The sequence below is a fragment of the Danio rerio genome, chromosome 3, assembly GCF_049306965.1.
Source record: "Danio rerio strain Tuebingen ecotype United States chromosome 3, GRCz12tu, whole genome shotgun sequence".
In the NCBI taxonomy this organism is placed as follows: Eukaryota; Metazoa; Chordata; class Actinopteri; order Cypriniformes; family Danionidae; genus Danio; species Danio rerio.
The window spans coordinates 39,512,599-39,632,819 of record NC_133178.1 but is presented as its reverse complement, the minus strand read 5'-3'; the positions used below and the strand labels follow the sequence as shown (position 1 = coordinate 39,632,819).

General features: G+C 35.6%; 2 protein-coding genes across 3 annotated transcripts; one reads left to right on the top strand and one right to left on the bottom strand.

The window, feature by feature from the left end:
* The first annotated feature begins 13,487 nt into the window (after nucleotides 1–13,487).
* rnf216 (ring finger protein 216) lies at nucleotides 13,488–73,293 on the top strand. 2 transcript variants are annotated; one of them, XM_068219338.2, is made up of 18 exons: nucleotides 13,488–13,565; nucleotides 19,461–19,599; nucleotides 19,699–19,838; nucleotides 21,463–22,053; nucleotides 22,135–22,211; nucleotides 22,300–22,402; nucleotides 22,505–22,666; nucleotides 25,213–25,327; nucleotides 25,421–25,557; nucleotides 25,706–25,756; nucleotides 28,356–28,493; nucleotides 30,817–30,965; nucleotides 34,127–34,205; nucleotides 59,900–59,997; nucleotides 62,242–62,464; nucleotides 70,205–70,289; nucleotides 72,735–73,035; nucleotides 73,144–73,293. In XM_068219338.2, exons 2-17 carry the CDS (start codon nucleotides 19,533–19,535, stop codon nucleotides 73,022–73,024), a joined length of 2,505 nt encoding a protein of 834 aa, XP_068075439.1. In that variant the 5' UTR covers nucleotides 13,488–13,565; nucleotides 19,461–19,532; the 3' UTR covers nucleotides 73,025–73,035; nucleotides 73,144–73,293. The 2 variants fall into 2 exon arrangements, with proteins under 2 accessions (XP_068075439.1, XP_687871.3); XM_682779.10 differs by having other exon boundaries at nucleotides 72,735–73,293.
* Nucleotides 73,294–89,553: 16,260 nt separating this feature from the next.
* Nucleotides 89,554–101,984, bottom strand: fscn1a (fascin actin-bundling protein 1a). The gene is given in 5 exon segments (NM_001076560.1): nucleotides 89,554–90,617; nucleotides 94,045–94,212; nucleotides 94,401–94,522; nucleotides 96,927–97,083; nucleotides 101,031–101,984. Coding segments are annotated over 5 exon segments (1,476 nt in total). The 5' UTR covers nucleotides 101,854–101,984; the 3' UTR covers nucleotides 89,554–90,411.
* Nucleotides 101,985–120,221: the final 18,237 nt, after the last annotated feature.

The following is a 120,221-nucleotide window of genomic DNA, read 5'->3' as shown; positions in this document are numbered from 1 at the left end:
AATTATTAGCCCCCCTGAATTATTAACCCCAATTATTTCCCCTCATTTCCTGTTTAACGGAGAATTTTTTTTTCATGAACATAATAGTTTTTATAACTCATTTCTAATAACTAATTTATTTTATCTTTTCCATGATGATAGTAAATAATATTTGAATAGATATTTTTCAAGACACTTCTATACAGCTTAAAGTGGCATTTAAAGGCTTAAGGTTATTTAGGTTAACTAGGCAGGTTATTGTAATTAGGCAAGTTATTGTGTAACAATGGTTTGTTCTTTAGGCTATCGAACAAAAATATACATTAAAAGGACAAATAATGTTGACCTTAAATGTTTTTTGTTTAATTCTAGCCAAAATAAAACAAATAAGACTTTCTCCAGAAGAAAAAAATATTATCAGACATACTGTGAAAATGTTTTGAATATTTGTGAAAATTTGATAAATATTTAAAAAATAAAATAAAATTCAAAGGGGAGCTAATAATTCTGACTTCAACTGTACATACATATAAATCATGCATAAAATAAAATGCAAAAAATGTGTCTACTTTGTTGTTTCCAATAACTTTAGTGACGAAAAATTGGGTAAATAAGTGCAAAATAATATTCTTTTGTCATTCAGTGTAACAACATGGAAATCAAAACGTTTATTTTGTTTGTATTTGTATATTTTGAAATAAATAATAACCTTTAGAATGAGCAATCTTGCTTAATTTTGTTGTATTCTAAATTATTCAAAACATCTTGTTGACAAGTGGGTAAACAGCGGCTTGATGGACAGAGGGAAAGTATTCCAATTTACAAAGGACAATTTTTTAGTCATTTAGGGCTGCAGTGTAATCCTTTAATAAAATTAAAAAATTTTTACACTGAATGACACTTTTGTGCGTGTCCTGTAAGCCATCGTATCATATATATTTTTCTTTTTCAGCTTTAGACAAACAATAGGACATTCTAATGCTGAAAAATTGAGCTGCACTTTCAATGATATTTGTAAATTACACAGTATTTAACTGTAATAAAATGTATTTTACTGTAGAGCAGATACTGCAGTATCTTACTGTATTTTAAAGTTGTATTGTAAAATTACTGTGTATTTTAGACTAAAGATATACATAGAATTCTGTAAATACATTTACAGCAATTGTAAATGGTGCAGTTAATGTAAATACAGCATATTTGCTGTAATTGATTTACAGTAAATTACTGTAGATTCTACAGAAAATTGTTAACAGTGTGTATTACATTTTTATGCATGAAAACCTTTGAACCTTAAAATATATGCTCAGTTTATGTAGATTTTAGTAAAACGGTGGCGACGTTATCAAGAATAAGAAATACTAACAAGGTGTTTAACTGTTGAAAATGATGTGGAAAATGTGTGCAATTATAAACGATGAGGTAAATGTGCAATACAGCAACTGATATGCTTATCATTAAGTTTCTGTTTATTTAAAATCACACGTGACTTGTAATATAATTTTGTTTTGTATTTGTATATGCTGCTTTATTAAAGCCTAATTTCTATTTCTTTGTACTCAATTACAAACAACAAAAAGAAAATTATGTGCTTAAAGTGCTCATCATGATTTGTTTTCTCTGTTGAACACAAAAGAAGATATTCTGAAGAATGTTGAAAACCTGCAGCCATTGAAATATGAACACAAAAAATACTGTGTAGTTTTTTTCCCCAACATTCTTCAGAATATCTTCTTTTGTGTGCAACAGAAGAAAGAAGCTCAAACAGGTTTGGATCAAGAGGAGGACGAATTATCCCTTTAAATCCACATGGTGATGAATTTCCATAGCAGTGAATTCAGTATTTTATTCATGGCCTGAGTTTATGGTTGCTTAAGTGCTGAGCAGTGAGCCATGAAATCACTTTCAGCGGCTAATACACATTCACACCAGTAAACGAACGCTCAAAGTCACTTCAGGCTGTTTTTCATAAACACGTCAGGACATTGTTAAGCAGTTTCTTAGACACTGACTGACTCTCATTTACTGGGCTGTTCTTCCAAATCTTTTCTTGAATTATTTTAAAATGATAAAAGATGGTGTTGGTTTGAAATCAAATACTTTTTTTTCTGTTAAGGTATTGTTGTACACTGTGTGCTGGCTGTTCAATTGTATGTAGAAAAATTGAAACCCTCTATTTGGCTATACTATTATCTTGGCCTTCTCGACTCTCCTTCTGCTGTGCAATGGAATAATAAAGTCATGGCTACTGTTCAGGAAAGGTGCGCTGTCTTGTAGTTGTAAACAATTTACATCTCATACAAAATGATATATTGCATGCAGAAATGTTTGGCTTATACTTAGAGTGGCAGCAAATTGTAGAACTGACATCAACAGACTTAAATGTGTGGATTAAACTTTTTCAATAAAGACATTTAATCAAGTATTTTAAATCATACAGGAGAACTGTACATGTAAAATAAGGATATCATGAGGATATGATAAAAAAAACAATCAATACAATTCTCAAATTGACTTTATAATGAAGTAAATACACACAATTAATGTAATTAAATAATTTAGTGTTTGCAGGAATAAAGTTTTATGTTAGTGCTCAGTTTGTGCTTGTAGAAATTAGATCTTTAACTTTTGCTTGCTTGTATTGTTACTTTTACATTGATTATGTTTACATGGTTTTTCCAGTAGTTGCAGCTGGAAGGGCATCTGCTGCCTAAAACATATGCTGGATAAGTTGGCGGTTCATCCTGCTGTGGCAACCTCAGATTAATAAAAAGACTAAGCCGAAAAAAAAATGAATGAATGAATGTTTACATGGGCACCAATAAAACGATTAAGACCATACTCTGATTAAGAGTCTACCATGTAAACAGCAATTTTTGATTGATTTAGTCCGATTAAGTTCATAATCTAACTACTAAACAGAAATCGAATTAAGACATGAAGTTTACCAATTTTAGTCGCATTTTTGAAATGCAGTTCAAACATTAATCAAACACTTACTATAACCTAGGATTTTCGCCGCATTTACCAACAAAGTCAATACACACATGGCTGTTTGACACTATTCTCTGAACCTGAAGGACCACAGACACCTGCATCAGGAAATGCAGAGTTTTTTTTCCCCATATGGTGTGCATTATTCAGTTCCGTTTAAACAACACTCTTTTAGCAGTTCATACTCGCATCCAATATCTCGTTTGTCATGGGGGGCACGCATGAAATGTTCCTGAATAAAAGTGAAAGTGCCAAACTGCAAATTAAAAAAAAATGAAACACCCGAAATTACATGAAACTGCAAAGGAGATGTGTATAGCCTGGAGACGCAATGACGTTAATCGAATTAAGTGCTATGACATGCAAAACGGGATCATGAAAGCAACATTCAAAAAGCAACTCATCTAAACACTTAACTTATTGTTGTTTATTCAGATTTGTTTAATTACTGATGTCCATGTGAACGTAGTCACTGATTTTTTCAAGGATATATCAAAGTAAGAAAATTAAGTAATACCTACTCAACTTTCTGATAGTGATGTTCCCATCCTGTCCTGAGGCAACAATTTTTAATTTTGTTGTTGTGTAGCATCTTGTTTTTTTTGTGTTTTTTTTATCACATCTAGGTTTTATTTTCTGCTCACAGTGGCATTGACTTTAATCATTATTGTGAATTGTGAGTCCCACTTTTTAATAAATGTCAATAACTAATATGTATTTACAATACATTTAATAATTTGTTAAAATGTATTTAATGTGCACATATTTGATTTTACGTTGTTCTTATTATTGATTAAGTATCTGCATGTAAATAAATCTGTAATTAATTTCTATGCATTTATGTTCCCTTCCACCTTAACTCACCATTAAACTTTCCCATACCACCATACCTGTCCCTAACCCTACCCATATCCCAACACAATAGCACCAGAAGTGTTCGGCACTACATTATGAGCACAGTAAGTACATTGTATTTATTTATTTATTTTGTAATGCAAGTACATAGTAGTTAAGGCCTATATAAAGTGGGACTAACAAGGTCACTTTCACTGAAGCAAATTTGACTTAATTCTATAGATTAGTGTGTGCAAAAAAAAAAACAAAAAAAACCTGCATAAACAGTTTACTTATTGTTTTTTTTTTTCTTGTGTAGATGACTGACAATGCAATCTCTGTAGCCTATTTTTTTCTTTCAGACAAACACAGATAGTTTTACATTTTATTCTGGATCTACTAGGCTGTATAATATTTTTGGATAGTGGCCCTTTTATTGAAGCTTCCAAAGTCTGTTGCAAAATAACCTATACACTAGAGCTGAGCCGATAATTGATATTTTATCGAATTGTGATAAAATTTATGTTAATAAAAATGATAATTCTGAACTTTTTTTTATATTGATCTAAAAGCCAATCACACAGCAGAAATGTACAACAATGGGGTTCAAATCAAAAGTTCACACTTAGCTGATTTTTGATTATAAACAATGGGTTTAGCATGCTGTCTCGGGAGAGAGTCCTGAGCTCATAAGATCCTCGAGCCTGGGGCTCCCTCCTATTTGTAGGGCGAGAGGGGAGTTTGAGATCAGGTAGGTCTCGAAAACTCCCCCTTCTTATTTATGGCTAATGACAGATTATAAATTGCTATATAGAGATATACTGCTGATTAAGAGCGCCATTTTATTGCTAAATTCGATTAATCAATTCACTTGTGATGCATGTTTTTGTACTGTGTGAGGAAACTGGAGAACACAGGGGAAACACACATGAGCATGGGAGAACGTGTAATCTCCACACAGAAACAACAACTGGCCTTTGAACCAGTGACGTTCTTGTGAGGCAACAGGACTAACCTGAGCCACCGTGCTGCCCCATAAAGGAAAGGTGGAAGAGTAGGGGTGGAAGGGGGATTCTTCAAGGTGAAGATAACTGAATAAGAAACTCTGGTAATTTATAGTGAATTAAGGCTGATTTATACTTCTGGGTCAAGCGCACACGTATGCTACGGCGCAGCCTACGAGTGGACGAATAGCCCTTGCGTGGTCGTCGGCGTTGCTGACACACCTCTTAAAAAAAATGTTACTACAAATCGCAACGACGCGTAGCGCAAACTCTGTGATTGGTCGGCTTGGTAGCACTGACAAGTGTGGATCGGACTGAGAGCCGTGCGAGCCCGAAGGAACGATTGTTTACAAGCGTGGAGTCCCATGAAGGATCTCTTGATGGAGACTGTTGTTTTGTGTTGACTTCATGGTTAAAGTTGTTGCACATTTGCCGGTTCCTGGATCAAAATTAGTGAGTTTGAGCCACTCTTAAATTACGGAGGTATTCAGAAAAAACAAAACACCAGCGATGAAACTCGACACAGAGGAACATAAACACCTCACTGACAACTAGCGATTCGGAAGCGTTATTGCATGGCAACAGAAACAGCGTGCAGAAGTATAAATGCAAAGCTACGCGCGTTGCATGCGCCGTGGGTCACGCCGATCACTTGACGCAGAAGTATAAACAAGGCTTAAGGAATCGTCTGATTGGTGAATCGTGTTAGCTAATATGGGACCAGCCGTGATCAATTATAAAACACGTCCTCCTCTTGAAGTTATAAATAAATAAACTTCACTAAGTCTGTTGATATTAGAGATGTATGGAATTTTCAGCCACCGAAGATTTATCGGCCAAAAATGTTATGCCATTTAACTCTTTCATTTTTGTGGCTTTAGTCATTGTCGGGATACTCTTTTAAATCTGGAAGCATTTAAAATGAATTATTATCATTCAATATGGAAATTATATATTCAGATTGCATTTTTGCCATTTCGTCCACGCCTACTGTACACTGCCAGGGGGTTAATATATGTCTCATTTTGCAAAAAAAAAAAAAAAAAAAACGTTCTAATTTTTAAATTACAAACTTCAACTCAAATCACAAACTTCAGAAACTGTCAGAAGACTATGATTTGAATTTGTAATTTACAAGTTACAAAAACACATTGATCACTTTCTGAAGACATGGGTTAAGCCATGGCATAGAAGAAACGGGATAAAATTTCCAGGAAAAAAAAGAGGGCCATATACACAGAGGACAGCTTGTAGGTAAGTAAACTATTGGGTAATTTTTATTTTTAGGTAAACTATTCTTTGGCTTTTTGGATTCCAAATTAGATTTTGCAACCCTAAAGATCCAAAAAAGTTCTTACAAACAACAGTGTTTAAATCGTAGCGTAGCGTAGCATAGCATGGCATAGCATCTGTAACAATCTAACAACTGCGACTCCACTCAGAAATCTGTTTTTTTTGTCAGCAAAGACATGAATGGGTTCTTGTAATTTGTATTTTGAAACTGAGCATTCACAGCTCTTTTAACATTGCAGTTTTTCTGTGTTTTGTCCAGCAACATGGCCAAACATATATTGCTCATTTTGAAAAAAAATCTAATGCAAGAAATCCCATGTGTTTGCTAATAGATTTGCTGGCTTTCATATTTAGTGGCTTGGCAGTCAGAATTGCAGGTTTATGATTTCAGAGACTGACACTTCAACAGTCTCCTGCTACGATGCTGTTAAAATCTGAATTTGATTGACGACTGACTGCATGAAACCACCCTTTATGAGACTTTTATGAATAGCTGATGTGTTTATACAACCATTTGCTGAGGAACCGTTCATTCTGAAAGAAAAAAAAACAGTTTTTAATGAGGATACAACGGCTTTTAAAGTATTTCTTGAGAGCTGAAACCCACAGGTGCTGCATTCCTACTTTTCAGTTAGAGAAACAAAGAGCATGGTGGCAGTTTACATTGGGAAGCTCCCATGTTTAAATTTGAAGCTCATTCTTCCATTTAGAGCGAGTAATGGCCACTGAGTTACACTGCCCTACTTTGAAAACGTCTTCATTATTTCAGTCATCACCTTTTTCAACAGAGTATATTGCATCCTAAGGGAGTCTGAGCAGAACTGCCTACTGTTCATCTGTCACAGGACCAGCACATTTTCCATTTTCCCCAAATGAGGTGAAGGATGTTGGTCACTGTTTAAATTGGATCTGTGCCACTAGGAAAAAAAGATTTACTTTGCCAGAGAGACTGATGGTTATTTTATTTCTTTTATTTTTTTTCAGAACAATTGATTATTAATAAAATGTCTAATCAAAACTGTCAATTCCTTATTTTGTTTATTATATGTGATTTATCCCACAGCATGTTGTTTTTAGAAATATTGTGCTCTTGAGTGTGTGGAACTTAAAGGGCACCTATGATTAAAATCAACTTTTGTAAGCTGTTTGGACAGAACTGTGTGTAGGTATTAGTGCGTCCACAGTCATATTGGAGTGATATAAACACAATAAGTCTCTTTTTAAAAATTTCCTGATGTTAAAATAGGATTCAAATCCCAGTCATTTTGAGACCCATCGCAACGTGACGTAGGAGTGCAGTTTCCCCACCCACCGAATGGATTGACAGCTGCCATGTTTCTATAATAACATGTATACACGTGTTCACAGAAAGTGTTGTTTTTGCAATTAAACTTGGATTCTTATATTTATTAACACTCTGTTATTTTTAAAAAGTTTTGAAAACAGAGCATGTTTGTAATAAAGACAGTAAAATCACTGTGTAATTCTTGACTACTATAATCACCACAGCCGCGTGGTGTCAGTAAACACAGATATATGTGTGTGTGTGTGTGTGTGTGTGTGTGTGTGTACTGCAAACAACATTTGTGTGAGACTCCTCATTTCAGAAAGGCTTGAATAAACTCCAGCACAAATACATCAAATAAACTTCCTTGGTATTATTGACTAATGAGCTGTATTTCAGCTTCATCCGTGTCTGTCTGTCACTGACTGCTGTTTATTTGCTGATACAGGCAATAATATCCAGTTGCAGACCCACAGACTCGCACACAAATCAGCACACACGATCTAGGCAGGGGCGAACCATATATGGTTACAACGGATGTTTTACACAGCGGATGCCCTTCCAGCTGGACATCATCACTGGAAAACATTTACACGCTCATTCACACACATACACTACGAACAATTTAGCCTACCCAATTAGACTTGTGCAGGAAAACCAAAGCACCCAGAGAAAACCCACACGAACACAGGGAGAACATGAAAACTCCACACAGAAATGTCAACTGACCCAGACGGGGCTCGAACCAGCGACCTTCTTGCTATGAAACAATTGTGCAACCCACTGTGCCACCATGCTGCCCACTATAATACATCTTTATATCTATTACAAATCTTTTTACATTTAATTAATGTAGAACACTATATTAATATATTACTCCAGTGATTCAACTGCCAACTTATCCAGCATATGTTTTACGCAGCGGATGCCCTTCCAGCTGCAACCCATCAAACCATACACACTCATTCGCACACATACATACACTATGGACAATTTAGCCTACCCAATTCACCTGTACTGCATGTCTTTGGACTGTGGGGGAAACCTGAGCACCCACGCAAACGCAGGGAGAACATGCAAACTCCACACAGAAACGCCAACTGACCCAGCCGAGGCTTGAACCAGCGACCTTCTTGCTTTGAGGTGACAGCACTACCTACTGCAGCACTGCGTTGCCCCTTATTAGATTTAAAAAACACTGCAATTCACTATTTTTTTTCTTTTTGATGTGTTCTCCACTGGTTTCAGTGAGATACACTGGCATCAATATGTTGATAAAATGATCATTACGATATAATAATGAAATCATGACTGAAATAGGAAACTCTAAACTTCTCGATCATCATATTTGTGAAGTACAGAAGATGGTGATAATGCCCCTAATCGGTATTACCCATATATGGTTCGCCCCTGCCTAGATGGTGAATCCTTGATTGTGTGTGCTGAAATCTCTGTGGGTCTGCAGCTGGATATATCTCGTAACAGGTGAAGCAGACATGCATGTGGGAGGGGTGGGCGGAGAGGCTATAATAAATAATCTGTTGGGTATTTTGAGCTGAAACTTTACAGACACATTCTGAAAACACCAAAGGCTTACCTTACGTCTTGTAAAAGTCGTAACATGGGTGCCCTTTAATAAGAAGCTTCTTTAAACTTGTTTAACTGCAGACTGTCAGCTTTAATTTGAGGTTATTTGCATTCAAATCAGGTGAACTCTGTAGGAAATAAAACAGTTTGCATATGTGCCTCCCACTAGTTAAGGGTCCAAAAGTAATTGGACAGAATAATAACCATAAAGGTGACGCAGTGGCGCAGTAGGTAGTGCTGTTGCATCACAACAAGAGGATCGCTGGGTCACTTCTTCGAACCTCGGCTCAGTTGGTGCTTCTGTGTGGAGTTTGCATATTCTCCCTGAGTTCGCTTGAGTTTCCTCCTGGTGCTCCGGTTTCTCCCACAGTCCAAAGACATGCGGTACAGGTGAATTGGGTAGGCTAAATTTTCCGTAGTGTATGAGTGTTGGGTTGGGTCCATAGTAATGAGCGGCCGGAAGGGCATCCGCTGCGTAAAAAATGTGCTGAATAAGTTGGCGGTTCATTCTGCTGTGGTGAAACTGAATTAATAAAGGTACTAATCCAACAAGTAAATGAATGAATGAATAACCAAATCAAACTTACACAGTTCAATCACCTGACCTGAATCCGATTGAGCTTGCATTTCACTTGCTGAAGACAAAACTAATTTAATTTCAAATCCATTGTGTTGTTGAATAGAGCTAAAAATGTTAGAATTGTGTTGATCTCCAAATATTTGTGGACCTAACTGCATATATATCGTGGTTATGGGTATTAAACTATTTATGTTTATGATAATAAATCAAATTAATTAAATTTTAAAAGCCTATTAAATATTATTCATTCATTCATTCATTCATTCATTTTCTTTTCGGCTTATTCCCTTTATTAATCTGGGGTTGCCACAGAAGAATCAACTGCCAACTTATCCAGCATATGTTTTACGCAGCGGATGCCCTTCCAGCTGCAACCTATCAAACCATACACACTCATTCGCACACATACATACACTATGGACAATTTAGCCTACCCAATTCACCTGTACTGCATGTCTTTGGACTGTGGGGAAAACCGGAGCACCCACGCAAACGCAGGGAGAACATGCAAACTCCACACAGAAACGCCAAATGACCCAGCCGAGACTTGAACCAGCGACCTTCTTGCTTTGAGGTGACAGCACTACCTACTGCAGCACTGCGTTGCCCCTTATTAGATTTAAAAAACACTGCAATTCACTATTTTTTTTCTTTTTGATGTGTTGTCCACTGGTTTCAGTGAGATACACTGTCATCAATATGTTGATAAAATGTGCATGTTTGAGAGCTTATCATGATAAAATTACACATCGAGCTGTTTTGACATTGGACATACATGTTCTTCTTTCATGTTGTGGTGTCTGGATGGTTTAATGACATTAATTATAAAAGACGCCAAAGAAAAACGTACATGTTCTGATATTGCTTGCTGAAACAGCTATTACAGATGAGTAGAAACATAAGAGACGACGAAAACATCTTCAACAGAGTTCGGAGAGGTCAAGGACAAATTACTGAAGCTAGTCAGTTTTTTGTTTGCAATAAAGAAGGACATGGTTCAGTTGACACTCCTAACCAATTATTACAACCGAAGATTGGAGGAGGCTTGGGAAACTTATCTACAAAGGGAGGATATTCTTCACCAACTAGGAGCTATGGCCCTGGAAGAGAGACCCTGATAAACTGCCCAAACGCTGAAAAACATATGCTTTGCCATGCTTAATTGCTCTTAACACAAGTATGCTATATAAAGATGTGTTTCTAGGATTATCTACTTTACTTTAGAACAAAGGGAGTTATTTTAGATTTTTGAGTTGTTTAACAGTTTCATGCTCACCATTGTAGAAACAGGGGTAAGTATATCCTCAGTATAATTTAGATGGCACATTGGTGCTCATGACCATGAAAACTGTATGAAAGCTGGAGCATACAGACCAGTACCATGCTTTATCAGACTTCTGAATATTGTAAGTCTTAGGTCCTTTATTCTATAAGGTATGTTTTGTTCTTGTATTTGTTTTATTCATCATTTTCACTGTATTTATTTTGTCAAAAAAGTGTATTTTTATTAATCATCTTCCTAGACTGGACATTTGCTCCATTCACAGAATCCATCAAGATACCTCGTGGAAAGGTGTGAATCTAATTATTCCTTGAAACACATTATAAAAGATGGTCCTTAACAGAAACTCTAACTAGAAATATAGTGTAGAGATGATCCTGGTATTTTATTAATTAGGGTATTAAATAAAGGCATCCCGTACAGAATAATTAAAACCTAACCCCTTATATATGTAACATATTGTGATGTACAGTCATGGGACTTTATTGCAAATAGTGTTACAAAAATTACCTTTTCATTCATTCATTTTTCTTTGGCTTAGTTCTTTATTGATCAGGGGTCACCACAGCAGAATGATCCACCAACTATTCTGGCTAGTTTTATGCAGCGGATGCCCTTCCAGCCACAACCCAGTACTGGGAAACACAAATACACTCTCACATTCCCACACACTCATACACTAAATTTTGTTTGTCCAATTCATCTAAAGCGCATGTCTTTGGACTGTGGGGTAAACCAGAGCACCCCAAGGAAAACACACAGAAACAAGGGGAAAACATTCAAACTCCTGGCCTATAGTTGTGACTTGAACCAGCTATCTGCTTGATGTGAGGTGACAGTGCTAACCACTGAGCCACTGTGCTGCCCCTTATAACAAAAACTTGTTTTGGATATTCCAAGCACCATTTGTTCAGTAAACACTGATGTTTTCCCTTCTACTGAAAACATGAATTTACATTTTTGTGTATTAAAGAGCTTGTCCAAAAATTTCCGTATATATTTAAAGGAGGCAGAATCTTTACATAACATTTTTGAAAAACTCTCTCTAAAAAAAAAGAAAAAAAATAACTGTAGTTTTTGGGTCGCTTTGGCACTAATTCCAGAACCTTGACGTCATTTAAAAAAACTCTGGACAGACTTAATTTGTTACACACACTGTCCATTGCTGTTCAAAACATTGCATTATCCATTAAAATCATTCAGAACAACAACTGGTATTAAAATATATTATTAATTAATCCTCTCTTCATACAATTTATTAAGTAAAATTAAATAGTCAGGCCTGTAGCCAAAGAACATTCCAGTGGTTCAAAAGGCCAAACGTTGGATTATTATTATTATTATTATGATGTTAGAATTTTTCTTATTATTCAACTGGCCAAATTCTGACTGTGGAAAGTAGAATGTACTAGCGAGTTTGATGTTGTTATGGCTATAAACAGGTTTTAACAGATTTACCATAGAAATAATATATACCACCAATATATTAAAAGTGTACTAAAGTGAATGCTACATATAGTTTATTCATTCATTCATTTTCTTGTCGGTTTAGTCCCTTTATTAATCCAGGGTCGCCACAGCAGAACCAACCGCCAACTTATCCAGCAAGTTTTTTTACACAGCGGATGCCCTTCCAGCCGCAACCCATCTCTGGGAAACATACACACACACACACACACACACACACACACACACACACACACACACACACACACACACACACACACACACACACACACACACACATTACGGACAATTTAGCCTACTCACCTGTACCGCATGTCTTTGGACTGTGGTGGAAACTGGAGCACCTGGAGGAAACCCACGCGAATGCAGGGAGAACATGCAAACTTTTCTGTTTTCTTATGACATAAAGGCTAATAAAATACGTTTGGAAAATTGTGATTTGTATTTTCACAGCGTTTGATTGATGTTATTGCATGATCTTGCTATGCTGAAACTACTTCAGTTTAAAACTTCACAGAAAATCAATTGTGAACGGCTGGCAGTGGTGATATAATAAAATTAACTAATTAACAAATAAACTAAGCCGAAAAGAAAATGAATGAAAGAATGAAAGAATGAATGAATGAATGAATGAATGAATGAATGAATGAATGAATGACATGTTAAACTTGTTCATTGTTCAAAACATTGCATTTTAGTGCATTAAAATAATTTAAAACAACAACAACAAAACATGCAGTGACAGATCCAATGGTTCAGAAAAACCATTATCAAGAATTACCACAAACACATATGTTTAAAAGTGTAGCTGTTAGAGTGATTACTACATATACAGTTTAATCTAGATATAAAATCTTTCAGATTTTAACTTTAGATGGGGCAAACAATTTTTTGTCTCTTAATGACATGCACAGATGAATTATTCACCACAGAACTAACAATGCAAGCTAACAAAATCAATATGGTCAGTTTTGATTTCATCTGTACTTAAATCATCAATTGATCGTTTTAATAATCAAAACATTCGTCCAGATCGCCAGACTCATTTTAAACACCGTAGTGACGGGAAACAGAGACATCTAGAGGTGAAACACCATATGAACAACACATGATGGAGAAGAACTACAACCCCCGATCCACTACAGCTCCTCCTTCTTGTAGGACGCATTTGCGTCTGACGTCACGCTGGCTTGTTTTGGCCGTTTGTGTCGATATCCGGCGATCAAACGCTGTCGATGTGCTGGATATTGTGACTGAGAGGTACGTGAGATTCTTGAAACAGTCTTCGTGTGTTGAAGTCTTAAATGTGCTTGTTTATCCTCGCCCTTCAGCTGAGGTGAAATACCCGGCTGAGAGGGTAAATCTGTCTTGTTTAAGTGATGTCAGCTGGCGAGGAGGGTTAACGCCAAACAGCTAGCTGAGCCTGGCTAGGGAGTTTAGCGAGTGTTGATTTGCTTGTTTCTTCTGCCCTTTGGTACAACTGACTACTTCAGCGATGTTTTTCTTTGAAAAGAGTTGGATAAACGCCTGATCAAATCCTCAGCGCAAAACGAGCTGTTTTCGGCTGACAAACTACAGGAATTAACTGATTGTTTCAAAACATAGTGTGCTGACTACTTAGGAAGCATGCTTGCCTGGTTTTAGGCGCAACCGAACTGAAACACCATAGATAAACAAGACAGGAAAGTACATTTAAATGGCTGCGTAGAGAGAAATTCAGTGACAGCGCTGTTTTCTAAAAAAATAAACCCCCCTTTTGATCAAGGACATCAACTCTTTTACTGTCAACTTTCAAATTCATGTCCTGTGACGTTATATAAACTCAAGCCAGTCAAAGGTGCGGAATTGAAGATGTGGTTTGAGTCTCTCATTTATTCTGAGATGCTTAAAATGTTAGTCATGTTTGGAAACTTCATAGTGGGAAATGAGATGTTCGATATATCTTCATAATTAAAGGGATAGTTCACCCGAAAATGAAACTTTTCTGTTTTTTACTAACCCTCATGATATCCAAGATTGAGGTGATTTGCTTGTCTTTCTTCGAGTTTTAAAGTAGATTGAGGTATTGTAAGTTTGAGGTAAAGATGGTTTTATATTTACACATTTATTCAGTGACAGCTTGTGACATGCTCCCTATATTGTTTACCTTGGTACTTTGGACGTTCGGTCTGAAATCACATGCAAGTATGACTTCAAAACAGCATTAGCACTGTTGATTTGACTTTGAACAATGTTGTACTTTGATAGCCATTGGCTGCTACTAGGGTTTCTCTATTTAGAAATTGCAAAGAATACTTTTCTGAAATTATATTATTACGGAGAAAGTCAGAATGTGTAAATATAAAACCAATTTTACCTGAATATTTAGGGATGCTCCAATCAGGATTTTTGCAGCCGATACAGAGTACACATTCCTTGTCATGGTGATCGACTGATACCGAGTACTGATTCTGATGCTTCAAGGTTTTTAATGCATTAAGCACACTTTCCCTCTAAGTTTAAAGCTTAAGAGTAGATCTAGCCTTTCCTAAGAAAATAAATTAAGGATGCTGCATAAAATACCTTAAACATATTTCTTATAACCTTTCAGGTGTGAACATTTCATGGCCAGAAGCAGCTTTACCTTATAAATATGGTGCCAGATCAGTCTCAAAATAACACATTTACAAAATAAAATTCCTACATGCACAGCACAATTCACATTTCACAAAATCCAATTTGTACATTTGTAAACACAATTCATGAATTCACAATTAAAATCATATATCTTTTCACAAAATTAATTAGATTTGTGTATTTTTGAATCATGTTTTGAATTTACATATTGAATTAGCTTTTTTTAATCGTTTTTATATTTACAAATTTGATTTGTATTTTTTTCATTTTTTTTTGAGTTTTCAAATTTGATTTGTGTATTTTTAAATCCTGTTTTAAACTTCAAATTGAATTTTGTAAATGTGAATTGTGTTGTGGTTGTATGATTTTTATTTTGTGAATGTATTATTTTTGAGACTGATCTGGCTCCATATAAAAACATAAGACAGTATAAACGGGTCACTCTGCATCTGTATTTGATCTGCTATAACGTGAACACGTTGATTGCTCACAGCCCCATCCATCTTTTACCTTGTTATGTGTTGTGGCTGCTGTAGGGAATGTATAATATATGGGAGCACATGTGGGTTTTCTTCTGCCTGTAAACTCCAAAACACCAATCGAGTTATGAAATGTGATTATCGGCCGATACCAATCTTCTGCAGATCGATCGGAGCATCCCTATCAGTAAGTTGCATTGATTGAGCTAAAGTTGGTTCTTATGATCACACATTTGTTCAGTGCCAACTTGTGACACGGTCTCCATGTTCTTTACCACACTACTTCGAATATTTGTCCCAAATGCCATGCAAGTATGACTTCAAAACTACATTAGCATTTATTTGACTGTGAACAATGTTATATTTTGATATAGGGTTGCACAATATATAGTTTCAGCATTAATATTGCAATGTGATATTTCGCAATAGTCAATCGGAGGATATGCTATGTTGAGTTTATATTATAATTTATCATTTGCATGTGTTTTTGATGCCTGGAATTGTATAATGACTTTTAAAAAACGTTCAGGCATAAGAAATTGTACAATTTGTGACTTTAATAATGATTCATTTTATTTTGTTATTTTTATTTTTATTATTTAGTTACTGTGCTTGAATACTGTTAGAGTCGGGGAACAATAAAACACTTTATTTTTATTGTCTTATTCTTGATTGTATTTTCAGATTATTATGCATGAAAATACTCTCAACATGTGCAAATACAGAAACACACTGCCAATAGCACAGACCACAACAAAAATGTGACGGGGAACTTCATAGATTGTTTATTACATTTTAATGGAGATGCACTCCTACTGCAAATATTCAAATAGAGAGATTCTAATAAGTCTGAATAAGTCTATTAAGTCTGAATTTGTGTATATAAAACCAAATTTACCCCAATGTTCTCCCAGTTTTACCTTAGTGCTACCTCAGAGTTCTCCAGTTTCCCCCACAGTCCAAAGACATGCAGTATAGGTGAATTGGATAAACCAAATTGGCCATAGAGTGTGTGAGTGTGTCCAAACACTTGGGGTTGCATGATTTATTGCACTCTCCATCTGGGCTGGGTTGCAACAGGAAGGGCATCCTTTACTGCTGGTGAAACATATGATGACCCCTGAGAAAGAAGAAACTAAGCTGAAAGAATGTGAGTGAGGGGTCTTGGTCATTCATAGAATGCAGGTCTACGACTGTCAGGACTAAAAGTGAAACTAAATTAATAACAATGACTCCTGACAGTATGTTGTGCTCTTATGAAACAAATAAACCTAAACATTATTTACAACAACATTATATTTCTGTTAATCTACACTTTTGTCAATGATGTACAAAAGTACCTTCTTCATAAAAAACAAAACACCCACCCCCATCTCCATTCTCTTCTAAACTGTATGCCATTACAAAACAAGAAACTTGTGATGCAGACCTTTATGAATTCGCTCAGGATCATTTGATGGAGCTGTCAATTACAGGTTATAATGTAATTGATGCTGTAAGCAGAAAGAATGTGGCTCTGAGTTGTGGTCTTGTGTTTAGAATAATCTTTATTATTTTTGTGTGTGTGTGTAGACCTGAGACAAGAGGAGTGCTGCACAAAGGTTTGAGTTTTTGCATGAAAAAGTTCAGACTACACGATTTTCAACGTAGTGGCGTCACAGATGTTTTCACACTGCATGACTATCTGGGGTAGCGTTCTGTCACTGCTGTGTTCCCCTGTCATCAATCCATCTTGCAGTGTGGTTTCACACTGAATGACTTTACGATAAAAAGAATTGCAGACAACTTTGTCTCAAGCCTAGTTTATACTCGATGCATCCGCTTGTTTGCGCGTTTGCGCGCGGTGAATGTGATGTTATCGCAGAGTTTGCGGAAGTTATTTTTGGGTGTGCGCAACATGATTTCAGCTGGTGTTGCGTACGGCATTTTTTGAGACTTGAGCGAACAGTGCGCGCGGCGCTGCGTTTGATTTGAGTTGAAAATGAAACCCTCTGAAGAGATTTTGTCTGAAACAGGATGACTGTACAGACATCTTTATGATCGCTGATCATAGGGATAACCAAAGGATCAATAATTCTTGGATGTAAATAGCAACAGCCGTGGGAAAGTAGAACGTTTTTGTTAAAAGGTTTGGAAAAACCTGAAGGACAAGTTTTTGGGCCTACTCACACTCTGCTATCCGAACCGAGCCCAGGCCCGTTTCCAAGATCGTTTGAGAAGTGTGAGGCAAGGTTCACTTGGCCGGCCCTGGCCCGGTTGGAAAAGGTGTGCCTAAGTGCGGTTCACTTGGGCTTTGGTGCCGTACGCTTGTGTGTGAGTGCAAAACGAGCCTAAGCCCAAAACTGAAAGCGCACACAGGGCTGTTTCATATGGATTAATTAATCATTCATACTGCAAACTGTCACAGTTTATTAAAGACACAAACCCCTCACTGCATGACAGCTGCACCTTCAGCAAACCTCCTAATTCCTGCAGCATGAGTGCTCTATGGTTGTTTATGAGCGTCAAATGTGGCTGATTTGTGGTGAAATATTTGAAAGCGCGTCATTACATATCAAACGATTGAAACGATATAACTAAAGAAATCTCCACTGTGCTGAGCGAGAGCGCTTCTGAACAGCGCAGCATCGATGACGTAAGCGTGCCCAGGCCCGAATATAATGTGAGTGCGGGTCGTCGGGTGAGACGGGAGAGGGTACAAGAGTGCTTTGGCCCGGTTCAAGGCGACTATATATAGTGTGAGTACACCCTTTAAAAAACAAAAGAGGCCATGGCAAAAGTGAGCCAGGTACACAATCACAGAATATGTTTTTCCACCAGTCATAGGTTTTTACACTGTATATACAATTTTGAATTTAAAAAATTTAATTGTTACAAAACTATAATTAAGCAACAGATTATTTTCTTTGATAACTGGAAAGGAATATTTGAACCTAATGGTTAATATACTGATGCCGTTTCTCTAGGCTTTATTGGTGATAATGGTCATGAATGTTGGACTATTATTGCCTTTTTAGCATAATAGAGGATAGAAACTAGCCAGACAGTAATGTGTGAATTGTGGAATCTAAAAAAACAACTGTGTTTTTAAGTAAGTGTGCTCTTTTGTAATTAATGCAATGTTACATAGTAGCCTATATTAACTAGCCTACATAATGAGAAAGAAACCTTTAGTGTAGTAGAAAATGTACTTATTTTGCTTACTTGGGTTTTGAGGGGAATTAGCAACTGTTTTCTTTTTCGACTCGGTTGTGGTATTGCTCAGAAAGACACTGGTGCTCCTGCCTAATTTGCATTCATATATATATATATATATATATATATATATATATATATATATATATATATATATATATATATATATATATATATATATGCAATTTCATGGGTTGAATAGCACTATTCAGAAAGAATTAATTAGTTAAGATTAATTGGGATGATTCTATAGGTGCATAAATCATGCTTAAAATATAATAAAAATTTACAAGAATTGATGAACGCAATAGAGCAAAGATAAAAGTGAAATGTCATTTTTCTCAGCTCATTGGTCCAGTTTTGGTCTGCGATCCTTAAGCCAGAATAAAAACTCTGTAGCAGGGTAGCCATGTAGAGTAAGTTACCATGATGACGAACCAATCCACCCTCTCGAAAACATTTTAGTTTGCTCAAACTTAACCTGAACTTACGTGGGTAAAATCCCAAATCCAGTTTGTGCAAAAGGTCTCTGCATTTGCTTCTTATTATTTACCCACTTTAGAAAGAATACGTGGACAGAGCTATAGAGGCAGTAATGTAGAAGCAGGTGTTTCATCTTTCGTGGAGTTTAGCCAAACTGTTACATATTAAAATGGCACATTCCACAACCTGTCATTTTGGAAGATTGACTTTATTCAAGGCTGTTTTATAACTAAAGAGAAAGTATTAGGTTCGGAAACACACAGAATGTTTTTTCTAGTTTAGTGGCTTCTCCTATGTCAAACGATCAGTGGAATTTTGATTTGTTGTTTCATGACCCCTTTAATGTGAAAGCTTTGATGTTGACTTGTGCTTCTCATTTCAGATTCTTGTGTGTGCATGGGTGTTTGTGTGAGAGGGAGACGGTGGACGACTCAGGGAGTCTGTGTGTCTTATCATGGCTGACGGGTCCAGTGATGATGATGTCATCCACCTGGCTAGTTTCAACACCCATCGCAGTCGAGGTACTAACACCACCATGGCTTTATTTAACATTTCATGGTTTAGTAGTAATTTGAAAATTCTTACCGATTTGTATTGATTCATGTTGGTTTATTTGGCAGCTAAAAGGGTTAGGACTAGGACGTCCTACATAACCATATCTTCATCATCGGATTCTGATGATGAACCTGTTAGATTTGTACCAAATGGCACTGTTGTGGTCAAGGATGATGAAGAGGAGGAAGAAGTCAGCATCTTGGAGGTTACTAGAGCTATTTGTTTTTATTAATTAATGTTATGTTTGCTTTCTTGACAATATAACAGTGTTCTGTCTATTACATGGCTACTTATTCAATCAGTAAGGGAGTAATCAAATTACAAACAGTTTTTTTAATATCTTTAAATTATTTAAAAGTAGAAAAGCGCAAAAAAAGTTCTGATTATTTCTGCCTATACTACCACAGCATTTCAGTGTCTGCTACTTTTTGCTGTGACTTTTGTGTGCCTCTGTTGCCTAGCAACTTCCTGCTAACAGAAACGTTTCTCTTTGCAAAAAAACAAAAGTCCCTTTAAGGTGAGTCATTTAACTCGGCGCCCATCTTTAAAAAACCTCTTGTTGCAGTATGTTCGGTCATTCTGTTTGAATGGGTAAACAACAAATTCTTCAAAACTGCTTGCCAAGCTTAAGGTTGAATTTCATATTAGGAATCACCAATAAAATTAAACAACTACTGTCTCTTTACTTTCATCTCTAAACGTCCAAATCACACAAAATCTACAGAAACTCACGTCTGGTCCGAGCCTCTTCCCCAGAGTATCGTCGGTCTATAGTGATCGAAGATTGGCTCTTGTACTAGAAGGCGGGCTTTTTCACCATATCGCGATCCATAATTGGCTCCTATACTAGTAGGCGGGGCTTTATTCACCCCATTCAAAAAAAGATACAAGTGACTTGTCTTGTGTATTCTAGAGTTTTTGCTTTAAAGCAGCTTATTCAGTGCCATGAAAAAGCCCTCTCCCCTGCTTGTGAAAGTGAAAAAAAGTGAGGTGCAGACATTTACAGGTGGTCTAATGTAAGTAGCCTAACTATACATTTATACACTGTATTATCAAAAGTATTTTAATTTTAGGGTGATGACTTGAATATGATGACATAAATTCGTAGCTTAAATGTGCCATGAAAGTAAATTAAAGTGTTTTAGATGTTGGTATCAGTATCACTATAAGCTAGCATGCTCAAAACAGTGAAAAAATTTGTGTTTAGAAAATATAAAACCGATGTAAACATGTAGATCTTGTAGTTTGTCACTTCCGCCTGTATGGAGCAACGATTTATTCATGTCACATCAAACTACAGTTTCTCATCACATTATAACCAATCAAATGCTTTCTAGTATCGGACAAGCCCCGTAAGACAAGCCCCACAAGATGCTTCTCATTTGCTTTTCAGTTAATGCACTCAAGCTCAGTCGCTCTCACTGGCAGAGCAGTAATAAAAAACAAAATGCTATTGGCTGTTTTTTTTAAAAGGGAAGGAGCTACAACCCCCCCCCCCCCCTCGCAGTGTTTCAGTTGAGATTATGCCAAACATTGAATAAAAACTGCACATTTTAAAGCACTTCATGGTACCTTTGATTTTAATATCTCAATAGAAACTTTGAATGTAAATATGGCATGATCAAAATGACAACTTTGGCCATTCTAGTAGTTAAAGAAATCTGGTAGTTTCAGTGTTAACACCCAAGTAAAGAACAGAAACATTTTGCTGTAAGTTTTTCTCTACCTTAAAAATTACTAGGAGAAAATTGATCTGTAAGTACTGCACTAAAAGGCGATGAGCAGTGCTTGTCCAAATATTAATCAAACCCTCTCTTTCCATCTGGCAGCCCCAGCCCTCACCTCATCGTGAGCTAATCCGACCTGCTGCCAAGTGGGGTGCGAGCACTTTCCCAAGCCTGGCATCTGGATCCAGCAGACATCCTACCAGCGCACACGCTCATCCTCCTTCTGTAGTCGCCGCACATCCTACATTAGGAAACCAAGCCATAGGTGTCTTAACCACGGACCAGAATGCTGTACCTTCGACGTCTAGAGAACATGCCTTGCGCAGACCTCCTCTGCGTGATAAGGACTCACTGCCTCTTCAAACGGACCCTTCATCTAGCACACACTCAGTAAATCAGGCCAATTCTGCATTTTCACCTCCTTCCACCACTGAATCAGGTCAGTCAGACTCGGGCCACAAAATCGAAGTCGTCGTTTGGCCGAGAACTGAAAGGACCATAAAAAGACCTCGGACGCCACAGGAGACTGTGTTAGTAGAGGTCAGACGAGATGAGCAGCCATTGGCTCCTGGTATCCCTGCACAATTACCCGCACCGGCTGACAATGAGAGGCCTGGACCGTCAATGCCCAGAGAACCCCTAATACCGCAGGACTCTCACAGGACGTCCCTCGATCTCCTGGTGAAGGGGGTGGTGAGTTTTGTGATTGACACCTAGTGTTCAATCAGTATTGTTTTTATTGTACACTAAGGGTTTGTTTTAATGTTTTTTCAGACGGACCTCTTTCCCGATGTGCAGGATGCATATGTAGCAGAACTGATAGAGAGAGGTGACCTGAAAGATTTAAATGTGTAAGCACAAACTATTTTCTGCAAATTTTTGGTTTAGAAATACTTAGTTCACATGTAATCTTTATAAGAAATACTTTTTAATTCACAGAATATGCAATATTTTGTTGGAAAATCCTGACTATCCGAAGAAAGCAAACTCAGTTTTGACTCAAAGTAGTGTTCTTCTTGAGACGAACGATTCTGAGACGCAGGTTTGCATGTATTTTGTTGAGGTTTTGATACTGTGGATTCTCAGAAATAAAAGAAATGTAACTGATTTGGCATGTTGTGCTTGCTTTTTCTTTCTCACGCAGGAAAGTGAAAATTATTTTGATTATTTCAAACTTAAGACTGTTGGCCCAGAGGTTGTCGTTCAGGCTGCAGACATGCTGATGGGTGACTTCAGAATGTTGAGCTGTCAGGATATCAAATGGGCACTGAATTGCCTCAAAGGACACTATGCAATCACCCGAAAGGTGAGCGATATTTTCAGTTATCAAATATTATTGAGTGTGTTGAGTATCTGAATGTAGCTTTAATTTCTCCTGCTGTCATGATAATGATATTTGGCCGACAATCTGTTTCAGTTCAGTTTCCTTTATTTTTGTCATTCAAAACATCATAATAAATCGCAATGCAGAACGAAATTACATTACATTGGACCCAACAAGAACTTAAAAAAACATCAAACACTATAAAAACCTAATAATAAACATTTAATAATAAATAAAAATCGTAATAAATAAACTTTTATAATATCATAAATATATAAAATATAGTTATGTAAATACAGGTTAATATGAGTTGGTGCTACATGGCCTTATGGTCAGGGCAGTAAGAGACTGTTATCATCAATACTTTTTAACGCAAAAGTTTGTATTATGCAAAAAATTTAAAAAACGAAATCTTACCTATGAAATGTTCCGCCTTTATGCTTTGTTTTCTTTGTGTGCACCCGAACACAGCACAAAAGTCCAGCATCTTCAGATTGGCTTAAGTCTTTAGTCCTGGGAGCACTGTACAAATGTGGCAGCGCTATTGACACATGCTCAGGGTCCGTATGCGATATCTAGTGTATATATATCTATGGCAACTTGCAAAACTGGTTGGGTAGCAACAATGTGTTTTTAGTGATTCAGTGAGTGGTCAGCCGAGATGCATTGCAATTTCAAACTGTGATTAACATGCATTCAAATGTAAAATAATGCAAAATGAATTGAGTTAAATATATTTTGCCTACCTATCCATGTGGAAAAGCTCAAAACCTATTTAACCCTGTGTTTACAGCTGTATTTAGCATCCTCATCTTGGGATTGGATCAGAAATATAAAATATAGTAAATAGAAATATAAAGATTCATCTGAATACCAAATGTTTATCTCATTTGTTTTTATAAAATTTCATTAAAGGGTATGTTCACCCAAAAATGAAAATTACAATCCCATGAGAGCTTTGTTTGTCTTCAGAACTCAATTTAAGATATTTTTAGATTATGTCCTAGACCTCTCTCATCCTCCATGTGATTTAGGGGTTCAACTGTAATCATATGAAGCCCTGAGAATACTTTTGTGCCCTCAAAAACAAAACAAAACCAAAAAAAAAAAAAGTCTCTTTTGTGACAAGTCATGGTGCGCACTTAATATGGAGAATACAACATATTGTCATTAGAGTCAGCCAGCGTAATGCAAATGTTGTATTGCCTGAAGTAAATGCGTGCACTTATCTGATGCAGGAGACATTGAAGAACATTGATTTTTTTGGCACATACAACTGTTCTTGGAGCTTCGTATGAAGAACATTGATTTTTTTGGCACATACAACTGTTCTTGGAGCTTCGTATGATTATGGTTGAACCCCTAAAGACGCATGGGAAGTTTTGACTTTGTGTTTGGCTTCTTTTCTGAACTTTAAACATGTCATAATCGTTGCTGTCTATGACAGATAAGAGAGCTCTCAGATTTCATCTAAAATATCTTAATTTGTGTTCTGAAGATGAACAAAGGTCTCAAGAGATTAAAAAGACATGGGGGTGAGTAATTAATAACAGAATTGAAAATTTCAGCTGAACAAGCCCTTTAACTTCAACACTATTGTCTCCATAATGGTATACAGTGCATCCAGAAAGTATTCATAGCGCTTCACTTTTCCCACAATTTTTTATGTTACAGCCTTATTCCAAAATGAATTAAATTAACTTATTTCCTTGAAATTCTACACACAATACCCCATAATGACAATGTGAAAAAAGATGTTTTGAAATTGTTGCAAATTTATTAAAAATAAAAAACCTGAAAAATCACATGTACATAAGTATTCACAGGCTTTGCTCAATACTTTGCTGATGCACCTTTGACTGCAATTACAGCCTCAAGTCTTTTTGAATATGATGTCACAAGCTTGACACACCTGTCTTTGAGAATTTTGCCCATTCCACTTTGCAGTACATCTCAAGCTCTATCAGGTTTGATGGGAAGCAACGGTGTACAGCCTTTTTCAGATCTCTCCAGAGATGTCAGTAAGATTTAGTTCAGGGCTCTGGCTGGGCCACTTAAGGACATTCACAGAGCTCAGGTTTTTGCTTTGACATGCACTGTCAACCCTGGGACTTTATATAGACAGGTGCATGCCTTTTGGTGTAAACCATGTCCAATCAACTGAATTTACCACAGGTTATCTCCAATTAAGCTGCTGAAACATCACAAGAATAATCAGTTGAAACAGAATTTACCTGAGCTCAATTTAAAGCTTTACAGCAAAGGCTGTTAATACTTATGTACATGTAATTTTTCAGGTTTTCATTTTTTTAATAAATTTGCAACAATTTCAACAAATCTTTTTTCACATTGTCATTATGGGGTATTGTGTGTAGAGTTCTGAGGAAATGCTGTCACATTAAAAATGTAGAAAACGTGAAGTGGTATAAATACTTTCTGGATGCACTGTATGCATCAACCATCGAAAAACCCATATTGTTTGACCACTAGTTTTTTGTACAATATTAATTTATCTGATTTTTTTGAAGGCCTTATTCGAAGCCCTTAAGAAGTGGCAAGAGAACTCAACCGACCCCTCAGGGAAGAAGAAGAGAAGGAGAGAGCCAAATGAGCGCGCCTACATAGACTTCAAATTTGAGCAGGGTGACTATGTGTTTTTGTCCTTTCGTTTGCCTCTTAAATCCATCATCAAACCAGACAGAATGTGAAATGCTCATTGCAGCTCATTTACTCCAGGTTCTTTTAAACTGGAGAGAAAGATGTACTTTTTGGAGAAGAATCGCAGGTGGAGCCGAGGTAATGAGACTACACTGGAGGCGTCTCTCGTGAAAGAGCTGCAGTTTTACGAGCAGAAAGCCAAGGAAATGGCTGAGGTATCTCACACGGCTCACTTCTTCAATTTATTTGCCACGCTTCCTCCTGAAATTGCCCTGAGAGATATCTTGCTGTGATCAACTGAGCTTGACAGGATGTTCATTTGTTTAGTGATTATAATAATATTTTCACTTCTGCTGCTTTTAGCATGAAGACTTTCTTTTGGCTTTGCAAGTGAACGAGGAGCAGTATCAAAAGGTGGGTGGGAAAAAACAGCTTTGTTAATGCCATGTCATAAGAAACAAACTGCAGCTTATCTTTTTTAAGTTTGCGAGTTGTGTTGTATTTTGCATTAGTTCATTCAATCATACTACATAAAACTTTTTCCAGGGACAAAATAAAAGTTTGTCATTTTATATTATATGATATCATTTATTTTGTTGCTTCTCACATTATTTAAGGCAGGGGTTCTCAACCTTTTTTACTTCAGGGCCCACTTCTTTCTCCGATCAAATTTTGGAGTCCTACCTGTCTGACTTTAAAATGTTCATAGGAAATGCTCATTTAAACCTTTATATATATATAAATATATATATATATATATAAATATATATATATAAATATATATATATATATATATATATATATATATATATATATATATATATATATACACACACACACAATTCATTTGTTGTGCCTTCTATTATTTTCTATTATCAGCATATTATAAAAATATAAAGTACTGTATTTAAATTTGATTATATATAAAACTCAAACTATATAATATAAACTATATATTAAAACTATAAATATATGTATGTTGAAACGCGTCGATTTAAAGGCAGTTGAGTTTGCAGCTCTATATTACTGCGAGATTGCTGACAGTAACGGTGAACAGCTTCGCCAGAGCGCGTCTGAAACTCGTATGCAAGTTTATTTTACATTCTATGGCAGAAACACCATTGGGCCTTGCTGCTCCTGTATGGTCACGTGTCCGTTATAAAATACTCTCAGGACATATACTATTATAGGATATATTGAATAGTTCACACAAAAATACACAAAGAGAGACTTTCAATTTACACATAGTTTGTGAATGAACTGACTTGCGTTTACTAGTTGCAGACGCGATCATTAGGTTGTTTTTGTGCTGAGTTTGAAGTAATCCATCAGAGAACTGGAGAAAGTGCATTACTTTGATTGTTTTAATATAGCATATTAATAATGAAATCCAGAAATTATAGTATAATATTGAGAGTTAACTTTAAGGGATTCTCGCGGCCCACCAGCAGGATTGTTGAGGCCCACTTGTGGGCTGCGGCCCACCGGTTGAGAATCCCTGGTTTAAGGTAATACTTAAAAAAAAAAAAAAAACGTATATAAGCGCAATATTACATGCACTTATAAGATTGCAGACAGAAACATAAAAAAAACCCTGTGAGAAAGTTGCTATATTGAAAGTACAATGTTCACATTATGAATTTTATTTAGCAATGTTTTTTTTTTTTGTTGTAGGACCTGTAATCATTCATTTTTTATAAGTGTTTTATATTTTATATATATATATATTTTTTTATATTTTAAAGTATAAACTCTGTAATCACATTTCACACTTTTTTGTACTTTAGGGCAAATGTGGAACTACTTCGTTTCACCATTTATTCACATCTGCAGCTGACAGCAAAACAGCAGAAACTGTTGCTACTTCACCAGCGTCACATTAGAGCTAGTATTTAAATAATTCTCTTGCAAAACGGGTAAAGTGTTGACAAAACAGAGGATTTTGCTGACATTATAAGATTATAAGGCTGAACAGCATGAAATGCCATCAGTCTACAGTGATTTCCCAGTATTTCTCTGTTGCAATTGGAAGATCACAATAATTAACTCAGAAAAAGCCAAAGCAGCGCCAACAATATCAGAATACTGTTGTGTTTGCAATAAAGAAAAATGCTAAACATGTGAGCATTCCTTTTATCTTTATTTTACTGAACTAGTCTGCAGAAACAAAAATTGGAGATTCATTACAAACAAACAGATGTCCAATCAAAAAGTTAATCAGGGTTATACAAAGAGTGGCAACACAATATACATACATTTCTGATATGCGAGTCTCATCTCACACTCAATACACTACAAGTACTTTGGTATAAATACAGCACTACAATATACAAAAAAGAGAGACCGACTTGTAGAATGTCACCAGTTTTATAAAGATTTGATCAGCTGTAGTTTGAAATTACGCAGTTTTTCTCTTCTAAGGGCTTATTATACAGTATCTGTCACCATCTTGTGGATGGATAATGTCAACCGTCTTTGCTATGCTCAGTAACATGGGCTGATGGATGCTGATGCGCTGCATCTCGGAAATTATAAATATTTAAAATAGATGCTGTCCTTATGAATAAACTGCATAGTTGCAGTCTAAACAATTACATTCTCGCCTCAAAGTCTCAAAAGTACATTGTTGTCCAACAGCTGCAATATTTGTTAAACTGTAGTGAGTTTATTGATCTGCTGTCACTGTGGACAGAGTAATACAGAAGGGCAAGAGGGCTGTGTTCTGATAATGCAATATATTGCACATTTATCAGCTAATCAAATTCGAGAACCAGACAAAACTGTTGTATAAATATATATTAAGATAGAATATATTTATCTTTAGACACTTCATTGAATTGAACAAAAATGTTACTATATTGTGATATAAATCATTAACAGTGTATGATATGACTTTTATCATGACATGAGGTGTTTATTATATTGCCCAGCCCTAGAAGGACACCATTCTGCCACAATATGTGCTGAATTTTGTGATATGATAGCTTGTGACACTTTGAACCTCTTCTCTCAGGACGGGCAGTTGATTGAGTGTGGCTGCTGCTGTGGGGAGTTTGCCTTTGAGGAGATGACCCAGTGTACTGATGGCCATCTTTTCTGCAAGGAGTGCTTGGTGAAATACGCCCAAGAGGCAGTATTTGGCTCAGGAAGGGTACGTCGTATGACTGCAGGGTGGAGAACAGACTTTCAGTTTCTTTATAAGTGTGTTACTGGAAATATGTGGTCACAGACATTGTCATAACACTCTGCTTTCACTTTGCTCTGTGCCTTTTGAGTTATTTCCATTTTTATCAGTCCTTTCATTTTTGTTTTCCTCAGTAGTGGTAAGCTAAAGAACTGTTTAAATGAACTTTATTTATTTGTGACATGTTAATTTTAAGTTATCAAAATCAATGTACAATGTGCTTTCGGATATATAATCGGAGGCAAGTTCTACAAAGAATGTGCAATGGGTTATAGTCTAAATGTACTACAAAATCAAATCACAAACAATAGAGGCAGTTTAAATGAAATTTTAATTGTTGTGAAACCTAAAAAGCATTTATGTACTTATGTTGATCAAATGTTTGGGGTAGGAAAAAGATAATAAGGCTGCATTTATTTGATCAAAGGGGCGAAAAAAAAAGTTACACGCTTATGTTTAAAATGATAGTTTTTTTTTTTTTAATTTTTAAAAACTATTTAGAAGTTATTACTTTGGTCTTAAGTGTTACACAATCCTCCAGAAAACCAGTCTCAGATGCTGATTTTCTGCTTAAGAAACTGAAATGGATGATACAATTTTTAAAGATAATTTTATGAATAGAAAAAAAAATTCATAAAAAAAAAATCTTATTCTCATTTTACCCTGGAGCACAAAACTAATCTTAAATTTTATCGGTATATTTGTAGAAATAGCCAACAACACATTCCACGAGTCAAAATAATAGATTTTTTCTTCATGTCAGAAGTCATTATGTAATGTAAAACAAAATGTTAATATCCTACCATAAATATATCAAAATTGTATGATTAGTAGTATACATAACTACGAACTTATTTGAGCAATTGTAAAAGCAATTAAAAAAAAAAATAACCCCCAGATTTTAAGTCTTCATCAAAGCCTATTTTTCATGACTTAAATCTCAATTACCCAAAATTGAACTTTAAGGCTATTTTTGTGGGTCACAATATAAATGTCTATTAATCAACTTGCTGAATTTATCTTTAAAACCTTTTTTTACTGACTCCAAATTTGTAAATGTATGTGTAGTTTTGTGTGTGTAGTTTTAATATACCAGATTAGAATATTGATATATTTAGAATTGATATAGAGTGTAGAGGTGATCCAGAAACATCATTTTTATCTCGTATTGTGTAATGTGGACAACAAACTATGCTGGATCTAGGATGATGCTTAACAGTGTCCTGAGGGTCTCATATGTTTAAACTCTTCTGGTTCTGTATGACTGGTTCAGTTATGGTTGGGTAATAGCAATTATGGCAGAAGTAAAATAATAATAATAATAATAATAATAATAATAATAATAAAAATCCTAACAAAAATAATAGGGTTTCAGTGCTTTGTGTTTGAATCCCTAATAACAATTCTAACAAAAACTATAGGGTTTTAGCACTACGTGCTTAAACCTCTAAATATAAGCAACTAACGGCGATTGACTGGGTTCGAGCATTTGACAACCTTTTAGGTAGTTTAGATGTATGTCAACGCAAAATCTAGGGCTGACCCTAAAGAAATTTCTTGATGGATTGTAGTAACTGGAAAATATAATGCGTAAATTAATAAAGCAATAGGCTGGGACTAAATTAGATTTTAAATGGAATAACAGTTTATACCACATCAAGATGTGATTCAAATGGATTTTAACTGCAATTTCAATGACTTTAAATAGTAAGAATTAAAAACAAAGGTCTACAAATGCTATAATCAAACTATAAGTGGTCTAGTGCTGCCATCTATTGGCTAAAATGGCAGGTGACAATTGAAATTCTGTGATTTAGTGGGTAATACTAAGAGTATTGAAAAATTGTTTATTTGAGGCCTTTTAAACATGTATGAGCCCTGAAGCTGTTCCATGAGATAGTGAAATCACTGCTGCTAGATGGAATTATGCAATAGATGAAAGGACTGACAAAACAGCCAATAAAAAGTCACCGCTTCAGTGGCAATTATTTGTTTATATTATTGTTTCTAGAACAGTCAAACAATAGTTATGCCTCCTCTGTGACATGATGGACATGGTTTTAAAATGCAAGCAATGATTGGTTGAGAATCAACATGTCACAACAAAGTAAGAAAGTCACAAAATCTTCCTAAGTCACCATTACAACAGACAAAAATATTGTGTAGTCCGTGCCTGTCAGTGCAGTGTATTTTGGTTTATGAAAAACTGAAGTTTGTAACCATTGGCACTCTAACAGCTCATTACATCCTGCAGCTTTAATCCAAAGTGGTTTCTTGTGTTTGTTTGCAGTCGGAGTTGAGTTGTATGGATGGGAACTGCACATGTTCCTTCCCTAACAGCGAGCTGGAGAAAGTTTTACCCGAAAACATTCTGTGCAAATATTACGAGCGACAGGCAGAGGAGGCCGTAGCAGCCACCTGTGCTGATGAACTGGTCAGGTGAGTTCAACACTTTTAAATGTTATGCCTCGTAATGGGCCCGATTTGCACAAACACACAATTATGTGGTGTAATCATTACTTATTATCTGTGGAATTAATCCTGTGCCTTTGGACTCCCACGGTTTTAAATACAAGTAGAAAATTGTCTAGTGTGTTCCAGCCCTAAACCGTAGTGATTGAATGCTGCATAACATTGTTTATGTGTGTAACACACAAAAAGATGCTTTACAGAATTTTTAGGCTGCTCTTTTATGGAAGGTTAAGAAAAGTTAACTTGATAAGTTGCTTATACTACTGGGGCCTGTTTCAGTAAGGAGGTTCAAACAACTCGGAGTTTAAACTTGAACTCTGAGTTGATTTACCGAGAGATTAAAAACTCAGAGTTTTCGGTTTCAGAATAGCTGATCTGAGTTGGGTCAATCAACTTCGAGTAGACCAACTCAGTTAACTTCAGTTAAGTGCGCGCACCGTGACTTTAAAAAGGCATTATCAATGGAGCGCAGACATTACGAGTGACTATGGCAATATCTTATAAAAGAGATCACCATTTCTTTCTCCATCTGAACTTGATGTTCTAATGCAAAGTTATAGCAAATATGAGTGTATATATTTGAAAAGAAGCAACCATCAGTAAAGAAGAGACAGCGTGGGAAAACAACTGCTCAAGTTAATGCCTAATTTAACTTTTTAAGTATTTAAATATTTAAGTATAATAAAATAAGTAATGTAATTTGTGACGTTTATATTTTTTTTCTAAACTTTTTTTTACATGTATTAGTTTTAAATGATTTAACAGTGCACTTGTGTGTCTGCCTTTTTTATTGATCAAGTGATAGAGGTTAATATAACATTTAGAAGGTAAGCAGTACTAAAAATAATTTTTAGAAAGAATAATAATCCCATTAATCTAGTTACAGTGCATGTCGAAGGTGAATTTAATTTAATTATTTATTAAAAAAGGATAAGCCATTCTAGTACAGTTCTTCTGTGTGTGACTAAAATGTAGGCAATAGCTATGTTTCCATCCAAATATATTACATAAATGTATGTGCAAAACTGGAATATTGCATAAAAGATGCGAATAAAATTCCATCCAACGAGTCAGAAAAAAAAGTGTCACTTCCTGATTAAACTGGCACCAAATATCAACAGTAAAAACAGAATTTACTGTGGTAGAAGAAGCTGCGTCAATTAATTCTTTATTTAGCCTAATTAATATACTTGCGCCTCGATGTCAGAAGACAATGCTGAAACACAATGAACACGTGGGGGCGTCTGAAGCCATGGGACGCGGAGACTCTTGACACGCACCAGACGTTCGGAGGTAATTAATAATATACACTAATACTGAAACAGTTAAGGCATTTTAGAATGACTAAAACAATATTTAAGACGTGTTACAGTTTGCCAAGGCTGCTGGTTTGTCCATTTACACACATTTTCATTATCCTTTGATCATGATCTTTTTTTTTAATGTACATACTGTAATTTGTTCAGTAAAAGTGTTTCCATTGTAGTTTATGCGCACATTTTCTATCGAATAAAAGTTTATCCTACTCAAATATGCGCGTTTTTTATGCATATTTAAAAAAGTTATGTGCATCATGACGTTTCTATCAATCGTTTTTATGCACGTATCCAAAATGAGCATTAAAATAGGTGGGTGGAAACGTAAGGCTAAGGCGAGAAATACCGCTTCATCTTTAAAAAGGGGAGGAGACAGACAGAAACTCTGAGTTTAGAGAATAAAACCTGCTTCTGGCCAGGTTAGATTCACAGAGTAAGTTACCACAGTAACTGACTCTGAGTTAAAGTTACCTCTCTTTCAGAAACAGGCTTGACTTACCCTGCTTTCTAGAGTTTAACAAACCTGCCATTTTGAAACGGAAAACCCAGAGTTTCTCTCATTTCAGGGTTAAAATACTCTGAGTTTTCAGTTAACCTCCTTTCTGAAACAGGCCCCTGGAACTTTAAAAGCCGTCTCATTGTTTGGTCACACTTTAATTTAATGTACGATCCTCTCTATTAACTGTGAATTGAAGCTTAAAATTCTAATTTTTTTCTAAAGTTGAGCTTTAATGTCATGTGTTGACAAAGTGGAACAAAATGTCGTGTCTACATAAATAAACTAGTACTGGGAAAATATTAATCACATCCAAAATAAAAGTTTGTGTTGACTAAACATATTTGTATGTTTTGTATGTACAGTTGGAGTCAGAATTATTAGCCCCCCTTTGAATTGTAGTTTTCTTTTCAAATATTTCCCAAATTATGTTTAACAGCGCAAGACATTTTCACAGTATGTCTGATAATATTTTTTCTTCTGGAGAAAGTCTTATTTGTTTTATTTTGGCTAGAATAAAAGAAGTTTTTAATTTTTAAAAATCATTTTAAGGTCAAAATTATTACCTGCTTTAAGCTATATATTTTTTTCGATAGTCTACAGAACAAACCTTCGTTATACAATAACTTGCCTAATTAACCTAACCTGCCTAGTTAACCTGGTTAAGCCAAATTACCCTAGTTAAGCCTTTAAATGTCATTTTAAGCTGTATAAAAGTGTCTTGAAAAATATCTAGTGAAATATTATTTACTGTCATCATGACAAAGATAAAATAAATCAGTTATTAGAAATGAGTTATTAAAACTATTATGGTTAGAAATGGGTTGAAAAAACTTTGCTCTGTTAAACAGAAATTGGGGTAAAAATAAACAGGGGACTAATAATTCTGACTTCAGCAATATATTTATTAAATATATGTAATAAAACACATGCATAAAGAATTTTTTATGTACTTTTTTGTTTTAGATTCGATTTAATTATGATTATTTGTCTGCACTAAAATAAACATAATCATTATAAATAATATTAATAGTTATTAAGGTAGTTGTGGAGTTAAGGTGTTTGGTAGGATAAAGGATGTAGAATATGATTATGCAAAATATGTATATTTAAGTTCTAATAAACAGCCAATATTTTAATCATAAGCAGGTAGTAAGCCACTAGTTAACAGTGAGAGTTGGTCCCTATACTAAAGTGTAACCCATAAGTTTTAAACGAGAAACAGAATTTTCTTAGAGAAAAAGAAAGTAAAGTCCTTTAGTTTTCAAATGATTTAAAAAATATTCTAATTATTTTGCTCACTTTTTGTTTTCAAGGTGTCCATTTTGTAACTTCCCAGCACTTTTGGATAAAGATGTTTCTTTATTCAGTTGCCCGAACCCTCGCTGCCGAAAGGTTAGTCTGAGTTTCTGGATACATATGAGTGTTTGTGTGTCATTCTAGGAAACTGCTCATGATCTGGGATGGATTAGTGCTCTCCGTCTACTTCTATCTCTTTGCCTCCAAGCAGACACTTGGTGGCGCCATGGGGCCGTTTAAGGGGTCAGAGTCTGTAGTTTGCATTCTCGGGCCTCATTATGAGCTAGTGGACGTGAAAGTAATGTTTTTTTTTTCATTGGCAGCGTTTACTCTGCTAGAATTAGTCAGGTCAGGGCAAGAACAGAGACAGCAATTCATCATGTCTGCTATAAATATTCAGCACTCTGAACCCCAAACAGAGCTTAACCTGGGTTGGGAAGTTCATCGCTAGATGAATCAGTATTCCAGTATATCACCGTCTCGTGATGTTTTGGAAATTATAACCGGGCAAAAGTGAATTATACCCCCAGGATATGAATCACAAACCACAACCAGGGTTAAAAAACACGCTGAATAGAGTCAATTGTTTAGTACATGACATGGAGTTTTTGATCTAGGATTAATGTTTTTGGCAATGTTGTAATAGTTCAGCTGTTTTTAAATTAAGCTTTTGGTTTTCCAGTAATAGCCTTTTCTTTGTCAAGAAATAGTGACAAAATAGTATATTGTTGCTATCAGTCACATTTTACGGTCCTCTTATTAAAATGGTTGGTAAAAAAATGGTTTCTTAATTTGTGAAATATAATAAAAGTCTCTGATTATCACTAAAATCTTGATTGTAGTGGTCATCACAACAGACTTTATTGTTTAAAGCAATGTACATTCTAGTGTTTGTAGTTTTGTTTATGTTCCATGGAACACAAAATGTGTTTAATTAATTCAACCAAGGACATGATAAGGATTTTCCCATGGCAAACCCGAGTAAATAGGTTTCTTTTTTTCTCTTTCCATGTCTGGAAAATCTGTTAAATGTCCCATGAAATTAACATAAAGTTTTTTTTAAATGTTAGTATTAGTTACTATTGTTCGTTTTTAGGTTATCTATAAGCAAGTGTGCTCCAAAACAGTGACAATATTCGTGTTTAGAAAATATAAACAAAGCTTATAGTTTATTACTTCCGCCTGTCACGTCAACCCATACTACAGTTTCTCATCTAATCATAACCAACCAATGCTCTCTAGTATCTGACATGCCCCGCCCCCTTCAAGATGCTTGTCATTTGTTTTTTATTTGAAACCACTCTCACTGCCAGAGCTCTGAATAAAAACAAAATGCTGTTGAGAGTTTACACTATGCCCCACCCTCTCTTTGTGTTTCGATTAAGATCATGTCAGACATTGAATAAAAATGCACATTTCAAAGCTCTCCACGGGACCTTTAAAATAACAAAAATACTAAGTTATAGTTTTAAGAGTTTTTATGGCTAGTAAAATTTCTTTCTTTCTTTGCAAAAGTTGCAAAAAAAACTTTAATAATATTTATCTAAGAAAACTGAAAAATATACCGTGGTTCCTAAGCAGATAGTAAGCACAACGTTTTATGACAAATTTAACTTTATTATAAATTGAATAATTGACATTTTAAAATGGTTTCACATGGAACAGAATTAGTTTAATAATAACATTTCACATAGTTTTCTTATTATTAAAGCTTACTAGTTACCATATTGTTGAATCAATTAATTCAGCTTTAATAAACTTAGGAGATCTTAAAAATAGATTGAATATTTAGCTTATAAAAAGTAGGCATGGGCCGGTGTAAGATTCTGATGGTATGATAACCTTGGATAAATATATCACGGTATCAAAGTATTGTGATCATTGCTCTAAAATATGTACCAGAGTGATGGGAAGAGAAGAGTATGGAGAAGGAAAGGAACTGTTCCTGATCCTAAGCAGTGAAGCATGGTGGTAGTAGTGTCATGGCATGGGCATGTATTATTGGGTGTATTATTCTGTCCCATTACTTTTGGACCCATAACAAGTGGGATGCACATATGTAACATATGTAATTCCTACAGCAATCACCTTATTTGGATGCAAATACCCTCAAATTAAAGCTGACAGTCTGCAGTTAAAGCACATCTTGTTCGTTTAATTTCAAATCAATTGTGTTGGTTTATAGAGCCAAAAATTCTGTAATTGTGTCGATGTCCAATTATGTATGGACCTAACTGTATATACTGTATGAACAGTATAACAAACTTTTTTGCGTTTTTTTTTTTTTTTTCTCAAACCTTTACTTTTCCAAACCGCAGTAAATTGTCCAATGCCTAAAAGAAGTCATAAAAAGTAATGATCTTTAAAAATTGTGACACAAATTTCAATGAATCAAAATGGGTTAAATTCAAACTTATAATCGGATGTGTTTTATGTTTGTTTGTTTGTATTTAAAAGGAGATTTTAGATTGCTTTAAATGTTGCCTTTATTATTTCCAAGAGCAGTTCATTTGCTTGACAAGTTTGATGGTAGCTTCTCCAACACTGGTTACAAGTACGTTTGATGTTTTGTCTCAGTCTTATCAGTGTTTGGCTGTGAGGAATGTGTCAGGCAGTGCCAGGACTCCAAGAGCTGTCAGTCCGTCTGTGCGTTAGTGAATTTCAGCTGACAGGCCGAACACGTCAAGGACTCTGAACTCACAGCTACTTTCTCAACAGGCCCAAAAGCAATGCTAGAGTGGTCTGCGTTTTGTCAGGGCTATCTTTCCTTTTGTCTGACAACCTCCACTTTTATCTCTTTCCCTCTGTATTTGAGCCTCAGTCACATTTAAATAATAAACAAATGCGGAAGGCCTGCTTTGTAAAGTATGTTTTGAGTTACTGTAATTCTGAAGCAGATACATTTGCATTATTATTCTCCACTTGTTAGATGTTGATAAATAGCGGTTGTCTTTAGTGGTTAGGAATTAAATATAGTGTTAGGTCAGGGTCGCCCTTTTGGGTGAATGTAGTGACTAAAGTGATGCTTTGTTATAATGATGTAATAACGCTTTAGAATTTAGACCAGAGTATTGGATTGTTTCTAAACTGAATATGTAATTGATTTTAAGATCAGGGCTTTAGAAATGCTTATTTATAATGTGTGCCGAGATCAATATTAGAGTTTTATTGAAAATTGACTTGGACCAAAATATTCACACTGGTAATGTTGAGTTCATTTGCAATAATTGACTAATAATAATGAATATTTTTGTGCATTAAATAGTAAAAAAAACAAAACATGATTTGTGGAAATTAATGATACAATAATCTAATTTTGCTTAAGAATTATTCATACTCTTTTGCTTAATGAACATGTCATGCTCATAAAACAGCACAATGAAGCATGATGTAAATTAAGAAAACTAATACAAAGCATTTTGACCAGAATTACTGACATTTCTGACTGACTGAAGAACAAAATACTCTTGTAATCTTAATTTAAAACAAATCCAAAATAATTTCAGTGTTGCTATTTTTAAACATTTTGGTACTTTTTCCCTGATAAACTGCAGTTCAAATAATTCTGTTATTAAAATTAACTAAAATAAAATGCATGTTTATTAGAAATCCCTCAATGCTATATAACGGCTGTGCAGTTAAATGGCAAGAATGTGTTGGAGCTGCTGCAAAAGGACGAGACTGGTAGTGCTAGAAGGCAATGAGCTGTTTTAAAAAAGTGTTCCTGAAAAAAATGGATGCATAGTGTTTCTCTTCGGTGTCTGAGAAAAGAGATTGTTCTGATAAGTCACATCAAGTAAAAAAAAAAAATCTATAAATGAAAAAGTTCAGTCTAGAGAAATGCCAAAAAAGGAGATGGGATGATGCTAAGTTCAAAAAATGTTTAAAGTCACAAAACGAAAAGATTAGGAAGAGTGTAGTAGTGAGCAGAATGCCAAAAGATGTATTGTTGTGGTCTGACCATGTTATATGCAGAGATCAGATTTGCTTTATAATGTTGCGCTCAGCCTTAAGGTGTGAAATCCATACTGCCTCAACTAAACAGGGTGCATATAAAAAATTGAGTCTTGATTTGAATGCGTTTGCAGAACTAAGTGTTCTAGTGAACGTTTAACTGCCGCATGTACAACTTGGCGTGCTTTGATGACATACTGTAAACACTTTAATACAGTGCTATCTTCCATGAAACTTCCAGTAAATTACATTTTTCACATTATATTTCACATTTTCATCAGAAGCTCAATGGAAAAATAATAAAAAAAAACATATTTTTTTGAAACAGCAAAAATGTTACTGGAAAAAAAATATGTTTGACTGCAGCTTCTGTGTAAGATGAACACTGCGCCAACAACTTTTGTTTATTTTCATCCTAATGAAATTTACAGGTGCATAATATTGCCATGTACAGGAATGTATTTTGGAAATAACTTTGCATAACGACCAAGTAAATTTGACAAAAGGCCTTAACTTCATCTAGCGTTTGTAATCGAACATACTTGCCTGTTTATCTCCAAAAAGTCAGTACACACTTTGAACAGCGTTTTACTTGTGATGCAGACCGCTTAGGTTTGAGTTGTTGAAGCAAACCTTACTGTGTTTGAAGCTAAAACCAGAGATGCCTAAACTAGGGCCTTCAGGCCAGAGTTGACCCATGGTAACCTTTGCTTTGGCCCATCTTTCCATCTGAGAAGCAAGGGAGAATTATGGCCATGGGTTGGACAGAATCCCTTTCATGCAATAATAATTAACGTAACCATTCGCTTGTTTGTTTTATTGTGAACCTACAAAAAAAGCAAACTCAAATTAAATGTTTTAATTAAATGTTGTGAATGAATCAGATTTTTTGCAGAAGACATCAGTGAGGAAATCAGGGCAAAGACTGGTACAGACTTACTGGTGTGTTTAGCTCCATTGTGTTATAAGAGGGATTGTTTATATTTCGTTATAATAAGGTCATTTTAAATTGTTAACAAAAAATGCATTAGTTAACCCTTTAACAGGAATCATAACCACCTAGTTGACCTTTTATCCATAGGTTATCATTATTATTTAAATTAGTACTACTACTACTTCTACTTATTAATATTATCAGAGTTGTGTCAGTATTATTCAATCCAAGATGTGGGCCAAAAAATATATTTTCAGGACCTCAAAGGGTTAATATGAAAGTTTATTTTTTATTTTTTATTATTATTATTATTTGTAAATTACCCATGGCAATATTGTAATCAGTGTTAATTTTAACAGCAAAATTTGATTTAGTTTAAGTCTTAGTCTTTTGACTAAAATTCTATTTTAATTGTAGTCTTCTGATTCAAACCATAGTTTTAGTTTAGTTTAAGTTGACTAAATTTTATCTACTTTAGATTTAGTTGACTAAACTATATTTGGTTTAATTTAAGTGTAACTTTAAAATATAGAATATAGCTTTTCCATTAAAGACCAAAACTTAAATTTTGATTGGAAATTTACCAAAACACATCCCTCAATCACATTCTTGTCTCAATTTTATTAGTCAATAAAAATGTTAGTATATTTTTATTATAGTTGTCGTCATCATCACTTAATTTTTATTTAACTTTCATTGCAGTTGCCAGAGGAAATGATTTTAAATAGATTGAGAGAATGTGATTTTAAATAAAAAAAAACAAATGCATGGATAAATCATTCAAAATAATAAATGCTTTTCATAATAACTATTACATTAAAAATAAAAGTTGTGAATTTTCACTTTCATGGTAGTGTCTTTAGAAGACATTGCCCTGTGATCTGGTATTTTTGTTTTCTGTCATACACCTGCTGTCCTCTCGGTGGCGCTCTTGTTCTGCAAAGCCTATGCAGTTTTATTCTGCCTCACATCTGCTGCTGATTATTCCGCCTCACACTTGTGCAGCAGCTCTCAGCAGGGCGGGAGATTGGGAGCAAGAGAACGCCCACGTCTTTGGCCTTCCTCTCGACACCACTGATAGATTAAGTGTGCCATCAGGCAGGACCTCCATTTTCCTCTCCTGTGCTACTTCCCAATGGTGGAGTTACAGGACTGGATATGGGGGAAATTGAAAACAGTTGTGTTAGTGTGATTTCATAACGTGACCCAGATTCACTTCCTCCTCCTGGCACTCAGTTTGACATTCCTTTCGAAATGAAGAACTGAGCTCTTATGACTTGGCCAGCATCGTGTGGACTTTTCCAAAGCCGTGCTTCTTGGGAACAAATTTCTTCTGTAGATGGATAGATCTAAAAAGACAACCGCCTGCCTGATAATGGGTGTATTATAGTCTGAAAAGTGCAGACGGTGCTGCGGCTTGGTGGTTAAACATCTGAGCTGTTACTAAACAGATGTGTTTTTTTTAAAGGTCAAATGGTGAAAAATCTTTTTTCGTCATAATAAGGCTTTGTTTTGATTTCTCTAGAAATGTGATGGCACACTGTACTTCTATAGAAATTGAAACTATAACATTTAACTTGGCAACTGTTCCACTGAAATTTAGTCATTTGGGGGATTTGTTTTCCCCCCAATGTAATTTGGTTTATAAAGGGATAGACTTATTTTTGAAGCTGTGGTCAGATTTATAAAATTCCAATAAATTCACCTCTTTTTTGATTGGTTGTGGCTGATGGAGCTGCTCATCCTTGAACGGTGACATTTGCATTAAATTGAACTGAATTAAACTTCAGAAGTGACATTTGTGTTATGTTTAACCAGGTTTTTACCACAACTATGCTGCCTGCCCGATATGTTGGAATGATTCCACAATTCTGAAATATTATGGCTTTTTATTCTCTATTCTTCATTTATGTTAAGCTGCTTAGGCACAATCCTCATTATAAAAAAATCCTATCAAAGAAAGACAGTTTGACTTTTAGGTGCAAAATATGTGCAGTCAAGGAATGTGGCTTGTATTTCTTGCAGCTAAACAACAGAAAACTGACAATGATCACCTTAGGGACACCGCATGTGCTTTATTTAGTGCTAAATGCTAATTATGTGCGTTTTTAATGCCATTTTACATGACATTTATTGCCATACTGCTGAAAGCAGCAGCAGATCGTTCACCTTAGATCTTGAAAATAACATAAACCCTCTGAAATTGAACTTTAGAACTAAACACACATCAGTGATTTCAGCATCTGCATTTAATAATGTTAAAGAGGTGTAATATGTATTAATTACATTATAAACCTTTCCATTTCATGAGTGAGTGCAAATTCTGTTCTTCTGAATGGCAGTGTTTAAATTTTTGTTTTCGGCCAAATTGCTTATTACTGCGTATCTCGTCATGCAGCGTGTTTTTAGGACACATGGTTAAAATGTAACCTGCTCACCTAATCTTTACGCTGGTAATATTTATATTATTTGCTAAATAATAACCTCATGTGGAACTCTGAATCTGCATCTTATTTCGCAGTCTGCTACTGTCCACTGGAGGCCGCATTTCGCATGCTTTGAAAGCCTTTCTGATTGACTGAATGCATGAATAAATTAACTAAATATGCGGTTTTCCAACAAGGCAACCCGTGGTGCTGTTATATAGTTGGCTAAACTGGCATTGGGCGGTTTAAAAGAACCAAAACAAAGACAGCGTTTCAGCACAGAACGCCCATTTTCAAAGCAGAATATCGGACTTTAGCATTGTTTTTCCTATAAACAAAAATGTTCACTTAGCATGATTCTGAAATATCTGCTAACCTATTATGGTGGTTTTATGCGTTAGAAGAGTCAAAACCTTATATACAGCTCCTTTAAAATAGTTGATTTTGCTTTGAAAGTATGGTGAGCACAGATAAATGATGAACATATTTTATTTTTTTTGTTTGACAATCAAAACAACAATGTGAAGACTACTGGACTGTATGTGTAGGTGTTTAGTTTCTCTTTACAAAGTGACTAGCCTGGCATCTATATTGCAGCGTTTTTTTTTTTGTTTTTTTTAGATGTGCATGAAGGGTGAATGTTTTGAGATTGTCTTTCCAAAAAACTTCCTAAAGAAACACTTTTCAGATTTTTGTTCATTATTGCTGTGGAAAGTCCATTACACAACAATTTGTACTCTAAAGACCCGATCACTCCAAGCATGATTAATTCTTAAGTATTATGACAAATATGTTTGCGTCAATCTACACTGATAAATGATAAAAATCTGTGTATTTTAGTTCATGATGTTTATTAGCCATTACCCCCTTGCAAGCAGCAGATGAGCTCAGTGTGCTACCAGTGCATCTGATCAGTCAATCTTTATTTCAAGCGAATTTGAGCGAATCAAAATCAGTGTAGCCAAATTAAACCAACTATTTTCCACAACATTTTCTGATGAGGCAACACAAAAAAAGCTGAAACTAGCACTGGACATCTGAGGTAATTTTATTTTTAATACTTCAATGATGTACTTGCTTTCTTAACATTCAGAAAACATGTCAACTTCTAGTAGTTCTATTAACCTTTGTATACCCATAGTTCGCAGTTCATTTGCTCGCTACTCTTTTCAGTTTTCTGTTGCTGATGCTTGGAATCATCTGCTGCAGATCTTAAAGCTCAACACTTATGTTCCACTATCATCCTTTAGAAATTCAATCCTGTTAATAGTACAAGATAACTGTGCTTGTTTTTAGTTTGTCCCTGGTTGTTATTATCTGCATCTGTGAGATTATTATGGTGTTGTGTCTCTGCTGCTTCATATCTCATTTTTATGTTTCCTCTCGGTCAGGTCATCATTGTAAATGAGAACTGGTTCTCAATTGACTAAACTTCTATGTATTTTTATAATTTTCCCCATGGTATAACCACTTAAGTTTTGCAAAAAGCGCTTAACATAAAGCAGAGCATCTCCAGAATGACGTAGTTTTAAATTCCACAAACTCTTCATATTTCAGTTGATTCTGATTGGCTGCCAATGTTCTATCACTTATTAGTTTTGTTTTGTATTCTGAATATTGATGGTAATCATTGTCTGATTGTTTTGGCGGTTTAATGTGCCTGCATGCTTTTATCATTAAGTAAGTAGAAGTTTGCAGCTGTTTAACCCACATTTGTCGGTGGCTGTGGAAAGCTCCAGAATTCCAGTGCCCTGTTAATGGCTTGACTGCTCATATTTCAGGTTTTCCTCTTTGTCTCTTGGATGCGTGCCCTCAAGTTCCTGTGCTCAGTGGCGAGGAGACGTCCTCTCCTCTGCCCTTCTCTTTCACTCTTTTTCCCTTAGTGAAGATAAAAAGTTGTATAACTGACACACTTTTCCCTCTCCACTGCCTTTGTGGCTCCACCCCTCATAGTGAATCCAACATGCTCATTGGCTAGACCCAGATTCTTCGAATTTGAAATGTAGTACAGTTCATATTTGACCCAGATTGTTTTCTTTTTTTATTTAGCTTTTGCACATTTCAAAAAATGCTGTTTTTCTCTCTGAGATTGGGTTAGTCGCTGCTTTCACATGCAGATCTGCCAACTTTTCCCTTTTTTTAGCTCAATGGACTGGCTTGTGTTTGCAATGTTTATTTTCCACGCAACCATGTTTTTCAGAATGGCTTTGATAGACTGCAGCAGCTGCAGCATGTTTTCCAGATCTCTTGATTTTGCACGCAAGCTTCATGTAATGACAGATTTAGTTTATTTAAATGTAACTTTTATAATGTCCAACTTGCTGCTGCTGTTTTACGTTAAAAAGCGCAATCTGTGAGATTTGTTAACATCTTAAATCTGTTATTCCCATTCAGTTTATTGGCTTGTGTTTTTGTTAAATTAGTGTAATTTAAGTTAATAATAAATATTATTTTTTAAAAGCGTTAATAAAAATTTATCGCCAAGCATTTTTTGGTTTTTAGTCAAGCGCATTCCTAATTTTAGGTTCCACTTTCGGTCTAGAATTATCATTTAGATTAGGGTTAAGGTTCACCTAAAAATCACCCTCAGGTGGTTTCAAACTGTTATGGGTTTCTTTATTCTGTTGAACACAATGATATATCGAAAAATTCATAACTTTCCAATATTAATGTCTTGGCTGTCTTTTTTGATCAATTGAATGCATTGCTCACTTAAATTAATGATTTCTTTTGTCTGCAGTCTTACTGGCCCCACCTTTTAAATGCCAGGGTGTGTATTTAGTATATATTCCAATCTTTCCAACATTCCATTGCCCAGATTCAGACATGCTGCATGCTCGACCTACATGAGATTATAGTAAGCAGTGTTTGTTCAGCCTTGCCTTTTAATATGTCTCATCACAAGCCGAACCCTGAAATCTTGAGCTCTTATTTCGAACTCTTTTGTGTTGTAGCTGTATGATGTGTAGCCGTGGCTCAGAGATGTTTGTGTGTGTGTTAGCACATGCTGTGGGTGTGCTGTTCTCCCCCTGAGGCTCATTCATGCTCATGCTCCTCCAGAACAAGCAGCCCCCCAATCAGATCCTCCGCAAATCTCCTCTTCTGCCTTATAAGGCCTGCCGTTCAGGAGAGAAGCTCTGAGCTTATTCACTGAGTGCCTGCACTGATGTCGCAACATGCTCTCTAGCTACTTTATGCCGTTTTACTTTCAAGAACTCACAAAATGTGCACAGGAAAATGGTCACTGCATGCATGATGCATTAATACAACTTGTAACAGCTGCATTAATACAATGTATATATTATGCTCATTGTACATCCATCTGGATATAGTACCCACAGTTTTTGATAATTGTGCTTATAACTTATACCTATATCCTGCAGTTGCTGTGCTTGCAGACTTAAACTGCGTAGCTGTATCCAAAATCGCATACTTCCATACTATATAGTCTGATAAAAACAGTATGCAAGCCGAGTAGTATGTTCGAGTTCATAGTATTCGAAAAACAATATGTAAGAAGTCCCCGGATGACCTACTGTACTACCTATTGTAACAGTTTTAGTATTATCAGGGTGTCTTAAAAAGTATTAAAAGTTGATAAGGCAATGTGGAGAAATTTTAGCCCCTTAAAACTGGTGGTGGATGAGGAGATCCCCCTTTGTGTAAAGTGACTTGAGTGCCCAGAAAAGTGCTATATAAATGTAAGGAATTATTTATATTATTAAGAAGTCTTAAGACGAGGCAGTGGCGCAGTAGATAGTGCTGTCGCCTCACAGCAAGAAGGTCGCTGGGTCGCTGGTTCAAACCTCAGCTCAGTTGGCGTTTCTGTGTGCATGTTCTTCCAGCCTTTGCGTTGGTTTCCTCCGGGTGCACAAGCCGACAAGAAAATGAATGAATGAATGAAGAAGTCTTAAATGCTATTTTGCAAGGTATTAAATTTAGATTTTTCATTTTTGATTATGCAATGTATAGTTGTATTCTAAAGTTTGCCTGAATTAAGTTTGCGAATATTATTATGCTGTTTAGTTTGTAAAATCAGTAAAATCTTTCTAGATTTGAGATAATGTTGCTTTGTTTACTGCAGTAACCAAGGGAACACCATTATTTCTGCAGTTCTATAAGCCCTCACCTGCTGAATTAGCTAGATTTAATACATTTTTATTCAATATATAAATATGGTTTTAGTTTTGGATTAGTTTCTTACATACTTTAATTTAGTAAATATACTGCCAGTTAGAATCTTACCAGTGTTTCCAGTTGAAAAGTGGTTATATGGTTTTAAAATAGGTCTTAAAAGGGATTGAATTTCACTCTCTGATTCCTGTATATACTCTGATTATGTCATAGATTCTGGTATCCTACCAAATCCAAAGTTGTGGGCTCAGTATTTAAACACTTTAAATGTTGACAGAACATCTAAACATGGCCGGTGGCTTTTTCTCTAAATCAAGGGTGCCCAAACCTTTTTGTATAAAGTGCCAAATACCAAATTTCAATAAAAACTTTGGGCCGAAGGTTAATATACTAAACTATATTACGTAAAATTTGCAATGAGTAATTTCTTAAATTATTTCAGAATATTTAAAAATATATAAAAAACATTAATAATCATATGAACTAATGCAGTATATCTTTTAAAATTATAACTTATTCCGATAAAAACACAGTGGAGTTCACTGAATACAGTAGTCAAGCCGAATCTGCCTTTGCATTGATTTGCTCACCAAAGTCTCTGCGATGTTCACAACCCATCATTTATGCATTTCAAGTAAATCTGAGTAATGTAATTGAAACGTTTCATTTCACTTACGTTTTAACAGTAAAACAAACAAACAAAATATTATATTAGATTTGAAATGATAATCTAAACCCTCCCTATAATTCTTCCTCTCTTCTCAGATGAAATGGCTGGCCAAATCAAAAGTTACCATGGGCCAACATTGGCCTGCAGGCCCTAGTTTGGGCATCTCTGCTCTGAAGGCTGGCTGTCATATGAGAGTGGAGTTTTCTTGTTGACAGATCTACGTTTAAACATAAATATGTTCAGCCAAGATAAAACTAGCGTGACGAACTACAGTTGTGGTTTCAGGTTATAAGGTTGCAGCATAAGAGGTATGCACGCAGCGATTAGCAGGAAATGGGGGGTTTTCATTTTAGTGAATTAGATTTATTTTACAGGAATACGCTGCGCGACCACAATTGTCACCCTGGGTTTGTTTTGCCGAGATAAAAATTTGCCGTTAAAGCTGTTTCCCTCATCACAAAAGCTGTTTTTCCAGACCGTTGTGGTACTTTGATCGCTATGCTAGATGTCAAGCATTTTCAGTTTTTATTTCACAAATGCTACATGCATCCTGTGTGGGTTGGCTGTTCCTGTGGCTCCTTTTAGTGACATATAACGTCTTATATCTGTATCTTTAATTTATCATTCTGTGCAGCAATTGATACTAAGATTGATTGCATGATTGCATCGTAGCCTTTTTTTTGTTGTTGTTGTTAGGTCATGTTTGCTAAAAGGATCAGACAATGGTTTCAAAAAACATGACAGAATAATGTTAGTGGGGTTGTAAATGTCTTCATTTCCATAAATCACACACGTGCTTTGAAGGAATCTTGATGTTTGCCAACACTGATAAGAATAGTTGCATAACGGGGCGAGCGGTGTCAGTGTGTGCGAGTCTGACTCCACCTCAAATGCTAATCAGGAAATGTCAGCCTGGCCTTGCAAGGTAAACTTTGTACCAGGAAGCAGTGTTTGAAGTGATGATGTCACCGTGATGTCACTGCTGTATTTTTAGTCGCATATATAAACGAAAGTTGCCAGTGTGTGTGCAAACTTCTGACTGCGAGAGTCACCTCAGCTCAACTGAGGCCTGCAAGTCACATCCTGTCAACTTCTTTTGCATGTGTTAAGGCAAACACACTATTCAGTGACATAAATGCTAGTTGATGAAGCTTTCTTGTTATAAAAACGATATAAATAGGCAACGATCCTCTAGATGTTGAAGGATCTCTTAAATTCAAGTGCTTTTTTTTAGGCTTTACGCCTGGATTTTGCGAAATTCAAAAGCCAAATCCACATGTAGAGGTGAAATGCAAAAGTTTGGTATCATTGAATAGAATAGAATTTTCATAAAACACTGTCGAAAGTAATTAAAATAATAGTATATGCTGTCTGTGTTATAAATAAACCCCTCCAAAAAGGAGTTTTTTTTTGTTTGTTTTTTTGTAAACTCAAATTTGAAAGTGTACCTTTTAGGTTCTGTGTGGTCTAGGTTGCTGTTATTTATTTTGTTGGTTGCTGCACATGTCAGTAATCATAAGAAAAAAGAAAAATCATAATTACAATCTATGCAAAAGTTATTTTGTTCATACTGACGATAGAATGGAACCACTTATGGGGGTATTGGGCCAGTAAGGACCTTTAAAATTTAAATAATGCAGAAGTAAATAATGTCACAGATTTGGTTTATTAATAGTTTTGTTATTCATAATCTACTGATAATTTTTTATATATCTTACCCATTTATTTAGCCTGTTAAACTTCTGACTTTTTTTTTCTTTTTAACCCAAACTCTGTAAATGGCAAAACTAAATTAAAATAAATATAGTTCAGGAGGATTTAAAAAAAACTGAAAACACTGAAAGAATAACTGTGTGCTTTCATTTAAAAAAGGATTCATGTATGTTTGCTGTCTTTACAGTCAATAAAGTCAGCTTAAATGTGCTGTATAGTTCATATGAAATATCTTAGATAAGAAACCCAATACAAAAATTTAAGACTGTCATAAATTTGGTCACTTTATTTTGATGGTCCGTTTGTTGAATTTAAGTCACATTGCATCTACATGCCACTTAATTCTCATTAGATTACGAGTAGACTGTTAGGTTAGGGTTAGTGCAAGTTGACATGTACTTGCAAAGTTTCTTATAGTCAGTTAAATGTCTGTTTAGCAGCAGTGTCAACAGATATTAAGCAGACAGTCTAATACTCGAATGGACCATCAAAATAAAGTGTTACCGTAAATTTTAATACCGTTCATTCATTTTCTTTTCGGCCTAGTCCCTTTATTCATTAGGCATCATCACAGCAGAATGAACTGCCAACTTATCCAGCAAATGTTTTACACAGCAGATAGGGACAGCTGCAACCCAGTACTGGGGAACATCCATATAGACTCATTCACACTCATAAACTACGGCTAATTTAGTTTATTCAATTCACCTGTACAGCATGTCTTTGGATGTGAGAGAAACCAGAACACCCGGAGGAAACCCATTCGAACATGGGGAGAACATGTAAACTCCACACAGAAATGCCAACTGACCAAGCCCAGGCTGGAACAAGTGACCTTCTTGCTGTAAGGGCACAGTGCTAATCCCTGAGCCATCGTGTAGCCATTATTGTTATTATTAGTTATGATATTAGCAGTATTTATTTATTTTTTGTTACAAAAATATGAAACAACATTATAGTCTAGAAGCCCAGTGCAAAGAAATTCAGATAAAATATTGATATTGTTATTTTTTGGAACAACAGTCACAAGTATGTTTATCTCTCACTTGAAACAACATTATAGTCTAGAAGCCAAGTGCAAAGAAATTCAGATAAAATATTGATATTGTTATTTTTTGGAACAACAGTCACAAGTATGTTTATCTCTCACTTAATATCTGTGAAAATTTCCTGTAAAGCTCAAAGTTTTCTAAAATGTTTTTAGCAGTTTTTCTTCTTAGGTTAGCTCTGTCTTGCTATGCCACAGTGCTCCTCTAGGAGGCAGTACATTACTGTAATACATACAGGTCACACCTCTCATGTCTCCATGCTTCATGCCTCATGGCTATTGTCTGGCCTGCTGTTTGCATCACTCACCATTTCCACTATAGCTTCTGATACAGCTTTTGCACAATAGTACTATTGACTAAAGATTTATGTTTATTTTTGTATATATTTTTCTGCAGAAGTCACTCAGATAGCTAATCTCATACTATGTTCGTGTCCTACTAAAGATGACACCCAGGGGGCAAGAGCAATTGTTCTGAGGGCTTCTGCATCACACCATGTTGTCATTTATCATCTGTCACTGTCATAAATATTCAGTTTTATTGTTAATTATTTATGCTAATAGTATTTTCCACGGGGGCTGTTACTAGGCAACACTGGGTTATGGGATTAGAGGGCTCTCAGTGGATTGTGGCCTCCATCAGTAGATCTCTGTCTTGGGACCACATGTTTCTATTGTCATTTAGCTGTGGCCCCATCTTTTTTTATAGACCCCTTTTCCACCAGCATAAACTGGGCACTAGTTCAATGCTAGTGCTATTGTCAGTTTAGGAACCGATTTGTGATGGGTTGCGGCTGGAAGGGCATCCGCTGTGTTAAACATATGCTGGATAAGTCGGCGGTTCATTCCGCTGTGGCGACCCCTGATTAATAAAGGGACTAAGCCGAAAAGAAAATGAATGAGCTGTACCTGGTCTGATGGCACTGAATAAAGGCCCTTTCACACCAAGCACAATAACTGTAAAATAACATCTAATATATTTGCGTCCACACTGACCAACAAAGCAAGTCAGTTTATTTTTAGTTTACTCTTTTCATTTTTTGCTTTAACTCTTGTAACTAGCTGATGTCCTCAGTGTGCTACTAGCACATATGACCAGTGAATCCCTATTTTAAAAAGTTTTAGTCTCATCCATACCTGTCAACATTGGGATATAAAAATACAGGATATATAAGCCTGGTTGAAGGCGTTACAATTATGGGGAGGAAATTAGCTTCAAATGATAGAATACATAGCAAACATTAGAAATTGTTGGAAATTAAATAAAAGGTTAGCCTATTCAAATTAATGTTCTATACAGAAATTAAATCAAGTAATAAAATCTTGTTAAATTATTTACTGTATTTAAATATTGATTAAAGTTTCTACAGTTATTTGGTGAAACGTAGCGAATCTCTCGTTGCTCTGCACTGTTCTGTTTGATAACAGAGGTGGCACTTTAAGTATCCACATAATAAAAGCATTCGATTACTTTCGTAACCGTTTATGCTCATTTAAGACAAAATTATTTGTGTTTGTTTTTACTAATCAGTTCAACAAATCTACCTTGTACTTGAAAGATTCCTGAGAGAAAGATTTAGGCATTGAAATTACCATTGAGCACTGGTAGAAGTCTATCAAGGTCATTAATGCATGTTCTATTAACTCAAGACGCCTGAGGTTGTCTGACGTCACGAGGTTGGTTGAGTTCCCTCCGCTGAAAAGAAACAGTGGAAGTAAAGGAGACTGTAAAGCCTAATTTAACCCAATGCGTGAAGTTGGGGGTGTGGAGCTGCTGCAAGATGCGTGTCTAATATAAAAGTATATATGTTATTCTATTTATTTTCCCCCATTTTAATGACCGATCATTTGATGCGCTTTGATTCACTCTCTGTATTGCGCTGCCTGACTGCCTGTCTGTGATTGTAACGGACTGAAAACAGATACTGGGCAGCCTAATTTAACCCAATGGATGAAGTTGTGGACGAGCATCACAGAGCTGCTGCAAATACAACAAATACAAGCATTTAAGTGTCTTCAGTTGTTCAGTCATCAAATTGAATAAGCTGTCCAATGTGGAATGGTGATGGCAAAAAAAATAATCTTTGTCTATGGAAAAAGACATCAAAACCATTTTTTTAAATCCTGGCTTTCAGAATTTTCTTGCACTTTATATTTAGAGAGACTTGGGCACAATCTTTCTTATAGCATTGCTGGCTTCGAAGTCACCTGTAAACCCTTTTTTAATTATCTGACAAATGCCAAGGATAGCAGTTAACCTGTCATTGTCTGCAAGATTACTATATTGCCTGTGACCACTGGCCAAGAAATATATGTGTAACATTGTTAACCTATAGAACTGCAGGGACTGATGTAAAACTGGTTTTAAAATCTTCGTTTTCTGTTTAAAATCACACCCAAATCCCAAAGTGTCCACTTTGGCTCCTCTTCAAATCAAGTTTATAGAAGCTGATCGTGTCTTTATACAGAGTGTGTCCATCAGTCAGCACCGATACATGAATTGACTGATTCAGGGGTTGCAGGGTGATGGTCGACGCATTACTTTAATGTCGGAAAAAAAAAATTATGCGAATCTGACCGTTTTTATATTAATTTCAATGAGCTTTCAAGCTAAAATAAAGAGAAAGCAGAATTCTCTTGCAATTATATCACGTTTGAGATTGGCTCTTCGATCACTTTCACTTTTCATTAAGAGATTAAACATATGAGGGAAATACAGGGAAATACTTGAAAGAGATGATGGCTGGATAGAACGGTAAAATACAGGACAATCCTAGCAAAAAGGGAGGGTTGACGGATATGATCCAATCAAATGAGCGATTTAGAGATCGTTGACAGTTTTTGAAATGAAAACAACAAACTGTTTTACACAGCATATAATCCTCAGGAATGTTTTGGTTCTACTCGCAAACCACTTTTCTTGGTTTAAATCTAATTATTTGGGTTGGCCCAATTACTAAAAAAATAATTAAAATTTTATTTAAAAAAAGCAAAAACACCAAACTTCCTGCACAAAAATGCTTGAAATACCCCAGTAGCATCTTTATTGTACATAATGCAATTGAAACACAAATTCATACAATTAACACGTTCATTTAAAGAATATGAATAATATTGACTATAATATGGGATATATTTTTAGCATTTTACAGATCTAACTAGTCCTAATACATCAGCAAATACATCAGGTACATCAGATATAAGAAAATTGGCACCACTCAAATTATATAACAAATAATAAATAACAACTTAATAATAAAGTGCAAGTTTGAGGTTTAAAACGCAACATGTTAACTTCACAATACCCAAGTTAACTGTTAATAACTCTCCTCCTGATTAATAGAAATTATTCTGATGACACATCGCGTGCCTTCTAAATTATTACTGAGAAACAAACACAGCCACATTTATACACATGCAACTGAAGTGTAGTGTGTGCAGTGAGCTGACCACCACCTACTTTGAGGTGAAAAACATCTTATTTCCTGCCAAGTGATAAAAATATGATTAAAAGAAGTCACTGAAATATAGCTGGACTACATCTGAGCATCACTGAAAAACTAAGTTGCAAACTATTTATTTATGTTGAATTTAAACAAACAAATTACATTTAATAATGTTCAACACAAATAAATTGTTTACAACCACTTAATGTAAAAATTTGTAGTAAATCCAAGGAATCATCTCTGAATAGTTTTTTTCAGTGCATATATACTGAATTGGGATAACAGTGTTTTTCAGGGACAGGTTTCTCTACATCTTTATTGTCATAGCTGTGGTTTGAACTCTGCTGTTGTTTTTCCATTCAAAATAATATGTTGAACTCTGTCTTTATTATTATCATTATAGATATTGTGTTATCAAACACAAACACACCATCATGTATGGTAGACATTGCATTGCTAATGATGCTATTACAAAAATGGTTGTCAGACATTTTTGTACTTCTTGGTTACGGTAACCCAATTGTTGGCTAGCAATGGTTTTACTTGCAAGTTGCATACATCTTTTCCTAGTTTAGATCTGGTGCTTTGGGTTTACCTAATTCCTAAAAAATGAAAACTTTACATAAAAAAATAATAAATTTCACAAAAATTGTTGCAATATCCCAGTAGCTTCCAACTTTTCTGTACATAATGCATTGCAACCCAAATTAACACACAGTAATTTAAAGAATACAAATAATACTGGTCATTAAATTGTATATAATTAGCATAATACATATCCTAGTAGTCTTTGTTAATACAGTAATGTTAGCAAATTGGCACAACTCAAATTATATAACACATACTAAATAACACATTAAATATAGTGCAGTTTTGAGGTTAGAAACATAACATGTAAGCATCACAATACCAAAGTTAACTGTTAATGAAACTGCTCCTTATTAAAAGAAATGATTATGATGCCTTTCACATTTATGTATGTGCAACCGAAGTGTGTGCTGTGAGCTGACAGGTTCTCACCTCTTCAGAGGTGACAAACATTTTATTTCCTGCCAAGTGATAAAAATAAGATTACAAGAAGACACTGAAATAAAGCTGGACTACATCTGACCTTTATATATATACAACATCAGATTTTTTTCAGGCACTCTTTACGTAAATCAGATCCGATCGAAGGATCAAACGTTTTTGTAACTTTAAAAAATTACTTTAGAATCAGAAACGCTCCTCAACCCTCTCAAAACTGTCCTACGGGCCACTTTTGGGTCACTTGAGAAACATTGATCTAAGAAGTTGCATGAAAATGGCTGACTCTTTATCCTAAAGTGCACCTATTACATAAAAATCACTTTTATAAGGTGTTTAAACACCGTTGTGTGGGAACAGTGTGTAAATACCACCAGCTTCTAATAGTAAAACTGTCTAAAAAAATTAATTTTTAGAATCACATTTGATAAAAACAGTCTGCAGAAACACTTTTGATTGATATCCTCCTTTTGTCATGTCATCAGAGGGGGAAAGCTCCATCTATTCATAACAATTCAATTTCTCCCTCATATAATATCCCATTTCCACTCAGTGGTATGGGTTTATGTCGAATTAGAAGAACTTCTAACTAAACGAATGCTTTATGTATATAAATACTTATGTATAAAATGTTAATTACTAACCTTTCTATGAATAGGATTGGATTATAGCTGCCAATCAATGATAATGTGAAATAGCCTACTTTAAAAACTGCTATTATAAAATAAATAAAACGTATATGAACACATACACAGACTTACAGTCTCTAAAATGTTACTAATTACATTTAAGCCTTATTTGGGTTCATATAGGATTTGAAGCAAATGAGGTTTTCTGTAAACCTACTAGGCATCGGCCGGTATAAGATTCTGACGCTATGGTAACCTTGGATAAAAATTTCATGGGATCATGGGATCACTGTATTACAATTACTGTTCTAAAATATATTTATATTAAATGTCTGGGTAAAAAACAAAAACTATTTCCCCTTTGAACACGATATATCTTATTTTGATAAACATTTTTTATATTTTGGAGCCGTAAACATGTCATGCTAAATAATTCAAATGAATTATGATCTTCTGCTGCCTTCATTAGTTTCAAAAACTCAGATTTCTTTACAATTTAAAATAACATCTTTGGATATTTTTTTTTGCTGAAGATACTGTTGTCCTAAAAACTAAAAAACAAAAATGTAAATAAAATTTTTTACACTTACCTTAGGAACGGTATTAAAGAAAATTTTGGCGGTTTTAAAACCGTGACTTTTCAAGCATACATTTGAAAACGGTTATCGTTCCATGCCTAAAACCAATAGCATTCAGTTGTGCATCTGAGTCCATGTTTTGGTACCTTTCTGTTGTGCTAGGTACTATTTGGAAAGGGTACCCAAAAAGTGGTACGGTACGGTTCGCTTTTTGATACCTTTTGACAGTGGAAATGGGCATAAAAGCGTACCGTACCGTACTATACAGTATCACTCAGTGGAATCGGGCCATTAATCTTGTTTTTGAATCCATTATGCTGATACATAGGCATTTGTAGCTCCGCCTTTTTTGAGAAGAGCACAATCGCATTTGAATTTAAAGTGACTGTCACCAATATGGCACAATTGGAATTAATGCCTGAAAGGTGCACTTTCATAGATATAAAACATTATTTGTTGGGTACTGAAACTTTGAGCTGAATCTTAACATACACCCTCTAGGAACATCAGAGACTTATTTTGCATCTTGTAAAAAGGGTCATAATAGGTGCCTTTTAATATATCCAGCTCTGCAGTTTTGGAATTGCTATACTTGACTGCAGTCTGTAGAGGACTGTCAGAGGTGATGAAGAACTGTAACAAATGTCGACAGCATGACAAATGTGGTCTCTGTAATTTCGGTTCTAGCCAGGTCTGTGGCTGTGAAAAGCGTAGGAGTTTTCTTGGGCTTCACGCTCTGAATGTTTAGCTGCATGTTGCACTCAGATGTCCTTTCCAGTCAGCTGAAAGGCAGAGCATTGTGGGCAGGCACGGCTAAAATGGAACAGATGAAAATGTTGTTTCTAGGCAACCAGACAGACATCGAATCACATCCAGTGTTGAGGGCAGGAGCTGTGCAACCTCAGTCTGTGATGCATGATTTCTATCCATCCTCAGAGAAAACAGAGCATTTACATGAGTTTGTTGAAGCTATTTTTGATGTTGTGCATTTTAGGCTTTTTATTAGGTTGTAAAGACAAGCAATTAGTTATAATTGATGACAATAATAGTGATTTGAACAAAAGGTCCAATTTTTGAAGTATTTCTCTTAAGCTCTTCTCAATGTTTATTCTAGACAAATGATTACTCAAATCTTGCCATTTGTTGATATTACTGTTGTACACCAAGAGGCCTATGTGTTGTGTCAAGGGACCCAGATATCTCATGGGAAGCAGTCTTGTTTGACTTAGCCCATTAAGCTGTGATCAGTGTGTTATGACCTGTTTCCATGGAGCAGTATAGTGTGGTATAGATGTCAAAGATACCAAAATTGTGCACTCTGCAGAAAATGGTCACCAGCTTTTGCAACAAGACAAGGAAATGACAACACTAAAAGCCATTTTTAAAACATAATCGAAACAATACTGTAATAATACAATGAAGGGGCACAGCAATGAAATGTGCTCAAACATGGATTTTTAACATCTTGTGACAAACAGCCACTTACTAAGGAGCGAGAACAGGATCTGCTGTATGCCCTTTGTTTGCAAGGTTGTTTACTTCATGGATAAATGTGTGTAAAATGTGAGATGTGCTGAATCCTCTCTCTATTTCCACATGCTTGCAACACATCTACATTGGAAATAACAAAAATTAAGAGTTCAAGAGGGAGAGACAATATGTGAACGACTTAATTCTTTCATTCATTGATTTTCTTTTCGGCTTGGTCACTTTATTAATCAGGGGTCGCATAAGAAAATAAACCGCCAACTTATCAAGCAAATGTTTCACACAGCGGATGCATTTCCAGTCGCAACACAACACTGGGAATATACTCTCATTCACACAAATACTGTATGAGGAGCACTATCCTGCTGAAGAGTCCTGCTGAAGAGTTCTCCTGTGGTTTGTAATGTAATGAGCAGCACAAATGTCTTGATGCATCAGGCTGTTGATGTTATCGTCCACTCTGCAGATCTCTCGCACACCACCATACTGAATGTAACCCCAAACCATGGTTTTTCCTTTATCAAACTTGACTCATTTCTGAGTTAATCTTGGGTCTATGCGGATTCCTATAGGTCTTCTGCAGTATATTTGGTGCAGTTCAACAGATATTTCTTCAGAAAAATGTACCTACTTTTCCATTTAATCAACTAGAAGTCAAGTTAATATTTGTCACCCTACAACCTGTGGCACTGTTTGCGGTTACATATTTAAGGCATAATATTGTAGTCTAAACATAAAGCAGTCATGATAAACTAAATATCATTTGAGAGCTTAATATTTCTGGTGAAGACTTTTGATAGATGTTACTGAGTAACTGTTACTCATTAATTTGCATCAAGGATACTAATCAGATTTGTAAAGCATTACTTTGCTACAGCAAACTAGAGGTCTGCATTCCCGCGGCTGTCCCGCGGGCGCCGCAGGACCTGACCAGATTTCTGTGGCGCGGGAATAAATTTCCGAATAAATCGCGGGAGCGGTCGGTAATGGGTTTAATTTGGGACGGGAGCGGGCTGTCTAGCAATATCGCGGATATTGCTATGCGAATGAGAGAGAGAGAGAGAGAGAGAGAGACGAATGAGAGAGAGAGAGAGCTTTCCCAGATAGCAAAAAACACTCGGGCCAGTTCCGGCTAGATTCTCGCCTGCCGCAGACTTACCACTCAGCCTGGCTCCGGCTGCCGGACTCCGGATGCCTGTGGACTCACTGCCCGATTCCGGCCCGAATCAATCGGGCCAGATGCGGCGACCGTAAGCGAGCCGAGAGTAATGTGCGCTGCGGCCCGGAGCTGGCGCGACTCAGTATTTATATACCTTTATATAAAACCTTTTGGTATTACATTGGTACTTGATACATGGTATTACAAGCCTTTGAGTTGATATAACAGCAAACGCCTGTGTGTCTGCTTGGTACTTGTGTGTGTGTGTTAGTGCGCGCGCGCGTGTATGAGAGAGAGAGAATGGTCTGTGTGTGTGTGCTTGGTGCTGTGTGTGTGTGTGTTTATACAGACAGCTTGGCTGTTTGGACTGTATAGCTGGGGGATTTTCGGTTTTGTTCTCCCCCGCTCTTTAGCGGGATCAGGCGCGGCGGCCAGAAAACGGGGCGGGTCGGGCAGCGGGACAATAAATTCTTAATATTAGCGGAAGCGGTCGGGTTCGGGCTAAAACCTGGCGGGCGGGAGCGGGATTCAAAATTTGGTCCCGCGCAGATCTCTACAGCAAACCACCTGTATTTTATCATATTTTTTTTATATTTGGCTTAACCACTTAACCTATAGCGCATGTCTTTGGACTGTGGGGGAAATTGGAGCACCTGGAGGAAACCCATGCAAACATGAGAACATGCAAACTCCACACAGAAATACCAACTGACCCAGCTGAGTCTCCAGCCAGTGATGTCTTTGCTGTGAGGCGATTGTGTTACCCACTGCGCCACCATGTAATATAAATATTATATTATATATAAATATTTTCTATTCAGATATTTAAAATTTATATATATTTATATTTCATTTTAAAAAGTAGAACATGTCTGTTTGCCACATTCATTTTAAGCTAAAAAACAATCAGATTTATGGCCATTCGATCAGTGGCTCTTCTCCAAAACAAATTTGACAACTGGTGAGTCAGCTTTCAGTACTTCATCAGTAATCTTTGTTTCCAAGTAGGGTTTCACAAGCACAAATGCAAACTTATTTTTCGACATGCAAAAGTGTCGCAATACTTTATCACATACCCAGAGTCTCCCATGTCTGTTGCACAGGTCTTTGTATATCATATGTGTAGCATATGTGTAAACACATTAGCTTTTTAGCTACAGGTTTACAGCTTAGCTTTTTAGTGTCTCTGCCTTTGGATGACTTTAATAATATTTCAATGTTTTGCCGTCCCATGAGTACGAAAGGAAAAAATATATATGAGCAATGTCACACTCATAGCAGTGTGATATGGCTGTTTTATCGGCACCAGTGGGAGCCATGCGATGGCACGAGGCCACAGGCAGAGTACCTTAGTGTCCTACCAGTGATGATATGCAGCCATATTACACTGCTACTAGCATGATATTACGTTTATACAACAGTTCGACAGCACAATCGTGTATATAAAAAACAAAAATCAAACATGGAGAGTCTAAAAATCCACTTGCCATTCACTCACAACTGCAACTAACATCAAAACAGCAGAAGCCGTTACTAATTCACACACGTCACTTTAGCGCTACTATTTAAATAATTCTCTAGCGTAATTTCTAAAGTGATGACAAAACGGGATTTTGCTAACATTTTAAAATAAGGCTGAACGGCACGAAATGCCATCAGTCTACAGAGATTTCCCAGTATTTCTCAGTTACAATCAGGATATCCCATCAATTGACCCAGAAAAGGGCAAAACATTGCAAACACTACCAGAAACACTACCAGACTATGGTGTATATATACAGCACTACAGCCTACAAACGAGAGAGATCGACTTAGAAAGTCATTACCTGTTTTATAATGATTTGATCAGCTGTAGTTTGAAATGTGAAAAGAAAATGTTGAGTTTATATTCTCTAAGGGCTTATTATGCGGTCTCTGTCGCCATCTTGTGAATGGACGATGTTAACTGTGTTTGCTCTGCTCAGTATGACAGGCTGATGGCTGCCGATGCGCTGTATCTCCTAAATTATAAATATTTAAAATAGGCTCTATCTTTATAAATAAACTGCTTATTTGCAATCTAAACAACTACATTCACACCTTAAAAAAGCTTCAAAAGTACATGGTTGTCCAACAGCTACAGTATTTGTCAAACTGTAGTAAGTTTATTGATCTGCCGTCACTCTATGTGGACAGAGTAATACAGAAGGGCGAGGAGGCTGTACGAGTGCTGGTATTGCAGAATATACTATGGCTGTCAGCCAATCAAATTCGAGAACAAGACAGAACTGTTGTGTATTTATTTGTTTTATTTTATTTTATAACCTGGTTAATGTATTATTATTTTTACCTGGGGTTAATGTATAAACAATGAAGTCAATTCCAATGGTCATACCAACAATACTAGCGGATTATTCAATGTCCACTCCTGAAACAATGCAGGGAACTCCGGCTTCTGCTTCCGTAAACACAAACAGACGTGAAGGCACAAAACAGAAACACGACTCCCTCGACGGATGAATGAAGTGGTCCAGGTGTTTCTCTTTCCACTCTGTTTGAATGGTGATCAATAACACAGATGCTCATTTGTGTGTCCTCTTCCTCAGGAGAGCTGCAGGAAGTGCCATGTGGTGTGGAAGGAGCACGCAGGAAAGACCTGTGAGCAGGTGCTGGAGAGGGACGAGATCCGCCTGCGGGTGGCCTTGTAAGTGCTCGACTCGAAACTCTTAGCGTTAGAGCCAGCTTGTTAATAATGCATCCGTGCACTATTGAGGGTACTCGGTAGTTTAGCAAACCACGTGGGAGATCATTAGCAACCCTAATGCTGAGTCAGTGATTTCCCCAGGCCCTTCTCAAAGCGCACTAAAACATTGGGCTGTGTTTGAATGATCCCCTGGAGTGTTTTGTTTGCAAATACACATCATGCCAAGCCCAGCAGCCGGTCATGAGGAAGTGTCTGTTTTAAAGCAGCCTATCACTGTTGTTCAGCCTCTGCACTGGACAGGAAGTGATCGCCTGCTTTCCTTCCTGTCATTGCATGGGGTTTACACGTAGATCAAAAAGCCTTTGTTTCCTGTTTACCCAGAACTTTTTTCTTTTACCTACACAAATAGTGACAGGAAACTGACGCTAACTGAGAGATTGAATGAAATGCACTGTCACAAAGGCTGACTGTGTGGTCACATTGATGGGATACAGAGCAGTATTGTGCTTTCTATATGTTAGCTAGACCAAAATAACAGAGGCCAAATGAAAAAATTGGCTCAGTTTTAAAAGCTAGTGAACTGAAATATGCTGGGATTATAGCCATTAAAAACGGAAATAGTAGCAGATATTAAATTGTGCTCCTTATGTTTCATTTGTTAATGTTATTTAGATGAGCTGAACCAATATTAATGTCTTTGTTATTAAGTATTAACCCACATTCTGACGCTATGATAACCTCGGATAAAAAAAACACGGTTTCACTGTATTGTAATTACTGCTCAAAAATTTATAATTTATTTCTTTTCTCCCCCATTGAACACAATATATTTAATTTTAGGAAACATTTCAGTCAGGCTAAATCATTCAAATAAATCTTCGAAATCTGCTGTCTTCACATAAAAAAAAAAACATTAAAAAAACATTACATATAATATAGAAATGGTATTACAAAGTTTTTACACTTTTAAAATCTTGACTGAGACATTACGTTAGGTAGACCAAAATAATAGAGGCCAAATTAACAAGTCTGCTCCGTTTCAAAAGCTAGTGAACTGAAGCACTCTGGGATAAAAGTCATTAAATGGAAATAGCAGAAGATATCAAATAGTGCTTCATATGTGTCATTTGTTAATGTTGTTTTAATGGGCTGAACAAAATATGAATGTGTTATTAAATATTAACCAACAATCTTATTGTATGATAATCTTGGATAAAAAATATCACAGTTTTACGGTTTGACGGTATTCGGATTACTGCTCAAAAATATGTTTGTTTTTTTAATGTCTCAGTAAAAGAACTAAAACAACATCGAACACAATTTATTTTATTTTAGACAATATTTATAATATTTTGGATTAGTAAATGTGTCAGGCTAAATAATTAAAGTAAATAATTGACTTCTGCTGTCTTTATTAGTTTCAAAAACACAGATTTCATTACAACACATAAAAACACATAAATAACCCTTTCATATATGATAGGAATGGTTTAACAGAAATTTTTGGCGTTTTTAAAATTTTGACTGAAACAATATGTTGGGTAAACCAAAATAATGGAGGCCAAATGAACAAGTTGGTTCTGTTTCAAAAGCTAGTGAACCGAAGCCTGCTGGGATTAAAGCCATTAAACTGAAATAGCAGCAGATATCAACATATATGTGTCATTAGTTAATGTTGTTTAATTTAGCTGAACCAATATGAATGTGTTGTTATTAAACATTAACCAACATTAATGCTATTATTACAATACAAATATACTATTATTGCTTAATATATTGAATAATATGAACTAATTTGAATAATTTAACAAGTTTTAATAATTGTTTTCAACCATATTTAAAAAGTTCTGTTATTGCTTTAAAAATTTTTTGTCAAATTGATTTGGAAGATTTTTTAGTGGAATTATTATTATTAATAATAATAATTATTATTATTATTATTTTTTACATTAATTAAATTTTAAATCCTGTAAAAATCCCTTCCAGTATTAATGTTGAAGTCTGTCTTTTTTAGTTCAGTCTGTAGATAGCTAATACAGGAAGAATTAATCCACACTCTTAAGATTATTGTTTTTTTGGCGTTTTATTATACATTTATCAGGGAACAGGCACAAACGTTTAGACTCAAAGCCTGTTCTTCAGACATACTGAAGCCTCATTCACAACAACTGCTGCAAATGCTCTCTAGATAGGCAGCTCACCAGCATGTAAAGTGATCTCAGATTGGGTTTGTTTCCTGATCAGTGAGGAGAAGATGACGGCTGCCCGTGTCAGGAAGTGCCACAAGTGTGCCACAGGTCTGGTGAAGTCGGAGGGCTGCAACCGAATGTGGTGCCGCTGCGGCGCCTACATGTGCTACCTCTGCCGAGAGCCAATCAACGGCTACAACCACTTTTGCCAGCACGCCCGCTCGCCCGGTGCCCCCTGCAGACACTGCAAGAAGTGCTCGCTGTGGACGGACCCTACGGTAAAACATCACACACTACACTGTTTTTGTGTTAATTAGTGGAGATTATCCTTATAAAAATAGCAAATACCTTCACTTTCTGTACATCTACTAAGTTTACAACAGGTTTACGTCTAGGTTTAAGTCTAGGGCTGGGTATAGTTTTAGATATTGAAACGTCCCATTTTGATATTGATTCACACGCTTTCTATTCTTGATTCTATGAACTTAAATAAATACAAATGATATTTATATTTCTAAAACTGATCAGCAAATATCAGCTTCCAAATGGTGATTAAAAAAAACAAAAAGATTCCTTTTTCTTTTTTTTTCTTCGATACCTTCTGGTAACCCTACAACTCATTTATTTTGGCACTTCAAGCGAGACACTAGCTCCTAGATGTTGGCCTTGAGAGCAGTGTTTTCCTTATCAGTGTTAGACAGCTTCAATTGAACAACATTTACTTGATTTTCGATCTGAGTCATTCGGTCATTGTGATCTGAAAGGCTCGCTTTCATCGCGCCAATCGTTGCTGCTTGTTATCAAGGTCGCTCTGAACGAATCAGTTAAAGATCAGATTTGTCCCTATTTAGAAGTGTAATGATGTCATAATAATAAGAAGAATTATATTTCCTTACATCTATATAGTGCTTTTCTGGACACTCAAAGTACTTTACACATTGGGGGAAACTCCTCATCCACCACCAGCGTGCAGCATCCACCTGGATAATGCGACGGCAGCCATACTGTGCCAGACTGCACACCACACACCAGCTTATTGGTGGAGAGGAGACAGAGAGATGAAGCTAATTATGATATGGGTTATGGTAAGAAGGCCAGGATGCCAGGGTTAAACTCTTTTTGAAGGACATCATGGAATTTTTAACGATCTCTGTTTAACTTCTCATCCTTACTGAGCAGTATATAATCCCCTTCACTATACTGGGGCGTTAGGACCCACACAGACCCCAGGTAGCCTCACTACCACCACTTCTGGCAGCAACCTAGCTTTCTCATGTGGTCTCCCATCCAGGTACAGGTACAGCCCTGCTTAGCTTCAGTGGGCAACCATGTGAGAGTTGCAGAGAGCTAGCTGCCGGTCATGTCCTTTCTGAATTTTTCAAGATCCTTGACTAGAGACTTGATTGTGAGCGGCAAAAATGCGGGTTTGTTATCCACCATTTTGCTGCTTTGCTGGCCGGAATAAGCATGTTGAACTTGCGTCTGCTGTTTACCACCTGTCCTCGTGGATTTTTTTTTTTTCCTCTCCGCTGTCGCCACATGCTTGCATGGTTCAGGATCTGTAAAGCTACGCATCAATGAATTTGCTCTTCAGTGTTTGGACTCAGTAATGTCTTCAAACCACACTGAACTGAGCTAAACTTAACTGAACTTAAAGACTAAAAACTGAACTACCCTGATCCAGTTACGACCATTTATGTGAAGCTGCTTTGACACAATCTACATTGTAAAAGCGCTATACAAATAAAGCTGAATTGAATTTGCTCATTTTAAGTGGATCGATCGAAAATATGTACTCTGAATAAAAAAGAATGGTATATTATACATTAATGTACAAGTAGATAAAACTTGCTAATTCAGGAGCGGGAACCGGCGGATGTGCAACAACTTTAATCATAAGATAAACACAAAACAAAAGCACAATTTAAAGCCGTTTACAATACAGAATATGACATACATTATCAATGAAAAAAAACAAGAATTAAAAAATAATAATAATCAAGAACATGAAATAAATTGAGGGTAAGACATTTAAGAATCAATCACAGTATGTAGATTAAAGTCATTACACAATGAATAGTTCTGTTTGCTCTCCTATTTTCAAATAATGAAATTAAATTTAAATGATGACTAAATTCTTGCAAATAAAACAGGAAAGTATGGTTTGATATTAGTAAATTTGCATTTATGGAAAGGGAATTTACAAAGAAAACAAATAAAATGTATAACAAAACAAACATTTGTAGAGGCAGATTCATAATAACCAAAAATAATTTCTTTAAAATTAACAGAAGCATCTTGTTGTTTGGTCGTTGCGACTTGTAGTTTACATGTCTTAAATTTTTTGAGAGGTGAGCATTAACGTCTGCATCAGCCACGGTTAAAGCTATGTGAGCATACGTGTTCGCTTGAGTATAAATCAGCCTTTAATGCAAAACAGAAATACTCTGGGACACAAGGTACTGCTGCACATTTGACCTTTTGACACGTTTGTTGCACAGAAGTAGTCACCCTCACACTTTTTTGTGTATTTTTTTGCATACATTTTTCCACTTGTGTTTAACTTCCTCCACTACAGCACACAAACAACTGCTCAAAAGTTTGTCAGAAGAAGTTACAAATCATGAAAGAAAATGAATTGGAATTTAACTCATGAACAAATCCTAAATGAGCTGCATTTTCTGCCTGCTCAACTAGATCGTTATGAGTGCAAATCATGTTTTACTCTAATTTCTCAAGGCACATGAACAAAAGCTCTAATCTTATTGGTCAACCAGTTTTTAATACGACACATCAAACCAAAAAAATGAGCCTGCGACATAATACAAATAATAAAAAATCATGTTTTTATGCATGCTGTTTTGCATGTCTGTGTGCATGCTCACTTTAGCACCTTTTGTTTAGTCATAAGGTGTTAAACGTGGGCGATCATCACCCCAGTGTGCACAAACCTTAATGCAACATGAGGTTCCTCCTTCTCTTTATTTTTGCTGCTCGTGTTGTGGTGTGATTGGAGCTGTTAGTGATTTATTCTAATTACATTATTTAAAAAAATCCAAAATGCCCATATTATGCAATTTTAATGGATCCTAAAATAATGTTCTCACTATATATTACAACATTATCTCTGCTGTCAGTATTTGAAACTTGTAAAAGTGAGGTTTCACAGTATCAATTCAGGTTTGAGTCATCATCCTGTCCAAGTGCATGCACTATGGTTTCACTTTCGCTGCTTTGAAAACTTTATCACAAACCAAACTCAATCTCGGATACAAGAGATAGTGTTAAATGGTTTGTATAAACATGTAAAGCTTGAAGTTCGTCACCTCTGCTTAAATCAATCAACGTTTTTTTCTTTGTTTTCTTTTCATCAATTCTTGACCAATCAAATGCTCTCTAGTGTCTGACATGCGCTTGAGCTCAACCACTCTCATTGCCAGAGTGATGATCAAACAAGGCACTATTAGCTGTTTTTTAAAGGGGAGGAGCTACACTGTCCACCCTCTCTTTATGTTTCAGTTAAGATTACTTCAAATATTGAGTAAAAATGCACATTTCAAAGCACTTCAGTGGAGCTTTAATAAAATGTTCTCAGATAAAGGGTTGACACCATCTAATAAATTGCAACCAGATTTATATGCAGATTGAATTTGCTATGCTTGTGGGTTTTTTTTGCCTAACATTTTATGAATCTTAAATAATGTGATTTATAAATGTAATAATGTGATAAATTAAAAGTAGCAGTCAGCCGCCCTGTTAAATACTGTCATCAGCTTCACCCAACCTCTCTTAATCAACACAAAGCGAAGTCAATGTCAAAATGAAGATTATAGTCTGGTGTTATGCAAATTTGCCACAAATCTTTATAGATTGTGCAGAAACTGATGATGATTTCAGGTAGTCTGTATCTGGATCAGAATTACAGTCACAGAATCGCTTTTTCTTTCTTTTGAGAGGCTAAAATGTGTCTGTGGTACTCTTTGTGCCGTGAAACTTTCCAGACCTTTTACTTTACTAGTTACACATTGTTCAACATTAAAAGCAATATCTGAAAAAGCATAATATCCACTTTTAGCCCTTTATCAGGTAAAGATATATATATATATATATATATATATATATATATATATATATATATATATATATATATATATATATATATATATATATATATATATATATATATATATATATATATATATATATAAGATGAAATAGTTCTGTTGACTATTATAATATGACACTTTCGGCCATACTTTTTTCCAGTAACGAGTAATAAAATTAATGGCTGTTATTGGAGACCACTAACGCTGTTACCTTTAATGACGATTTAATGCGTGTTACTATAATTGAGAACACTGAAGTGGTTTTCATGCGAGCAGCGTCTCTCTCAGCCAAAGGACCTCTCTTTCTCTGGGGTGTATGTGTGTGTGTTCGGGGTTGGGGCGGGACACATAACCAACCAGTAATGATCATTGGTGTGTGTCTGTGAATGTGATGTAACTGAGAACGTGATGATGATTGGATGGATAGAGTAGATTGCCATCATTTACCAATCAGAGGCTGATTAGTGTGGGTTCACACACACCAATCAGAGGCTGATTAGTGTGGGTTCACACACATGCACAGTCAGTCGCACACGCCAATGACCAGGAGTCAGAACGATGGCAAATAAAACAAGCAGCAGCACTACTTTTCCCTTGTTGAGGTTAAAGGCAAGACTGTTTATGTATCGTGCAACTTATGCCCAGGAAATAAAAGAGTCTCTGAGTCGGTGATGTTATTCTAATCTAATGAAGAACCTCACCTCGTCACATGCTGCCATAAAATTAGTGGCTACACATGTGATAATGTGAGCTCTGCTACCAAAAGAGGAGACGAAGCCACAACGTCAAAGCAAATAAAACAAAAACCAAAAAAAATTCTCCACTGCAAACACTTATTACTCAGACAGAATTTAACTAAATAGTATCTAGATATATAGTTAAGGACATGCTGCAGTTGTCTCTTACACTGTCCCACAACACCATTTAAATAGTGTAGATCAGTGTACAATGTTTTATATTTATTTTATAGTCATTTGACGAATATTTTTTTTTAAAGTAATGCAATAGTTACTTTCCCTGGTCATTAGTTACTTCTATAATTAATTAACTATGTAGTATGAGATACTAACTCAGTTACTATTTGTGAGAAGTAACTAGTAGTTAATTACTCTTTAAGAGGAACAGGCCCAACACTAACTATAAAGGCTTGGTTGTATTTCAGGTTACTTTAACTTTTAGAAATAAAAGGAAACTTTTGGGAAAAAATGAAACTCACTGCATCAGATTGACAGAACGTAACGTGATGAATTGATAGTTTGTTCTTTATAAGAGTCCTGCAGTCTCAGGATAAACAGCAGGTAATGTATGTGTAATGGCTTTGTGTCAGTTTTGTATACAGAACGTATGAGAGGTACTTCAGAGAAGTGTGCTTGCTGTCGTGCATGTTGATGGATTAGCAGTTCTCGGAGGTTTACAGCATAAATACTGCTGATACCACAGTCAACCGTTATGCATTATATAGATGAGTAAAGTGCTCGTTCATTATTTACAACTCACAGGACGTTTTATTTTATTAGGATTCCTTTTTTGATTATTATTCAATCATCATTAGTAAAAAATAAACCAAGCAATACCCTAATCAATCATCATTTATTGCATACACGGATGCGAGAACAGATCATGTTTGTGTTTTTTGTACAATTATTGAATACAATGTTTATGGTAAACTGTAGACTGAAATAACCAACAATACAACCATGAAGAAAGAGCGTGCAGTTTATCAGATGTGTGTGGAGGTTTTGTTGTAGCAATGGCAGGTTTTTGGTGCTGTTTTGTTTTGGAAGTATAAAGTTGAATTTTAATTAGTGAAAATAAGATAAAGTTATGCATCTTTTATCTTTTTATGAATTCAAAGTGAAGCTTAAAACTTTCTGTTGTGAACAGCAGTTTAGTTTCCCCATGTTAAGCTTAAATTAAGAACTTTACTGGACCTTTTCCATGATTATTTCTTTGTGTATGGATCTCTAGAATGTGTCCATTGGGTGCAAAAACAGTAGTTGTGTTATTTGCTGTTTATAAAGCAGTAGCACTGAATGAAACTGTGAAACAAACACAAATCACTAAAATTAACCTGCAAAAAGTTTCATGTCAATATGTTCGGATGATATACCCTAACTAGGTGTTTGAAGTAACACAGGAGTACAAATCAATCTCTGAAAAGTTTGTTTGAACCAGTTCTGTGAAGCGAACTGTCAGAGCTCATCTGTTTGTTGACATGTATCTGACTTCTTATCATTATAATCAAGCGAGAGTTAAACTTAAATGAGTTCTTTTAAGTGTTTAACTGCCCCACCAAGAAAACAAATTTTGGATTGCATTTCTTAACTCTTAATGTTGCTAGTTAACACACTCAATGCTGCTTTTTTTTTTTTTCAACACATCCATCATTTCTAAAATATCAATCTCTGCCAAATGATTGAAATGTCAGTTTACGGTAAAAGTAATCTGAAAATATGAAGTGTAATAAATAATCAAAATAAAACATTTCTGATTACTAAATCATCTTGATTTTTGAAGTATGCCATAAAATATTTCAAATTAATAGTTAACATGTTTTCTTGTTTGTTTGTTGTTGTTGTTGTTTTTTACAATAGCGTCAAGTGTAGTAGTGCAACAGAATTATGTTTGTTAGATTTTCTTGTAAACCAGCAATGCTGTGTGTGTAAACCATTATTTAAAATGGTCATTCTTTAAATGACTTTATCAGTTATTATTTAAAACAGTCAAAACATGGTCAACCACTTGGTAGAGCAGGCAGTTAAATTATACTCAAAAATAATCTTAAATAATCAATTCTTGTTGGTACAATCAATTCCAAAATTTGACAAATTTTCAACTCAACTCCCTGCCCTATTCGCTTATTTGCAATTTTTCGACTGTTATTTGAAAATTTTGCATCCAGTTATTTCCCATTTTTGAAGTATCCTTGTGTGATAGTGGGATTATAATATCTAGAACCAATAACATAATGAATTTTTTAAATTTGGTAACTTAAGTTGAATCTGAAGGAGACTGATCAGCTAGATTTGTGCTTAAAGGTTCATTCACCCAAACATGTATATTAACCCAAACAGAAAAGTGTTATTAGTGTTTAATATGATTACAGTTGAACTACTGAAGTCACGTGTGTCAACAATGTTTTTAGTTCCTTTTCTGGACTTTGAAATTATCTTGACCATTGCTGTCTAGCGAAGATGACGGAGCTCTCTGGTGGAATCGAAAATATATTCATTTACATTTTAAAAACGACCAAAGATCTCATGAGATTGTAATGACGTGAAGGTTTATAATTTTTTTTTATTTTATTTAATGTGTTATTTTAATTAGTTAGTTATCATGTGCGTTCATGGTCACCATAAATAGCACAAACCTTCCTCTCACAGTCTTCAGTTGTTGTCCTGTGGGAACTATAAATCTCTGTTTGGCACAACATGAGGATGAGTAAATGATGACGGAATCGTCATCTTCTGGGGAAACTATCCCTAAGCAGTGAGAAATGCTCTTCCGGTTGATCCAGGAGTTCCACTAATTATCCGGTTAAGGCATTTGAATGCTGTTTTTTGTGTGAAGAGCGCAGTCAGGGTGCCGTCCTGCTGGCAGCCCGGGGGCCGCAATTACCCCAGCATTCAGAGCTGTGCCTAATCACCTGGCACCAAACACACCAGGCTGACTGCTGAACTTGAGCTGTTTTGTGTTTGAGCGATGAAGTTCATCTGATGTCCCGCTTCTGCCCCGGCTCTGATATGGACATTGGCATCAGATCGTTTCTGGCAAGGTTTGCTGGTCTTTTTCACATGGTTGAACAGTAACCGGAGAGTATAATTGCTGTGCCTTTTTGAAAGGCTTTTTTGTTTGCTCTGCTTTTCTATTTCTTCTAACAATCTCTGTTTCGGTGTCTTTTTCAATCCACAGCAAGACGATGAGCGAATCATTCAGGAGATTCAAAAAGAAGGTGAAGCGGAGTTAAATAAGAAGACCACTCAGCCGAATCAGCCAGGTCAGTCTTCTGGATGACACTAAACCAATGCTCTCGAACTCAATTGCTGAAGGGCCACAGCTCTGCAGAGTTTAGCTCCAACCACCTCCAATAGGCTATTTGCACAGCTAGTGTTTTCAGCCAACAATAAACTTCTGGTGAAAGATTAATGTGACTGTTTTCAATTTCATAAGGTTTTATTTGCAGCATCGATGTTGTTATGTAATTAAAGTACAGTCAGTTATAAATATATATATATATATATATATATATATATATATATATATATATATATATATATATATATATATATACATACACACACACACACACACACATATATATATTATTAATATATATATTTGGTTGTTTAAGTAAAACGAGATGAAAGACTGTTGCACCATCAGTAGCAACAGGTTAGCACAGAAACTCCATTGAGAATACTGAGGTAAAATAAATTTCCATTCTTTAAAGACATGGCAAGAAAAAAATGGAATTCAGTTCAGTGCTTCTTATTGTATATTAGGCAGTTAAGATCATTGATTTTAAAGAAATCAGATCTTAAATGTGGTGATTTTGTAATGGCACGACTTGAAGCGTTTGGGCTGGCTGACTGAATGAAAAGTCTGTGTGCTTATACCCACATTCACACACTGTAAAACCTACCAGTCAAAATCACTAAAATAAATAAGTTGGTTTGTCCTTTTGATAATTTAAAAAAAAAAGTTACTTTGACTTAATGAGAAAGAGTTATGGTAACTCATAAACTGATTATATTAAGCAGAACTCCAACCTAATGAGTTATGAATGCATTAATTTATTTATTTTTTTTATTGTGGGAACTTAATAAACTGGTATAAGATTCTGACGGTATGGTGACCTTGGATAAAAATATCATGGTATAACGATATTGTAATTACCACTCAAAATATATTCTTTTTAAATGTCTGGCTAAAAAACAAAAACTTTATTCCTCTTTTAAACTCAATATATCTTATTTTGAGAAACATTTAAAATATTGTGGAACATTAAACATGTCAGGCTAAATTAATTATTGACTTCTGCTGTCTTCATTTGTTTTTACAATTTAAAACGACATCTTTGGATATGTTTTTCTGCTGGAGATATGGTTGTCCTAAAAATTGTTTTTAAAAAAAATTTTTTTAAAAATTGTACACATACCTTAGGAACGGTATTGCAGAAAATTTTGACAATTTTAAAACCTTGACTTTTCCAAATTGCAGTATACCTTGAAAACGGTTATCGTCCCATGTCTAATCTTAACTCTAATGCTAGAAGCAATACCAAAGCCATTTGAGTAGCTATATAGTTCTTTGGACTTAAATTGCTCTGTTAACTAAACTTGATTTGCTAACTGAATTAAAAATGTTTACGTTACTAATTCTCTAAGATTTTGATGATATTAACACAACTAATATACGTGTATTTAGCTCAAGATATATATATATATATATATATATATATATATATATATATATATATATATATATATATATATATATATATATATATATATATATTAGTTGTACTAATATCATAGTTTACAGTACTCAAACCATTTTGTTTCAAAACTTAAATGGATTGCCGCAATCAGTTTCCTCAAACAGTTTGAGTTAAGTTATTGGGTTTTACAGTGCATCTGCTTAATAGTCTCTGGTATTCCTTAATTAGTTAGATTAACTGTGTTTGATTAGGATTGGAGCAAAACTGTGCAGAGCCTCTTGCCCTCCAGGAATCAAGTTTGAGACCTATGATTTAAACTAGAGGTCCTTAACCCTGTTTCTGGAAATCTACTTTCTTGCAGATTTAGCTTCAACCGTTGTCAAACACAACTATATCAAATGAGGGTGCTTACGCTGTGGCTATGACTGTAAAACAATGTTTTAATGCATTGCAAATGGCGAAGGCGCTTCGCAAGTCACTTAAGGAGGAGTCGTGAATTAATTTAGCTAAACTGCGACATAATCATCTTCAGGAAATATTAACAAAGATCCATCGGCTAATGTTTTCCCTCCCTTCTCTCTCTCTCTCTGTTTATGTTGGTAAAGCGCTGTCAACAAATATTTGTCCTCCACATCCTATAAGATGGGAGAGTGCATCAGACTACGCCTTTTTGGACTAATCCAGTTACCGCAGTACTTTTTGAGACCTCTTTGAAAAGGTGGTCTTGGTACGCTTTTTTGGTCCTCTTTTGGTGCGCACTCTGGCGATTGCAACATTCTCACCTGCCCAAACGAACCGCACCAAGAGGGAAAACAAACTCTAGTGCGATTCAACTGAAGTAAATAAGGCAGGTGTAAAGACCCTATGTAGGACGTAGAGTACTTAAATAAAGACGAGTGTCTTTAGCTAAACTCAGCTAAACTCTGCAGGAAGGTAGAGCTGCTTTAAACTGACTCATAGACTGGAGTCAGTTTTAACGATGTTTTGCAATCTGTCCTCCAGAAACCACAGGGAAGAGAGTGGGCCCTCCGCCTGAGCCCATCCCAGCCAAGCGTCCTCGGGTGACGCCGCCAGCCCCAAACGCAGCTCCTCAGGCTGTCCGTGCACCGCTGCTCATCCCGCAGGTCATGCTGCCCGGCCCGCAGCGCCTCTTCCTTCAGCCCATTCCAGCCCCATACGTGCCCCCGCTGCCCAACCTCCCCCCGGTGAACTACCAACCTCGAAATCTAAACTTTGACTTCAATATGCCTATGCACTATGGACCACCGCATCGCTTCTTCAGACCTCTTTGAGGACCACCACGGTACAAAGAGACACTTTTGAACTCTTAAATAAAAAAATCCAGGCTTCTGTGTCTTAACTGTTAGCCCTCACTGTTTTTTGTTGTTTTTTTCTACGTATTTTGTAACAGGAACCAAACTGATTTTCGGGAGAGTTTTAAGGACACCTGTTGGATTTACTTCTATGTTGAAAGTCATTTTTTGAACAACACGCAGAGTCAATAATAAGAACTTCTGTTAGTTTTCAGTTGAATAAAACAAAGACCTTGATGGAAATTTAACCGGTTTGTTTGCAAAATCAGTCAAATTCAAATGAAATGAAATGAAATGAAATGAAATGGGGGAAAAAAAAAAACATTTGGTGTTGACTGGGGTTTCTCCTGTAAGGTTAGCAACACAGCTCTCTACATTTAGCAAACGGTTCATACAGTTTTGTGGAAGCCCAAATGCGAAGATCACCTCTTAATACAGCGTTTGCTCTGTACTGCCTGTTTTGCTACTGACATTTGCGCTTCCTGATTAAAAATTTGAGGTAAGTTCTTAATGTTAATTCATATAAATGAATTCATGAAGTTGATCAAACATAACAGTAAACATTTATTATGTTTATTTGTTAATGGAATCACACATATATTAACCCGTATGTGCTGTTGGAGATGTTTTCATCCTCTCTGGGGTGATTTTGTGTCTTAATTTTGCCACAACTGTCTTAGCTAGCAGAATGATTTTTGGTGACGACATCCTATTTTCATAGATATTTTGGGAAAATCCTTTGAAGTTTAAAAACTGAGCTATTCACTCCGGGCAAATTTACTAACCTTTTATCATGTTCAGGATGAAAACATCCACTGAATGAAACTGCTGTAAAAATGCATCAGATTAATATTCTTTTTCATTTTTTGCATAAATCTGTTAATCAACCTCAGTCCTGATCAAAACTACTAAATTGCTTGGATAATTACAGGATTTTAACTCTTTAATTGCCAAATTCATAAATGATGTCACTGAATTGATGATAAAGCACACAAAATGATGTATTTTCAATATAAAAAGTAAGTGTTGACTGGATTTTTGTTTTTATCTTTTATCAAAGTTTTGGACGTGTGAAATAACATTGCCTTTGTTTTTTTATTAACTTTCATTTTTTTCTCCCTAATAAAAATCCATTTTTTTCACCAAATCAGTCACATCATTTGGGAATTTGGCAATTAAAGATTAAAAATCCTGAATTTTCTAAACAATTGAGTAGTTTTGATCAGGACTGAGGACAGATTTATGCAAAAAAAAAAGAAAAAAAAAGAAATCTATATTAATCTGATACATTTTTACAGCTGTTTAATTTAGTGGATGTTTTTAAAAAACAAAAGGGTAGTACATTTAAACAGTGCAAAAGGGTTAAGAAGCACAGCGGTTTCCAAATAACCTGTTCACATCAAAGTCATTGACTATAACAATAACAATCACAGTATCAAAAAGATTTTTTCTAGATGCTGAATTATAAAAACAAAAGAGATCAAAAACGGTGTGGATCATTATTTTCTCTAGTCTAGACCTTATCATTCTAGCAGAGCCAGTCTAAACCAATAGGCGTGGTAAGCAGCCACATAAGGCCCCGGGGAATTAGGGGGCCTCGACCAATACCAATAAGCCTATAATAGTCATATAGCTCATTTATCATTTAAAAAAATATATGAAATTTTACAATCTGTTGTCAAAACTGTTTGAAAAAACAATATTTTTTTCATATAAATGTTTAATATTTTAACATTTATGTTAAATAACATAGGGGCCCCCATGGAAAATGAACTGTTCCTTTCAAACTGCACACGCGCAAGGAGTGAGCGGTTCAAAGAGACTGCAAGCAATAAGAGTAGAGGTTGGTAGACTGCAAGTGTGTTTTGAGAACGTTTTGGAAAAAAGACGAATTAATATAATGGAAAACAATTTTACATTGAGACGATAAAGGTTCCTTTAAATATTAAAATAAAAAATATATACTTTAAATATATTTTTAACATGCAGGTTATTTACAAAAAAAAAAAAAAAAACTAATCTACAAAGGAAAAATATCTATAAAGAAAGAGAATGTTTTGACTTTCAAGGTTAGAGCCCCCAAATCACCAAGTCCGCCCCTGCATTCTAGGTGTAAACAGGCCATAAATGTTTAAGCTCTTTAAAGCAGGACGTTTTATTATTATAATTTTTTTTTTTATTGTTCATCAGTAAGAAAAACTTTTAGTGTCATCAATATTGTCTTTTATCTGTTATTGTCCTTGATGTGAATGGGCCTTTCAAATAAATATTGAAGTAACGTCATGTGACACTGAAGACGTGATGCTGAAAATTCAGCTTTGAATAGGTAATACAAATTTTGTTAAATTTTTTATTTTTAATTTTGCAACATTTCTGTCCTTTAGTGACCCCACTAAACACAAGTGGTCAGACTCTTAACCTCAACATCCATGAAATTTGCGCAGTTTTTCTCTTTTAAAGCGCCCATTTCATGCGTATTCAGCATCATATCCAGCTCTAGCTGTGTTGTCACATTTTTAAGATCCTGTCTGATCGGCAGCACAAAGGGAAGTGGATGCAGAGCAACAATAAACAGATGTAAATAGCATGGTCGAGGATATTCAAATTTAATTAGACAAGAGACATTTCTTTGTTCTGGAAGATCCACACAGTGAGCCTGAAAGCCTCTCTCTCATGGATGCTTTTAAATTTAGGTCCAGTTATACATCAGTGAAGACGGATGAAATCTTCCAAACGTGTTTACTGACTCATTTTCTCCATTATTTGAAACACGATCCAATGTGTTGGGCACATTGCTTAACTTTAAAAGGTCTATTGTGGGCAGGTCTCTTCCAAAAAGTTTTGTTTGTGTCTGTAAATTAGCTTGTTTAAACTTCAACTTGATGGGAAATATACTAGAAATACTATAGAATTAGATAAAACGCACAAAACTCCTGAATTTTATTCACTATTAAACGATCAATCATTGGCTCCTGTTCTAGAAGACGGGCTTTATTCACCACATAACTATAGATGATTGGCTCCTAAACTAGAAGGCGGGCTTTATTCACCATGTAGAGATCGATGATTGGCTCCTGTACTAGTAGGCGGGGCTTTATTCAGCATATTGATCATTACTCTGTATTATAGAGTCTTTTGGTATAGCTAAGCTCTTTCTTGTGTGGAACACAACTTTATTGTTAATGTTACTTGTATGCATTGGACTGCGTTTGTCAAACTCATTGCGAGACAAGACAGCCGGAGTATTTATTTAAAATGTCATTGAATGCAAATGTTTATTATAGAAGTCCCCTTAGCCAATAAGAATGAATTACAGGTAAGCCCTCCCCATAAGAGCTTTGTGCAAGAATCGCAAATGTAAATTTGAGAAACGTAAACTCTGGCAGCGCAATCGAAATTGCATTTAAAGAAATCGAAGCAGAGAGTGAACCGAACTAATAATACACTTTTCCTAAAGACGGTATTTTTTTTTCTCGATTGTTTTTTAATTCGTTAATTTTTTTTTTAACTTGTACTTGTTTGTGCAAAAGTTTCGAGCATTTTATTTGGCACAAATCTATTTCCATAAAATACCAGCTGTTCAGATTTGGTTTTTATATCAGTGTGTTCTTTATAGTAACGGAAACATTATCGAATTACCCAATATGTTGTTAATAATAATTGAACAGGTAAAAGCACCAGCACACGTTTTTAATCACAACTTTTTAAAGACATCTGTGGCATTTGCGCATAAATCATCTATAGTCATTGCGCATAAGTCATTTATTTTTATTTTACAGGCTCTGCTGATCAGACACTGAACATTTGATAAAAGGTATTCATGGTTTTTTTATTTATCTTTTACTTTAATAAAAGAGCTGCTCAATAATTTAGTCTCGGTGTCAGAAGATCTTCCCTTTGTCACGGTGAAGCTGGTGTCATTCAGCACGTAATGTCCACAGAGTGTTTATTGTGTTGTGTTGCGTGACTGCTCTATTGGTGTGACGGCAGGTCAGTCAATCTCCTGCAGAGTCCAGTTCTCTTGCCCAGAGCTTCAACAAAGAGCCAGAGCTGTTGATGGAGCCTGCAGGACCTCCCGCTCCTCTGCCCCGGGCTCTATTCACACGCCTTACAGTAAGCCGAGGTGATTACAGAAGCCTTTTCTTTTGGTGAAATGAAAGAAAGATTATTGTGTCAATCGAATCCAAAGAAACAATCCTGAAGAGGAAAAAAACAAGACAACCTGTCTGTTATCTCTGTCCATCTGTTGTCATTGGCGTATCTGAGCACACCTGACACGGTGTAGGCAAATGAAGTGTCTCGGTTTGACATTGTAACCTCCTAATGGGTCAGCAGATGGAGGATCTTAAGGCCTGTGGGCTCTCAGGTGTGAAGGGTCAACCCTGGCAGCTTGTGCTCCAATGCAGCCACAGCATAAAGCTTCCTGAAACTGGATCTGTTCCTCTGAATCTTCTGCATCTCGTCTCATAACAGCAGAGATAATCTCAGGCCACCAGTTTTTAACTCTCATCTCATGAGAGATTTGTCTGTCTTCAGTATGAGTGACAAACTCACTAGGAAAAGCATGGCAAGCCTTGACTCATTTGACAAAAACAAGCCCATTAAAATGTTGATAAATCCAAATATTAACAATGTGGCCTGCAAAATATGTCCCCGTCAAATTTGATTCCTTTATCAAAAACACTGCCTTATTACCAATGGCCAATTGGCCATGTACCCTAAATTTGCAGATGAAGTTCACATTCACAACACTCCTTTTATGCACAGAGGCCATTCTGTAAATGGAAATCAGCTTTCAACAACTGAAATAAAGGGGTGGTTCACTCAAAAATAAAATCCACTTAGATTGAAAGATCAAGGAAAACCCACACCTGCCTGCAGACCCTCCTTCATCAGAGAAGTGGTTGAAAGTGAACACTCAAAAGTGAGACTTGTTTAAATGCCAGGGCGAACGGTATAGTGCCTTCATGTGATCAGACCAATGAAAATAGACTGAAAGGACACACCAAGACGACGGTCAGCTGTTAGTCAGCATCAGTGAGTGTCTGTTCAGCCATTTTGTTTGGTGTTTTCCACACGTTGCCTCTCACCGGGTTAACTTCAGAGCAAGTTGGCCCAATTCAACATGTAGAATTAGTATCTTTTATTGGATAAAGATGTTCTGGTTATTTAACAATGAATCAGAACACAAGAACAAAAACTGAAGTGACAAAACTAGGATTTAAGTGAAGAGGGAACTCAACCAAACTGACTTTTGGTCAATTATCAGACATATTTTCAGAAGTGGATCTCTCAGTTGTGAGTGACAAAACTCAGAATGGTAAACGCTGTTTTGGTTAGGCTTTGGATCTGCACCTTTCATGTTCTGGTTTCTCTTTTTGGAATGAGAAAACAGAAAATGTGCTCTCAAACGCGCACGTGGTTCAGATGTTTCTTTGGTGTGTTCACATGCAGCTTTTGGTCCAGACGAGACTAGACACAGGCGATGCGAGATGACAACACATCAGTTGGTGTGTCCGGGGCTCTAATAGCAGGTGTGAGTAGAACCCTACTGACCCTTGACTTGAGTTTCATTATTCTGTTGAACACAGTGCTGTAAAGTAACTAATTACAAATACTCAAATTACATAGTTTTCCTCAGGAATTGTAATTTGGTAGTTTTAAAATGTGTACTTTTACTTTCCCTTGAGTACATTTATAGTTATGTATCGGTACTTTTACTCCACGACTTTCCTTCAACCTGCAGTCACTACTTAATTTTTTTCTTGTCTATGGGGATTAGAAAAATCAGTCTGTGATTCCTGTCCAATCAAATCACACATATAAAGTAAATCGCATCATAATGAGCTACCTCAAGACATGTGCGATTTATAATTGCAACAAACTGTTTGGGAGCATTAAAAGTGTCCAAGACGATGTCCACAACCTTTACACGCATTGACCCAGAGTCTGTTTAGATGCATGTCGGTCATCAGAAAATTAGAGATGTTTACTGATGACAGAAATGGCCTTTAACACCCAGCAGGCACAAGACATCGACATGATGTCAGATTAAAGTTGTTCCCCAACATCATGAGACATTGCATTTTGTTTGAAAATGCAAATCAGGTTAGTCAAAACTCAATGTCAGGTATATGTCAATGCCCAACTCAAAATCAACTAAAAATCAACATCTAATGATGTTACAGCTTGACGTTGTGTGGACGTTACCACTATGACGTCTATCAGATGTTGGATTTTGGTTGCTATACCTGAAAAATAAATGTCAGTATTTGACATCAATATGATGTTGGTTAAAGATGTTGACTTAATGTTTGATTTTAGTCACTTTCTAACAACCTATAATCAACCAAATATCAACGACATTTGATGTCGTTATTGGACATCAAAATAACGTTGTCCTTAGACACTGGCTAGACTTGAATTTTGGTCACCTGACATCACAACCTAAATCTAACCTAATATTAACATCTTATGATGTTGTGTACCTGCTGGGCAATAACTAAATGCACTACAGAATGTTATGTTTACAAACACACATCCACAAATTACATGTAAATGCATCAGCTTTTAACAGCGTAATATTCACTACTCGGTACTCTTGGACACTTTTGAAAAGTCTAGTTTTACTCATACTCTAAGTAATATTTACAACTGATACTTTTACTGTACTTTATTTACAGTACTTGATTTTTCAGTACTTTTTCCACCACTGGTTGAACACGACGGAATATATACTAATGCCATCTCACGGCAATTCAGAACTTTTGATTTGTTGGCTAATTTGTATGAATTTGTACAATTTAAGATGATTTGCTCATCCCCCCAGTGACTTTTAAAATTCTTCATTTTCATACGACTAAACTCTAATTAGCCACTAAATTGACAAAATGAAAAATAATTAATATTAATATAAAATATATTAAAGAATGTTGGAAAAAAGCAGCCATTGGCCTAGTGGTTTGTCCCTATAATGGATTTCATTGGCTGCTTTTTTTCCAACAACTCCCTATGTGCTCAACAGAAGAAAGAAAATAATAAAAGTTTGGAACCACCTGAGTGTTAATAAATGTTCATTTTTGGGTGAACTGTGCCCTAAACTTAATCATATAACGAGTAGAGCCCAAACTGTTTATAATCAGTGGACATGGCAACACTGTAAGTGTACTCTGCGAAGCAGCCGTCCCAGCATATGCAAGCACTCAGGTTTTGGGAGTCTTCCATACGCAGTGAAAGATAATTCAGAGATTAGTTGACATTTAAAGCCACTTGACATTCCTGAAACTTTTCACACAGATAAATATCTGTAAATGATCAGTTTCTCGTATTTTGTGATTCATGTTTTTATTTTCCTTCATTTATTTATGCTTTTGAGTTGCATTTTGAGACCTTGATCTTTTTTCCAAGAACTTTTAACCTTAAAAATTAAAAAAGTGACTTTTATAAACATTTGTAATAGTCTAAAGTGATATATTGTCTGGTTTGGTGTTTTAAATTAGTACTAAAACTGAAATAACTGTGTAATAAACTGCCAGTACATGTTCTGCAACTTAGGTTTATTTCTTAAACATTATATTATTTTGAACTACCAAAATGTTAATGAAAGTTACTTTGTTAAACTGTAGAGTTCAATTTTCAACATCAAAAGTTGAGCAGAGCAGAGATCAAGGTCCTATAATGCAATTCACAATAATTGTAAATTGTAACCTGTTAGTTAACAGATCCTGTTACAGTGCATGCAGAGCATCCTTCAGTGTAAGTCTCCGTGAGTAAAGATTACTCTTGTTTGTCTTTTTTTAAACAGTTTATATTAAAGGTATGCTAATGTACAGAGGGATGCCATTAAAAAAAGTCTTTGTCTTGTGTGTGCTGAAGTGCTAATCGACCCCTGGCATGAAGGTCTGGTGTGGACTGGCAGTCATGAGAGTGTCATGATCCCCGCTGTGAAGCCCCAGGCTCTGGTCAAACACAGCAGGGATTTCCGGGGGTCAGTGATGCTCATGTGACTGCTGAAGCTGCTGGCCATGTGCTCTCATTTACTAGGAAGAAGGAAAACCTTTTTTTATCTTCAATTTAATTCAGAAGTCTGTTGCAAAAATGAACAATGTCAGATATTTCTGAAGGGCATTTTATTCACAGAATGAATTTGATTAACTACACTGAGATTTCATTTTTACCTATTAGCACAACATAATTTGTCTCTAATTCATGTTAAACCGTTTTTGGAGTCTGTCCATGATCTTTTTTTGTTTGTGCATGTATTCATCTGTTGAGCGTGATCTTCATTTGCATTCAGCGGATCAGTTTAACCTATATTTTACACATAGGAAGCGGATTCATTTTGACTATAATTTGCATTTTTCAGTCCTTTCCTTCTAGAATGGAAATTACATTTTGACATGCTAAAATATATATGCAGTTAATTTTTTTCTGTAAGGAATTAACACTTTTATTAATTCAGGACACATTAAATTAATGAAAAGTGTTATAATGTTTTCAAAACTTTTTAAATATATAAATACAGTAGAAGTCAGAATTATTAGCCTCACTTATAACTTTTTTTTTCTTTTTAAAATTTTTCCCAAATGATGTTTAACAGAGCAGGGAAATTTCCACAGGATGTCTGATAATATTTTTCTTCTGGAGAAAGTCTTATTTGTTTTATTTTGGCAAGAATAAAAGCAGTTTTTAATTTTTTAAAAACCATTTTAAGGTCCACATTATTAGCCCCTTTAAGCTATATTTTTTTCCAGAAGTCTACAGAACAAACCATCCTTATACAATACCAAATTCCCCTAACCTGCTTAGTTAACTTAATTAACCTAGTTAAGCCTTTAAATGTCACTTTAAGCTGTATAGAAGTGTCTTGAAAAATATCTAGTCAAATATTATTTACTGTCATCATGGCAAAGATAAAATACATCAGTTATTAGAAATGAGTTATTAAAACTATTTTGCTTAGAAATGTGTTGAAAAAAAAAATCTGCTCTCTGTTAAACAGAAATTGGGGAAAAAATTACAGGGGGGCTAATAATTCTGACTTAAACTGTATATGAAGAGTTCAGATGCAAAAACATCTAAGTGACATCCAAAAATAAACATTTTTCTCAGACTCCTATGTTTATTTAACTTTTTAACTTTATCTAAATACTTTTTTAACATTAAAACATTTTACAGAACTAAACAGTCAGTGAACGCAGCAGTTATAAAAATAAAAAATATATATAAAAATAATGATTGAAATAATATTAACAACAAGTAACACTACCAGTAAATAAAAACAAATTACAAAAAGACACACACATCATTTTCACATTTCAATGGATATAGCTGGGAATACTATGTCCTGTTGCCATGTTCACATACAGACAGTGACAGATGCCCATCTTTGTTTAAAAATATCCAATTTCAATTGAAGTTGAGCAGTCATATTCCATTCTATATATTGATTCAAGTTTTTCTATCCACTGTATTATTGTTGGATAGTGTGGCTACGTCCAATTTAATGTTATAGTCTTTCTTGCACTTAGTAAAAGTATATGTAGTATATATACCTCTGATTTTTATCATATACATCCTGGGGTATCCCTTCAAGCTAGAAAAACAGGGGAGTAAAAGGTAGGTAACTGCATTATTTACATGATCTCAATCTTTACCCCTTGCCAAAATGCCAGTAACTTCGGACATTACACTCCCTACATTCCCGCAACCCCTCCAACATTAGTCTCCTATGTTTATGTTGAGTTATTTCATTTTAAAACCATGAAAAGTTTGCATTCTTTGGCATGAAAGTAAAACTATTGAACCTACACACAGGAACATGATAAAAAAAAATGGTCAGTTTGGAAGAAAATTTCAGATGGCATTTAGAGGTAGGCATCTGAACTCCATATATTCATATATATGTAAAAAAAAAAAAAAAGAAAAGCTGATAATTATCGGTTTTAACCTATAGGAAAGAATAAAATGTAATATATTAATGAATTCTGAAGATCCAGTACAAAAGTTGTTCATAGATTTTATATTTCTGCTTCAAATCAGCATATTAAGATTGTTTTAGAAAGATCAAGTGGCACGCGATTTACAAATGATCTCAGAAAGTGGACAGTTCACGTGCTACATCTATTTCAACTGCATTTTCAATGGGAAATAATGTTCCGTGTGAGTTCCATTTTACACAAAGTCATTTTGCTTATATAAAATAAATATAGCTTACAACGTGCCAAACATGCAAATGCATGGAAAACTTAGCAACCGCATGCATGAGTAGAGAAAACATCATGACATTTAGCACAGGGCAAACATTGTTCTTTTTCCTCTGAAGGTTTCAGACACACGTTACCTCTCATATATGATACACATTATGAATCTCATCCCACGTTAACATACCAACACAATCTCACGGTAATTCGTAACTTTTTCATTTAGTGGCTAATTCGTATGAATTCGTACGATCTAATTCGTACAATTTAGTAATGACGGTTGGGGTTAGGGGTGGGGTCAGGTGCCACGCCTCCTTTTAAAAATCGTACCATTTCATACGATTGAATTGAAAATGTGTCGTTTGCTCTGCTAAATGATATGTTAACCAAAACTCTGCTTGGAGTGAGATGTGTTTTGCATACTAATAAAGCATTTTGCCGAAAGAGCTATCTTAAAAAAAAGATAGATGAAGCAGAAACAATAAAAATAGCATGCGTCTCTCGCTTCTGATTTCCTGTGTAACCAGAAATCTAGACATGCTTGCTGAGGTGGAATGCTCATATGAGTTTCCTTTTATGAAAACATATTGGGGCCCATAGAGGCCTCTCAAAGCATGTGCATTTAACTGTTCTGAGCAGAAAAGGGGAGCTACAGACGGTGCGGAAAAGCTGACAGGGAGACAACCCGCCTTTCTTCTTCTGGGATCATAAAATGACTCTTTAGTTCATGCAGAGCCTCATGTGTCCTCTTAGATAGCATTGTACTAGTAATAGGTCATATTTGTGCTACCCAGGGCCCTAATCGAATTATTCATTTGTACTTTATAAATGACTAACACTTTTGACATTGATTTCACCTCCTTAGTTTGTATTGAACACGCATGGAGTTTTAGAGCTATAATCCAACAACGATCTGCCATTAATGAAGATTAACTGGTCATTAACCAATCAGTCTGTGGAAATTTATTGAGCTGCTAAATGTTGGAGGGGCTTCCTATTCAGTGTCCTAAAGCTGATACATTAGTGTGAAGAACAGGAGGGTCACTCTTTGTCTTTGGGTTTGGTGTGTTTGCTGGAGCTCTAGATGGACTATAGATACAGTTGAAGTCAGAATTATTAGCCCCCCTGTTTATTTTTTCCCCCCAATTTCTGTTTAACAGAGAGATTTTTTCAACACATTTCTAAACATAATAGTTTTAATATTTAAAAAGAAAAAAAAAAATCGAAGGGGGGCTAATAATTCTAACTTCAACTGTATATTACCCATTACTCATATGATCTGACTTTTTTCTGGTCTGGATTTTGTAAGATTTCCATTAGTGATTATTGACAGTTTTTAAATATGAAAATATTTAAATGTTTTTTATATTTATATGTTTTTTCTTCTGGAGAAAGTCTTATTTGTTTTGTTTTGGCTAGAATAAAAGCAGGTTTTAATTTTTTAAACATCATTTTAAGGTCAAAATTATCAGCCTCTTTAAGCTAATTTTTTTTCAATAGTCTACAGAACAAACCATTGTTATACAATAACTTGCCTAATTACCCTAACCTGCCTAATGAACCTAGTTAAGCCTTTAAATGTCACTTTAGGCTGTATAGACGTGTCTCGAATATCTAGTCAAATATTATTTACTGTCTTCATGGCAAAGATAAAATAAATCAATAATTAGAAATGAGTTATTAAAGCTATTATGTTTAGAAATGGGTTAAAAAAAAACAAATCTCTCAGTTAAACAGAAATTGGGGAAAAAAATTATTCAGGGGGGCTAATAATTCTGACTACAACTGTATATGCAAAGTTAATTTACAAAAACAAAACTACAAATGTTTAGATATCATGGTTTTATGCTGTGTATAACTCCAGAAAACTAGAATTTTGAAGTTATGAAAACTGGTGGTTGTTTTTGCAAATAAACTGTATATCTAGGCCTGTCACGATGTCATTTTTGTTGTTGTAAGATTTATCAAATCAAAATATATTGCAATAAACGATATTATTGTCATTTTAAGTATTTTTTTTGCCACTCCATATAAAATGCCAGAATAACAACAATATAATATCATCACAACGCAAGTACACTCTTCTGACAGAAGTTTTTATTCTATTTAATTTAATTATAGTCATTTTTAACAGTTTAATATTTAGGCATTGGAATCAGAATATGAAAACGCATATCATAAATAAATAATAAATGTTAACAAAATAAGTGCAAGGTAAAGTAACAGAGGCTGTGATATCTTCTACTAGATCTATTTTCAGTTGTCAGACACCCACATGAAAATATACTATAGTCATTTATAGTAAATACTAGAGTGTTTTTACCCATACTGACACTGACACCTCTGATAGGGATAGAAATGTTGCACAATCAGCTCAAACGTTGCTGGAATTGGCTTTTATGTATGTGCAATATATATTGCATCACCAAAAATGATTGAGGTCATGTCCATGTGTGCGATACGTTAATATATTGTTTATTGTGACAGGCCTGTGTGTGTACGTTAAGAAATAAACCTGTCTAAACGACACTTTCATTTCCAAAAAATATATAAAGATACCTCTTGAATATTCAAAATGAATAGGGTTTGTGTTTGTTTTATTCTGTAAACTTCTCATCACATTTCTTTTACTGATGGTACTCATGAAATTTAATTTAAGATAGTAATTTATAACTAATTATTTTATTTTTATTTTTTTAGTATAATTACAAAAATGTGTCATTCCGACAGGTTTATAAAACAATACTACAGCTTTAACTTCATATGGGTTAAGAAATCATACAGTCAATTATTGAAGTGAATCAAACTAGTTATTTCAAAAAAATTTTAAGACAAAGGAGGCCGACACAGTGGCTCAGTGGTTAGCACTGTCGCCTCACAGCAAGAAGGTCGCTGGTTGGGTCAGTTGGCATTTTTGTGTGGAGTTTGCCTGTTTTCTCCGTGTTGGCGTTAGTTTCCTCCGGGTGCTCCGGTTTCCCCCACAAGTCTAAAAAAAATGCAATATAGCTGAATTGGATAAACTAAATTGGCCATAGTCTGTGAATGAGTTTGTATGGGAGTTTCCCAGTACTGGGTTGCAGCTGGAAGGGCATCCGTAAAACATATGCTCGATAATTTGGCGGTTCATTCGGCTGTGGCGACCCCTGATAGATTTACGGGACTAAACCAAAGGAAAATGAAGAAATGAATGACATGGGTGTTGTTCAATAGATTAAGGGCAATTTAAGGAAAGGTTTTGATCGAACTTCAACTACTATATATACTAAATGTATGGAGTAAATGTGAGATCGGGTTACTTTTTCCTTTTTTTAAATGTATTATTTGGTGCTGTAGCAAATATAAAATCTTTCTCATATTTTTAAAATGATTATATGTTTAATACGCATTTGGGGGGAGTTGGAGAGGTTGCTTAAATGTGTCTGATTTAGGTCAAAATGGGCTTCAATACATTATGGTTAAAATTGTCTGCTCTTTTCCCCTCATTGATAGAGTTGCTTCTGTTAAGTTCTTTTTAATGCTTTTTTATTAACATATTTTGCTGCAAAGATCACATGTTTTTGATTTGTTTCTTCATGCATTTTAGCTACTGAAGCTTCTTTGTCTGCTGACGGCACAGCGGTGCTTTAGTTATAATTTTAGATTCTTGAACTTCAACAAATGACATTTTTGTTGTTTTCAATTACTCAGCAACTGGGATCGACATCATTTAGCGAACCGCTGCTCCAGTAATAACACTGAACAAAAGCCTCATTGATGAAGAGGCCGCCAGTTTTAAAAAAAAGGACAGAGTTGAGGTCTCGGGAGAAAAGGAATTTCTCTGGTTTTGAGCTCTGCTGCTGCAGGCTGAGCTTTCAAAACAAACGTCATAGAGCCGCGGTCATACTTCACTGAAATCTGCTAAAGCTTTGTGGCAATTACAGATAAAGCCATATCGCAAACTTTATTATCTTAAGATAAAATGTATAGTTTATCATAACACAATAAGTATGTGTGTTTGCAGTGTGTACATAGTTATTATGCAAGTCAAATTTCCACTATTTTTTCCTTAAGTTAATTTTACCAATTCAGATATAGTGCTCTGCATAACTGAGTACACCTCATTTTGGAAATAAATATTTTTCTCCATTTCTCGGTGAATATAGGCAATGTGTTTTGGTGCATTTAAACAAAACAGATTTATTAAACAGATATATTTATTAAAATAATATTTTAGTCGCCGAACATATTTAGAAACTTAAAGATAATACAATTAAAGTCAAGCAAAATATATCTTTAAATCTGTATTTAATATTTTTCTAGAACATATAGATTTGGGTGTACTTAGACCTTTATCACTAGTTATTTTGATAGATAAGCTCCATATTTGGCTTCAGGGCTGATTAATGTAATATATATGCACAAATATAATACTGTATAGCCTCCTATTAAAAGTTTATTATTTGTTTATTATCATTAATGCAAGATGTGTATCCTTTTTATCAGGCACATGAAACGAAAAGACTCTCAGATACAGATGGGCACAATTAGTCAGGTTTTCTTTAACAGCTAAAACAACGTAAGGTTTAATATTTATTTAAAGAAATAAAGAAAAGACAGTGAATCCCCCACAAAATGATTTATTCTATTTACTTACCCTTAAATGGATCCAAACATTTTGAGTTCCTTTCTTCTGTTGAAGAAAACATTTTGAAGAATTTTTGAAACTGGTAAACACTTCTATGGAAGTGAATGGTTACAGGTTTCCAACATTTTTCAAAATAACTTCTTTTGTGTTCAACAGATAAAAAAATTTGTTGTGGCAAGGTTGAGTGGATGATTGCATACTATTCAGTTTGGGGTGAATTTATATTAAGTGAAAGTTTAAAGATTCATTACCTTTAAAAGATAGACACTTTGTAAAGGCTGCAGCTCTGGGCAAATAGTGGCAGTGGAGACTAGAATGGGTCCTGATTTATGCTTTCAAAACACAATTCTTTAACTTAATTTTTTTAGCTCCTTAGTTGATTTACTTTCTTTATACCGACCTGCTTTTCCAGTTTGCATTATTTTTTTTCTCTATTGAATATAGCCTACTTTAAATAAATCGATATATAGTATTGCACCACTCATAGGAATCCATAAAAATATATAGGCTACATCACTAAATAATACGTACAATCAGTTACGATGCATTTATGCATTTAAGATCAAGATTTTTTTAACTCTTAAAATTGATGAGCAAGACTTCCGATTAAGCTGCAAGTAAATAAATGGTCTACAAGAATGTTCAAGTGCAAACTAAAGATAGCTACATCAACCACAAGCCGATGACCACGGAAGTCAGACAGGTGGACTGCTCGAGTGACATTCAGAACGGTTAAAACGCAGATAAATAAATCAATATCAGGTGTTTACAGTGTTTGAAGTGGTTTGGAGGAATTATACAAACGGCATCGCGTCTGTAGAAAACATCTCGTATTTCACAAGACTGGTGAAAGATCGCGAAGAAAGACCGTGAAGAAAGGAGTTGATTGGGCGTGTTTTACGCAGAAGACGTGCGCGTGACCACTTATTAGTTTTTAAATCACTAATAATCATCAATCAGAACAAGTTTAAGAACAAAAATCAACAACACAATTATTAACGAATAACATGATAATCATTGAATGTGTATGTTAAAGAAATAAACAAAATAGTTTCATATTCAAACCGCATTTATTTCCGGATTTCATTTGTACCCATGGCACATGAGGAAACAGAACCATAATATCAAAACAATATAAAAAGACATTTGTAAAGTCTTTACAAAGTATAGATGTGGAATGTCTTTTTTTCTCTCTTAATGGCCTTATATAAGGCACAGTCATTATCATTCCCTTAGCAATGCGGGGTTATTATAAGAAATGATATTCAAGAAGTGGTATAAACAGTACTTAAGCAGGTATAAAGTGGCTCCGTTTAATGCACACCTGAAGTCAAATTAAGCACCAGTTTAAGTCTTTAATCGGTGATAATGTCTTCATTTTGGTTTTTTAAGTATGTGTTAATGTACTAATGTGGAGAACAGAATAAGGTTCATGATAATGTCTGTGCCTTCTCGAAAAACAACAACACAAGTGTTAGATGAGATTTCCAGTGACTTTCCCAGCTTCCAGACGTCTCCAGTGAACGCAGACCCGCCATTCCATTAGGATTTGTCAGGATCGAGAGGGAAAAGTGGTTTAATTTACCATAAATACTGTGTTGAACCTGCAACAACATACCTCATGTCGGTATCATCACATCCACAGCTACAGCACACAATCTAACGATGACATCACTTCTGAGTTGCAGAAAACATTTCTCATTTTAATATCTATATTTCTTTCCCACACCCATTTACAATTCTAGGTTTAACTCTAATCTTGAGATGAGGGACTGTACAGTACCAATCCAGTTTGTCTCGGTTTTCCTCTTTTGAAACATTAAAATGATTCTAATGGCACAAATAGTTTGGCAGCACACATCAGATCACTGCCGTACTTCAAACGTCACAAAAACAAAACAATATAGCTCATTTCAGTGGTTTAAGAGCCATCCTTCATTGCTCTTTATGGAAAAAGAAAAGCAAAACATTCATACATTTACCTGTAAATACTGCCTTCGCCCTCTGATCGAGAGGGTAGGTACTTGTGACTGGCATTATAACAGGAGGCATACATCAATAGCTCACAGTCACAAGGTTTTTCTTTGACATATTTCACTATATGTGTTAATATTTAAGAGTGTGAGGCTCGTACGGGACTGTGCAAAGACGAGGGGGAAGGATCACGCTACAATCTGGTACATCAAAAATCTTGTGGCGCCCGCATAGCCGATCTTCCAGAGAAGTGGAGACATGCCAGTCAAATATTAGGACAGATTAAGAGATGACATGAGATGTGCTTTAACCACACAACACAAATTTGGATGCCAGTTAAGTCCCAGAAGTCCCCATTTTGGCCACTCGTCAGGTCATCGAAAACCATGGCACCCAAAGTACTTAGACAGACTGGAGTATACGTGACTAAAAGTAAGCCCCTTCACCTTTGGGTTTCTCTCTGCTATTAGCCCCGTGTGCTCGCTTGTATTCAGAAACCATTCAAAACGCATAACAGAAAAGGGAAAAAACTGAAAGATAAAGCCACAGTGGTTACTTGAGTGCTCTTAGTACTCCCACATAGTGGAGCTGTCCAGATCGTCGGCGTTGGCCTTCAGAACACCAGCGTGATCGCCCTTCAGGTATTTCCCCTCTGTTGTCTTGATCGCAACTTTGTTGTAGTCGCAAAACTCCAGGAAGAAGTCTACCGGGGTGTCGCTACTGCTCAGCACGTTTGATTCACTGCCCACCATCCAGTACTTCCCTGTGCAATCTGAAAAGAGATTTGAGGAGTCAAGTAAAGAGTCAACATGTTTTGATAATTTTGAAGAATGATGGTACCCACTGACTTTCCAACTATGGAAATCAACTGGTGCCAGTAACCAGCATTCTACATAAGATCTTCATTATTCAACAGAATAAAGATTCTAAAAAAGTATGCAAGGGAGAGAAAATGATGGTAGTTTTGAGGTAATTTTAATTGTTTTAGTCAACATAAAAATCACAAATCAACAGGTGAAAATGGGGCCTGAAATTTACTTTCAATCACTTCCAGAGGTAATTGAAAATGCAATCTACCAGAATTATAGGAAGTGTAAACCTTCATTTGGTTAAATGTGCTCAAATAGCCAAAAAACCTTGTCTACTCACTGCAAACTTAAATTCCTAAACAACACATGATGAGTACACTAGTTAGTAAGGATTCAAAGATTTTAAAAGTCTGAAAGTGTAATTTTGGTATGATTGCAGAAGTGTAATGAGCATAAAGATTTAGCAGTCCAGATTCTAACCCAAATACACAGAATAATTGTGTCATTTTGTGGCTGGCAGTACTAAAATGAAAGCTGCTGCTCTATGAATTGCTTTCCATTGTTCATGTTAATTTAATCTGTGAAAATATGAGCGAAAAATTATTTTTGCCTATTGACTTTATTTTTCACGGCTTGAGATTCAGCCCTCGAATATTCAAAATGTCTAGTTATGCTGGTTGATGTTGCAAACCGATATTTTCTTATTAGATTACTTCTCTTTTTATGTATGATCATGAACACACTTGTTTGTAGAGTGTTTTCTGCCATTTGTTATTCTTAGTCATTTGTCCCATAGTCAACAAAGCCGAATACAGGTGAAAACGGGGTCTGAAATTTACCTTCAATCCCTTGCAGAACAGTTGAAATTGCATTCTTCCAGAATTATAGAAAGTGTAAACGTTAATGTGGTCAAATAGCCAAAAAACATTGTCTACTTTCTGCAAACTGACCAAATTCTTAAACACCACATGATGTCGAGGGCACTAGTTTAGTCAGGATTTAAAATCTGCCCAAACATTCTGAAAGTGCAAATTTGGAATGATGGCAGAAAAGTGTAAAAGCATAATGATTTAGCAGTCCTGATTCTAACCCAAATACACAGAATATTGTGTAATTTTGTGGCATCAGTACTAAAATGAATATATTCTTCACAGCTCAAGAATCCGGTCTCAACCATTTCCATTGATTTTTAGACGTTGTTGGGAGAAAGGAATATATTTTTTTATTATTTTTGTCTCTTTTTCTTCTCATTAAACCATTGTATTTGTATTGCTTAAAGGTGATCTATATTAACTAAATTTCCTCTCGAGTTTGATATGCCTTGCATACTAATGAAGCATTTTTGCAGAAGTAGATGAAGCTAATAGAAATGCAAAGACCTGATTGTCTAAAATTAACTTGAGCACTGCAGTTAAACTTCCTGTGAGCAGAGATTGAAACCGAACACAGAATATGGACAGTTGAGAGGTCTTATGCTTTTAATGTTGTGCAGAGAATTTGTAGAAAAAGAGGACGTATGCATGTATGGGTGCGGCCAATAGAGGACTGGAGAATGATTGACAAGTGACACATTTCACCAACTCCACCTGTTAATATCAGATGCCTCAAGGTCAGGAAATGAAAGTTGTTGAGCACCTCCTGAATGTAATTCTTGCGATACATTGGGGATACCAGAATTCTGTGAATCGAATCATTCATTTGTATCCAATAGGTTACTAATTTGTTTAACATTGAAGAAAGTCCTCGTCTGACCTTTTTATTGAACACATGGAATTGATGTAAAAAGGTAAAAAAATGGATTGTTATGCTGGTTGATGCTGCAAACAGATATTTATTATTATTATTACTATTATTATTATTATATTACTCACTTTATATACATGGCTATGAACACTTGTTTTTATAGTGTTTTCTGCCATCTCCACTGCTGAGACTGCAGCTCTGCACAAGACTTTTGGCCAGCAAAGAAATTAAAATGGTCATGCCGAAGTGAGTCTTTTTCTCTCAAGGTTCTTTTCTTCACTCTCCTATAGGTGAAGTTTTTTTCCCTCTCCGCTGTCGCCACTGGCTTGCATGGTTCAGGATCTGAAAAGCTACTTATTGATGAATTTGCTCTTCAGTGTTTAGACTCTCAATAATGACTTCAAACCACACTGAACTGAGCTAAACTGAACTGAACTTAAACACTAGAAACTGAACTACCCTGATCCAGTTACTATGACCATTTATGTGAAGCTGCTTTGACACAATCTACATTGTAAAAGAACTATACAAATAAAGCTGAATTGAATTGTATCTGTTATTCCTAGTCATTTCTCCCATATATAGGCGACTGTATATAATATTCTAAAGCAAATTGCAAAAATAACCTCACTTCTACATTGCAGAATGAGGTCAATTAGCTTGACACACAAAAAACTTGACAGTTTTCAGGTAGGTTACTAACGCAGAGGACCTATAAATGTGCACACTTTGACCCACTCATCTAATGAAAAAAACACTCCATTATTGCTGACGAAAAGAGATCAAACTAAAATATCAAAAAGATAAAAACTAACTAATAATATTTATTATAATCCACTGCATTGCACTGTTGCACTCATTAAATGTTTGAATCATAGTGCGCACATTCAGTCCTGTTACTGGGGCAGTAGACTGGTCAAGTGTCTGTCAGTGTCAAGTCGTTTTCATTGACAAAATTACCACTGCATTTTTCACACAACATTAAGTAGGGATGCTCCAATCAGATTTTCGCAGCCGATACGTAGCACCAATTCCTTGTCATGGTATTCAGTCGATACAGAGTACCGATTCTGATGCTTCAAGCTTTATATAACTGCCATTGCATAAGCACAATTACCCTTTAAGTATGAGATCTCACCTTACCTAAGAGAATAAATTAAGGATTTTGCATACATGTAATGGTCAGAAGCAGCTTTACAAAAAGAGAATAGATAAAACAGATTTTAAAAATGGTTATAAAAATGACTAATAATGCAATTTGGAAGCATTGCTCATGTGTTATAGCGCCGCTGAGGCATAACCCAGGTGCATCTTCCTCTGCTTGAAAACAAACACCTGCGATCGGTTCATGAGATTGGCCAGATCAACGAGTACCGATGAAGTCATGAAATGTGATCATCAGCCAATACCGATCTTTGGCCAATCGATCGGAGCATCCCTATTCTTAGGTAAACTGTATGAATTTATTTTGCAATAATAGACTTAAATCTCAGACACCATCCATACAAGCTCCCACACATAGAGGAAAAAAAAAGATTAAACATGTAAACACAAATGTGTCTCCTTCATCTACTTGTGATCTAATTGAACGAATGCCAAATCAAAAATGTAACACCATGTTTAAGCATTATTGAATTGCAAACAAACCTCGTAAGCTGTAGGCTCCATCATTAAAGTCCAACCCAAAAACGTCATAAGAGGAGCGGTTGGAGTCCAGAGTTCCAGTCACTCTCCTGCAGCCAATGAAGCCATGTTCTCCTCTCAGCACAATAAGAGGCCTATTGATGAGCTTCATCAGGAACTCCTCGGTCTCACCTGAAAAAGTAATTTCCCAAAGAGTCTCACAATAGGCAAGCACTTAATGTGTTTGTGCTGTTAAAGTGCTCCATTTAAAACGGCCACCAATTGAGTGGCAATCCATCAACATACAGTCCACTAAATCACTGCATCATTCCCAAACAAAAGGTTGAAACAGCGGAAACTGTACAACACCACACACCCACCTGCTGAGTCAATAGTGGCAGCGAGCTGTCCATTCTTTTTGGCGGCCACATATTTTCCATTGGTGGCACGCAGGGTTATCTTCTTCCCACGCCACTCAATGTCAAAGTAGCAGTTAGCAGACCTGGAAGAGGAGATCATACAAATAAATGTAGATATGCCAATCATCAAAGCAATACAATTTATTAAAAAAATTATAATAAAAAAAAGATGAACCTGTGCCTGAAGAAATAATGTTATCTTCTAACACTTCGTTCAGAAATCTGCATTTTTTATGACATACATGCAATGTAATGTATTTATTTAATGCCATGTCAGCAACCAAGACTATTTTCATGGCAAGAATATTTCAACAATAAATTAAATAAATTAAAAACAACAAACAAATCAATAAATTAATTAAATAAGATTTTTAGTGTTAATACATGATAAAAATTCTAACATTTGTCCAAGTGTAACTTTGTAAAATGTCATTTCATTAAAGTCTTCCAGAATATGACATTCCAGCAAAAGCCAGGAAAAAAACAGACGGGTAACAAAACAAATATAAAAAGTAAATGTTGCAAAGGTTTGGTGGCAGTGAGGCCTTTTCTCCCTCTATTGCCATTTTATTCAGCAAAGATGAATTGAATTACACAAGATTACAAGTAAATACATAACATTGCAAATTCATTTAACTTCACATATAAAATGTACACACATACAGACATCTACATGCGCTCGCATAAACACATTTTAAACTTGACAAAAACTCTCGACAACCGCTGACCCAGAGGAAGCCCTGCTTTGGCCTGATCAGGCACGGGAAGTGACAGTGGAAACGCGCCTGGCCTTGGACCACCCTGGCTCGCTCGATTTAGGCGCAGTAGTGGAAATGTGGCTAATTTAACCTTTGATTTGGCCCTCCATCCTTCTCACTTTCTTCTCTTCTCAGATGGGATGAAGGGGTCGGGCGAATGCTTTTAAAGAGATCGTAATTTCTAATTTGACGAAGCCTTTTGTTTGTTTGTTTATTGCTGAGCTACAAAAGCTGAAATTAAATGTTTCAAGTAAATCTTGGAAATGACCCAGATTTTTAACAATTTAAATATTGTCACTCAGCACACAGAGGACTGTGCAGAAGACATCGATAGGGCAGACAGAATCTGGGGACAATTTTTGCTATTTCTGCACAGAATATTGTGAAAAGTGTGCGGATTAATGCAGAATGATTGAGGGTGTATCGTAACTAAAAACTTAATATTATCACTCATATAAGTACGTTTTTAAACAAACAGTATGTTTATTCCTATATCTAGATTTGTTTTTGCACAAAATAACAGCCTAATGTAAAACATAAAAGTTAAACATCAGTAGGCCATTTGTAACTGAAAAACGCAAGCCTTGGCCTTTAAATTGGCCCTATATTAGTTGCCCATTTTTAAGATTCTTGTCAGTAGCTGTGATGTCCCTATTCTCATTTTGTGTGTGTGTCAATTCTTTTACAAAAAAATGCTCAACTTGTTGAAGTATTGGAGATGAGTAATCTGCAAATGTCTTAATAATTTTGATGGCCTGATGCATTAGTTAGAATGCATTAGAACTTTGAAGCAGATAATGCAGTGTGGCAAAGTCAGGCACTCTTTGCGTCTAGAAAATGGAATTGAACCATAGTTCAGGTAACTATCTTGGTATTTCCTGCATTTATTTTTTCCAGTATTGCTAGCGCTGCGACCCGAATTGTTTGGAGCTTCCTCACCTGGGTCCTTTATGATTTGGTCATTAGTATAAGCTGCTGAAGGCGAATCAGTGGAGGATGAATTACAAATTTATCCTCTTTTTTGGTCATCCAGGGGATGAAATGAACTTGGGCAACATGATTGTTCTTCTAATTGTCAACTGCTAATTTTTTTTTTTTATATGACGCAACCCCCCACAGAGCTTGCTGAGCCCCCCTTGTGGGCAAGGACACCCGAGTCGGGAACCATTTTACTTAAAAGACAGAAATTATTACTTTAGAAACTGTATTGTAAGAAAATCACAAGTTTTCATATTACTCATTAATTTTACTTAAATGATTTAAAAACTGAATAAATATAAATGTACACAAAACTAAATAAATAGACTGGACGGGCTTAAAATCTGCGGATTTCTGCAAGCGCAGATTCCGTGTGGGCCAAGACATGTTTTCTGTTTTTCTCTTCTCTCTTCTGTTGTGTACCCTGTCCTGTCCTAGGTGTGCAACTATTGGTCAAGAAGGCCATCAATCACCATTTTGATGCACTTGGCGCACCAATCAGGAGCTGATTCTCCACTTTTAAAAGGCATTCAGTAGAACAGAAGTGCTTGGCTCGCCACTAAACTCCTAAATTACCCATGGCAACTATATTTACCTTCTGCCCACTAGCCTTAATCAAGTTCGGTTTTTAGTCATTTATAAGAACTACTTTTGGCATCCCCGATCTAAAGAAAGCTTAATGTAGAATGACTGCAAACACTAAGCACATACAACAGTCAAAAGTAAAGCATGTACTGTGATTTACACTCACTTGGTAGAGGCAGTGCATTGGAGGCCACCGTTGGCTGTGAGGGTCCAGTATTTGCCAGTGCAGGTCCTAAAGGCACACTTCTTTGTGTCCTTACTGATCTCCATCTGGAAGGTCTCCTGGTCTCCTTCCTCATCTTGGTTAGCAGAGAGATCCATGCCTGACAAACACAAGATCGACATATTTTAAAACCACATTATAAAAACCACAAACTCTGACTCTTCAGTATCACATCTTTGATCTGGATGAGGCATGCGGAGTAAGCAGAGAGCGAGTTGACGACAGAGTAGAGATTCTGATCTTTGAGATTATTTGACTTAAGGGTGTTGGATACCAGGGACTATCAGTCTGGCAATTGCTCGGGCCTCCTCCTCACACACAGAGTTAATCTCCTTAGGAATTCTGGGCTGCCATATATGCCAGGATGCTTAGTGGGAAGCTTCAGGACAACAATGGTCAATGCATCCGGTTTGCAGTTTAGATTCACAGAGCTTATTGAAAGACCAGACCACCAGTGCTCTACTACAGGAAATCTAATTAAACTCCATTGTATGCATATAGACAAACAGACATCAGATAAAGCTTGCGTTTATGGTCTAAACCTCTTAGGAAAGGAAAACATAATTTGATGTCAGGATTTTGGAGGGAAATATTAAAGCTTTATTAAGAGCGTAAGAGCTGCAGTTTCTCTCTCTCTCTATCTATCTATCTATCTATCTATCTATCTATCTATCTATCTATCTATCTATCTATCTATCTATCTATCTATCTATCTATATATATATATATATATATATATATATATATATATATATATATATATATATATATATATATATATATTAAAGGGATAGTTCACCCAAAAATTAAGGCTGCTCAGTGTTTACTCACCCACAAGTCATTATAAACCTTTATGAGTTGCTATCTTCTGTTAATCACTAAATATTTTTAGCTGAAAACATTTAGCCATTGGCACAAAAAACAAATACTGTGAAAGTCAGTTGTGACAGTTTTTCAGGACTCTTCAAAATATATTCTTTATATTTTTTTTATTAACACAAGTGAAAGGGGATACAAAAAACATTCAATTGTAAAAATTTGAAAAAAAAAAAAAAAAAACAAATATATATATATATATATATATATATATATATATATATATATATATATATATATATATATATATATATATATATATATATATATATATATTTATTTAAAGAAAACCTAATTTTAAAAAAAGTCATAACTAAATGATTAAGATTGTTACATAGTCATACCATAAGGGATCTGATAATCTAAAAGTAATGCTTATAATGATTATATTACTTTTCCAGCAGTTCAGATGTTTTGGCAGCTTTCTTATTTAACGATAGGCAGAAAGATTCATAATAACGTTTCAAGTCAATACTAAATGTTCTAAGATTAGGCAAACACTCAATAACCACATTTGTGAAGTTGGAAAAGGCCACAAAGAGTTAAAAACTTCTACACGTTCTCCATTTCTTCTTTAGTGTTCAACAGAAGAAAGAAACTTGTAAAGGTTTGGAACAAGTGAAGGTTAAGTAAATGATGACAATTAAAAAATTGTGAGTGAATGATCCCTTTAAGCCTTATTCTAAGAATGAATCCTGCCAAAAAATGTGAATCCTGTTAAAGCATTGTGGTTCATTCTTCAAACAAACCCGTCACATAGATTTTTCATCTGATTGCTTTCGTGTTAGAGTTTCACCAGGCTCCTAATTAGGCATGAGACAATATAGCGGTTTGGAAAAGTCAAAAGTTTGAATCCGCCAAGATTTTCTGTAAATGTTTCTAAGGTATGTGCATGTGTTTTTTAGGGCAACAGTATCTTTAGCAATAAATATGTTTAAAGATGCCACTTAAAATGTAAAGAAATCTGTGTTTTTTTTAAACTAATGAAGACAAGAGAAGTCAATGATTCATTTCAATTATTTAGCCTGACATGTTTACTGCTCCAAAATGTTATAAATCTTAAAAAAAAAATTAAATATATTGTGTAGAAAGGGGGAAAAAAGTTTTAGTTTTTTTACCCAAACATTTTAAAAATATATATTTTAGAACAGTAATCACAATACCGCAATACTGTGATATTTTTATCCAACGTTATCATACCGTCAGAATCTTTTTCCAAGCCCATACCTACTCATAATACATCTACATGAAATTGTGTATTACCACTGCTGCAACTTGGCCTCTGAAAGGCAGATTAAGTTTCCCCAGAAATATGCGTGCCTGAATGAGCAAGGAAAATAAATGACCAAGATGAGAAACACATGGCTGCAAATGGAAGATCTGCACACGAGAATGACTAAGACGCCCGAAGACTTGCTCTAAATCAGTCTCGGGCAGGACAACAGGCAGAAGAAAAAAAAAAAATCCTCTCAATCATTCTAGGGAGGTATGCATCCTCACCCGGCATTTAAATGGTTTGGGAGGATCTTTTAAGCCACCAGCAGACACACCCCCAACCCCCATCGCCTGACGCCCGACTGCCAATGCTCGATCTATCCACACGACAACTGCAGGGCTTCTATTCCCCAATGAAAAAAGCCTTTAACCTTGGCCACGAGATAATGTTGAGACATACATTTTGATTGCTTTACATTTATTTCACATTTAGAGCACTAATAAACACTGAAATCAGCTCATCGGTCAACAAGGTCGAGCAGCTGCGATCATATAGGAGGAAAAAAAATTCTCAAATGAGTACAATATATGATGCAACACACTGGGAAACCATTCATGGAATGACAGACATCCGATGTCCTTGCCACAAAGGAAGGAAGAGCAGGCCAGCGAAGAGAGAAACTCCTAATCTTTTAAGACAGATGCATTTAAGTGAGAGTAGTGTTTTTGTGCGTGCTGAAATGGCTAAACTTGTGCATAGCGAGGCTCTATTGTTCAGCTGCTGGGCTGCATGGTGAGATGGGGCCCAGAGCATGCTGTCTTTGTTCTCCCTCTACCCTCAGCACACGCCTGAAATCTCGGCCCCCTCACACATTTTCTGAAGACAGGCTCAAAGGAGCTTGTCGCAAATATTGAGTCTCGTTCCTTTAAGGTTTTTGTCCCTAGAGGCAAATATTTGATCTTGGGAAAGAGTGAATGGAGAGCACTGGTGGGGTATTGGTGCATTATGATGGAACACATGTGATTTGATGTGGTGCATAATAATTAAGTCCAGATCGCTTTGCGCAAATCAATTGCTTTTAGAGGACAGAAGAAATCTTGTGCTACCATACAAATCAAAAGCATTAAAGAGGTCAAGTCTATAAAACAATGGCTATACAGAGGAGCCAAACCTGACCTGCAGAGACCACGTGCATCTTGGCAAAGGCCCAGCACACTGGCACTATCCTGCCTCATCCAGCAATACTGGCAAACCAGAGCCAAGCAAATCCCAGACATCCTCTCCTAATGCATGTCATTTTTTTCAATTAAGCACTTATTAAAACACAGCAGAACACCACATTTCATTTCCAGCACTAATAGGGCAGTTGAGCAGCAATGGGGAATCTGAAAAGCACAATATTTTTCACCAGTCCAGCATACAGCGCTATATAATTTGATCCATTATTTCAGTCTGGCAGTCTCAGGTCAATTCCTCTGGGTGTTTACAGTAATGATCGCCTTGACTCTCAACTTAATTACAGCACACTGACCTCTCCAAAATACAGCCGTTATGGAATTTACAGAAGAGTGATTGTGCAAATCTGCAGACGGGGGACTTGAGCATTGATTTCACTCTCAGATTACGGATTTCTGTTGTGACAATAACCCACTGGGACCATCAGAAGGAAAAAGCGTTGGGAAAATGGATCCTCACTTTGATGCACAACCGGATTAACCATTAAAATGATCTTTCCAGGAAACATTCGACTAAACTGCAGGATGCTCAAAGCTTTTGCACTGATCCACCCCTGCACACAGCAACCACGAGAGCTGGATATCTATAATTTAGAATGAGCTGTAGATAATTATGGAGGATTTATAGGAACCCAACCCTGACTGATCATACCCACATATGTACCAGGCGTTCTGCTGGATGAACACATCATTAAGCGACAACAAAGCGGCATCATTTACCTTGTCTGGTGGACACATTCCTGTCGTTGCCAGCGGTGAGGACCACTTGCGGATGGCTCTGCTCCAGAACGAAGAGCTCATCCTTGCCAACCTTCATGCTCTTGCCGGACTTCATGGTTCCACTGGGACCAGAGGGAGCTAGGTACTTCCCGGTGCAGTCTCTGAAGGCCACCTTCCCAGACCTGAACTCCAGCGTGTAACCCGTAGTCTTATCCGCCGTCTGGGACAGGCTGCCGTCGTTCTTCAGGAAGCGGTTGTCGGAGGTCTGAAGGTGGTACCTCTGGTCCTGGAAGACCAGGGTGATGAGGGAATCCACGCCCCAGGGTACATCCCGGTCGATGGCTATCTCGTTCTGCTCAGAGCTCAGGTGCGCGTACCTTTTTCTAGTCACGCTGAAGATGTTGACCTGTGGGTGCATGGCGATGTGCACGCTCCATTTCTCCGCGATGGAGATGGTCTGGGCGAAGCAGGTTATCCTGTCCTCGGTGCCGCCCAGGTAGCGCTTGTGCGGCTCGGACTGCAGTGACCAGCGCCCATCATCATGTGCGGTGATTATGAAGCGACAGTCCTCGCCCGGGGTCTCGCTGTCACCCGTCACGTTGCCGTCTTTGTCGGCTGCGATGTACCGTCCCAGGTGGCTCTTCAGGAAGAACATGTTTGAATCATCTCCGTCTTGCTCCAGGGTCCAAATCTGCTTCTTCTTCATGCTGGTGGCTGATGCATTGATCTTGAAGCCGAAGGTCTCGGCCGTGAGGTACTTGTTCCCGCAGTTGATCAATCCGAATTGGATTTTGAGCATGTCGCTGGTTCCGTTTGCAGTCATGGTTGCAGCTCGTGGCCTTGCTGGAGCGGGATCTGCTGGTGCACCGTGGATGATGTTGACGGGTCTCTTTGTTTGCTGGAGCGAGCGTGCGCGCGCCTCTCTCTCTCTCTCTTTCTCTGCAGCCTCACAGCGCGAGCGCACAGACACAGCTGGGGCTTTTATACAGATGAGTGATGTCACGCGCCGTCCCGCCTCTCCTCACTCACGCATCCCAAAAAATGAGTTGGAAAACAGAGAAATATGGGATGTCATGCCTTGTGAAACTAGTCATACTTAAATATTACTGTAGTTAGAGAGCTAAATTATAGATATAGATTTAAAATGCAGATTTTAGATGACCATATCAACATAATAAAATGTTTTTAAAAGCATTAAAGTCATGATGAACGATTAATTCTTAATTTTATTGCAATATAAATACAATTTCACCAGATGAATTAGTTTTTTTTCTGTTGCTAACAAGCGTTTGTCCAATCAGTTGTCACATTTTCAAAACTCTAAACACAGTGAGCACAGCATCAGTCTTTTGTCTATATATATATATATATATATATATATATATATATATATATATATATATATATATATTTTTTTTTTTTTTTTTTGGTTAAGGAACTGCATGTTAAAAATATATTTTAAGTGTAACCTTCATAGTGTAAAGCTAAATACAATAAATTCACAAATAAAAAACAAGTTCACAAACTATGTACAATTGATTAGCCATACTTGTGATTCGTGTGATTAGATTTGAATATTTGCATGTGCAGGAGGAAGGTTCCACTATTCATGGGGGCCTCGATTTAGAAAATAAGTAATGACGTTAAAATCTAATGATTATAGACAGATTTGACAACAAATGATAGAAAAATTATAATAGAGCTATATGATTAATATAGACTTCTTGGCATTGGTCGGGGCCCCCTAATTTCCTGGGGCCCTAAGTGGCTGCTTACCTGGCTTATTGGTTAAGTACACCTCTGGCAATGATATCAGTTCAAAAGCAATGTTAATATCAAAAATGTGTCTCAGCTGATAATACACAAACAATTGTATAACTGACACACAGCTGATTTATATTGGGTAAACTGGGCTCAGTGGCAGGGGGTATTCATTTCTATTACATTTATACTTATACAGTAAAAGCAGGACTTTGCAGAGTGATGTCAATGAAAACATGACGCCTAACTCTGATGATCACAAAGATTAGAAACAGTAATTTTGTTGTTGTTTTTAATTCTATTTGACCTGCAAATATGAACTGTAAAATGACATCCTGATGGCAGAGGCTGAAACACAGTACAATAGGTGATCCACGGTGCATCCCTGAGCTCTCTTTAAAACATAATTATGATAAATTACCATTGAACCAGTTTAGTTAAAACCAATGATTTTGCATGCCATCCTCACAAGGCTACTCAACCTGTTCTTATTTCACAGCCTCAGATTACCGTACCAAGTTACAATGCAGAAAGATAAAACAGATTCAATAAATTGTTCATAAAACAGCATCATCGTAGAGGCACAAACCCAAAATGATCTAAGTTTCCTCAGAAACAAAACTGTCTATGTTGAACTTTTTAATAGACAGCCTGGGTGCTAGGTTGAAATGTCAACACTACGTCAATTACGATGAGGAGACTCACAATCCCCGAATCATCAGCATATTTTATGATATGACAGTTTCTTTAAATATTCCAACAATCATTAGTGTGCAAGTTGAGGTGAGAGGCAACAACCTTGAGGGGAACCAAAGGAACAACATTGAAAGAGCGCCACTGACTCTGACACACTGTAGACGTCCAACTAAAAAATACAGAATCCATACACTAATATCTGGGCTTTTTGCTGTTGTTTTTTAGTTCAGAATGCTCTTGTTTGCTTCATGGATATTCTGTTCACTGTACACAATACTGTAAAACCTTTTCTCTTCTATCATTCCGTTTCTAAAGTACCTCCTGTAGAAAACAGTAAAGAAATAAAAAACTTTCTTGATTTTTACTGAAGCTCAGACAGAGTGACCATCGTGTTATTGATCACCTCCCTGACTAAGGCCCTTCTCAGCTTAGATGGCAGAGCAGCAGAAATTTTTCTGTAACCTTTCCCAGCCTTGTGCCTTCTGTCTCGAAGGTCTACGGACAATTCCTTTGTCTTCATGATTGGTTTGTGCTTTGACATGCACTGTCAACCCTAGGACCTTATTGTGTTTGCCTTTTTAAATCATGTCCAATCAACTGAATGTACCACAGGTGAACTCCAATTAAGCTGCTGAAACATCTCAAGAATAATCAGTGGAAACAGAATGTACCTGAGCTCCATTTAGAGCTTTAAAGGCTGTGAATACTTATGAACATGATTTTTCAGGGGTTTTTTTTTAAATACATTTTTAACAATTTCAAATAATCTTTTTTTAACATTGCCATTATGGGGTATTTTGGTTAGAATTTTGAAGAAATAAATGAATTTAAACCACTTTGGAATAAGGCTGTAACATACAAAATGTGGAAAAAGTGAAGTGGTATGAATACTTTCTGGATGCATTGTAATCCCAAATCAACACTGCAAATTCTATGGTGTGACTACGGCGGACGCACACATTGCGATATCGAGGCTCAAACGATATATTGTGAAGTCTTGCATATTTAGATTTAAAATGCAGATGTTATGTCACCATATAAACAAACTGTTTTTAAAACCATTAAAGTCACAATGAACAAGTATTTGTGTTTTATTGCATGACACTCTTTGTTGTTTGTATTAATATATGCATTTGCATTAATGGTTCATGGCTGAAACATTTTGGTGTGCACATTAAACTAATTTTACAGTAAATTTAAAATATGAGAAATCATGTTAGATGTAAAGTGCATATTTTAATATGTGAAAAAAATATTCGATGACATAAAGTTACATTGTCATTCTGTGCAACAGACATGTTTATGTAAAAAAGGACACATCAAAAGTGACACTTTTCTAAATGATTTAAAAGCTTCTATCTGACTTCTGGTTTTAATGAACATAATGTTTGGGGGCTGTGATGTGATTTCGATAAGTCTTTTATTATGTAAAAAAATAATTCTTGTTCTAAATATGCATGAGAAATCTTTTTAAGTTTATATAAACAGTTTTTTTTACTGAATAACATTTTAATGAATGTGTTCTGTAAAACAGTGATTTTCTTTTAAAAAAAAAACTGGGTTGCACGATCACTGATGAAAACAAACGACTACTTTTCTAAATAAAGTCATTCTACTGCATAAAAACAGCTCAATTTTGAGGAGATGAACCCTCATGTTTACTTGAACTTTTCTCTCTGAAATGTTATACACCTATGAGCTATTTCCATATTAAACACCACTGATTTCAAACAGACAAAAAGTAATTTAATTTAATTTAATTTAATTTATGTAATTTCATTTAATGTTTATATTTAATTGCATGAAGGTTTCATTACTATTATTAATGATTATATTTTAAAATTTAAAATAATTACATTTATAACATGTTTATATTATATTACATGAAGCTTTTAATATTATTGCTAATAAATTAATTTTAAAATTCAATTTAAAAAAAATTGATGAGATCTCCAGTTTAATAATCTGGTTAACATGATCACTGATAAAAAAACAAATGTCTACTTTTGAAATAGTCATTTTATTGCACAAAACAGCTCAATTTTGTTGAATTGAACCCTCACGTTCACTTGCAATTTTCTCTCTGAAATATTATTCACCCATGATGAGCCATTTCCACATTGAACCCCTTTAAATAGACATGAAGTATTAAATATCCCAAACAAACCAGAAGAAATCAACACATTTGTAGAGACACAGAGCGGTAATCACCTAAAAAACTTTTAGGTATTTTTTTTAAACTGCATATCGCATGGCAGATCTCAGCACATACTGTAGCTTAACCACTCATTTACATAGTTCTCCATGATGTGTTTCACAACATTTGTTTTCCTTCAGGACAAATGCCTCTTCGTCAGTGAGAGGATGAAGAAACACAATGTAGTGTTTATTCTGCACAAAGATATATTCATAGGCTGCACATGTTGGTCAGTGGGTTCAGGAAGGTCTAGTCAAATAAACATCGGCTTCATCCAAATAGCACTGGCACAGCTTCAACAGCAGCACACAGGCATGAGAAAATGATGCAGGACAAACATTCCTCAGAGAGTGTCTGTAGGTTCTGTGAGTCTTTCATATGGCTTAGCATCAATCTCATATTGCTTAAAAATGCTTGAAATGTCTTCATTGGAATATACTGAAAGCGAACTATGTGAATATACACAGGTGCATTACAGCTTATATGAAAAATAACCTGGATCTATTCAATAAAAACACATGTAATAATAAGCCAAATGCTATTATAAGATCATTTAATGGAACAAATGCAGAGAAGGCTTTTTTGTATTGTGAAACCAGATCTGACCGTGAGCCACCGGTTTTATTTGCATATCAGATTAGATATTTATCAGAAATACCGTACAAGGTGAATACAGGAGCATTTGAAAAGAAATTCCCAAAAACAGCATTCATTTTACATGGTTTTGATTACTTAGTGTGAGATGTTTATTTTGTTTGAAACAGTATATGAACAGGTGGACAAAAAATGGTTAGAACAGTTGTGCTGAAAACTACTGCAAAGTGGTTTTGGAACATGATTATGAGATAAAATATCAGAAAATTAATTAAATTTAAATTTTATATAATTAAATAATTTTCTAACATGTTTATATGTTATTGCATAAAAACTTAATGATTATTATTAATATTTTAATTTAATATAATTACATTTTATAACGTTTTTATTTTATTGCATGAAGCTTTCACCATTAATTTCATTATTTTTATTATTTATTATTATTTTTTATTTAATACAATAACATTTTATAACATGTTTAGATTTTGTTGCACAAAACTTTCATCATTATTCTTATATATTATTTTTTATTTAATATAATTTAATTTTACTGTTTATATTTTTGCTTGCTTTCATTATTATTATTGATAATTTTTTTATTTAATCTAATTATATTTTATAACATGTTAACATTTTATTGAATGAAGCTTCCGTTATTATTATTTATGTTTTATTTAATATAATTTAATTTTATAACGTTAATTTTTAATACATGAAGCTTTCATTATTATTTTTTTTTATTATTTAATATAATAACATTTTTAACGTTTACATTTTACTGCATGAAGATTTCATTATAATTATTTATTATTATAATTTTTAATTTAACATAATTAAATTTTATAACATGTTTACAATTTAATTCCATAAAGCTTTCATTATTATTGTTAATTTTTTATTTAATATAATTGAATTTGATAACATGTTTATATTTTAAAATATTTTATTTGCAGAAAGATTTCATTGTTATTATTGATTATTGTTATTATTAATTTAGTACAATACAATTTTATAACATTTATATTTTATTGCATAAAGATTTCATAATTAATATTTTTAATTTAATTTAATTTTATAACATGTTTATTTTTTATTGCATGAAGCTTTCATTATTACATATTATATTATATTATATTATATTATATTATATTATATTATATTATATTATATTAAATTATATTATATTATATTATATTATATTATTTTTATTTAATATAAGTAAATTTTTAACAATTATATTTTATTGCAAGAAGACTTTATTATTTTTATTATTTATTATTTTTATTTAATTTTAATTTTAAAACATGTTTTATGGCATGAAGCATTTATTAATATTATTAATAGTTAATTTTAATTGAATTTTAAACACAGAGATTATTTATGTTTTATGTGTAGAGATGTGTATTCCCAGAAAGCAAAAACAAACAACAACAAAAAAACAGACGATATCTCCAGTTTCCAGTCAAGAGCAATTTACTGTAGCTTCCATTATTTATCTGTGATGATTAATGAGTTGAAAATGGCCGTCTACTTCACACAAATGTAAAAGGAAATGGCCATTTAGCAAAGCCATCTCTCTTTTGATCCTCACACATAATGCTGAACAGCTGAGGCATTTGTCTTGACTGCTGTCTGTCTAAAGAGATTAAGTGCAAATAACATCATGTCTACTATTCTGAATTTCATCATAATCCTTCAAAGAAAAATAAAACACTGCGTTTAAAGCGTATACAGCCATAAAAGTGTTGTATTGTGGATGGATGGGAATCTATCTGCATTTCTAAGTGAAAGCTATCTTTGTTAACAGTGTGAAGCTGGAGCAGTTGCCATGGGGACGATCCTCCAATCTGCTGTGCTAAAATAAACCAAGGTCTGCAGTGTTAGCACAATGAAAGCTGATCGCAGACGAAGCAGAAACAAGAGCAGTTCCAGACACACAATCTGAAGAAACCACATTTTAAGGCAAGACACTGCAGGTTAATAAGGTAATACAATTAACTAATAGTTCTCAACATACTTCCAAAGTTAAATAATTGCTTCAGGAATTGCAAACTTTTCTAAATGACAAATGCAATAAACATTTAGCTAATTTGCATACATTTCTAGCACAAAATGTGAATATTGGATGGAGTCAGAATTAATTTCACATTTAAAATTTGTACATATTAGACTTAAGAGTATTTTAACTATTTTACTCTTTTTATCGCAACAAAAAAAGAGAAAACACTGTGAACAGCCCATAAGTGAAGGTCTGCATTTTTTGTGGAATTAAATGTTTTATATAATCAGCTAAATTAAGTATTTACATATTCCTCTGTCAAAACAAAACACCAGAATATAGGTGGTAATAAAATTGTGACATTTGGTACAGGACCCAGAATTGCAAGAACATTTGAGACATTTTCCATTCATTTTCCTCAAACTGGAATGATACTTAACAAGTGTAGGCCTAATTTAGATTTAAACCAAATATTATCAATGTCAAATATTGTTACATGCTTAAATACGATAGGAAACATTTAATAATGTGACTAATTGTTTTTTTACTAATTGTTTAAACTGTTACTAATTGTTTAATGTGATTTTTCTAATATATCAATAAACTTTTTAGACCACTAACAGAGTTGACAACAACAGACCGAACGTTTCCCACCTTTTTTTTTGCATTAGCTCAAGATTTAAAGCTCAAACCAGATACTACTTGACATCTCTATATATAGTTTTGCGTATTTTCATCAAAATATAGTTTATAGTGAATGAGAATTTCACAATAACAGAGTTGACATACACTAAAATTAATCTATGATTGGTGTATTCTATTTCCCCAGATTAATAAAGGGACAAGAAAATGAATGAATGAATGAATGAATGAATGAATGGTGTATCCTATACACTTTTGTGCAAAATGACAGACGAATGACATCCCTTGAAGCATGTTTTATGAGTTTCTTTATAGATTGTTGTGCCTTTTCATGTATATCAGTTTACCAAAACATATAGAGACGCAAAATGTATTTTTATTACTTAAATTACAGATAATACATAAAATAGATAATTCAAGCAAAAGATTATTTAACATAGTAGAGTAAAAACACAAAAAAAGATGCTAATTAAACTTAATTATTTCATAATAATTGAAGTATTGAATTGAAAGTATGATTCAGGAGGCAGAAATGGTCATAAATAGGCATAGTGGGAGTCAAGTCTTTAAGTTAATATTTACCAAAATACACATACAAACATTATTTTTTAGAGATAACTCATGGTATTATCCAAACAGTTTCATTAAAGCTTTTGTGTTAGAAAAAATGAACACGTTCTTATAGGACAGTGGTCACCAAACTTGTTCCTGGAGGGCCGGTGTCCTGCAGATTTTAGCTCCAACCCTAATCAAACACACCTGAACAAGCTAAGCTCTTACTAGGTATACTTGAAGCATTCAGGCAGGTGTGTTGAGGCAAGTTGGAGCTAAATCCTGCAGGGACACCGGCCCTCCAGGACCGAGATTGGTGACCCCTGTTATAGGAGATGCAAAATGTATGATCAATTCTAGAATTATAACTGGAGCTTAAATTTTGATTTGTGGCTCAGTGCATGAGGAAAAGGCTGAGAAAATGCCCTTTCAGTTGAAATATACAGGCACAAACTGATAAAGTGTGATGAAATAAATAACAATAAATATGTTTGGATGTTTTCTTTACATTAGGTAAAAAAAAATCATGAAAAAAAAGCCACAAAATCTCCAAAAGAAAATGACAGGTGCATAAGAAAACAACGTAGTGTGTTGATTTTGGTGACATATCTTATTTAAACACATATTTTGGGAAAATGCTTTGAAATTTGCAAAAAAAAAAAAAAAAAAAAAAAGTTAAAAACTCTGGGCAAACTTGCTAATCTTTCTTGGTGGCTGTTATTGAATTACTTACTTCCACTATAATGACATTTGATTATTGCAAAGCCAAGACATCATATTTTTATGCACTCTTGATTGTTGGTGGTTTTCCTTGTTGGGAAGGGTTGAAATGTGTTATTTTTACTGTTGATCATCAGTTGCAGTGCAAAACAGCGTAGTATTTGGCTTTAATATGGAGAATAGTGTGTGTGAGAGTGTAATGGCCCGTTTCCACTGAGTGGTACAGTACGGTACAGTATGGGTCAGTACAAATCAAATTCATTAGGCTTGCATTTCCACTGCCAAAGGTGTAACAATGGTAATTCCATTATATCATGTTTATAATTTTCCAAAAGATTATGATACTAGTTAAACATGGCAGTTTGTTCTAGTTTTAGGTTGCTGAAAAATCATTTGCTTCTTTATTTTGTCAGGCTTCTCCTTTGTTTTTTCCCGCTTTACTTTTGCGTTTGTCTGTTCATGAAAGGATCGGATGTCAGAAGCACTTAAATCATGCGCATGTTATTATCATCCGCTCTAGAGGTTGGTTTATTAAAATATATATATGCGCTGTGAGCGATCGGGAACTCTCTGGATCAAGTGAAACTGCTAGATCTTTAGATGGCCTCTTAAACAACAACAGGACAACAGATTTATCTTCTTGGCCTTATGGCTGCTTAACAACATGATGACAAGGTTTGTTTGAGCTTGGGTTAACCATGTCTCATTATTATAGGTATATATCATTACAGTGTAATGTCTCGGCGGTGTATTTTAAAAATGGCACTTCCTTTGTTTTCATTTTTCTGGCTTGTGTATGCGTTAGTGACGCTTCTCTGTAAAATAATATTGTTCAGCTGTGCGTCTTCCTCTGCTTTTTGGTACTCTTTTACTGTGCTACGTACCCTTTTAAAAGGGTACCCAAAAAGTCGTATGATACGGCGGGGCCGGAGTGGGACTCCTTTTCAGCCCTTGAGTTTCAAGCCTCAGACCGGCCCACCTCAGTTCATGACTGACTATATTAAAATAAGGTCACACTGAGCTGCGAGAAAATAGATAAAAAGAGTAGAGCTGCGGTAAAATAATGAATAAAAAAGCTGTGGTCAAGTTAATAAATAAATAAATTTTAAAAAGTGTGGCTGCTGATTGCAACAGATTCTGGAGCTAGGGATACCGGCCCTCGCGGCCAAAAAACGGACCAGCCCACCGGGAATTCTCCCGGTCCACCCGATTAGCCAATCCGGGCCTGTGATACAGTTCACTTTTGGGTATCTCTTGACAGTGGAAACGGCCATAAAAGTGTACCGTACCATGCCACTCAGTGGAAACGGGCTATTAGAGAGACCTTTGCAAACTTTCCTTAATATGTCTGAGGAAATCAAAATAAGCAGCTCAGCACCTAATAAATATAGTAAATGTATTTATGCACACAACTATAATCTGCTGTTTTACTCCACAGAGCTCCATATAAAAATCAAAATCTTTTCTCCACAGGTTTATCTAAATATACTACCAACTAATGATCAAGAGTAAAAATGTACAATTGTAACTCTTCTCAACAAGGAAAACCACCAACAATCAAGAATACATGATTGTTGCATGTTTTCATGGCTTTGCAATCCAAAAATGTCATAATAATGGAAGTCAATGGGGCAAAAACGGTCACTAACATAATGAAAGGTAAGTCATTTTGATCAATACACAAGAGATAAAACATATTCATATAGTTAATAGTTTATATAGTGCTTTATGGCAAGAATATGTATGTGTTGTAATTTAAATACAATTTAAAACATTAATTAAAACCTCTGTAAACACACTGAGAAAAACAAACATAATAAGTAAGCACAGCAACTCTGTGTTCCCTGCTGTGCGCAGTGTTCATTCTGATCCAAACAGAGTCTTTTGTGTTTTTGAGCGGGGTGGGCATGACTGGTGATTTGAGGCTGACTTTGCAGATGCCTGAAGCCACGCAGCATAGCAACGGCACATTCAGCTCACTCGCTCTCCAAACAGCAGATGTGTGCATGGAAATATTTGGAGAGGTTTTACATTGCGAGAAGAAGACGACGACATGCAGTGCCAGACATTTTGATGGCATGCTGCAGCACTGCGTCAGTATGTGAGCTGGCATAACTCTGAACAGATGCAGACTCCTCCAGCGCCCACATCCTTGACACGCACACACCCCTCTCTGGAGCTCAGCCAATCAGACAGACACTGCCTCACGAGGCCCCTCCCCCTACCATCAGAGCCAGCATTACAGAGCTCCTTTGTGCTCTCCGTGATGAGTAATTTCTAATTTCAGCAGCCCATTTACCTCCCCGGGCACTGGAGACTTCACACGTCGACAGAGTAAGCAAAACAGTTGTTCCTGTGCAAATGCGGTGGCTGTTTTTGACTTTGCAAGCTCTGTTAGACATCCACAAAAGCAGTCACAAAACATATAGGACTTCAGAAACTGATACAGAACGTTGCTGTTCAGATGATTTACAGTGAAAAGTATTTAAAACCATTTGAAGATTATAGTTCAGCATATTAGGATGTAATCCACAAATTTGGATTAGAAAATATGCTTCAATATTTTTTTAACAGCTTATATATTTTATCTTTTAAAGAAGAATTGAATAAGCGTGCACTCTCCAGTAATGAAAAGCAAAACACATTTTGAGATAAAACTACTGCTTTGATGCAAAGAATCAGTGGAAGTTTTGGTCACACGGGACTTTCCTCCATGCTCATTGCGATTTTTCATTACTGGAGTTTGTAGACTTATTGGATTTCTGTCTGTTTGGATTTTCTAGTTTAAACATAATTTGAATGCAGTGAATCTCTAACTTGTTTTCATTTGAAAACTGACTTCTTTCGGTGGATTGGTTTGCTTGAAATGTGCTTTCAAGACCTAAATTAAGTGCCCTTATAGTTGTATTGAATGTCCACTTGTAGTGTGCTTTAAATTTAGAAAGTATATATTTAAGAACAATGTATTCAGATAAAATTAATTAAATAAAGTGTCAATTTATGTATGCATAAAAAGCTAAAATATACCCCCCTTTAAAAGTCCACTTTGTAATGTCAGATTAGTGTTTACATTTTATATAATCTTTTGTCATGCTTTAAAGAAGTGAATTTATTTAATATTGAATTTTGGTACTTGATTATAGGTTCAACTGATTGGTGTTACTTGAAATTGCATTTAAAGATGAATGCTCTAAATGGAAACATCAGTGTTCACGTATTTTAAATGTATTTAAAAAGGGCATTAAAAGATTTCAATTCAAACTGCAGTTAAGTAAATCGGGCTTCAGACTCGATTGGAGTTGGAAATTACCTCCCAATCAGGACTCGAATATATATGTAGTATCTCTGCGGTCTGGAGGTATTATAAAGTTTATGAGACTTTTAAGTGCCGTTGCAAACAAGTTACTGCAAACATTGCTGGATTTGCAAAAACTGCGGCACTTTTATTTTATAAGTTTGTTTACATGACTGCTGGGTATTTTAAGTCGAGTTGCTATTTGTTTTTATATTCGATTTTTTTATATTTACCGTTGCACTAAAGTCCAAAAGTAAAGAATTTATATTCTTTATTACTTGAGTGTTCAAGCTACCTCACAGAAGAGTCGTTGAATGTTAAAATAATGTGAATTAAATAAAAAATAAGAAACATCCTGGATCTGTTTCTTCAATCTTTATTCTTTTATATGTATTATAGAAGAATCGGATCGGCTTTCTGTATCGGTAGATCCTGGAAATCAATGACTCAGACTCGAGGGCATCCCTAATATTTTGGTTTACTAAAAATCTGTAATTACAGTAATGTAATATAAAACGTATTTAAGTTCTACACTGTAAATAAATCCTAATCGCCTTAATTTTTTAAGCGGAATCATATTAACGTTATGAGTCATTTGAACTTCTATTAATCTGACATAAAACAGCTTGTGTAACTCATACAAATACGTTATAACATGATTAACTTAGTTTTATAAGTTACAATTAACTAAAAACATATGCCGTAGGACTTATTGATCATATAATGTTTTTACAGTGTACATCTTTGAAAATTCAGCCACATATAAAGCTATAATATATTTGCATTTAAGTGTATAAAACATTTTATTCCATCACAAAAAAGAAAATAATCATTGATTGAAAACAAATAAATGATAATTATATATATATATATATATATATATATATATATATATATATATATATATATATATATATATATATATATATATATATATATATATATATATATATATAATATTTAATAATTAATTAAATATGTAATAATAATAAAAAACAAGTCAACCAGAATTTTGCTAAAATATACATACCTTAACTGTTGTATTTCTAGCAAACAGTTCAGTTAAAAGAAATCGTATAATCAACACATCAAAATCCACACTAACAAAACTCATAATTAAAACCATGGTCAATTTCTGTCATGTTTTGGTTAAAAAAATATTTAACCATATTTTTAAACCTGATTTAACCATATAATTAAACCATATTATTTGCATAAAGTACTGCTTTTAAAACATGCTATACTGTACTTCATTTTCACAAGGGATTATTTAAAACAAATGCCTCTTGGTTTTATATTGTGTAAGCCTGTCGCATTCACACACATTCAAATGTGTCTAAAAATCTCCAAATATGGCTGTTGGCACTGTATATGGCAGCGAATCCTTCATCAGACCCATACATAAGCTCATGTAAATGGAAATATGACGTAGACCGTGGACCTTTGTTGCACGTCAGCCTCAGGCTCAATAGCCCTTATTTTAGGACACCAAACCACAGTGGAAGAATCCAAAAGGATGTTAAGGGAGATTTCCTGCATGGGCGTTTGCTTTTTGCCACATTTCCTCTTGACTCTGCTGAGGTGACAGAGCAAGGCAAATCAGACAGAAACACATCAGAAGGCCATTGACCCAAATGCAACACTTTTTTCCCCCTCTCGGCTCTCATAAGTCCTGCTATCCTCCTTTCAGCTGACTGAACACTGACTGTCCTGTTTCCCACAGATCTGAGCTGATAGCAGACACTTCTGTGTGGAAACTTTGTACTGCCTCACTGACCTACATATATACGCTACAGCGAGATGCTCTTTGCGGGCATTGAATGTATTTTCACCTATAGAGTACAATGATCTGACACTTGCAGATTAGATACAGAGCTATACTTCTTGTTTTGGCTTTATCGTCTGTGTTAGATTTCGAAGTATTGAGTTTATCAGACGGACAGATTTGAACTGTGGATAAAATAATAATCAGGCAGAGCTCGTCCCACAGGAAATTATGATTTTACATGAAGAAAAAAGATATTTATATTTGCTCTTTTATTCTTGAGAGACCTGCAAGGACTCATGAGTGATTCAGATTGCACTGCTTGTCATATAGCCACTTCCCAAATGAATAATAAATGGACATGAAATTTTCATTCAAGCTGAAATTATTATTTTATGTGAGAAAATGGAGGCGGAGCAATGTGATATGAGAGACATAAAACAGTGTTTATATAAACAATTCTTTTTAAAACTCCAATTATATTGTCTGTTGAAAAGTTTAACACTCATTTAGATTAGGCGAAAATGGCTGTTTTGAGTTCTGCAGGAAATCTCATCTGCAGTTGCACTGAAACCATTTTCTAATGACTATTGCACATGCTGGAGACTGGAATGACATTGTTTTTGACAGGAAAGAGTGAGCTGTGTTAAGTGGGTGAGGGGTGTTGAAGCAGAGCTAGAGTATCTTTCACTGAACACTTCCCAAGTCTACTATTCGAGACTATTTGTATTTCTACTAAAATCTTCTATATTTTATTTTATGCATCACTTTTATTGTCCAGAGCAAAATGCAATAAAAATGCACAGTCATCATCACTGGCTGTCAAGTTTATACACTTTCAGAAATAAAGGTACGCGAGTTGTCACTGAGGTAGTACCTTTGCAAAAGGTACAAATTTGTACCTAAAAGGTCCATATTAATACCTCAAGGGTACATATTGGTACCTAAAAAGTACAAAAGTGTTCCTCTTAAAATTTGTAGGTACTATTATATACTTTAGGGGTACCAATATGGACCCTTCAAGTACAAATGTGTACAATTTAAAAAGGTACAACACCAGTGACAGCTCTCGTACCTTTATTTCTGAGAGTGGCAGATTTTTTATTATTACACTACCATTCAACACTTTAAGAAATGCTGGGTCATTAAAACCCAAATTGGGTAAAATACGGACTAACCCAACATTGGGTAAAATTACGTCCTATTAATTTAATCTTGGGGCGTCATGGTGGCGCAATAAATAGGACGATTGCCTCACAGCAAGAAGGTTGCTGGTTCGAGCCTCGGCTGGGTCAGTTGGCATTTCTGTGTGGAATTTGCATGTTCTCCCTGTGTTGGTGTGGGTTTCCTCCGGGTGCTCCAGTTTCCCCCACAGTCCAAAGACATGCAGTATATGTGAATTGGGTATAAGGTAAATTGTGCGTAGTGTATGTGTGAATAAATGCGTATGGATGTTTCCTAGTAATGGGTTGAAGCTGGAAGGGCATCCGCTGCGTAAAACATATGCTGGATAAGTTGGCGGTTCATTCCACTGTGGTAACCCCAGATTTAAAAAAACTAAGCCGAAAAGAAAAAAAGAAATGAATGAATCATGTAAATCTAATGATTAACCCAGTAGTTGATTTAGTCCGTATTACACCCAAAACCAGGTTGAAATAGCCAAGCATTTTTAGTATGAATATTTATCTTTTTTTTTTCATTCATTCAGGAAAAAAAAAAAACCTTCATTCGTTCATTCATTCATTCATTCATTTTCTTTTCGACTGTAGCACTGAGGGAGTCACAATGACTCAAGTCCAATTCCTGGCTGCTTTTCCCATTCTTTTAAGAATTCTTAAAAAGATCCCTAAAATATTTTTCTTTTGTTGAATATATACACAGAAAACCTAAAACAATGCACGAAAATATTAAACAGGGTCAAATACTGATCCCAAACATTTGTAACTTTAAAGTTTAGGTTTGGGTTCCTACAATGGATGTCAATATGGCCCAACAAGCAGCATTCTACAAAATATGTTCTTTAGTGGAGGAAAGAAACTCATAAAGGTTTAACACCACACGTTCTCGTTAATGCAAATTTCACATGGCAGCAACTCAATGCATTCAGGCATATAGACATGGTCAAGACAATCTACTGCAGTTCAAACCAAGCATCAGAATGGGGAAGAAAAATTATTTCAGTGTCTCTGAACGTTGGTGCCAATCTACTGATCTACTGGGATTTTCACACACAGCCATCTATGGGGTTTACAAAGAGTGGTCAGTAAAAGAGAAAATATGCAGTGATTGGCTGTTCTATGTGTGCAAATTGCTTGTTGATGTCCATCCCTTTATGACCACAGTGTACCCATCTTCTGATGGCTACTTCCAGCAGGATAACGCACCCTAAATAAAAGCATGTATCATCTCAGACTGGTTTCTTGAACATGACAATGAGTTCACTGTACTCAAATGGCCTCCACAGTCACCAGAGCTCAATCCAATAGAGCACCTTTGGGATGTGTTGGAACTGGAGATTCACATCTTGGATCTAAAGTTAACAAATCTGCAGTAACTGTGTGATGTTATCATGTCAACTTGGACCAAAATCTCTAAGGAATATTTCCAGTACCTTGTTGAATCTATGCCATGGATTAAGGCAGTTCTAAAGGGAAAGGGGGTCCAACCCGCAAGTAAGGTGTACCTAATAAAGTGGCCGGTGAGTGTATACTGAAAAATGTTTAGGCATAGAAATCCATAGTAATATTTTCTCTTGCTATATATATGTCAATGGCTTTTTTTTTTTTTTTTTTTTTTTTTTTACAACATTTTTCATTGCATCTTGCTTTGATTTTTTCAAGAACCACTTGAGTAGCCTAAATTAATAATTTATCATTTTTGGGTGAACCATCCATTTAAGCATCATAAAATACCCTCATGATGCCCCTGATTTATACACATAACCTTTATTTAATTAAGTCCTAAACAATCCACAATGTCATACCAGTCAAAAACAATGGCACTTAATCGGCACGGAATTCACAAGTGAATAATGGTGTTGACTTGTTTCGGCTCTGAGCAGCAAACAGCTTCCCAGCAGCAGCTCCTTCACCACAGCCTCCTCTGACTAACAAAAGGCCATTGCCCAAAACCACCAGGGAGCTCTCCACCTCTCCAGCAGCTGGGGTGAAAGGTCGCAGGCTTGTTTTTCGTAGAGGCCCGAGTCTGCTAAAGTGCTCGCCGTCCTCCTTCCCTCCCGCCATTGTCAAGCTGACAGGAAAACGGTTGCACTGCCTGAGCCAAAAGCAGCAAAGCAAGAGAGGTGGGCGGGAGAGAGTGAGAGAGTGTCCTGTTTAATTCATCACTCCGGTGGCGCTGGGTTCGCCCCTCCACCCGGACTGCAGTGCTGTGAAGTGCTGAATAACTGACGGGGCTGCCCTACATCTGCAGCAGGGGCTCCTGGGCATGACAGAGAGACAGAAACGCTCTGAGACAGCAGGCGGCAGAGAGCATGAGGCAGATATAGGTCAGTCAGACCCTGAGACGAGACGATGACATGCTGCAGAAATGAAGGGAGGGGAGACTGCAGTGTTCGCCATTGACCGCATGAACCGGGATTGCTCGAGTCGGTTGGGAGATGGCTTCTGTACCTGCACATGCAAACCTTCCTCAATGGGTCCGGACTCAACACAGTCTCAGACATTACATGATGATGTCGAGCATCATAATCGCCTTTACTGACCCTGCTCCAGTTTGGTAAATTAAATTTCATGACACACAAAAAAAGGGGGGTGGTGGATTATTGCAGTGCTAACATCCTCTAATCAAATAAAGCTGTAGATGGATTGACTGTCTGATATGAACGATGGGTATAGATGTTGTAGACATTTGTATTATTAACAGCGATGTTTCAATTCATTTATATATTTATTTTTACATTTTTTTAAACTTTAATTTTACCCCCCAAGAGTAATTGGTGGTTCATTACACTGTGGTGACCTCTGATAAATCAGGCACTAAGTTGAAGGATAGTAAGTGAGGGTTTTTTCGTTGGTGCCAATAACCTATGTGTCAACACATAGCACTGAGGTGGTCACAATGACTTGAGTCAGATTCTTCTCCTCTCTCTCTACTTCCCATTCATTCCTGCCCCATCTCAAATAATTGTTAAAAAACTAAAAATGATTTCTAATGGGTTTTTAATTTTAATTTTTAGGATAGTGTCGTGAGGAGATATAAATGAATGAGGAGCAGAGAGAAAGGAGAAGCATCGGAAAAAGGACCTCCAACCGGGAATCGAACTCAGGTCACCGTGATCACCTCAGTGCTATGTGTCGGCACACTAAACACTGGCTGTTGGCCCCAAGTTCAAAGTCTTTAGAGAAACCCTAAAAAAATGTTTGACAAAAAAATGATAAGCATCCACACAATCTCCTCAGTTATATTTAGTTGAATATATAAATTTGTGCTGTGCTCTTGCAATCTCAATAAGTAAAAATCAAAACAAAAAAAGGAAAGTGTTGAGAAAACAGCAGTTAAGAAAGCATCTAACTAAAGTGTGTTTGCACAAGCTCTGCAATTCACAGACATCATGTTGACAGATGAGATCATTAAACCCTTGTGCAACCTAAGGAGCCGATCACACTGAACACAATATTGTGAGTTGAGAGGCACCCTTTTGGAATGATTTACTAATGGCCGCGAACATTTTGCGTGCAGCGCTTCGTGTTTTTGTCATTGCATGCTGTGCGCTTGCATTTGAAAAAGTTAACTTTGAGCAGGAAAAACACGCTACGTCAGTTGCGTTTCATTCTCTAATTAAATTAAAGGATATGCGAGGTTTCCCTTGAGGTAACAGCAGTGTTTGTGTTGTCAAGACAACTACAGAGACTTTTAAAGATGGAGGAGAGACTAGTAGTTACTGTTTTGCGTTATCTGATGCTGTATGACTCACAAATCTGGAATTTCACAATATTATTAAGTTATTT

Excerpts from the sequence above, each read along its gene's own strand:
- rnf216 (XM_068219338.2), top strand. The coding sequence starts at position 19,533 with ATGGCTGACGGGTCCAGTGATGATGATGTCATCCACCTGGCTAGTTTC. Across the intron at positions 22,212-22,299 it reads GACCTGAAAGATTTAAATGT|AATATGCAATATTTTGTTGG; the intron begins GTAAGCACAAAC and ends TTTAATTCACAG. Across the intron at positions 70,290-72,734 it reads CACTCAGCCGAATCAGCCAG|AAACCACAGGGAAGAGAGTG; the intron begins GTCAGTCTTCTG and ends TCTGTCCTCCAG.